A 144179-nucleotide genomic window follows, 5' to 3' on the forward strand; every position below is an offset into this window, starting at 1 on the left:
CCCTTGTTTGTAATTTGATCTCCAATTCATTAGATGGCCCAGGTTATTTTTATAACAAATTATGAAAGATAGAAAATTTAGTATTACTTAAAGAGGGTAAGTCAAACGACATTTCTTGTCTCAGTTATCTGTAATAAAAGAGAAATGTATCCCCCCCAAAATTCTGGAGACTTCCAGTAAGATGTTGGACTAGAAAGAGAGGGGACTCTCTTTTCTCCCAGAAAAATAGCTAGAGGACAGGCAGGAATGGCCTGGGAAAAAATCTTCTAGGGTTTATGATATCAGGGGAAGACTGGACACTGCCCAGAAGAGAGAGGAACAAAGGAAAAGAATCAGAACTGCAAAGCTGTGAGTTAAAAGAAGCAGCTGCTACTGCCAGCACCCTCCTCCACACTAAAGACACTTGAATACTCAAGCCTCTGGGCCAGCAGCTGTAGGCAAAGGGGTTCCCAGGGGTCCACCTCCCCAGGAAAGGGAAGAAAGAGGGACACAGATTAAGGCTGACTCAACTTTACCCAAAAATGTGGTCAGCTGTGTCCCACCAGTTCTTCCAGGATGCATGGGGTCATGACATTGTTTGTCCTGGAAGTCAGTTTGAGACTAAACGATCAACCCTCTCAATCTTCCTCTATACTAACTGGGGCTGATTGTTGAGAGTGCACTTCCCCAGGAAAGGGGAGACAGAGGGACACAGCTTAAGGCTAACTCAGCTTTTGATTCACACATTTGTTCTGCTGTGTCCCTTGAGCCCAGCCATTCCAGGCTGCATGCAGCTGGGCCACTGTTTGCCTTGGGAACCAGCTCAAGGACTGAAGAGATCTGCTACTAAAGATTTTTCCTTCTCAGTATCTGTCTCTTCAAACTGGACTGATTGTAGAGGACACCATGGGTATTACTTCCTACCCAGGGAAAGGGAGGAGTCTGCCAGTAAAGTTCAGGAAACTGTCTCTGAGAAAGTTTGAATGACAAAGCTCTTAGCCTCCTGGCAGGAACCTCTATCAATTGACCCAGTCTGTTACAGCAAACACACTCAGAAGAGGCATTGAACTGAGAGGGTGCCAAAGAGCACCATCTTCTGGCAGACCAAAAAAGTGCAAGTGAAAAAATCAAAGGTAAATAAGTGAAAGGCTTTCTCCAACCTTTATAGCTTCCCTCCCTAGGCCCCAAGAAGTGAGTGTGCAACCCATCCCTGGGTCCAGAGCTCAGTTTTGACCAACTAACTGGGAAAATTCTAAAGACCAATGTTGAACCAAGAATCAAAGAACAGCAGTAACACACAGCCTCCCACCACTAAATCCCTATGAAAGAAAGTAAAATTAAGCATCTGAGTAAACTCACCATCCTAAGCAGATGTTTAGACATCAGCAAAAAGTTACAAGTCATATTAAGAAAATGGAAGACATGGCCCAAGCAAAGTAATATATCAAATCCCCAGAAGAGACACAGGATTTGAGACACCTGATTTACAAGATGTACACAAATTTCTAAAATCAAATTAGTGAGTTGAAAGAAAATATTGCTAAAGAGATAAACAACATCACAATGACATTGAGTGAGCACAAAGAAGAATTTGAAATCTTGAATAGAAAAGTAATAGAGCTCATGGGGATGAAAGACGTGATAATTGAGGTCAAAACACATTAGAGGAATACAACAGCAGAGTCAAAATGATAGAAGAAAGAATAAGTGATAACAAAAAGAGAACAGCTGAAACTGAAGAAAGAAAAGAATGGGAACAAAATTGAGCAAGGGCTCAGGGAGTTAAATGACAATGTGAAATGCAATAACATATATGTCATTGGCATTCAAGAAGCAGACGAGAAAAGAAAAGTGGCAGAAAGAGTATTTGAGGAAATAATAGCTGAAATTTTCCCAACTCACATGAAAGATATGATTTTACATGTCCAAGAAGCTCAGCATATTCCAATCAGAATAAATCCAAATTGACTTACTCCAAGAAACACACTACTCAGTATGTCAAATGTCAAAGATAAAGAGAAAATTATGAAAGCAGCAAAGGAGAAGCAAACCATCACATACAAGGGATGCCCTGTAAGATTTAGCACAGATTTCTCATCAAAAACCATCGACCAAAGAAGACAGTGGTGTGATACAATTAAGATACTGAAGGAGAAAAACTGCCAGCTGAGATTTTTTTATCTAACAAAATTGTCCTTCAAATATGAAGGTGAGTACAAAATATTCACACACACACACAAAAAAAACAGAAACTGAAAGTTCATAAAAAAGAATCAAACTTTGAAGGAAATATTAAAGGAAGTCTTAGAACCTTAAAGGAAAAGAGAGAGATGCTTGGAGGTGAATGTAGAAGAAACAATAGGAGAAACAATAAACAAAAGAGTAAAAAGACAAATACAAATAAGATATGACATATGAAAACCAAAGATAAAATGGTGGAAGTAAAGAATGCATTTACAGTAATATCATTGAATGTAAATGGATTAAACTCCCCAATAAAAAGATATAGGCTAACAAAATTGATTAAAATAAAACACATGAGTCATCCATATGCTGCTTACAAGAGCTTCACCTTAGACCCAGGTATACAAACTCGCTGAAAGTAAAAGGTTGGAAAAAGATAATCTACATAAATAGTTACTAAAAAGAGGAGGGGTAGCTCTACTAATATCAGACAAAATAGTTCATAAATCCAAAAAAAGTTATGCACAAGGCCATTTTATATTAATAAAAGTGACATCCACCAGGGAAAAAAAGCAGTCTTAAATATCAATGCACCTTACCAGGGTGCCCCAAAATACATGAGGGCAAACTCTGGTAAGAGTTTCTGAAAAGAGAAATAGACATTTCTACAAAAATTGTTGGAGACTTCAGCATGATACTCATTAGATAGAACAACTAGGCAGAAGATCAACAGGGAAACAGAAATCGAACAATATGATAAACAAGTTAGACCTAATAGACATATACAGATGTTGCACACAACCTGAGTGGGTTATACATTTTTCTCAAGTGCCCAATGATTTTTCTCTAAGACAGAACATATGATAGGGCACAATGAAGCTCTCGATAAATATAAAAAGATTGAAATTATATAAAGCACCTTCTCAGATAATAATGGAATGAAACTGGAAATAAATAATAAAAAGGAAAGTAGAAAATTCACCAAGGTATGGAGGCTAAACAGCTCACTCCTAAATAATCAGTGGGTCAAAAGAAATTGCAAGTGTAATCAGTAAATATATTGAGACAATTGAATAGGCAAATTATCAAAACTCATGGGATACAATGAAGCCAGTCCTGAAAGGGAAATTTATAACCTTAAATGTCTATATTAAAAAAAGAAGGAAGAGCTAAAATCAAAGATCTAACTTAACAATTGGAGAACCTGGAAAAAGAATAGTAAGCAATCCCAAAGCAAGCAGAAAGAAAGAAATAATAAAGTTTAGAGCAAAAATAAATTAAATTGAGGGCAAATATATATATATATAAAAACACAAAACAAAATCTGGTTCTTTGAGAAGATTGATAAAATTGATAAGCATCTAACTAGACTAACAAATAAAAAGAGAGAAGATGAAAATAAATATAATTCAAAATGAATAGGGGGAAGTTATGACTGATCACAGAGAAATAAAAAAGAATCACAAACGGTTATTATGAGTATTTGTTTGCCAACAAACTAGCCAACCTAGATGAAATGGACAAATTCCTAGAAATGCCTAAACAACCTACAGTGATGTACAAGAATTACAAGAACTTGACAAACCAAACACATTTAATGAGATTGACTCTATCATCAAAAATCTCCCAGCAAAGAAAATTCCAAGACTGGATTTTTTCACTGGTGAATTCTATCAAGCATTTCATAAAGAATTGACACCAATACTGTTTAAACTCTTCCATAAAATCGAAGTGGAGGGAAAATTACCTAACACATATTGTGAAGCCAACATTGCTTTAACAGCAAAGCCAGATAAAGACACCATGATGGACAGTTGCAGGATGGTATCAGTTTAGAAGGACAGGCAGCAAGATGGCATCAGTTTAAGTGGGCACTTACCATACCTATTGCAAAAAAAGCAGCTGAATGGGGACAAGATCCTGCCCAAGAGAGCTGTTTTGCCTCCCACAGAAAGGAGGCTTCAGGGCATCGATCTGGAGGGAGCTGGAGAAAGAGGTAAATTGCTCAAGGTAAAAAAAGTGTGTTTCTTTCCCCTGTGGCTGGAAACTGCAGAAAGCTAAACCCTACCCTGAAGAGAGTCCAAACTCCTGTCTGCCATCCAGCAGGAGGGGGCATCCACTCCAAGAGCAGGAGTATTCTGGTGAAAGGAGGAAAGAGATTTCCTTTTTGTGGGTTTGGTTGCCTGGACCCCCTCTGAGCTTGGGGGAGTATACAAGCTGGCTTGATGTAGCACCAAGAAGAGGGGAGAGACTAATCTGCTGAGGCAGCTTGATTTACCTAACTGCCTTGAGGTAGAGAAACTTGGTCTGGGAGAGGGAAGAAACAGGAAATTGACTAGTTCTGTGTTGAAAACTATCAAAATTTCAACTCCCCTAAAGGAGGCAGGCTGTAGAAAGTGCTTAATAAACTTCCAAGAAGCCATTTAGTGTCCCCTGGGAAGATGGGGTGGTCTGGAAGAAGGTTAAGAGTCATTTTCCTGCAGTGAGTTCCGACACCAGGGTCCCATTTGAATTTCAAAGGAGAAATCAAATTGACCAGAAGAGGTGACAGGTGAACCATTCACACAGGCATTTGCATCCATCTGCTGTCCTGCAGTCCTGGGAGAGAAAGAAATAAGAATAGAAAGGGGGCAAGGACAAGACTCATAATCAGCAGGAACAAAGAGTCAAACCTGCCTGAGAGAAAGAGACTGGATAGCTTTCTGAAGAGCTAACTGACCCAATAAGAAAGTTTAGTTCAGTGGAGGAGTTTCCACCTTGAATAAGTGAGGTCCCTAGTTTGATTTCTGCCTTCTCTTAGAGTAGTGCTCCACTGGGATAACAAACATCCCAACTGAAACTTTAAGCAGGGAAAACATAGACATTATTTTTATATTAGCTTCTCTTGGGTCTCTTATTTTTCCTAAAACCAAGTTCTTTTTAAAAAAGTTAACTTAGATTACTCACTAAAACCCACTTCAAAACCTGCAGAAGGCAGGCTGCAGGGTAATTGATTGTTGAACACCAGCAGCCTGAAAAGTTCCTCAGGGGCCTAAAAGAGAAGGCTATTTTTCCTTAGTTTTTGTTAGATTACTCGCTTGTATGTTTCTTTGTTTTTCTGTTATATTGTTTTTCTTTCCTCTTTATTCCTCCCCACCCATTTTTTTTTAAATTATGTGCTGTTGGCTTATTTCCTATTTGCTGTGTTTCTGCTTCCTTGATTTCCCCTTTTCTTTGTATACTGATTTTGTCTATTGACACTATCTCTTTTCCTTCCCTCATCTTTATATCTTGTACTTTAGGTTGTTGTTCTTACATTTCACCTCTCTTTGTTTACTCCTCAATTCTCATTTATTATGTTTTCTTTCTTTTATTAACTTTTTTTCCTTTTTGTCATTTCATTCCTCTTTCCCTCCCTCTTCATCATTCTGGTCTTTTAATTCATGCTATAAATTTTTCTCTACTCAGCTTCCCATTTTATTGTAGGCACTCCACATTTTATTCCTGTACTCTACACTATTTACATGAGTTAAATATCCATTTTCCTAGGTTCTATATGATTTTTCTTCTAGCTTTTACTATTATTATTGCTATTACCCTTTTACTTTTCTTACTGCGGTGGCTTGCTCGGTCGGTAGAGGTGGGGTCTGGCTGCGGATGAGGGGTCGGTCCAGCTCTGGACGAGGGGTCGGTCCCGCTTGGGACGAGGGGTCGGTCCCACCTGGGATGAGGGGTCAGTCCGGCAGCAGACGAGGGATCAGTCTCACAAGGGGTTGCGCGGTTCGGCTGACGGGGTCGCCCGGCGAAGCCGGCGATGAAGGGGTCACCCGGAGAAGCAGGCGACAAACTGGGGACAAGGGAGGCCAGGCCCTTGTCGGGGGCTCTCAGGACTGGAGGGCGCATGGCAGAAGAACTACTGCAGAGACAAGGTAAACACGCAAGTCCACTTTATTGAGGGAGAGGCAACAGTTTTATAGGGGCTGGGGAAGGCTGATTGGTTGAAGCCATGCCCTGTTCTGATTGGTTGCCGGCGAAAGGTCAGTGGGCAGTACCGGACAGGGGAGGGGTGGTGGTTAGGGATTGGCTGTCGCTGTTGCTGGGGGAAGGGGCAGGGTTTAGGGATTGGTGGCTGCTGTTGCTGGGGTGGAGGGCAGACTGGAGTTTCCTGCCCACACCTGGCTGTTGCTGCTGTCGGGGGAGGGGAAAAGGGTAGACTGGATTTCTCTGCCCACGCCTGGCTGTTGCTGCTGTCGGGGGTGGGGAAAAGGGCAGACTGGAATTTTCTGCCCTGCGCCTGTGCAGGGAGAAGGAAGAAGAAGGGTGCCACCCCACAAGGCATCAGGTGGCGCCATCTGGGAGGAGGGGCAGCTATGGAAGCATGGCTGCCGAGAAGGGGAGATCCGAGGGCACTCTGCGCTCATGCCAAGCTCCCTTCAGGGGTGGCGGTGGGCCCGACCAACCACCCTATTATGGGGGCAGCGGAATTAGGCTTACCGCGGCCACTCCCCTGCCAGGCCAGCAAACCACACTTCAGCCCGAGGGGTGACCGCATTTCCCCCTTCTTTTCAAATAAGAGCCAGGATGGCAGCAGCAACAAGTAGCCGAGGCCCAAGAGGCAGTAAGCACTGAGGGAAGCGGGGCTGAAGAGGGAGGTGAGTATGACGGGGATATAAATGTACAATTTGGGGGGCGGTATCTTGCCGTTGCAAGTAAGGGTGGCCAATGTCCAATTCTCATTGATCTCGGTGGCTATAAGGTCCATCTGCTTGTTAAAAGACCAGGATGACAGCGCGTTACAGGTAGTTGATCTGTTCTTGGCGGTGAAGAGCGGTAGAGGCAGACGGTGTGATGGTCTGGAGGATCGCAGCGGTGAGGACAAGTCGCGTCAGGGCACCAGCGACGGTGGTGGCGGCAGCGTCGGGAGTGGTGGAGACGTAGGCGAGGACAATAAGAAGGCCAAAGTCTTCACGGGCGCGAGAGAGGCCGATGTTAAAGGGGCGGGCCGACATGGGGCGGCCCAATCTGCAACGCAGTAGGGGTTCAAGCAAAAAAAGGAGGGGGGCGGGGGACGAGAAAGGACGCTTTGGATGGCTGAGAAGAGGAGTGAGGTCGAGACAGGAGGAAGCTCCGCAAGCCGCGGGCCGGGGAAAGCGGGTTGCGGGCCATTTAGCGGGGCTGGTGAGAGGGGTTAGCTTGGCCAGAGGTGGCGAGGGAGAGCATAAGGAGAAGGAGAGAGACTATGTAAATTGGCTCGGCAGCATGGTGAGGGTTGAGGCGTCTGCACTGACGGTAGAGTGCGAGCAGTGAACGGACTTCAGGGTTGGATGGTTGTCTCTCGGGGTGGAGGGTGAGCTGGCTCATTGGTGCTGGATCACTCGCATCTGGCGCTGTGCCCTGCGGGACATCCACCGCTGAGGTGGCGGGTTTGACGTATCTCCCGGGGACCCAGATTGGCTGAGCGGCATCCTGCGGGAAGACACAAGCGAAACCTCGGCCCTGGGTAAGAAGGGGGCACGGGCCACACCACTGACCTGTTTGAGGGTCCTTCCAAAGGACCAGGGGGGCCTGTGTGGGGCGATACGAGGGGCCCCAATGCCTATGGACTGCCGAGAGACCATCCTTATCAAAGGTCAAGAGATTTAGATGGATTAGGACAGCGGTGATGATGTCTCCGGGAGGAGCGTGAGGGAGGATTTCCCTCCGTTTTTCAATTTGTTGTTTCAGACGGTGATGGGAGCTCTCCACAATGGCCTGTCCTTGTGGGTTATATGGGATAGCAAAATGGTGGGCGATTTGGTAGAGCTGAAGGAACCTCGCAAAGGATTCACTGCGATAAGCAGGGCCGTTATCCGTCTTTAGGTCCCAGGGGACCCCCATGAAGAGAATCCCTTGCCGAAGGGCCTTAATGCAGTGCTTAGCAGTCTCCCCAGGCAAGGGGACTGCATAGCACATGTGGGAGAGGGTATCAATTATAACATGCAAGAACTTAAGGCGTCCAAAGGACGGGACATGCGTGACATCCATCTGCCACCTGGAATTAGGCCTAAGGCTGCGGGGATTCACCCCCTGCGGTTGCAGAGGCCCCAGAGGCAGGAAGGGGGCACAGGTTTTGCATGTCCACACTAGGTGCTTACAAGTCTCAATTGGCAACTCAGGCAAAAGGTGGTGGAGTGAGGCGGCAGAAAAGTGAAACCTCGAATGTAAGGACTTAGCCTGATTGATAGCATCTCTGACCATATCAAGGGCAAGGGCAGAGACCATCTGATCTGCGGTGTCGTTGCCTGCCGCTAGGGGGCCAGGCAACCCGGAGTGGCTCCAGATATGAGCAATATACCAGGGTGCCATGCATTTTTCAAGAAGGGTCTTAAGGGCATCCAGTGCCTCATCAATAGGAGAGGAGGTCGGGAAGAATGTAGCTAATGCCAAGACCCTGCAGACTTGCAGAGAATAGAGGCTATCTGTAAAGATGTTAACAGGTTCACAGGGGAAGGCGCGAAGCACTTCTACAATAGCCAAAAGCTCTCCCGTCTGGAAAGAGTGTAGGTTAAGATGTGTAAAGACTTTCGGCTCTGCGACTCCGTCCAGGTACACAACCATGGAGTACTTAGTTCTAGACGCATCCGTGAAAATAGTGACGGACCTCGGAAAGGGGGAGGAAGACGGGAAGGGGAAAAAAGGACTTCAGAAGGGAAATTTGGACACGCCTTAGAGTAGGTGGTGACTAGGGAAATGGCAATTGAAATCGCCTGCAAATCCCTCACACAGCACCTGCATTTGCTCATTATCCCTAATGAGGGAGGTGGTTTCCTTCGCATTAAGCGGCCAAACAATTACAGCAGGCTGAGTTTCAAACGTATGGACGGACAGCTGCACTAAATTGGCTGCGAGAGCGATCCATAGTCTTACTGCGGGGCAGATCTTTTGCATCTTGCTTTTAGAAGGATGGAGCCAGAGGAGGGGCCCGTCCTGCCAAAGAACTCCGGTGGGCGTTCCCTTGGTGGGGAGGACCAACGCCTGGAAAGGCCGCTGGGGATCGAACCGCTGGAGGCAGCAATTATTAAGGGCCTTATCTACAGCAGCAATGGCGGCTCGAGCCTCTGGTGTAATGGTTATCTTTGCGGACACGGCAGAGGGGGGTTTATGGCTGGTTTGTAAGAGAGCAAATCATGGCTGGAGCTGTGCCATGGTAACAGACAGAGCGGGACGGAACCAATTGATATTCCCACTGAGCTGCTGGAGCTCTGTGAGGGTGACTCGGTCTGGCACATTTAGTCGCACAGCCATTGGGGTTACATGCTGGGAGATATGGAACCCCAGGAAGGTTAAGGGGGGTTCAAATTTGACCTTGTCATTCTGGATTGTTAAGCCAATGGCAGACAGATTATGCCGAAGTTGAGAGAGGACATACTGCAGCTTCTCATGGGTCTCACATGTGACCAGGACATCATCCATATAGTGAATGAGGTAGCCCAGATCTCGCAAGGGGGCGACTGCCGCGTTCACATACAGCTGGCAGATGGCCGGGCTATTGCGCATGCCTTGTGGAAGGACTTTCCACTGATACCTATCGGCTGCCCCTCGGTGGTTGGGGACAGGAACAGTAAAGGCAAAGCGCGGGCGGTCCTTTTGGTGAAGCGGAATGGAAAAAAAGCAGTCCTTAATATCTAGAGTAGCCACAAAAAAGTGTTTAGGAATGGCCACTGGGTGAGGGAGTCCCGGTTGGGGAGTTCCCATGGGGAGGATATGCTTATTAATCTCCCTCAAATCATGTAGGAGGCGATATTTGCCAGTGGCCTTCTTTTTAATGATAAAAACGGGCGAATTGTAGGGACTTGTGGACGGTTCTATATGTCCAGCTTCAAGCTGCTCTCAAACCAACTCACGAAGAGCTTGGCGTTTGTGGGATGGCAAGGGCCACTGCTCCACCCAAATAGGCTCCTCTGTATCCCACCACAGAGGAGTGGGTGTGGGAGGTGTTAATTGAGCAGTGGCGCAAACTATTGGGGGGGCTGAGTGGTTAACTGAACACCGCACTCCTCCAGGACATCTCGCCCCCAAAGTATAGTATCAAGGGTGCTAAGGAAGAGGGGCCGGAATGTGCCCACACATCCCTCACCATCCTCCCAGGCAATAGGGTGACTGGCGCGAAGGGAGGTAGAGGAGCCAGTGGCCCCTTGGACGGAAGGGCCTTCTTGAACAGACCACTGGGCGGCAAAATGAGCAGGGAAACAAGAGACCTCTGCACCCGAGTCGAGGGTCCCAGAGTACCAGCGGTGGTGAATCTTAAACCTCATGGTAGGCCTGGTGGACGTGATGGGGACTGTCCTCATCAGGGCTTTGGAAGGTTGGGACGGGGAGCCTCTTTGGGGTGGGGCTGAGGCCTGCCCCTCCTGGAGTTTAAAGATGGCTGTTGCCGCTGCAGGGGAGGCTGCATACGGCAGTCACGAGCCCACTGGTACCCCCGGCCGCAGCGGGGTCAGGGGGTAGAAGGGCCCCGTCGGGGCGGTGGGGGGGGAGGAACAGGAGGGCCTGGCGGTGCAGAGACTGCCGGGCATTCACGGGCGAAATGTCCTGGTTCGCCACATCTAAAACAAGAGGAGTTAAGTGCCATGGCTGTCGTGACAGCCTTAGCAAAAGAAGCAGCCTGTTGGTCAAGGCCGTTACAGGCAATTACCCAATCGTCTATCGACTTTTCTCTCACGGGAGTGATCGCCTGTCGACAAATGGGGCTGGCCCCTTCAAGGATAATTTCACGGGCGAGGGCGCACTGAACCTGTTCATCGTGGACCCTGCGCTCACATGCCCGGAGGACTCTGGAAACATAGGTAGAAAAGTCCTCATCCTTGGTCTGTGTGAGCTTAGTGAACTTGTCAGCACTACTGGCAGTGCAGGCGTGAAAGGCCCGTAGGGCGACCTCGCGAATCTGAAGTCAGAAGCCAGCTGGAGCACGGTAGTAGGCCGAAGCCTGGCTAAACTGACCGGTGCCGGTGAAGGCTTCTGGTGGGTGATTAACACCCCTTGCGACGTTGGCCGCAACCTGCTTTTCAGCCTCGGCATGAAAATGGGCACGCCAATTTATAAACTGGCCAGGCGTGAGGATGGCACGGGCCAGTTGGAGCTAATCGAGGGGGATGCACAGAAGGGTGGACATCTCCTCTAACAAATGCTGAGCATAAGGGCTGCCTAACCCGTCCTCCTTAACGGCCTTGCGGAGCTGTTTAACACTTTCCGCATCATGTGGGTACCATGGAAAGGGGCGCTGAGGGGTGGGAGTTACGTTAAGGGGAAAGCAGGTGGTAGGAGGCGGCAGGGAGGTAGGCGGAGGTGCCCCGACGGGGGAGGAATATGGGTCCAAAAATAGGCTAGAGGGGGCCGCGCATGCGGCAGCTTGCCACGGATCGGATGGAGGGGGCTGCCAGGGGGAGGCGGAGCCGGGGGGGGCCGCTGGCGCGGAGGGCGCGAGAGGAGCTGTTGCCCATGCGGTGTTACAAAATGGCTGCGGGCCGTCCCCAGTGGTGCTACAAAATGGCGGGGAGGGAGCTTCCGGCCCACCCAGGCAGGAAGTCGTCGGGGGGAGGGAGGCGCAAAGGGACCTCCCCTTTACGAGCGAGGAAGAAGGCAGAAGTTCGCCATCTTCACCGGCGCTCGGCACTGCTAGATTACATTGTTTAGGGGGACAATTTTCGAGCGCGTTATTAAGGCGCTCAACAAGCCACTCAGAGTCGGAATCGGAGTCGGTATCAGAATTCCAATCAGGGTCCCTGTTAAAGTCGCCGTCCTGACAATCACGGCGGCGGCGGTGGCTCGGCCGGGGGGAGTCGATGGTAGGGGCGCCTTGAAGGCAGGAGCGGATGGTAAAAAGTGCCGGTAATAAGCCAGGAGGGAATCTTTTACCTTCCTGCTCCACAGCAGAAGTGACCCTATCTATAAGGCGAGTATAGGTGTCCGGGTCCCAAAGCTGACACGTGGTAAGCCACGGATTAAAGGGGAGAAGAAGGTCCCAATACACTTGAAGCTGTTTCAAAGAGATCTTACACCGGTGAGTGTCTAGGAGACCTGCGAGGGCCCGAACTTGTGGGGCTTGCTTAGCAGATAGGATGTTACCCATTGCTAATGGCCTTTTGGAGCCGATAAGAAAAGGGGCCCTTACCTTGAGAGCGCGGCGATGGGAACCGAGGTGCGCGGTGAGACGAGGGGTCGGAGCCGATGGGACTCCGACGGTGGTCGCGGGCTAAGAGAAGGCCCCGACGAGGGGAGGGCGGGATGACGAGCAGTGGAGCAAGGCAAAGGGGAGCAAGCACGGAGGGGAGGAGGCAGAGGTGAAGGCAGGGGTGGAGGTGCTCAGGCACGCGCTCCTGAGAGTTTTATTGGCGCCTCTTAATCATAGCGGGTCTGTATAAGCCCCCGACATGGAAGGAGAAAGCCATCCAGCGATTCTCCCAGACCGCCGTGGATCATATGAGGTCACCAAGGTTCAGGAGCAGCAATGCCGAGCGAAAAGATAGGGGTGAGAAGAGAGGAGGGCGTAGGGCTGTGGTAGGGTTACTTCAGACGTGCAAGCGCGTGCTCCCGAGAAATCCAAGGCTCCTCTTAATCATAGCGGGTCGGTATAAGCCCCCGACATGGAAGGAGAAAGCCATCCAGCGATTCTCCCAGACCGCCGTGGATCGTATGAGGTAGCCAAGGCTCAGGTAGCAGCAATGTTGCACGAGAGAAGTCCCAAGGTGAGAAGGGGGGGTGGCGCCAGGTTATGGAGTGAGGCTGTGGTGGAGTTGCCTTGCCCCACGTTGGGTGCCAACTGCGGTGGCTTGCTCGGTCGGTAGAGGTGGGGTCTGGCTGCAGACGAGGGGCCGGTCCAGCTCTGGACGAGGGGTCAGTCCCACCTGGGACGAGGGGTCGGTCCGGCAGCAGACGAGGGATCGGTCTCACAAGGGGTTGCGCGGTTCGGCTGACGGGGTTGCCCAGCGAAGCCGGCGACGAAGGGGTCGCCCGGAGAAGCAGGCGATGAACTGGGGACAAGGGAGGCCAGGCCCTTGTCGGGGGCTCTCAGGACTGGAGGGCGCACGGCAGAAGAACTACTGCAGAGACAAGGTAAACACGCAAGTCCACTTTATTGAGGGAGAGGCAACAGTTTTATAGGGGCTGGGGAAGGCTGATTGGTTGAAGCCATGCCCTATTCTGATTGGTTGCCGGGGAAAGGTCAGTGGGCGGTACCGGACGGGGGAGGGGTGGTGGTTAGGGATTGGCTGTCGCTGTTGCTGGGGGAAGGGGCAGGGTTTAGGGATTGGTGGCTGCTGTTGCTGGGGTGGAGGGCAGACTGGAGTTTCCCGCCCACGCCTGGCTGTTGCTGCTGTCGGGGGGAGGGAAAAGGGCAGACTGGATTTTTCCGCCCACACCTGGCTGTTGCTGCTGTCGGGGGAGGGGAAAAGGGTAGACTGGATTTCTCCGCCCACGCCTGGCTGTTGCTGCTGTCGGGGGAGGGGAAAGGGGCAGACTGGAATTTTCTGCCCTGCGCCTGCGCAGGGAGAAGGAAGAAGAAGGGTGCCGCCCCACAAGGCATCGGGTGGCACCATCTGGGAGGAGGGGCGGCCGTGGAAGCATGGCTGCCGAGAAGGGGAGACCCGAGGGCACTCTGCGCCCATGCCGAGCTTCCTTCAGGGGTGGCGGTGGGCCCGACCAACCACCCTATTATGGGGGCAGCGGAATTAGGCCTACCGTGGCCACTCCCCTGCCAGGCCAGCAAACCACACTTCAGCTCGAGGGGTGACCGCACCTTTTTGCTTTCTTTGACCCTAATCTTTTACCTTCAAGGGAATATAGACAAGAGCAAGGAAATAGAATAATAGGAACAAAGTGTCAAAGAGAATACCTAAACCACACAAAAAACAGCCACTAAAAAAAATCCTAGAGTAGAGAGAGAAATTAATCCACTGAATAAACATATCAAGATAAAAAGATGATCAGACAGCAACAAAAAATTACAAACCATACCAAGAAACAGAAAGAGGCACAGTCCAATAAACAAACTAAAAACCTGGAACAGAAGCACAACACTGAACAACTAATTAAACCCATCCAAACAGATATCATAGACAAACTTAGTGAAATGAAGGAAGAGAATAAGGATATTAAGAAGACACTGGGAGAACATAAAGAAGAATTGTAAACATATGTAAAAAGATAACAGATGTAATGGTGATGAATGGCACAATCCAAGAAATCAAAAATACATTGGAAGCACATAACAATGAATAAAAGCAGATTTGAACAGGCAGAGGAAAGAATTAGTGATATGGAAGACAGTACATCTGGAATCAAACAGATAATAGAACAAATAGATAAAAGGATATAAAAAAAAACATCCATCAGGAACTTAGGGGTTTGAACAACACTCCAGGAGGAGTGTTGGGAAAATAATGGCTGAAAACTTCCCAACTCTTTTGAGTGAGATGAATGTACATGTCCAGGAAGTGCAGTGTTTGAATAGTATAAATACCAGCAGGCCTACTACAAGACAGATACTTGCCAAACTGTCCAATGCTCAAGACAAAGAGAAAATACTGAAGGCAGGAAGATAAAAGAGAACCATCACATACAAGGGAAGCTTCATAAGATTAAATGCTGATATCTCATCTGAAGCAATGGAAGCAAGAAGGCAGTGATATGACATAGTTAAGGTACTAAAAGAAAAAAGCTTCCAGCCAAGAATTCTCTATCCAGGAATGCTGACATCCAAAACTGACGAGTTCAAAATATTCACAGATAAACAGAAATTAAGAGAGTATGCCAATAAGAGACCTGCCCTTCAAGAAATACTAAAAGGAGATCTTCAGGTTGAAAGAAAAAAAACAAACAAACAAAAAACAGGAGAGAAAGAGTTGGATGGGAGTGTAAGAAAAACTAAGAAGACAAAAAGAGAAATAAAAACAACATATGGCATACATAAACCCACAGAAAATATGGCTAAGGTAAGTAATTCCTTGAAAGTAATAACACTGAATATTAATGGATTAAACTCACCAGCAAAGAGACACAGATTAACAGGAGGAAGGAAATATGACCTATCTATATGCTGTCTATAAAAAAAACCACCTTAGATCCAGGAATTCAGGGAGACTGAAAATGAATGGGTGGAAAACAATCTTATAAGCAAACAATTATCAAAACAAAAAAAGGTGGGAATAGCTATACTAATATCAGACAAAATAGATTTTAATGCAAAATTACTGTAAGAAACAAAGACAGACACTATATATTAGTAAAGAGGGAAATCTTTCAAAAAAGAACATCCATAAACATTTATGCACACTACCAAGGTGACTCAAATTACAGGAAGCAATTCCTGGAGAAACTAAGTGGAGAAATAGGTGCCTCTACAATTATAATGAGGTCTTTAATACACCATTATCACCATTAGACAGAACATCTCCACAGACAATCAATAAAGAAACAAAATCTTTGAATAATATATTAGAGGATCTAGACCTAATATACATATGTAGAACACTACATTTAATGTAATCCCAATAAAAATCAACAAAGTATTTTTTACTGAATAGGAAAAACTAACTATGAAATTTATTTGGAAGGCAAAGGGCCCTGAATAGCCAAAGACATATTGAAAAAGAAAAATGACATTGGAGGAATCATGCTACCTAACTTTAAAGCATACTACAAAGCTAGTGTTCAAAACAGCATAGTATTGGCACAAGGATAGACATACCGACAAATGGAAATTAATTAAGAGTTCTGATATAGATCCTCACATATACAATCATCTGATATTTGACAAGGTAGCCCAGCCCACTCAACTGGGTGAGAATGGTCTCTTCAACAAATGGTGGTCGAAGAATTGTTTATCCACATCCAAAAGAATGAGAGAAGAACACCATCTTAAACCTTATATAAAAACCAACTCAAGATGGATCAATGATCTAAATATAAGAATAAAGAACTTAAAGACCTTGGGAGATAATCTAGGGAAGCATCTGCAAGACCTTGTAATAGGAAATATCTTCATGAACTTCATACCCAAAGCAGGAGCAGTGAAAGAAAAAATAGATAAGGGGGACCTCCTCAAAATTAAACCTTTTGCAACTCAAAGGAGTTTGTCAAGAAAGAGAAAAACAGCCTACCCAATGGGAGAAAATATTTGGTGGCCATATATCTGATATGAGCCTAATATCCACCAAATATATAGAGAAATCCTATATCTCTAAAATAAAATGACAAACAACCCACTTAAAAAATGGGCAAGCGATTTGAGCAATACTTCTCCAAAAAGAAACACAAATGGCTATAAAGCATATGAAAAGATGCTCATCATCACCAGCTATTAGGGAAATGCAAATCAACACTACAATAAGATACTATCTTTCACCCATTACACTGGTGGTCATTAAAAAAGGAATGGAGGAGAGTATGGGCCATGATGTGGACCATTGTCTATGAGGTGCAGAGGTGCCCAAAGATGTACTTACCAAATCCAATGGATGTGTCATGATGATGGGAACGAGTGTTGTTGGGGGGGAAGAGGGGGGGTGGGAGGGTGGGGTTGAATGGAACCTCACATATATATATATTTTTTTAATGTAATATTATTACAAAGTCAATAAAAAAAAGCAGAAGACTATAAGTGTTGGAGAGCAGGTAACATGGGGAATTTGTAAGTATGTGAAACTACAATGTGGAGAAAGCTCTTTTGGCAGCATGACAAGGAAGGATTATTGGTTTAGGGTGTTGGAGGGGGACATTTGGGACAGGGTACACCTGGGACTATCTTCTAGAAAATATACAAGTGATCATTTTGTCATAGAGTTTGTATCAGTAGGTGGAGACCCACACAATGAGTGGCAAGGTGTTGCACTCTTCTTCTGGGGAGGCACAATATGGTCTCAAACAGAGGTGAGGGTGTCTCTCAAGAGCATGGGCAGTTCCTAATAGGGGAGGGCAGACTACTGTGTCAAGCCCTCAGCATTGTTGCAAGTATCTATGAATCTTTTCCTTCAATGAGTGAAGCCAGGTGGTCACCATGGGCCCCAAGGAGAAGAGGGAAGGAATAGAATAGATGCAAGATGGGGTATTTAGGGGACAATGGAAGTATTCTGCATCATCTTGCAATGATGGATATAGACCTTGTTAAATTTCATTACAAGTTTATAAAAGTGTATGGTCTAAAATATAAACTATAATGTAAACCATTGACCATGGTTAGTAGCTATGTTTCAACATTTGTACTTCAGTTGTAACAAATGTACCATCCACATGTAAAAAGGTTATTAATACAGGAAAGGGGGAAAGGAGGAGAATGTTGTTTATATAGGATTCCCCTATATTCTGTACATGACTTTACTGTGACCTAAAACTTCTTTGAAGACAAAATGAGAAAAAATAAGACCCTGGGGATAAAATGGAAGAAAATGCCACTGTACATATAGGACAACAGATATTACAGTGAAGAAAGGCAAAACATCAAAAAAAGTTTTAAAAATATTTTAAAATTATTTTTCATATCCCAAAATTTTTACTTTATTTTAGTTTTAATTTTTCTAAATATCATGTGTTATATCTTATGTTTAAACCTATCATTATTATTTCATTTTCCTATTAATTGTGTTTGGTGATACTCTTGACTTCATTTTTGAAGAAGTTTTGGATCACAGAAGGGTTACAACTATGTCAGGACATGATCATTAGTGTGGGGTGTCAGTGATGGAGGATACATGGCAGGAAGTTCACCTGGGCAAAAATTAAGGTATATAAATGTGTTCAAATGTCCATGTGGCATTCCCACAGTGGGTAGAAATTCACACAACAACAGAAAGAATATTGCATTCCCATTCTGGGGATTTCTGCCACATTTTCTAATGGGACAGCAACAATCCCCCAACTACAGGGGCAATGACTAGTAAGGAAGGATTGTCCATTGACGGGCCATTGATATTGATGACTATACTTATGAGCCTTTGCCCTTGAAATTGCAACTTAGCCTGGTGCTGTAGGGTGACTAAGAGTTACCTCTTGAAAGCCTCCATGTTGTTTAAATGTGGTCTCTCTGTAAGCCAAACTCAACATTTAATTCATTACATTCCCCCAAGCATAGGACATGACTCCCAGTGAATCCTCCCTGGCACTGAGAGATTACTACCAAGCACCAGCAACTGGTAAAAGACCTTGAATAAAAGGGTGAAAAGGCAAAGACAAATGAGTTTATATGGCTAAGAGACTTCAAAGTGAGTCAGGAAGTCATCCAAAAGGTAACGCTTATGCACATCTCAGCAGGATCTCAAAGACAACCAAAGTAGATATTACCCCAAATAGTGGGGATCCTGAGGGTCTGGAGTCGCCCAGGCCCTACAGTCATGGACGATAGCTCCAGAGTTTGATGCCTTGCCACTGGGCCCTATTTTGGAGTTTGTGCTCCTGAGTGTGACAGAGTTGGGCTCAGATGTGATTTCTCTACACATGCTTCCTCTGTCCCTTTTATTTGAATCTATAGTTGGTGCTGGAGTTGGTAGGTGTATGTCCAAGACACTTAAATCTCTGGGCTGCCCATGTGCCAGCTGGGCCCTGAGCCTCAGCAGATTTGTGATACCTACTCTCCAGTTCATTGTACTCCCCCAGAACAACTAACCAGGAGCTAAGGATGGACAACCAACACAACAAAGAACCAAGAGAGTCTACAACTGCAAGCAAGAGAGTCCCATTCATCATCCATATGGGATCAAAGCCCCCTCTCAATTAGAAGTGGAGTGGGCATCACCATCCCAGAATCCTTAGGACTGGGGAATAAAATATGGACTAGAGTGGACTTACTGGTTTTCTTCTATAGGCTTATTGTGATTCTAGCAATAAAATAAATTATATCATTGATGTGGATACAGTGACAGCTGGAGGTGCTGAAGTCAGGGAGAGGGAAAAAGAGATGTAATATGAGGGCATTTTCAGGATTTGAAATTGTCCTAAACAACATTGCAATGACAGATACAAGCCATTATATATCATGCCATAACCTACAGAATTGAGTGGGAGAGCATGCAAACTACAATGTACACAATAGTCCATGCTTAATGGCAATACTTCAAAATATGTTCATCAATTTCCATGAATGTATCACACTAATGAAAGAAGTTGTTAATGTGGGGAAAGGTCAGAGGTGTGGGGAGTGGGGAATAAGTGAAACCCTTATATTTTTTATGTGACATTTTATGTAATCTAAGTACCTTTTTAAAATTAAAACAATATATTAAAATAAAGATAATACAATAAAAGAAAATTACAGACCTCTCTCTTTAATGAACATAGACACAAACATTCTCAAAAAGATACTTGCAAATCAAATCCAACAGCAGATCAAAGGACTTATTCATTATAAACAAGAAGGATTTATTCCTGGTATGCAAGGCTGGTTCAGCATAAGAAAATCAATTAGCTTAATATACCACATTAAGAAACTGAAGGAAGATAATGAATTATCATCTCAATCAACACAGAAAAGGCATTCAACAAAATCCAGAATTGTTGCTTGATAGAAACATTTCAAAAGATAGGACTAGAAGGAAAATTTCTCAATATGATATTAATAAAAGGCATATATGAAAAACCCACTGTCACTGTTGTTATTCAACAGTGTACCAGACATTTTACTAGAGCAATTAGACAAGAAAAAAATTAAAGGCATCAATTAGGAAAAGAGGAATAAAAACTCTATTTGTGGATGACATGGTTCTCCTATATTTAGAAAATTCTGAAATGTCTACAACAAAGCTACTTGTACTAATAAATGAGTTCAGTAAAGTGGTAGGATACAAGATCAAGACTCAAAATTCATTAATGTTTTTGTACAATAATATTGAACACTATGTGGAGGAAATCAGGGAGAAAATTCCATTTACAACAGCAACAAAAAGCCTCAACCACCTAGGAATCAATATAACCAAATGAGTATGGGACCTATATTCAGAAAACTGTGAGGCAATGCTAAAATAAATTGGTGAAGACCTAAACAAATGGAAAGATATTCCATATTCTTAGATTAGAAGACTACATATCATGAAGATGCCAGTCCTACCCAAACTGATTTATAGAATCAATGCAATACCAATCAAACTTCCAGCAGCCTACTTTACAGAAATAGAAAAGGCAATTACCAAATTCATTTGGAAGGGAAAGTACACCTGAATAGCAAAAAGCATTCTAAAAAAGCAGAGCAACATGGGAGATATTTCACTGCCCAACCTTGAAACATATTATAAAGCTACAGTGGTCAAAATAACATTGTGCTGACCTAAAGATAGACACATCAATCAGTGGAATAGAATTGAGAGTCCAGAAATAAACCTCATGTTTACAACCAAATAGTTTTTAACAAACTTACTAAGTCCATGCTATCAGGACATAACAGTCTCTTCAACAAATGGTGCTGGGAGAACTAGATATCTATAACCAAAAAAAGGAAAGAGGAATTTTATCTCATTCCCTATACAAGAATCAACTCAAAATGTATCAAAGCCCTAAATATAAAAGTCAGGACCATAAAACTGCTAGACGTAAATGTAGAGAAACTTCTAATGAAATTGTGGTAGGTGGTGGTTTCTTGGACCTTATTCCCAAAGCAGATATAACAAAAGAAAAATTTAGATATATGGGACCTCCTCAAAGTTAAACACTTTTGTACCTCACAAGACTTTGCCAAAAGGGTGAAAAGGCAGCTGACTCAATGGGAGAAAATATTTGGAAATCACAAGGGTTTAATACCGATGATATATAAAGAGATGTTACAACTCAACAATAAAATGGGAAATGACCCAATTTAAAAATGGTCAAAAGACTTGAGCAGACATTTGACCAAAGAAAAAAATACAAATGGCAAAGAAACACATGAAAATGTGTTCAACATCATTAATGATTAGGGAAATGCAAACCAAAACTACAATGAGATATCATTTCACACATATCAGATTGGCCAATATTAAAAAGACAGTGTTGGAGAGCATGAAGAGAGATAGGAACACTTATTCAGTGTTCATGGGAATATAGAATAGTATAACCATTGTGGAGGACTCCTTGGTAGTTCCTAAAGAAGGTAACAATAGATTTGCCACGTGATCCTGAAATACCAATACTGGTTATATATCCAGAAGAACAGAGAGCAGTGACACGAACAGACCTCTGCACATTGATGTTCATAGCAGCATTATTCATGATTACCAAAAGTACAACTCAGATGTCTATCAAATGATGAATGGATAAACAAACTGTGGTGTGTTCACACGATGGAATATTATGCTGCTGTAAGAAGAAATGAATTTGTAATGCCTATAACAACATAGATGAATGTGGAGGACATGATGTTGAGTGAAGCAAGCCAGACACGAAAGGACAAATACTGTATGATCACACTACTATAAACTAAATATATTGTGTAACGTATTATATTGTCCCATTCATATAAAATGTAAATATAATTTGTAAAAATGAAATTAGATTAGTAGTTAGGTAGGGCTTGAGAAGGCATGCCAAGGGGTGTGGCAATTTTCTTTTTGGAGTAATGAAATGGTTCTAAAATTTTTGTGGTTATGAATGCACAGCACTGTGATTATACTAAAAGCCAGTGATGATACACTTTGGGATAGATCATATGGTATGTGAATATATTTCAATAAAACTTCTTAATAGTTAAATAAATAATTGTCCAAGAATAGCCAGAAATAACAGCTATGTACAGCAGGGGAAACAGAGATTGAGAAGCAGTCTTCTTGTTTATTTGTCTGTTTTTTTGTTTATTATTATTATTACTGAAATAATGAAAACACTCTAATAATGATTGAAGGGATGAATGCACAACTATGTGATTATACAAAATACCATTGATTGTACACTTTGTATGTCTTGTGTGCTTTATTAATAAGTACCAATAAAATTGATTTGTTAAAAAAATTTTTTGCTTCAGAACAATCACAGTTAACCATTGAAGGAATCAATGAGTTTATCATTATTAGAGGTTTTTTTTAAATTTTAAGTTATATATCAATTTCCAAATATGATTAATTTGCTTTGATGGTGAAATAAAACCAGAATTTGTTGAAAATATAATTTAACAAGAACCTCATTAAGCTAAACAAATTTTGCCCAATTTCAGCTCATAGTAAAAAGAACAAGAGATTATTCTCTAAATAAGCATATACTGCATAATTTTTATGAAATAATATGTAATAAGTCCATCTCCTCCACTATACAGAGAGGTACTTTTTCAGTTTCGATATATTTACTTTACATGAATATTGTAAAAACAAAGGACATGTTAGTGTCTTCATACAGAAGTCAGTAATTTAGAGAGCTTTTTGTTTCTTGGTTAATAAAGTTTTGTCTACTCTAAACTGGTGGCTTCTTGATCATGGCTATCTCTTGCCTGGGGCAGTGGCAACGTGAGGATACACCTGCTAATCTTACACATGATAATAGTTCCTCTGAAATTTTGTAATGCAGCATAGCTGTGTAAAATGTTCCCTTAAATCTCAATAGAAAGTCTCCCTTTCTTTAATCCTCCCCATGATTGTGTGGGCCATTAATAATCTGGAATAAATTCATTACTGCCTAAAATAGCAAGGGGATTTATTCTTTGTGATTCGACCTTGAACTATAGAGTTTGTTGTAAGAATTAGATATAATTTAAAGTATTTAACAGTGACTGGGATATAGTTAGCATTCAAAAAACATTATCCTGTGTATCCTGATTATTGAGTTTACAAATACGTATGAGATATTATTGAGTTACAGCTAAGCAATTGTGGATGAAATATAATGTTAGAGAATGGTTAAAAGTAAAGTAAACACCTTGGAATTTTGGGACACATCTAGCTAACTTTTACAATTTCCCCATTTTGCTAATTGTAATTTACTTTAATCTGGGTGTGTTGACCTTATCCTTATTTCCTATCTGAAGACCGTGTTAATATTCCTCCTTGTATTTCAGGGACTATACAAAACTCATTTATGATCTGCCAACTTTTGAATAGAGCCTGGGATATAAAAGGCACTTGGTGCTTGAATGAAAGAATAAAATTAAATTTATGATATATCCTAAGCCTAATTCTCTAAATTTTTACTTAAGACAGAACAGATGTTATTCTGCATCTTCTGATATAAAGAGAAAGTGAAACTTTCAGACCAGATGAAGAAAATCCAGTCTACTTAGTTCACATTAGAGCATATTTCACAATTAAGGAAACTTTTGCTTAATAGGAGCGTTAGAATTTGAGATTCTGTGATGAACCAGAATTATTTTACTCATTATTGTATCTCAGGATGTTAGCTTAGAATCTGATGTCATGATTTACTTAAAAATTACCATTTTCATTGTCATCATCAAAGAAACAGCAACGATTCCACTAAATCTTGTCAATTTATTATTCATCACTATATCAATGCTTGGGAAAAATTATTATAAATACGTATTTACCCAAAGTTCTAAGGCTTGGAGAAATTCCACCATTACAAAGCAAAGAAGTGGCAAAGACAAGAATTAAGCCTAAGTTTTCCAAAACTAATATTAGTGAGTGAATAAAGAAAGCATCTTTAGAGTGGAATATTGCATTTACCATGGCATTCCAGCAATAGTACCACAATTCTCCTTCCACAACTATCATTCTTTTTAGCGGAACACAATGAGGATTTACTAATTCTTTTGTTCCTACTACTAAAGCTATTTTGTGTGTTCAAGATTTTCCTCTGTCTTAACAACAAGAAAAGTCCTGCTGGAAATTGTTTCTTGAAGCCAATTTCCTGTCTCTGAATAAGTTAAACAAAATTGTATTTAGAAAAAATGTTATTGGTTAGGAAATGGAGAAATGCCAAAGAAAGATATATCTAAATTGATAATGCAGAGTCCATAAGAAAAAAAGAAGAGATTTAATATTTTGTTTCTTCTAAACATAAAAATATAACATAAAATAAAAAAAATTCATGACCTTTCTTTCCATATAACAGTAGAAAGAAGAGGTCACAATTTTCCTTGACAGAATATATATACAATTTCCTTGAGAGAATATATCAGTTATTCAAAGAATCATATCTTTTCATTAGAGACAATTAAGTCACACTACAAAGACACAACTGAAGATTTGGAAAGCTATCTAGATATCCCTTCTGCTCCCAAGTCAATTTGTTTCTGCTTTTACAGCATGCCAAGAAAAATTATAATATTTCTCAGATTAATGCAGAGCTTCAATCTAAATTGAGCAGCTTCATTCATACATAAGTCATTTCAACTTACATTTTTTGCAAAAAAAAAAAAACATTTTTAGGCAAAATAAAAAAACTTAGATTTTTTAAAAGAATAATAAGTTCAAGGAAGCAGATGTGCCTCAACTGATAGGGCTCCCCTCTACCATATAGGAGGCCCTAGATCCCTTGTGAAGGAAAGCTGGCCTTCCTCCCATGGAGAGCTGATGGCCCATGCCTGTGGAGAGGTGATGGCCCACGCCTGCAAAGAGCTGGTGCAGCAAGATGACACAACAAAGGGAGATGAGCAAACACAGAAGAAAACACAGTGAATGGACACAGAGAGCAGACAGCAAGCAAGCAGCAAAAGGGGAGGGGGAGCTAAATAAATTTTTAAAATCTTAAAAAAAGCAATACTAAGTTCAGGGCCTATTGATAAGCTCCTTGAATAAAAAAAATTATGAATTACTTAAAGTTTCTGATACTGAGAACACAGTTGCCAACCTAAAGCCTGGGAATAGAAAATAATTCTTAGCAATTGTGGTGAACATTGGAGAAACACCTAAAAAATGCCTTCTCTTTCAATGTTCTAAAAAATCCAGGATTCATATTGATCAAAATAGTCAGATAAGATGATAACTAATCTCTTCAGTAAAAATAGCTATTCTTAGGGAAATTTTAGATTAATCTGTTTGTTATACAAAATTTCTCATTTTGTCAAAATGTTGCTTTATTGTGTAATTATTATCACATCAACAGATAAAATGAAGTGGTCTCCACCAGAACATTTTGAGTAAGAGCAAACAAATTTATTACTAATAAATTATATTAGAGATAATCTAGTAATACATAATTCAGTTTCATTTTTTCTTCACTTGTAATTTCTAGTTAACTCTAAACTCCTTAAATAAGTCCTACCCAATAAGGTTTCTAGACTTTACCTCCTAACAACACCTCAGGTAATGTTTTCATACTGTCTTCCTCATTCTCAAGTATTTGTGGTTCTCATACATCTCCTGAATACTAATAACCTGGAGGCAAAAGTCATTCCTTGTTTCTTTTTCAAGTCATTAGAGTGTTCTATATGAAGTGGAGGAAGATCAATAAAAGAAGTTTAGATATATCTAGGAAAACTCAAAAATATCATAGAAAAATTAACAGCTGAGCAATTTAAGAGTGATAAATGAGGGCAAATGAGTTTTTTTTGTTTTTTTGTTTTTTAGGTACCAGGGGCTAGGCATTGAATCTGGGACCTTGTATATAGGAAGTCATTGCTCAACCACTTAGCCACATAGGCTTCCTTGAGTTGGTTTTACATTTGTTTTGCTTGTTGTTTATTTTTTGTTTTTTCAGGAGACATGGGGAACCAAACCAAGTTGTCCCAGGTGGGAAGCAGGCAGTCAACTGCTTGAGCCACATCCACTCCCATGAATGAGGTTTTAGGCAAAAAAAAAAAAAAATGTGATAAAGGATTTACCAAAAAATGTAAAGTGAATAACATGTGCAAGGGTCAAGGGAGCTAAGAGAAAGTAGCTCAGTTGGGGATGATACAATTCAGGGTTCCTAGAGTGAACAATGTGGGACAATCTTAGAGTAATAAAGATGGTTGAATTCATTGGTCAGAATATGAAGTGCCTTGTACGTCATTTGAAGTCATTTGTATTTTATCCAGTAGGGTAATTTTTTAGCAGCAAATATTTTTTTAACAGGATAATTGTTAAAAGTATTATCTGATATCCCAGCATATAAAACAGATAAAAATGGAATGACAATGGTTGTAACAATCTAAATACATTGTTGTTTATACTTCTACTATAATTCCATCCCCTCAAACACACATAAACTCCCATGAATGAGACAGGTGACCTGTCTCCTAAATTTGATATTATACTATATTCAGATATTGGCATCATAATTATGCAAAAAAATGGATTGTTGCTTACACTTCTACTACAACTCCCTCCCCTCTGACACAGTTGGGCTGTCTTCTAAGGTTGATTATTTTAAGTTCAGATAGTGGCATTATGTTCATGCAAATAATGCCTTCCAATAAGAGGAGATTTGCCTCATTTGAGGGGGAAGTAACTCTTGAATAAGTCTTAAAAAGTAGGCAAAAGATCCAGAAGCCTAGGATACTCAGAGATTGAATGATGAAAGGTGTTAGCTTCAGATGGTACCTGGGATCGCTACTGTGGGAAACAAAGGCATGTTGTTTCTATAATAGCAAGTTACCTCCTTAACCACTGAGTTATGCTATCCTTGGAGATATAGGTGCAGGTCATAAATCTATCAGGGAAATGTAACATTCTGGTGGAACAAGGACTTGCTAGAATGGAACGACGTGAGCAACAAGATTAATGAGTATATTTGTTTCAATAATGTAATAGAACATTATGAGCTTTGGTAACTATCTAATTCACTGTGTTAGTAAGAGTGAGGTAATGGTAATAATTATCTAGAATAGTTCCTGCTTCTCATGGCCTGTTGGGGTATATAAGCAGGCCCCTGAGACTAATAAATTTGTCTCATGAGCTTGAGGCTTCAATGCTCACAGATCCCCTGATCCCAATCTCTCTTTGTCTTTCATTCCCGATACCCTTCGGGTCTGTGACTCCAACAACTACTACAGCAGAGGTAAGTTGGCATCAGTGAGCACAAATTCTATAGAAACCCAGGGATGAGGCTTCGATTTTCAGATTTATTGTATTTGAGGGGTTCAGAGCATGACAATGAGGACTAGAGTTGAAGGAACATTTGAGAGCTTAGGTTATGGTATATTAAGACAGAGTGGGAGATTACCCACAAAAAGTAATTTTGATATTGTAGAATAATACATTTTAAAAGTTAGGACAGATCGACTATGTTTATATACCGAAAAAAAATCAATGAGATGGGCAAAGAAAATGGAGAGATACTTGAGGTAGCAAGGTGTCCAAGGAGAAAAGAATGAAGAAACAATTAAAAGCACTGCTATGAGTAGATATGTCTTGGGTGAGTAATACTGGTCTTCTCATTTGGACCCTTGAATATAGACATAAATGGAACTCTCAGTTCCCTAGACCAATGTAGTTTTTTGTTTGTTTTTTTGGTTTTTGGTGTGTGTTGTTTATGTTTTTTGTTTTTTTGGTGTTTTTTTTTTTTGGTAATTACTATGGATACTCCCTCATACATGGGAAGCAGACACTCAACCATTGAGCTATATCTGCTCCCAATGTTGTCCTTTTCCTTAAGCTAGTTTGGGCTGACCTTCTGTTGCTTGAAACATAGAGTCCTGACTGAAAAAGTGACAGAAATTTTTCATTTTAAGATAAGAAAGTAAGGAGGGGTACAAATTATGGGGAGTCCACAAGACTCAGAGGAAGTTTTAGGATCCTTTATGAGGCCTAGGTTTATTTTTTCAGAGCTAAGGAACAAGATCATCCACTGAGAGAAATGTATAAGGCAGGCCCGGATTTCAGTCTTAAGGAAAGTACTAATGATTTGACATTCTAAAGGAAGTAAATGGAAATTAAAGTGATGTGAAATTGCAAAGGAGTATTTAGTCTATGTGGTAATAAATTTAATAAAATTTAACTAATTATAGAAGGCATTATCAGCCAGTTTACCAAATTTACTGGTAGTCATTTCTCCCCAAACAAACTTTTATTAAAAAAACAATAAAAGATCTACTTTTTGGTTGGTTATCATATCCTTTTCTCCTGAACTGGAAATATGCATAACAGTTTAATTTGAATATGAACTATTCAAAGACTTGAGAAAAAGTTGCATGACCTGCTAATACTGATAATTGGTTATATAAAATATTAATGAAATAAATCATCATAGAAAAGGTTCCTGCAAGAAAGGAAAAAATCATTACTTCCCCTATGCTTGCAGTAGTTCCTCTCTCTTCACAATGTGTGCTTTCAGTCATCTTTTTAATTAAGAATGAGTAATGAAAACATTTTATCAGTGTCTTAAAGAGTTCCTTATTGGCCTTGATTACATTCAAATCAGTTACTAATAACCTGTTTTTAAACAAAGCACATTGTTTTTTACATTTCTGGAATATAATAGACACACTTTTAGAACTTTAGATAAAATATCTATTAATTAAAATGTTTATAGTATATGTACATTATGTACGTATATACATATATCCATATCTGTATACACACAATCTGTTTATGCCTGATCCTGTAAAACAGGAGAGTTAAAGGCATATGGAAGTGCAAAATAAAAATATATCTTATGCTTGTATAAAATGTACTTTTATATAAATTAATTAATTCAGAAAACAGTTTTCAGAAATATTAAATTCAATAAAAACTATTTTATCCATATAAGGAGAAATAGAAATAGAAATAAAAACCTATTTTTCATATGCACTACTGAAGACATATGGTTGAAGAATGTTATTGTTTGACAATCCTCAACTTAAAAATAATTCCTTTACTGAAAGTTATTTCATAAGATGATATTTTAGAATAGGGAAATTATTCTTCTAAGAGCATAATGTTATGAGTGAGTTTCAAGGTTCCCAGGCTACCACATAAAGCCTATTTATCCTGGAAGATGCTGAAATCATACATGTTTATAATAAAAATATTTTTTTCTAAAAATCAGTACTGTACAAATATTTGGAAAATTCAGCCAATGCTATTCCGATTTGGGTGTCTAAGTCATAGTTGAATAAACTTCTGATATGGAACTTATTCATAGTAAAGAATACATAATTGTTATAAAATCTGCCCTGTCTTTCATCTTATGTGTGTGGAAAAATGGAGCACTATTTTCCTGGGATGGGGGAAAGTCTTGTTCAAAACCATTTTTAAAGGTGCATTAACTTTCTCATAATTATGGTCATTTGCAATTCTCTTCTACTGTCAAATATTCTTAAACTGACAAACTATTTGTATTACTATCTTTATGTAGCTCAACAATCCATCTTTTTCTCAATGTTCTTTTCTAAGTAAATCTTCAAATGGGTAACATAAAAATTACTGACACCAAATCCATGATAAATGAGTCTGATTAATTTTGCCTTATAGAAAATAAATCAGTGATCTGAGTTGGATAAGGACAAAGAAATAAAGTGTTTTGCAACTTTTAGAAGTTACAATTTACAAAGGAAATTAGTTAGTAAAAATTACTTGCTCCCACCATTAAAGTAGGTGATTTACCCAGGTTTGAACCTACATTCTTGGATTCCAAAGCCCATGTTTATTCCACACTTTTGTCATTTTAGTTATTTTTCATGTGTCAGACATGCAATTCTTTTTGCAATATTACAAAAAGTTTTGTTTTTCTTAAGGTGGAATCTCAACAGAATTATTTCTTACTACCTCATGATTTACAGCTGAGACTTTAAACCTCTGTTCACAAAATTTGGGAAGAGGTTATTAGAAACCTATAGCACAAAATGTCTTACAATGATTCTTCTCACTTCTTATCACCAAGAGTACATTCCCTGAACAGAAGGAAGCAAAATGTATCCTTTTGTCTTAGGACAGAACTTTAGGGCATGTCCCCATCACACTGGCTCCCTACCCAAAATAGTTTCTGATGTTGTAAGGTTGTTTATTATCTGTCAATTGCTTATTCCAGTCAAAATGAGAAACCAAGGAATTTCTCTTATGATGACTTCTATTTTCTCGGTGAAGTGTAATGCTAGTTTGTATGCTAAGAATAATAAAGGAACAGGCATATTTCAAAGTTCAAGCAAAGTAAGAAAGACCTTAGAAGGGTCACTGAAGATTCTCTTTTATCACGTTATTGCCATATTCTTCTTGAATGTAAGAAATCTATTTTGGATTTTTCTAATGAGGCATTATTTACTATTTACTTTTTTTTATTTTATCTTTTCCACATACAATTATGGTGGATAAAGTCAGGGTTCATAAATCAGAATTCACTTCTCAGATGCAATGCTTATTAGGTTTAATAAGTGGAAGCAAGAAAGTTTCCATATTTCTTGAAGTTGCCTCAATTGGAAATAGGTTAATATACCTGGACTTCCAGGAAAATGGAGGACTAGAAGGACATGGGACTCTCTTTTGCATAAAAATAGCTAGACAACAGGCTGAAACAGCCTGGAAAAAGATCTTTTAGGGTTTAGGACACCAGGCAAAGTCTGGACACCACCCAGAAGAGAGAGGGACAAAGGAGGGGAATCACGATAGCAAAACTGTGAGTTGAAACCAGCAGCCGCTACTGCCAGTACCCTCCTCCACATTAAAGTCATTTTAGAATTCTCAGACCTCTGAGCAAACAACAAAGGGGGCTCCAGGGATCCACTACCTCAGGAAAGGAGAGAGAGAAGGATACAACCTAAGGTTGACTCAGCTTCTGACCCAAAAATTTGGTCTGCTGTGTTTTAACAGCCTTTTAAGACTGAGAGGGGTTGTACCATTGTTTGCTTTGGGAACTGGCAATGACTAAAGAGATCTGGGACTAAAGGCATCCAAATTTCCTAATCTTGTTCTCTACTAATTGGGATTATTATTGAGGACACAGAGTGGAATTATTTCCAACCCAGGAAAAGGGAAGAGCTGGCAGAGAAGGTTGGAGAACTGTCTGAGAAAGTTTGAATACAAGGCTTTTAACTTCTAGGCAGGAGCCTCTATCATGTTAATCTGGGCTGTGTTGCAGCAAAATCTCTCTGACCAGACATTGAACTAAGAACACTGTCAAAGTTTGCCATCTGCTGGCAAGTCAAGGAAGTGAACATGAGAAAATTAAAAACCAATAAGTAAAATAATCTTTTTCCTTCCTCATATCCTCTCTCCCCAGAGCTCTAGGAAGTGGTTTTGCAACCCATTACAGGACCCATAGTCAGTATTGAGCACCTAAAAAGGATAATCCTAATGACCATGGTCAAATCAAGAATAAAGACCCACATGAACAAACACCATCCTGTCACTAAATACCTGGGAAAGAGAAAGAAATTGAACATAAGCATATACTACAATCCTAATCAAATGACTAAAAATAATGAGCCATACAAAGAAAATGGAAGTCACAGCCCAGGAAAAAATGGAAGCCATGGCCCAGGGAAAGGAATACACAAAAGCCCCAGAAGAGATGCAGGAATTGAGAGAACTAATTATGAGATACACACAAATTTCCAAAATCAAATTAATGAGTTGAAAAACAATACTGCTAAGGAGATAAAGGACACTGGGAAGGCATTGGGTGAGCACAAAGAAGAATTTGAAATTATGAATAGAAAGGTAACATCTCATGGGAATGAAAGACACAATAGGTGAGATCAAAAGCACATTAGAGGGAGCTGATGTGGCTCAGTGGTTGAGTGCCAGATTCCCACATACAAGGTCCCAGTTACAATCCCCAGCACCAGTATCTCAACTCACACACACACATTAGAAGCATACAACAGCAGACTCAAAATCACAGAAGAATTAGTGATACTGAAATCCAGACAGCTGAAATTGAAGAGACATAAGAATGGAAAAAAATTGAACATGAACTCTGAGAGTTGTATCACAACAAAAAACACAACAACATAGGTGTTATGGGAGTGCCAAAAGAATCTTCTTTAAGAGAAAAGGAGCAGAAAGAGTATTTGAGGAAATAATGGCTGAAAATTTCCCAACTTACATGAAAGAAATTAACTTACATATCGAAAAAGCACATGGTACCCCAATCAGAATATATCTGAATAGACCTACTCCAAGACACATACTACTCAGATTATCAAATGTCAAAGATAAAGAGAAAATTCTAAGAACAGCAAGGGAGAAATATATACAAAGGATGCCCAGTATGACTTACCATGATGTTCTCATCAGAAACCATGGAGGTGAGAAGACAGTGATATGATACAATTAGGACGCTGAAAGAGAAAAACTGCAAGCCAAGAATTCTTTTTTTTTTTTCTTTTTTTTTTAGATTTATTTATTTATTTAATTTCCCCCCTTCCCCTGGTTGTCTGTTCTTGGTGTCTATTTGCTGAGTCTTGTTTCTTTGTCCGCTTCTGTTGTCGTCAGCGGCACGGGAAGTGTGGGCGGCGCCATTCCTGGGCAGGCTGCTCTTTCTTTTCACGCTGGGCGGCTTTTCCTCACGGGCGCACTCCTTGCGCATGGGGCTCCCCACGCGGGGGACACCCTTGCGTGGCACGGCACTCCTTGCGCGCATCAACACTGCGCATGGCCAGCTCCACATGAGTCAAGGAGGCCCGGGGTTTGAACCGCGGACCTCCCATATGGTAGACGGACGCCCTAACCACTGGGCCAAAGTCCGTTTCCCAAGCCAAGAATTCTTTATCCAGCAAAATTTCCCTTCAAATATGAAGGTGAATATAAAATACTCATACTAAGAGAACTAAAAGAATTCATAAAAAGAACAACCTTTGCAGGAAATATTAAAGAAAGATTCAGAGACTGAAAGAAAAAGACAAGAAAGAAAGGCTTGGAGGAGAGTACATAAGAAAGAATATCAGAAAGAATAGCCAAAAGAGTAAAAAGACATGAAAATATATGACATATGAAAACCAAAGAATAAAATGGTGGAAGGAAATAAAGCATTTGCAATAATATAATTTAATAGGAATGGATTAAACTCCCCAATTAAAATATATAGGCTGACAAAATGAATAATAATAATAAATTTAAAAACCATGCATATGGTGCTTACAAGAGATTCACCTTAGACCCAGGGATACAAACTGACTAAAAGTGAAAGGTTGGAAAAAATGCTCAGCATAAATAGTAACCAAAAAAAGAAAGGGTAACTCTACTAACATTGTACAAAGCAGATTTTAAATGCAAAAAAGTTATATGAGATACAGAAGGCCATTATATGGTTATAAAAAGGACACTCCACTTGGAAGACATAACGGTCATAAATATCTATGTACCTAACCTGGGTGTTCCAAAATGCATGGAACAAACTAGCAAAAGAGGAGGGGAAAATTAGACATCTCACAATAATAGTTTGGAGACAGCACAGCACTCACTTTATTCAAAAGAAAAACTAGACAGAGAATCAACAAGGAAACAGAGAACTTGAACAATATGATAAATGAGTTAAACCTAACAGTCATACACAGAATGGTGACCAAATTCAGTGAGTTATACATTCTTCTCAAGTGCCTATAAATCTTCTCCAAGGTAGAACACATATTAGGGCACAATGATGCTCTCAATAAATATAAAAAGATAGAAGTTACACAAAGCACCTTCTCAGATCATAATGTAATGAAACTAAAAATCAATAACAGGCAGAAAAGAGGTAAATTCACAAATGTCTGAGGCTAAACAACATACTCCCAAATAATCAGTGAGTCAAAGAAATTGTGAGTGAAATCAGTAAATATTTTGAGATAAATGAAAAGGGGGATACAACTTATCAAAACTTATGGGCTACAGCAAAGGCAGTCTTGAGAGGGAAATTTATAGCCCAAAACATGTATATTAAAGAAGAATAAAGTGGTAAACACAAAGATTTAACCAAACAACTAGATAAATGAGAAAAAGAACAGCAAACAAACCCCAAAGCAAGCAGGAGGAAAAAAATAATATAGATTAGAGCAGAAAGAAATGAAACTGAGAGCAAAATAGAGAAAAACCACAAAACCAAGCTGGTCCTTTGAGAATATCATAAAAATGACAAACCCTTAACTAGATTGACAAAGAAGAAAAGAGAGAAGGAGCAAATAAATACAATCAGAAATGAAAAGGGGCAAGTTACAACTGACCCCAGAGAAATAAAAAAGGATCACAGAGGGTTACTTTGAGAAACTATATGCTAACAAACTAGACAACTTAGATGAAAGGGACAAAATTCTAGAAATGGATAAACAATGTACATTGATGCTACAAGAAATACAAGAACTTAACAAACCAAACATGTTTAATGAGATAGACTCTATCATCAAAAATCTCCCAGCAAATAAAAGTCTAGGACCAGATGACTTCACAGGTGAATTCTACTAAGCATCTCATAAAAAATTAACACCAATCCTGTTTAAAATCTTCTTTAAAATTGACGAGGAGGAAAAGTTACCCAACACATTTTATGAAACCAACCTTGCTCTAATACCAAAGCCAGATAAAGAAAATTGCAGACCAATGAACATAGATGCAAAAATTCTCAAAAAAAAACAAACAAAAACAAACAAACAAACAAAAAAACCCTGCAAATCAAATCCAACAACATATCAAAAGACTTATTTATCCTGAACAAGAGGGATTTATTCCTGGTATGCAAGGCTGTTTCAGCATAAGAAAATCAATCAGCATAACATATCACATTAACAAATAGAAGGAAAAAAGAATGATCATCTCAATTTATGCAGAAAAGGCACTTGACAAAATCCAGCATTCTTTCTTAATAAAAACAATTCAAAATATAGAAATAGAAGGAAAATTCCTCAGTATGATAAAATATATATATATATGAAAAGACTCACAGCCACCATTGTACTCAAAGGAGAAAGGTGGAAAAGTTTCCCTCTAAGATCGGGAACAAGACAAGGATGCCGACTGTCACCATTGTTATTCCACATAGTACTAGTAGTTATAGCTAGAAGAATTAGACAAGAAAAAAAATTAAACACATCCAAATAGGAAAAAAGGAAGAAACACTTTCACTGATTGTGGATGACAAGATCCTATATTTAGAAAATTCTTATGTCTACAATATCCAATATCGTAAAGATGCCAATCCTTTCCAAACTGATTTATAGATTCAATGCAATACCAAGCAAAATCCCAACAGCCTACCTTACAGAAATAGACAAAGCAATTAGAAAATACATTTGGCAGGGAAAATGCACTTGAAAGAGCTAAAAGCATTCTTAAAAAGTAGAGCAACATGGGCAAAATTTCACTGCCTGACCTTGAAACATGTCAGAGCTAGTCAAAACAGCAGGATACTTGAATAAATGGAGACACATCAATCAGTGGAATAGAACTGAGTGTCTAAAAATAAACCCTCAGCTCTGTGGCCAGCTGGTTTTTGACAAATCTACCATGTTGACTTTAATGGGACAAAATAGTCTCTTCAGCAAATAGTGCTGAGAGAACTGGGTATCTGTAACCAAAAGGATGAGAGAGGGAGAGCAGATGTGGCTCAAGCAATTAGGCACATGCCTACCACATGGGAGGTCCCAGGTTCTGTTCCACATACCATTGATTGTACACTTGGATGAATTTTATGCTTTATTAATATTATCAATAAATTCGATTTGCTAAAAAAAATTAGCTTAAGTAAAATATGATTGCGCTGGGAAAAAATCTTCTATTTCATATAAGTATTACAATAACTAACACAGTTTTTGTCATAGATTGAGTTCTCAGTAAGCAGTAGATTTCAGTATGGTAACTTCAAAGTGCTCAGTTTTGATTTTAAGTAGAATCTTATATGTGTAGCTTGGTTTGTGCCTCATTTGCAGTTGTATAAAAACTCATGTTAGAGCTACATTTTATTACCTTTATTAAGAACAGAGGGAGTTCTTGGAAATGGCATCAAAGTAGGTGGGCAAAGCCCAGCTATCTCACAGAAAAGAAGGGAAAACAGGCAAAACCTACCCAAGGGAGTTATTTTAGACATATATAGAAAGGAAAAGTGCTATGCATCATCCAGGACAGAACTAGCCAGATAAAGAAGCAAAAGAAATCCATGAGTTACTCATCCATGTGGATGGAAATGGCACATATACCACACCCTTAAGGAAAATAATCTTGGTAAAGCCCCTGATTCACTGAAACCAAGTGAGACTTCCTGGGAGGGAGAGGGGCAGAATAGAGGGTGGAGAGTGGTTTCTTTTCAGTGAGTTTGGCAAGCTGAGACCTCTTCTAATCTTAGAGGGGACCCTGACCACCATTGAGGCAGTTGTGGGGAGAAGAGAGGGGGGATTGGATCAGGAAGACTATCATACCCAGTGGACCTTCGAGAGAGGAACTACAGCAGAGAGGGGGCAGAGACATGCACATAAGCAACCCAGCTTGGAAACTTTCAGAAGCCTAACTTGTCTGAGAGAATGGAAGCAGGAACTTCAGATAAGCTTTCAGGAGTCTACTTAAGCTGTGGAGCTGGTGTAGCTCAGTGGAGGAGGTCTCCTTAGAACACTGATCCAGAAATTGACCCACCAGGTTTTTAGGCACCCAGCTAGTACCTTATGACAAGGAACATATAGACAGATTTTTTTTTATTGTTTTAGGTTTACTTGAATCTGTTATCTTTTTTAATTTTTTATTGGTTCCTTTTTTTTCTTTTTTCCATTTTCCCTTATTTTTTATTGCTAAAACTTGGTACATCACCTGTGGAGGGCAGGCTAAAATGTGATTGATGAATACCAGCAGCCTTAGTAGCTCCTCAGGGGCTTACGAGGGAAGTCTGTTTTTCCTTAGTTGTTTTGTTGTGTTATTTTTCTTGTTCATTGTGTTTCCCCTTTCTTTTTCCCCTTTCTTTTTCTTTTACTTACTTTTTCTAATTACTTTCTTTCTTTCTTTCTTTCATTTTTTTTTTTCTCTTTTCCTCTCTTCTCATCATTCTGGTCCTTTAATACATTCTATTTTTTTCTCCATTTTGTTCCTTGTTTAATTTTTCTTCTTCCATTGTTTTTATTCTTATTCCTTTGTAAAATTTTTGGTTTTTACTCATATTACTTATTTATTTTCCTAGATCTTGTATGGTTCTTCTTCTAATTTTAAAAAATTATTATTACTATTTTACTTTTTCTCTTATCTCTTTTTCTTTTCTCCAGTCTTAATTTTTTTTCAAGGAAACACAGACAACTGCAAGGATATAGAATAAGAGGAACCAAGTGTCAAAAAGGAACCTTCCCACACACATAAAGAGCAACAAAATTAAACCCTACCAGTAGAAGGAGAAGCTAAACAACCAAATAAGCTCATCAACATTAACAAATGCCTAGACACCAAAAAAAAATTACAAGCCAAACTAAGAAATAGGAAGACATGGCCCAGTCTAATGAACAAACTAAAAAATAGGTGGATATTCAGAAATCAAAGTACTAATCAAAGATGCCAAAAAAAAATCATGAATCATTTAAGGAAGTAAAGGAAGAGATAAAGGATTTTAAGAAGACACTGGAGGAAAATAGTGAAGAAATTGTAAACATACACAAAAATATAACAGATATGATAATAATGGATGGCACAATGAAAGAAATAAAAAATATGCTGGAAGGACATAACAACAGATTTGAACAGGCAGAGGAAAGAATTAGTGATTATAAAGACAGTACATCTGAAATCAAACAGATAGTAGAACAGATGGATAAAAGGATATAAAAAATCCAAAGGGAATTTAAGGATTTGAATGACAGCAAGAAATGCACAGATATACACATTATTGACATTCCAGAAGAAGAGAAGGGAAAGGATGCAGAAAGAGTTTTGAAGGAAGTAATGGCTGAAAATTTCCCAGTCTTTTGAGGAACATAGACATACATATCTGGGAATTATTGTGCACTCTAATCATTATAAATCCTAACAGACCTACCCCAAGACACATACTTGTCAAATTGACCAATGTTCAAGACAAAGAGAGAATACTAAAAGTAACAAGAGAAAAAGAGTCCCATCACATACAAGGAAAGTGTGATATGATTAAGCACTGATTTCTCATCTGAAACCATGGAGGCAAGAAGGCAGTGCTATGACATAGTTAAGGTGATTAAAAAACAAACAAACAAACATCTTCCAGCCAAGAATTCTCTATCCAGCAAAGTTGGCATTCAAAAATGAGGTAGAGTTCAAAATATTTGCAGATAATTAGAAAATAGGAGTTTGTCAACAAAAAAATGAGCCCTTCAAGAAATACTAAAGGGATTTCTGCAGTTTGAAAGAGGAAAAAAAAGAGGACAGAGAGGGTTGAAGGAGAGTGGAGGAAAGAAGAATATTTGTAATAAATAAAAAGATAAAAAAGAAGTAAAAACAATATATGGCATACATAAATCTAAAGAAAATAGGGCTAATGTAAGTAATTCCTTGACAGTAATAACAGTGAGTGTTAATGGATTAAACTCTCCAATCTATAGAAATAGAAACAGATTGGCAGAATGGATAAGGAAATATGACCGAACTATATGTTGTCTACAAGAGACTCACCTTAGAATTAGGAGGAAGAAAGTGAAGGGTTGGAATACAATTTTACACACAAGCAATAACCAAAAAAGGGTGGGAGTAGCTATACTAATATTGGACAAAATAGTATTTAAATTCACAACTTTTATAAGAAACACAGAAGAATACTATATATTAATAAAAGGGGTAATCTATCAAGAAGAAAGAACAATAATAAATATTTATGTATCTAACCAGGGTGCCTCAAAATACCTGAGGCAAACACTAGAAAAACTAAGTGGAGAAATAGGTGCCTCTATAGGTATACATAAGAGATTCCTGACCTAACATATATAGGCAGAACATTAAACTAAAATACAGTGGGATATACATTCTTCTAGACCACACATGGAGCATTCTTCAGGATAAACTGCGTGCTAGGCCACAGAACAACTCTCAATGTATTCAGAAAGACTGAAATTTTACAAAGTAATTTCTCTGACCATAATGGAAAGAAGTAGAAAATCAGTAAGGGGCAAAGAACCAAATTAGGTGCAAAGATATGGAAGTTAAACACATTTTTAGACAATCAGTGAGTCAAGGAGGAAATTGCAAAAGAAATCAGTACCTTGAAACAAATGAAAATTTCAACACAGTATATCAAAGTCTATGGGATGCAGCAAAAGGATTGCTGAGAGGAAAATTTATAGCCATAAATGCCTACATTAAAAAGGAAAAATAGCAACAACAACAACAAAAAAATCAAAGACCCTAGCTGCACTCCTGGAGGAAATAGAAAAACAACAACAAACTAATCCCAAAGCAAGTAGAAAGAAGGAAATAGCAAAAATTAGAGAACTAAATGAAATTAAAAAATAAGAAAGCACTAGAAAAAATTAACAAAAACTGGTTCTTTGAGAAGATTCATAAAATTGACAAACCCTTGACTAGACTAACAAAGAAAAAAAGAGAGAAGATGCAAACACATAAAATAAGACATGAAGAAGGGGATGTCACCACTGACCTCACAGAAATAAAGAGTATCATAAGAGGATACTTTGAAAAATTCTATGTCAACAAGATAGATAACTTAGAGGAAATGGGCAATATCTTAGAAATACACAAGCAGCCTACATTGATGAAAGAAAAAAATTGATGCACTCAGCAGACCAATAAGAAGTAAGAAGTAATGAAACTGAATTATTCATCAAAAACCTCCCAACTAATACAGGTCCAGGACCACATGGCTTCACAGGTGAATTCTATCCAATATGTCAGAAGGAACTAATACCTATCATGCTTAAACTCTTCCAAAAATTTGAAGTGGAGGGAGCATTGCCTAATATATTCATGATGCCAACATCCCCCTAATACCAAAGATAAACAAAGATGGCATAAGAGAGGAAAACTATAGATCAATTCATAATAAACCTAGATGTTAACATACTCAACAAAATACTTGCTAATTGTATTCAAAAACACATTAAAAGAATTATGAACCGTGACCAAGTGGGTTTATCCGTCATCTGCAGGATGGTTCTACATAAGAAAATCAATCAATTTAATACATTATATTAACTGATCAAAAGAAAAAGTCACATCATCATCTGTGTTGATGTAGAAAAAGCATTTAACAAAATACAGCACAATTTCCTGATAAAACAATTCAAAAGATAGGAATAGAAGAAAACTTCCTCAATACGATTAAGGGTATATATGATAAAACCCACAGCTAGCATCATATTCAATGGCAAAAACTTTCCCTCTAAGATCTGGAACAAGATAAGTATGACCACTATCGACACTCTTATTTAACATTGTGTTAGAAGTACTTGCTTGAGCACTTAAGCAAGAAAAATATATAAAAGGCATCCAAATTTGAAAGAAAGAAGTAAAAATTTCACTTGCAGATGGCATGATCCTATACATAGAAAGCCCTGAGAAATCTATAACAAATCTTCTAGAGTTTATAAGTGAGTTCAGTAATGCAGCAGGTTTAAGATTAATGTGAAAAAATTAGTAGCATTTCTGTACATCAATAATTTGAGCAATCTGAGGAAGAAATTTAAAAAATCCTATTTACAACAGCAACTAAAAGAATCAAATATCTAGGAATAAAGTTAACTAAAAATATAAATGATTTGTATGCAGAAAACTATACAACACTCATAAAGGACATTAAAGTAAACCTAAATAAATGGAAGAATACACCCTGTTTGTGCATACATAGACTAAACATCATTAAAATATCTATCCTGCTCAAACTGATTTACAGATTTTAACACAATCCCAATAAAAATTACCACAACACTTTTTACTGAATTGGAAAAGCTAAATATGAAATTTATTTGTTAGGACAAGGGACCCTGAATAGCCAAAGACATATTGAAATAGAAAAATGAAATCAGAGGAATCACACTACCTGACTTTAAAACATTCTACAAATCAAAGTGGTCAAAACTGCATGGTATTCATACAAGGATAGGCATACTGATCAATGGAACTGACCTGAGAGTTTTTATATAGATCCTTATATATACAGTCAACTGATATTGGACAAGGCCACCAAGCCCACTCACCTGGGAGAAATATGTTCTTCAACAAATAGTGCTTGGAAAACTAGATATCTATATCCAAAAGATGGGGGGAGGAACACGATCTCACACTTCACACCAAAATTAACTCATGATGGATAAAATATCTAAATGTAAGTACCAAGACCATAAAGATCTTGAATGATAATGTAGGGAATCATCTACAAGATCTTGTATTAGGAAATGGTTTCATGAACTTTACCCACAAAGCATACACAATGAAAGATAAATGGGACCTCCTCTAAACTGAAAAATTTGCACCTTAAAGGAATTTGTCAAAAAAATGTAAAGGAGGCCTACTAAATGGAATAAAATATTTGATAACCATATATCTGATAAGGGCTTAATATCCAGCATATATAAAAAACTCCTACCCTTCAAAAATAAAAAGACAACAAATCATTTAAAAAATGGGTAAGTGATTTGTATAGACACTTCTCCAAAGAAGGAATACATAAGGCTAAAAAACACATGAAAATACTCTCAACATTACTAACTTTTAGGGAAATACAAATCAAAATTACAATAAGATATCAAATTACACCCATTAAACTGGTGACTATTTAAAAAAAAACAGAAGATTACAAGTGTTGTAGAGGATGTAGAGGAATGGGAACCCTTATCCACTGTTGGTGGAAATGCAGAATTGTATAACCATTGTGGAGGACATTCTTGCAGTTCCTCAGGAAGCTAACTATAGAACTGCCATATGATGCAACAATCCCACCACTGGATATATACCCAGAAGAATTGAAAGCAGGAATTTTAACAGCTATATGCACACCAGTATTCATAGCAGCATTATTCACTATTGCCAAAATTTGGAAAGAACCAAAATGTCCATCAAAAGATGAATGGATAAGCAAACTCTGGTATATGCATACAATGGAATATTACTCAGCTGTAAAAAGGAATGCAGTATTAACACATGGGATAATATGGATGAACCTTGAAGACCTTATGTTGAGTGAAGCAAGCCAGGCACTGAAGGTCAAATATTACATGACCTCACTGATATGAATTAAGCAAATTGAGCAGATCACAGAGTTAAAGTCTGGAAGATAGGTTTACAGGAAATAGCAAGGGAGTAGAAGGTAGTGAGCCAATGCCCATATGGGCAAAATCTATGATGAGTGGAAAGATGTAATTGTGCAGTGGATGGGCATGACAGTGGTGCAGTGATGCTCTTGTGTTGTGTGCTGCATTCCTGTGAGGGAATTAGGGTGGGGGTATTGAACTGTCCACAGAACTGGTTAGAGGGTAGGGGTAGGGAGTGGATAAAATATGGGGATTTGCAGGTATGTGGTTGAAAGTGCAACATTAAGAATGTTTGTGGTTTTTTTCTTGCTAATTCGGCAGGGAGGTTTACTGGTTTAGGGTTTTGGGTGTGGGGGCATGTGGATAGAGTGTACCTGGAGCAGGCTTCTAGGGAATATGTGACTGTTCATCCGGTCATAGTGCATTGTATCAGTGGGTGGAGATCCACACAATTAATGAGGTGTTACACTTCCATCCTGGGGAGTCCTGCAATGTTTTTAAATAGAGGGGTAGGAGTCTCTCAAGAGCATAGGAGGTGACTAATAGGGGAGGACAGGCCAGTATGCCAGGCCTTCAATGTCATCACATGTAACAATGAATCTTGTTCTTCAAAGAGTGAAGCTTAGCGGTTACCATGGGTCACTAGGGGGAATAGAATAAATGGAACAAAGGGCATTGGAATTGTTCTACATGATCTTGCAATGATGGATACAGGCCATGAAAAGTTGCATCAAAATTTATTAAAATGTATGTATCAAAATGTAGACCACAATGTAAATCATTGACCATGGTTAGTAGCAATGTTTCAACATTTGTACATTGATGGTAACAAATTTACCATCCACATGTAAAATGTTATTAATAGGCGAAAGGGAATAAGGAGGAGGATGCTGGGTATATGGTGATCTGCAATATTCTGTACATGAATTTTCCATAACCTAAAGCTTCTTTGAAGATGAAATGAAAACAAAAATAAGACACTGGGGAATAAATGGAAGAAAATGTCACTGTACATACAAGGCAACAGATCTTACAGTGATGAAAAACATAATGCCAAAGGTTTTTACATTTTATTTTAATTATTTTTTTATTATTTTGTATTCTTTTTAATTTTTTTGTATTTTATTTGTAATTTTTAAAACTATCATTATTTCATTTTCTTATTAATTTTATTTGGTAATTTTGTCAACTTCATTTTTGAAGTAGTTTTGTATCACAAAAGAGTTGCAGCTGTGTCAGGGAGGATCATTGTATGGCATGTCTATGATGGGGGATACATTGGAGGAATTTCACCTGGGGTATAACTATAAGGCATATGAATGTGTTCAAGTGTTTATGGGATATTGTCACAGTAGGTGGAGATCCACACAATAACTTAAAGAATATTGAATTCCCATCCTGGGGAATTCTGCTACATTCTCTAATTGGACAACATGTATCCCTTGAGTACAGGGGCAGTGACTAATGAAGGAGGATGGACAATTGATGGGCGCTTGATATTGATGACTGTACTTATGAACTTTTTTGAAATTGAAACTTAGTCTAGTATTACAGGTTGCCTAAGAGCTACCTCCTTAGAACCTCCTTGTTGCTCAAATGTGGCCTGTCTCTAAAACAAACTCAGCATACAAATGCATTACCTTCCCCCCAGTACAAGACATTACTCCCAGGCACGAGCCCCTTGGCATTGAGGGATTACTACGAAGCACCAACTCACAATGCAATTGATAAAAGGCCCTGACCAAAAGGGGAAAAGGGTAAAGACAAATGAGTTTGCATGGCTAAGAGACTTCAAAGTTAGTTAGGAGTTCATCTAAGAGCTTACACTTTGCATGTCTCTGCAAGATACCATTGACTGCCACAGTAAATATTGCTTCAAATAGTAGAACTACTGAGGGCTCCAGAGACATCCGGACATTATAGACAGGGTGGACAGTTCAGGAATTAGGTGATCTGCCAGTGGACTCTACTTTGGATTTTATGCTCCCTAGTGTGACAGATTTGGACTTGTTTGTTGTTTCCCTACACATTGCTTTTCTGCCACTTCTATTTGAACCTATAGTTTGTACTAGAGTTGATAGGTTTTTGTCCAAAGACTTAAATCTTTGGAGTTTCCATGTGCCAGTCAGGCACTGAGTCTCAAAAGAATTCTAACACCTACTCTCTAGTTCATTAAACTCACCCAGGACAGCTAACAAGATGATGATGATGGGCAACACCCATCCCAAGGAAGAGATTGTCTACAACTGCAAGCAAGATAGTCCCATCAATCTGCCCTATGGGATCAAAGCCCCTCTCAATTAGAGGCAGAGTGGGCACCACCATCCCAGACTCCTCAGGACTGGAAAATGAACAATGGACTAGAGTGGACTTACTGTAATTCTACTGTACACTTGTTGTTACTCTAGCAATGGAAGAATTTTTATCATTGATGTTGAGGCAGTGGACACTGGAGGTTCTGTGGGGGGGGCGAGGGGAAAATAGGGGGCATTTGAGGACACTGAAATTGTCTTGAATACATTGCAATGACAGATAAATGTCATTATATATCTTGTCATAACTTAAAAAATTTTGTGGGAGAAAGTTTAAACTACAATGTAAACTATAATACACACTTAGTGGCAATGCTTCAATATATGTTCATCAATTGTAACATATGTACTACACTAAGGTAGGATGTTGTTAATATGGGAAAGTATGAAAGGGATAAGGAGTAGGCATAAGGGAACACTTATATTTTTATGTAACATTTATATAATCTAAGTATCTTTTTAAAAAATTTAAAAATACATTTTGCTAATTCTGAGTTACACATTTGTATGTTTATTAACATATACTTGGAAGAACACCACTTTGATAGGTTGATAAACAAATAGTTATATGAAGTGTGAATATAAATAAATATTTAGAGATTCACAACCTACTTTCATAAGATATTCCTAACAGACCCATGAAGCCATATAATTGAAGCGTAGAGGTTGCTTAAGAACAAAGTTATTCTCTTTTACATCTTGAATACTTAGAATATGTGATTTGAGATCTGTAAATAAAAAAGAAATAATTTTAATAGTTACTTAGCCAGAACAATTAATTTTGTTTGTAGTTTTAGAAAATTTTATTTTCCCTGTTTTATATATTACTAGCTTAAACAGTAGCAGAAAATTAGAAGCACATTTAAATTTAAATTATCTCATTTTTCTAAAATAAATAGGGTAAGAAGTCTTCACACATTTTTAAAAATTTACTATTTTTAATTGTAGTAAAATATTCATAATATAAAAATCATTTTAGCCACTTTAAGTTGACAATTCTTTGACAATACTTGTAACTTTAACCACTATTTCCAAACTATTTTCATCTTCCTCAACTAAGCCTCATACTCAGCAATAATTCCTCATTTCCCACTCCCACCTCCCTAGTAACCACTATTCTGTTTAATTTGATTATTCAAAGTATTTTGTATAAAAGAAATCATACAATATTAGTTAAATTAGGTATTTAGAATATAAGTGGAAACTAGTAGCTGAGTAGAGAAGTTAAAACATTGATTCATTTTACTTTCCCCCATTTAAATCTCATTTTCAGTTGGTACATATTCACCTATATTCATGATATACTGTCAAAGACTATGATGTATTGAGTAAAGCCTCTTAAATGGGCTACAAGATAGATCGGCCTTTTCATTAGAAATTATTCTTAGGGTTAAAAATGTTTAATAAAAATTTCCCAAATTGTGTTCTCAAGGACACAGCATTCCTTAAAAAACAGGGGGTGCCTTAGGTAAGGGATCCATAGATTAAAAGCTCACATAATTTTGATTTAAACAAGTTAAGCTAGTTCATTTATGCTAATTTTCTCTAAAGTCTATAATTATTCTGATGTACATTTGGTAAGGTCCAACAGGAGGCATAGAGTGCAACCTTTCCCAACCTGATTTTTTCTAAGATTCCTTTTTGTCTAACATCTCTCAAGATGTGTTCTACAGAGCACATTTTGGATAATAAATAGTTTGATTATTTGCTATAGAAACCATCCACAAAGTTCATAGTTTCATCATTTGGAAGTCAGAAATCCTTATAGGTTGAAGAATCTTGAGGGTGGGAAGTGTAAAATGTGTATTTCTTTAAGCATAGCTGCTTTATTTTACTGCTCAAACTAACCATTTTTACTTTACCCACACCCCAGTGTGATTTACCTCCAGTACTTTGCTTTCTAGTGTCATTTCTTTCCTTTTAAATTAAAACCCATCTTATTTACACCCAAAACACAGATTAGTTCTCTCATGAATGGATAAAGCAAGAGGTTACTCCTTGAGTCTAATTATTAGTGCTAACTAAAAACATTTATAATACAGTTGTGAAAATTTTTTAAAATGAGAATGATGCAATATACAATGTAAATGTACTGTACTTACTCACTTTCTGGCATTTGGAATGAACTTCATCTTGTGTTACTGCCATATGTCTATTCTTTGCTATCATGAGATTATAGCAACAGTTCTGAAATGGTATCCATGTAGTATTTAAAACAGGAGAAGGATATTTAACCCTGACATCCGCTTTGACCTCTTTGGCCTCATTTAGAAAAAGGAGTTAATGGAAAGAATTTTCATTTCAGATATAAATGTTAAATCTTGTTCATAGTCAAAATAAATAAATAAAAAAGCATACTACAAAATTACAGTGGTCAAAACTGCATGGTATTGGCACAAGGACAGATATACTGACAATGAAACATTACTGAGAATTCTGATATAGATCACCACTTATGCATTCAACTGATATTCAACAAGACCACCAAGCCCATTAATTGGAAGAGAATGGCCTCTTCAACAAATGGTGCTTGAAGAACTGGATATCCATATCCAAAAGAATGGGAAAGTATCATCATCTCATCCCCTATACAAAAATTAACTCAAGATGGATCAAAGATCTAAATATAAGAGCCAAGACCATAAACCTTCTGGATAATAATGTAGGGAATATACAAGATCTTGTAGTAGAAAACTTTTTTAATGAACTTTACACCCAAAGCACAAGCAACAAAGGAAAATATAGATAATGGGACCTCCTGAAAATTAAAAATGTTTGCACTTCAAAGGAGTCTGTCAAGAAAGTGAAAACTCAGCCTACCCAAAGGCAGAAATTATTTGGTAACCATCTATCATATAGGGGCCTAAAATCCAGCATATATAAAGAATTCTGACACCTTGAAAATAAAAAGTCAAACAACCCATATTAAAAATGGGCAAGTGATTTGAATAGATACTTCTCCAAAGAAGAAATGCAAATGGCTAAAAATCACATGAAAAGATGCTCAAAATCACTAATTATTAGGGAAATGAAAATCAAAATTACAATGAGATATCATCGTATACCCATTAGTCTGGAGGCTATTAAAAAAAAAAAGAGAGACTGCAATGTTGGGAGGATATGGAGGAAAGGGAACACTTATCCATTGCAGGTGGGAGTGTAGAATGGTGTGTCCATTGAAGAGGACAATTTAGTGGTTCCTCAGGGAGAACTGCCATTTGATTCTGCAATCCCACTGATGGGTATATATCCACAAGGATTGAACTCAGGGACACGAACAGATATACATATATCAATTTTCATAACGGCATTATTCACTATCACCAAAAGTTGGAAGCAACACAAATACTCTTCAACAGATAAATGGATAAGCAAATTGTGGTATATATATACAATGAAATATTACTCAGTATAATAATTAATGCATTATTAACACATGGGATAACATGGATGAATCTGGAAGACCTTATGTTGAGTAAAGTAAGCCTGGCACTGAAGGACAAATATTATATGAATTCACTGATATGATTTAAGCAAATTGAGCAGACTCACAGAGCTAGACAGGTTCACAGGGGATAGAAAGGGAGTAGAGGGTAGTGAACCAATGCCCATATGGGCAAAATCTATGATAATGTGGAGGGGTGCATTTGTGCAGAGGATGTGCATGACAGTGGTATACTGATGGTATTGGGTTCCTCAGTGCTGGCTTTGAGCAGGGTAGGTTGGAGGGATTGGGTTAGATTTTCCATTGAAGTGGAAGGAGGGTCAGGACAAGGAACAGATGAACCCTGGGGATTTGTTTTAACTCTGTGGTTAAAACTACAATGTTGGGAATGTTCTTTTGGCAAATATAGAAGGGGAGGATTACTGGTTAGGATTTGGAAGTGTGGGGGAACACTTGGGGCAGGCTTCTATGGAATACGTAAGTGTTCTTGTCAAAGTATTATACCTCAGTGGGTAAAAACCCACAGATAAACAGGAAAATATTGAACTCCCATCCTGGGGAGTTGGACTGTGTTCTCCAATAGAGGGGACAAGTGTCTCTTGAGAACATAGGCAGTGCCAAATAAAAGAAAACAGACCAATATGTCAAGCCCTCAATATTATTGTAAGTAACTATGAAATCTTATTCTTCAAAAAGTGGAACTTAGTGGTCCCAAGGGGAGGAGGAGGAAAGAATAGAATAGATGGAACATAGGGCATTTTGGGGGCATTGGAATTGCTCTATATAATCTTGCAATGATAGATACAGGCCTCTTAAATTTCATGAAAATGTATAAAAGTGTATGATCCAAAATGTAAGTCATAATGAAAACAATTGACCATGGTTGCTAGCAATGCTAGCAATGCTTCAACATTTGTAGATCAATTGTAACAAATGTACCATCTGCATGTAAAATGTTAAAAGGGGAGAGGAGGAAAGGGATACATTGGGTATTTGGGAATCCCCTATATTCTGTATGTGACTTTTTTTGTAACATAAAGCTTCTTTGAAGATAAGATGAAAAAAATAAGACACTGGGGAAATATGTGGAAAATGTCACTGTACATACAAGACAACAAATCTTACAGTGATGAAAGACATAATGTCTAAGACATTTTTTATTATTAAAAAAATAATTTTTCTGTTTGATATATTATTTTAAAATTATTTTATTGTTTCATTTTCCTGTTATTTTATTTGGTTATTTTCTTAGCTTCATCTTTGGAGAGGTTTTGGATCACAGAACAGTCACACCTGTGACAGGGGAGGATCATGTGTGTGGTGTTGGTGATGGGAGGATGCATGGGAGGCATTCATTTGAGGCATTCCTCTAAAGCATATAAATGTGTTCAAGTGTTCACGGGGCATTGTCACACTGGGTGGCGATCCACACAATAACTGAAAGAATATTTAATTCCCATCCTAGGGAATTCTGCTACATTCTCTAAAGGGACAGCAAGAATCCCGAGAACAGGGGCAGTGCCTAGTGAAGGAAAATAGACTATTTTGCGTGTCCCTTGATATTGATTATTGTATGTATGACCTTTTTCTTTTGAAAGTGAAACTTAGAATAGAATTATATGTTGTCTAAGAGTTACCTCCTGAGGGCCTCCTTGTTGCTCAAATGTGGCCTCTCCCTAAACCAAACTCAGCATATAAATGCATTATCTTCCCCCAGCATAGGACATGGCTCCCAAGGATGAGCCTCCTTAGCATGAGGGATTATTACCAAGCACCAACAAGCAATGCATCTGGGAAAGACCTTGACCATAAATGGGAAATGGGAAATACAAATGAGTTTTTATGACTAAGATTTCAAAGTGAGTCAGGAGGTCATTCCAGAAGTTATACTAATGCACATTTCAGCAGGATCCTATTGACTGCCACAGTAAATTGTGCCTTAAATAGTGGGGCTCCAGAGTGCTCTAGAGACATCCAGACACTTTATGCAGGACAGACAGCTCTGGAGTTTGGCACCCGGCCAGTGGGGCCTTACCTTGTGACAGACTTAGACTCACTTGTTTCCCTATGCATGGCTTTTCTGTCCATTCTATATGAATCTATAGTTAGGACTATACTTGATAGATTTATGTCCAAGAGACTTAAATCTTTGTCTATCCATTTGCCAGTTGGGCCCTGAGTCTCAAATGAGTTGCAACACATATTTTCCAGTTCATTGGACTCACCCAGGACAACTAACAAGGTGATGATGATGTACAACGCCCATCCCAAGGAACAGAGAAAGTCTACAACTGCAAGCAAGATAGTTCCATCCATCTGCCCCATGGGATCTAAACTGTCTCTCAATCCAAGTCAGAGTGGGCATCACCATCCCATAATCCTCAGAATTGGGGAATGAACAATCTACTAAAGTAGACACACTATTTTTCTACTATAGACATTGTTATTCTTGCAATGGAATAAATTTTATCCTTGATGTGGAGGCAAGAGCCAGCTGAGTTTCTGAGGGTAAGGAGAGGGAAAAATAGATATAATATGGGGACAATTTTGGGACATCAAAGTTGTCCTATATGATGTTGCAGTGATGGATACTGGCCATTATATATTTTGTCATAACTTACAAAATTGCATGGGACAGTGTAAAAACTATAATGTAAACTATAATCTGAAGTTAGTGGCATTGAACCAGTATGTATTCATCAATTGTAACAAATGTACCAGGCTAAAGAAGGATGCTGTTAATGTGGGAAAATGTGGGGTGGGGGAGGTGTGGGACATATGGGAATCTCTTATATTTTTATGTAACATTTATGTAATCTTAAGTTTCTTTTAAAAAATTAACTAAAAAGAAAAGAAAAAATTGCTTGTGACACCCATCAGTATAACTTTAAAGCTACTATTTCCCACCACTAATAACTGGAATCATTATAGTAGATCTTTAAGAGCCTTAAAAAAAAAGAATATACTTATTTTTATCCTACCCAGAACTGCCACTGAACATGGAATGCCACATGAATTTACGGAATGAGTGTGCTTACAAGATTATAAAAGATTCTCCCTATATAATGAAGATTGATTTATCTTACATCTTCCCAACTAAATTTCAAACAATGACACTGATTTAGCTATGAGAACTGATTTGAATTTCTGAATAAACTATATAGAACTACTAAAGTGGCATGACTAAGCAGCAGAGATTGAAGAGAACCCAGTTTAGAATAATTTCAGAGTTCTCATTCTATTACCCACTGTCTATATATTTGCTATAATTTCAAAGTTAATGGATAATTGTACTAATATAATGTACACATTAAATTATATCTTAAAACTTTAAAATTTTAGGAGTAGATTGAACTTATGCCAATTATTTTAGAAAAGAGGCATTTCAGTAAATTGGTGTATTTATTTTAATTGTAGCCTCAGTGCTAATTAACACTTATGCTTTTCTCAATTACTACTTGACTGTCATAATTTCCTTCCATATACCCTTTGCAGATTAATAATTGCTAAGCTTTGCAAAATGCTAAACATGGGAGAATTTCCTATCTAAGATTTCATACATAATTATTTTATTCATGAACTATCCAATTCTTCTTGAATCAGCATTAATTTCAAAGTTTATATATTTTGTTCAGAAAAATGTATGTCCTTATTTGCTCATTCTAGAAACACAGAATTTGGTGATTTTTGTCTCAAATTTTAAGATTTATTTCTCTTACTAATTCCCATTGTTAAAGCCAACATATTTCATGGTGTTTGCTTTCAGCAGTCTGACAAACTAAAACAGACTTTGGTATCAGAAGTGTAAGATGGTATTGTAAATACTAAAAATTTTAAAAACCCTTTATAATTGGGTAATGGGTACAACCTGGAAGACAAGTGAGGGGTTTGATAGAAAATGTCTAGATTGTTTTGAAGAGACTGTTGGCAGAAATATAGATGCTAAAGGTACCTTAAATGAGGCCTTAGACAAATGTGAGGAATATGACATTGCAAACTGAAAGAAAGGCAATCTTTATTTTAAAATGGCAGAGAACTTGGCAAAATTGAGTCCTGATGTTGGATATAAGACAGAACTTGAAAGTGACAAACTTGGATATTAAACTGAGATTTCCAAACTAAATGTGGAATGTGCTGCCAAGATCCTCTTTGCAGTAAAATGTGAGACAAAAGGGGTAAGCTGAAAATTGAATTCCTGGTATAAAGAAACCAGAAATTGGTGATTTGGAAAATTCTGAGCATTCAGAAGGCAAGTCTCTAGAGAATAATATTCCTTGTGAAGATTTATGAAAAGAACCACTGCCAGCCTTGACTGAAAAGGGCAGAAATGGGCAAACTGAAGGAAAAAATAACTTCAAGGACAGGGCCCTGGAAGCTGAGGTTTAGACCAAAGACTTCTTCTTGGGCCAAGAAAGCATAACAACCCATGTATATGGACAAGATGAATATACCCTGAAATGAAATGGTGGACCTTCTGCCTCATTTTTCATGAAAAACATTACCACTTCCATTCTTTCAGATGCTTGAGGGATTACAGAGATTCAGCCACCATTGCCTGATGAGGTTAGAGCCTAGAATCTGGCCATCAACCCAATGCTTGAAGATGTTGGCACCTTCATCCCAGTGTTTGGGGAGAAATGACCTCTGCATAAGCACTTGGAAAGGGTGAGGTTGCTGCTCCATTTGTCCCTGAAAACAAACCATCCTTCAGTAGAAGACACTCAGACTTTGAAACCTAATGTAGGATGCCCTGCAGGGTTTCAGAATTGTTTGGGACCCATGACCCCTGTTTTCCTTCCAATTTCTCCCATTGGGAAAGGGAATATTTATCCTCTGACTGCCCCTTATGGGAATGTTTATCTTATGATTACTCCTTTGTATATTGGTAGCAGATAACTTGTTCTCTAGATTTCACAGGTCCACAGCCTGAGGGCAATTGTGACCAGGACAGTCCACACCTATAAATGTATAAATGATTCTGACCAGGCTTTGTACTTAGCATTGTTACTGTAATGATATAAGGCTTGTGATTATCGTGATGGAATGGTGTATTTTGAATATGGAAAGAACAGGTCTTTTGGGGGCCCAGAGCATAGACTGTGGTGGTTTGGAACTGATGTACCCCCAGAAAATCGTGTTCTTAAAGTTAAACCATTGCTATGAGAGTAAACTTATTGTAAGTAGTTTTCATGAGATTGCTTCAGTTAAGACACGGCCAAGGGTGGGTCTTAATCTTATTGGAGTCCCCTATAAGTGAGATGAATACATAGAGAGTAGGTCATGGAGGCAAGAAGCTGAATGCAATGAAATCTGGAAGACAAGGGAGAGACCAGCTGATGCCAACATGTGCTTCCCCACATGGCAGAGGAGTCAGGGATCACCAGCAGCCAGTCTTTAGGAAGAAAGCATCACCTTGATGATGCCTTTATTTTAACACTTTTCTCAGCCTCAAAACTGTAAGCTTGTAAGGTAATATGCTGTCATTGTTAAAGCCAACACATTTCATGGTATCTGCTTATAGCAGCCTAGAAAACTGAAACGCAAATAAATGTAGGTGATGTGTATATTCCACTCTTTTATTTGGATTATATAATTCAGGAGAAGATATGCTGTTTAACTAGGGAAAAAAAAACATATTCTTTATTTGTCTTGATACAAAGGCAATGTTCAAAGAAATATTTTTACTAACTTTGGAATTATTGCATGGTATTAAAATTAATAGTGCATACCATATTCTTTATATATAATGGATATTTTAGAATCTGTTTTTATACAAGCATAATTTTGATTTTAAAGTTTTGAATGTACACTATCCACTGTGTTCCCTTTTTGATAAAGAATATGGATTCTTTAAATACTCTTCACATGTCTGCTGTACAATGAACTCTGCTTCAGTGTCAAAGAGGTCTTGTCTCCCACTGGGATTTCTATAGATGTGAAGATTGCCATGTGAGTTTTCTATCTACTTCTTAAAATGTAACCTCCTCATCTAAGCTGCCATCTCTTGCATGACAGATTGGGTAGACAAGTCCATCATCAGATTTCACTGTTTACTACTTGGGGCCAGGTGTCATCTTTGAGGGAAAGAGTTAAATCTTTTCTCAGAGATTATTTCTCTTGTTTCACTTAACATCTACTCACCTTTTGCTATTGAAAAGATAAAAAATACAAACCAATAAGGCTATCCTCAGGTAGAGTTTTCATGCTATCCAAGGCAGTTTCTGCAGTTATAAGGATCCTGCAATAATCTGTCAAAAATGACATCACTATGTAAAGAGCTGTTCATTTCTATATCTCATTTTGAATTGATGTACTGCTCTTTTATATCCTTCAGTTCAGTATAGTATTTGCCCTTTCATGTTCTCAGTTTAAGCTACTGGGAATTCAAAGCTATTTCAAAGCTTAATTACATCAATCTGCATATAAAAGGCTATATGTCCTACAGAGGGTTGGATGGAAAAAAGCAAACTCCTTCAAAGAAGAAAATTGGAAGTAATTCCCACAACTAAAATTCAGTAAAGTTAATACATTTTCTATTGATGAGAACAGTTTTAATTTTTTAAAAGCCAATAGCCAATAGGAGTTTAATCCAGAAATTGATGAGAATTTTTTTTGGTGTGGTAGAGAAGAGAGAAAGAGTAAAGGAAAAATTGGAAAGGAAAGCAAAGAAATGGTGTGTATGGACATTAAATACATTGTCTATGAAATGGCCACATACCACAGTAAAACCAATGATTGATGTTATGATAGCAGACAATACATGGTTCTTACTTAAATATTATATTTAATTAAATATTATAAATTAAATATATCTGTTGCTACATAACAGTTTGTGTCAAACATCACAACTTTTAACGGCATTTTTTTTTTTTATTTCACATTTTATGAGTAAGGAATCTTGGTGCAGTTAAGCAGGGTAACTCTGGCAAAGATCTCTCACGAAGTTGCAGTCAAGTTGTTGCCAAGGGATGTGGTCTCATCTGAAGGCTAGCCTTGGGGGAGGCAGTCTTCTTCCAAGCTCACTCATGTGGGTTTTGGCCTCAATTCCCCATCACATGGGCCTTTCCACAGCTACTTCTACAACATGGTTTCTGGCTCCCCCCAAGTCAAGTAATCCAAGAGAGGAGAGAACACACAACAGGGTCCCCAAGTTAGAAAGTATAACCTTTTTATAACTTAATCTTGGACATTCTAGCCCCCTCACTTCCACCACATTCTGTTTCTTGAGGTGATTTACTGTATCCAGCCTATAATCAAGGAAAGGGATTTTTCAAGAACATGAATACCAGGAGGTGAGGTTCACTGTAAGCCATTAAGAGATGCCTATAACATACATATAAATTCACATTAAGTTGCTTTTACTAATTTTTTTAAATTACAAAAGACTTTTCTAAATGTAAGTTCTACAAATGTTGTTTTAAACTGACAGTAATGATCCAATACACTTCTGCAGTTTATTTTTTCCAAATGCTTTCTCTCCAAATATAATTTTGCTTGCTAGAAAGTTTCATAACTCAAAAAGTGATGAGTACATTCACTTAACTTTTCAAAGTAAATGTTCCTTTTCTTATAAAAAAGATGAAAACATTGAAATTTCAAAAATAAATCTCACAAACATAATTGTGTAAATTCTGGAGCTAGCAAAGTACTTAGCACAGAAGTTATGTAGCATATGGTTGTCCTAGTCCCAAACAGTAAAATGTGTCTTTATGTGCCAGCTCTTAATTACCAGCTCATTAACACTCAGGTGTCAATTGCTGGTGGCAAAGGCAATACCCAAATGGCCTAGTTTCTGTCATGCACAGTGTAATTAAATTGACCTCAACTACTGAAGCCTGCTAGTTGCGTGATACTATTTGGACACTAATTTCAGGACCTATTCACAAAGTAGAGTAATATGATGAATAAATCAATGTAATGAGGGAAAAGCTCTATTGGTTTTTAAATTGTATTTTCATCTGTAATAACACCCTTAAAGAAAATTGAAGAAATAATCACTGTTCTAGTCTGTATCAAATATAACAATGAATATGACATATTTGACTTAGCATTATTGATCTAAAATTCCTTTAGATTTCAAGATAAGGATGAAGTTGTTATAAAGCAAAACTGAAAAATAAATTATTGTTAATAGTGGCATTTGGGGGAACTTGAATTACAAATCATGTTTTGTGAATTCATTTATTGCTATGTAATGAGAGAAATGAATTATTTACATTTTAATTATCAATTCTAAAATATGAATCAGTGCCAAATATATTAGTGCTTTCTATATAGCCCTAACAATAGCACCAAAATATAACAGTGAGGATCCCACATTCATACTCGCAATAATCTAAGAGCAGATTCCCTCATTACATTTTCTGTTATACTCATGAGCCTTTGCTAATTATGTCCAAAGTTCAAGTGTAAGCTTTCAATTAAAGAAGAGTGATGGGGGGTGAATTCCTGCATTAACCTCCACTTCCTGCTAAAGCTACTGTAAAATAAAAGGAAAGTATTTTTAAGGAAAAACTTACCAGGAAAGATACAAGTTAGGAAGCATAGTAAAAATATTTTGGAAGTTTGGAAGTTTGGAAGTAGAATGATAAGTTGTAATTGACTTACTAGTTTTTAAAATATTTAATTCTCAATTAGCAGTTAAGGATATGAAGAAGAGACCTGATTTATTCCACACAAATTTTTATGAATTCAGGAACAGATTTGACAAATTCCTGGGGAAAAGAATCAAAAACGTCATTTAGACACAGTTAGACCTCCAAGATCCCCTCATCCATTGTGCATATCTAGGTAAATACCTACCCCATCTAATTAGAAAACTGGAGATTTATTCTCTAAGTAAGTTTAAACAAGGAATACCTGATTGGAAAACAGTAAACACAGTTGAGTGTGGGATCATCTCCTTTAGAAGATTGTACATCTTGAGTCTCCAAATCTTCTGTCCCCAAATAACTTTCAGAATGCAAGTAACTAGGCTCCTACCCTATCTTCCCTTTTTTCTTTCAATATTTGGCAATATTAGTAGAAGTACTTTGAACTAATGTTGATGAGTGTTTAGGTAGGATGATGACGTTTTTGTAAAGTCAGGTTATTCAGACCTAATCTTGGTGAAGTGGAGTTTGATAAATGTGATTTTTATTAGTGATATACTCACTTTTATGAGACTATTTTTGCTTATCTGACAATATACTATAGGATGCGTTTTAAAATCAAAATGAATATATGACATATATATCATATATAAATATGCTAAATATACATATCATTCTAAAAATGATATTCTAAAAAAGATATTCAGGATTGTTTTTAGTTTCTTCGGTTAAATTTCAGAATTTCCTTACATGTACACATCTGACATAGAATATTGAATTTTTAAAATATAAAGTGAACTTCTAGATGTTTGAGTTAATTGGTATATTTTAAAATATATCTATTCCTGGGATGCCAAGTTAAAAAAAGAAAGAGCTTAGAGATGCAGCCTGGCACAGGTTGAGAATACAGAGTTAAGGGACAGGGTTAGAGTAACTTCTAGAGTTATCACTACATTTTTCTATGAGTTGTCCTATATTCGTCTCATTTTCCTTACAGGAGGAATTAGTGCCAGAAAAAAATTAAAGGTTCTATTCAGTTCTAATTTTTTTTTTTTATTCTGTGAGGCCCCTTTACAAAAATTACAAATTAAGGTTGGTTGCTAATGTTATGACTTTCCCAAAATTATATGTTAAAAATGTTACTAGAATTCACATGGAAAATAAAAATAAATAAGTTTTCTACAATCAGCGTGTCCTTTATTAACTTTTATTAACATTTCTTTCTCTTCATTACTTATTGTCACATATGAATCATAAGACAGGCCAAAGGGTTTGACTTAATCTGTGGCCTTTTTAAATTGGACAAGCACAATTTTTGCATATGCAATCATCAAAATGACACAGAAACATTTTAATATTTATACCTTACATATTATAAATTTATAGAATTATTGCCAAATAAACATAATGAGTGAAAAATTAGTTAACTTGAGATATCTTTTAAATGGTAAAAGTAATCATTAGCTATTCCACAGAAACTAAAGCAGAATGCAGCAAAGATTACCATTTAATATAAGGATAAAAATTTAAATTTCTTTGGAAATGTTTAAATATAATGTCTTTCTCTTGGGAAGAAGCATGGTGAAACTGGAATGATAAAGAGAAAATTAGCAAGCCCTTCTACAAATATGATTATCTTCCTGCACAATCTTTTCCTTTTGTTTATATTTTGTCTAGTTTAAAGGCAGCTCTATCCACTTAGCCAAACAAATAACTTCAGTCATCTGTAATTTCTCACCCTCATTACCCACCTAATCAGCTGAGTCAGTGAGGAAGTACATTCTATTTGCCCTCTGAAATGCCGCTCAATTCTGTCCACCTCCCCAACCCCATTTTGACTAGTCCAGTATTTGTAGTAATAGATTTAATTTATTGTTCAGCTAGAAATTTACAGTAACTTTTGATCTCTCCCTGATGTACTTTCTTCATTTCCCCCCTAATGCAGTTTGATATTGTTTATGAATTCCAAAATTAGATATTTTATTATATTTGTAAACTGGTTTGTTCCTCTGGGCATATTAGCTTATATTGGTTTCAGATGTTTCACTTTTACCTGGATAAATAATGATTGAGGCTTTGATTGGGCCACATCAGTAGGATGTTGAGTCACCACCCCCTTCATGTATGCTGACTCACAGAGAAACTGCACTGCAGAGAAGGGAGTGTGGAGTTTTGATCCTGGAGCCTGGGAAGTAAACACATAAAGAAGCAGATATGTGAGGAAGGAGATAAGGCTCAATTGGGCACAGCAGAAACCCCAGGAAGAGAAAGGAGCTGTTTGCCTGATTGTCTACAGTTGGCCTTGTTGAGAGAGCAGAGGAGCTGAGTCTGGAGAGAAACACACCCCAGATGACAGGAACCCAGGAAGCATGAACCTTTGCAGATATCAGCAGTCATCTTGCTCCAACACATAGCAACAGACTTTCGTGAAGGAAGTAACTTATGCTTTATGGCCTGGTAACTGCGGGCTTCTACCCCAAATAAATACCCTTTATAAAAGCCAACAGATTTCTGGTATTTTGCATTAGCACCACTTTGGCTGATTAATACACCCCTCAATATAATGATGTATCTTACAAAAATCCAAATTAGGTTATGTTTAGTATTTACAGCATTTGTTTATATCTTTTATTATTACTCTATCAAATTTTCAGATAGACAATTATAAAAAGTTTTAAAATGTGTTTCTCATATGAAATAATACATGTTAAACTAAAACTCAATGCTAATATCTAAATTTTAAAAATACACCTTATCATTCCACATAATGATTTGCGGTTCAAAACTCTCTTCTCATCTTAACGGCAATAGCCTTAATCAATAATCACAGTGTATGCAAATTTTTCATATAGCTTTATGAAAAATTACACAAATGACACATTTTCTGCCTGATCATTTATAATTTTGGCAACTTTTTCCCCTGTTCTAGTCAGGATAATTGCAAATACATTATCTTATGATCTTTGGAAAACTTTTGAAATAAGATTTATACCACTCTCGAGTGAGCCCATACACCTTTCTCAACGAAAACAATGGCGAGAAAATAAGTATCTATGGAGGCATCCCAATGATATAGTTTGATATTAATATATTTTAAAATAATTATATATAATCTATCTCTCCTCTTTTTACTCTATTTTACTCTTTCATAGGAGTGCAGTTTATTACTTTATTTTCTCATCAGGTTTCAACTAGAATTTCCCTAATATCATTTCTTGTCATTATTTTTCTCCTTATTTTAACTTTTGTAGAGAAATAAAAGAAATTTAAAAACCATAATTGCTTCTCAGTCTGTTAAAACTTATTGGAAGGTGAAAGAAAATGATGGTATTCTCTTTTTCTCTCTTTCTCTCATTGTCTCTCTTTCAGTTCTCTCTCACTCTCTCCAATTCAACTTTGCTTCACAAGTTTTATTATAACTATTGTGTTCTCTCTGTGATGTGTATAGACACTCATTTATTCTAGAGACAAAATAATGGAGGCACACAGAATGTTGTTTACAGAGACCAAATGATTCTTCCTCTTTATGCATTCCTGTGTCTTCCTAGTGCTCGTTAATATCTTTGCCCATCAAACACACAAACACACATACCACACACATGTGTGCATGTGCATCCTGATTTTGAGACACTTTGTCAGCAAACTTTGAAATTGGTCATTCCATTATTAAGCAGGAAAAACAACTAACTCACTCCCACACTTTTGGAATAAAATTCAGTGTTTCAGACAATGCAATTCACCATGCCACTGCTTATTTTCTTCCTTTTGTCATGATCAAGAGAAGAACCATTCACAATATTAAGGTGCAAGGAGGGATGGAGATTGTATTCCAGATTAGGCAATTGCAGTGTAACTAGATGTTCCTTACTTTGAGACAGGTTGAGTAAGGAAATGCCCAGTGAATATCAACTGTTCTCAGACATAAATAAACAAAATAATTTGAAACAAAAAAAATATTTATCCATGATACTCTCATTATAACTTTCAAAATGGATTAATAAATTTTCTTTTAAACCATAAATGCTTCCTTTGTAACATTATAATCCAGTAGTTCAAATTAATATGAACTACTTTAACCAGACAATTTAAATCCTAGTTTTCATGACAGTAGAATAGAACTTTTGATTGATTAAAGAGAAAAAAAGAAATTTTAGAAGATATTTGAATAGTCAAAGCACAGCTCTGGGGACTAGGTTTTCCTAAGCTAATGAATGACAACCTCAAGAAGATTAGAAGTAGGACCATTAAATAATTCCAGTTCAGTCAAGCAGATACTATTTTCTGCCCAAATTCTTTTTCATTATATAATAATCATATGCAAATTATATGATCCTGACATTATACAGAAAATCCAGCTAACATTTACATGTATGGAAATAGAAAGATATTCAAAATACACATTGCAGTCAAGGGAAAGAAGCAGGTAAATATTTCCTGATGCAATCATATATATATATTTTTCAGCAGCAGGGAAAAAGGAGAAATTGTAAATTGTAAAAGAGAGTTGAGGGATATGACTGGAACTCAGCCAGTGGTGAGTTTTATGTATTGGCCTCCATAACGCTAGGAAGTGTAAAGCCATCTGTGGGCAGAGCTGATGAGTGGATATCAATGCAAGTTTGTCCATCTTTAGGTTTTGAAATTAGCACCTGTTAGATACAACTCCACAGCAGTCTGGAATTTTGAGAAAGGAATTATTTCAATTTATATTCTGTATTCTATACTTTCAGTAACCAAGAATGGTGGTGAAGTAATAAAAAATAATGTTAATAATAAAATCTACCACTTACTGTGTACTAGTATTGTGCAATGCATTACTAATACAACAATTTTCTTAATTTTCACAGAAAGTCTACACTTAGGTGTACTTATCCATATTTAATAAAAGGTAAAGATTAAAATTTAGATGTGTATAACTTTTTAAAAACCTTTTCCCTGACTTATTAAATAAGTTTAAATATTTTTTCTTTATTTTTTTTAATGTTACGTTAAATTTGAAGTAGAGCTCTTATCACGTAGTGTTTCTCAAACACTTGGAGCAATGATTCACAATAAGAAATATATTTCACATTGTAATTGGTTTCACACGTATATCTGAAAAAAATGTTTCACAAAGTACAATTTACTTTGCCATGGACAATGTGCTTTGATATCTTTCTATTCTAATTTTTTCTGTTCTATTAATTTATTTTTATTTTTATATTAATCACTTGTTTGATCACTTTATTATTTAATATTTCCCTATAATTTATTTGTCTTCCTATGCAGATTAGAATTCTTTGAAAGCAGATGCTACCATGCATTCTTGCATCTCCTTATTGTCAGAATCTCAACAACAGATTTGAACTTATTAAAATTTAATTTTATCCAGAAATCACTAAATGGAAGAGTCAATAATATGATTACCAGAAAAGTCTGATGGTAAAGGGGTAGGAGGTGGGGTTCTACAAGGAACCATGGCCACTTGTAATTACAGTTTATAATATTTCACTGAGAACTATAGTTCTTGTATATTTTGTTTAGTTCTTTTCCACCATAGAGTTGGCTTTATAGGTGTTCATAGCAAAAGGTCTATCTAGTCCTCCTCCTTGCCTCATAAAGTGAGCCTCTATACATTTCTAGTGTGCACTCAAGAAAAAGTTACACAAACCATATATGAGTTTAAGAAGCACGACATTTCTTCTGCTACATTCTAACTATACCAGACCTAAATTTCTATAGGATTTATTCAGGTTATTTTTATATTATAAAACATATCCATATATTAATTCAAGAATTGGCTGAATTGAAGAACATCATTCTTCAATCAAGCACAAGTACTATAGTCTTTGTATATACTCCAAGGTTTTTTTTTCAATTTTGCATCATTAATGAATTCATCTGTTAGCTTTTTAACGTTTCTGAAAAGAGTGTTTCTGATTGAATTATATACTTATTGGAAGTGATATATATGCAATTCTTATTTTATCATTTGTTTCCAGGAATTTTTTCTTTTTTTAAGGAAGTCCTGGGGATTGAACTCAGAACCTCTTACATGGAAAGCAGGCATTCAGTCACTTGAACTGCATCTGCTTCCTTCATGAACTTTAAATATGGAATAATTTGTTTCTAAAATTTTATGTGAAATGTTTTTCTTTCATACTTGAAGGCATTCATATCTTGAATATAACCTCTGCATTAGTTATTGTGGACCTTTGATCTTACTACATATTAGAAAATTAAAAAGAATATATAACATCAGGTGGAAACATATATACACACAAATATTTAAAAGATTAATTGTGGGTAGCATAAGAATCATATGGAAAAAAATGCCTCCTTTCAAAACTATAAATATAAGAAATCCATTAAAACTAGACATATGTCGCTTCAAATGAGGCTCAATTTTGAACAGATGTCCCCTTAGACCCATTATATTAAGACTAAAATGACTAAATCAGCATTAGTTGTATTTAAACCTAGGGCCATATTTTGCTACTTAGATTTTTATTCAAAGCTCCCACAGGCGTCAGTGGAAGATCCATGCATGGAAAAATGGTATAATATGTATCCTAGTTTTATTTATTTCATATGTATACAGCAGTATAAAATAGTATATTACATTTACACTCATTGTACTTATGTATTATTATAGCATTCACAGTAACAAACACTATAGTTAAGATTGAAACTCATCTTTTGTTATAATACCCTGTTTTCACTCACAGATAACTGTTTCAAAAATGAATTAGAGCTGAAATTCCCTGTTTACTTTCGGCTCAATATTGTATGGGTGAATTGAAGTCTGTGTTTTATCATTCAGAAATTTTTGAGTCTCATGAAAATTTAATATTTCGCATCATTAATGCAATATTTTCACACAATCCAAAAACATCTGGAATGTAAAACGTCAAACTAAGCATGTGACAAGTTTTTCAAGAAATGAAGGTCATTTTTCTAATTTTACAAATACTTAAAAAATAACAATGGTTAGAAATACATGCATGTACACTAAAAGAATTAGTCATATTATTGCCTGCAATACTCTGGCGGCACCCTTCTACTTGTATTTTAATAGAATACTGTAATCTAAAACCTATGCTAAGTTTTAGAAGAAAAAAATACTGAACAATTTCACAAATTACTGTGTACAGATTTGTTTGACTTAGCAGAGGGCTATTCCTTGAAGTATTAACAATATATAAAATAATTTTACTACTCCATGATGTAAAAAATATGGAATTTCATCATTTTCTGTTTTTCCTTGTTTAAAAGGAAAATAAAAAGGATGTTAAGTGCAAAGCCTTTACCACTACAAAATTAGAGTTGAAAAAGGTAACCCAAGAAGTAACAATATGAAAATATAGGATTTTTCAGAAAAATTATCAAGTACATCAGTGTTTTTAGTATTTTTGATTTCCTTGGGTATTAAAAACACACATAGAAAAGTGAGGGGGAAAAACATGCAATGATACATAACACTGCTATTATCAGTCAGTAACATTAATACTTTTCTTAATCCTGCTTAACATTTGCCACAGTTAATTGACTAATTATATTAAGTATTAATTTAACTCCAGTTATTATTTTTGGAAGGTAAAATGGTACAACTAATGTTCATTATTAAAGTTCATGTAGAGAACTGTGAGGATTTTTTCCTCCTTCTTTTTGGAGAGCAGGAAGGTTTCTACAATACAAAATATCTGACAGCAAATTGCAATATTATTAAAAAATGAAACAGAATAATGTGTAATTAGAATATTTAAATCTTCTACTTTAGGACTTACTTTGCAGTAGTTGATAAAGGCATTGCGTTTAATATTTTCATAAAATAAAAAATGCATTTCCCAAGAAATGTAATATATTTATATTATTGACATAATTATATCTGTAAAGTAATTATGATGTGATATTTAAATATGTGATTTTAAATGATTTTGCAAAATTATGCTCACAAGTTAAAAATTAGAATTTTACATGCCAATGATATTATTTCTAAAAATTGTCGTTTGACATACTTTCAAAACATTGAGACATTGTTTCCACAGGAAAATTTGTTGACTTCTTACTGTTCTAAAACTGACCATGTTAATAAGGAGTAGGTGCCATATCTATTCTTAAATGACTTATTAAAGAAGTACTGTCTAATGTGCTGGATATTACCTTTCTTTGTTGTGCACAGATTTATGGGAGAGTGGATATAAGGATAATGGAATAAATAGAAAACCTATTCTAAAATTCCTCAACATAAATCCAGTAAAATATTTATTTGGAAACGTTCAGTATTGGTTGGTTACATTTTCCTTCTTATAGTCCCCTTCATTGGTAGATAGCATTTTAGCCAATTTACTCAAATTATATCCTTACTGTGTTGTAACTTCTGACTTATTCTTGAGTCAACAGATGGTTAATAATAGCTTAATCATTTAGATTTTGTATTTAAATAATGTTATTTTTCTTACAAATTTGGTAAATAATGTTATTTTTCTTACAAATTTGGTAAAAGGACGTTTTGTAGATTGATGATATAATATAAAGTCTAAAATGAAATTTAGTATGACTAATTACTATGATACATTAAAAATAACGATTATGCAAATATATGATATAAGACAAGTTCAAGGGAGATTATATACAATAATATAAAGGGTTAAGTAATTAAAGACAATTTTTTCATCAAATCAATTAATATAGCTATTACACCTAAAATTAGTATAACCTTATTTTCAATGGCATGTAATAAATAGGATGGATGTTGTATAATCCCCCATGATTGTAAAAATGATGCATGAAAGGTCTTAATCAAAGCAGACTAATTCAACAACAAAAAAATCACATTCTTGTTTAAATAGCAGTTACAACAGACAAATTTTCCCAGTTAATTATATAGAAACATTTCCTTAATAAAAATTTCTACCATTCAAAATATTGATGTAGGAATGCCAAATGTTTGAAAAAATGTTACCACTGCACTTAGTGAATATGTGTGCTCTTTGTATCATCTACGATCACTTAATTTCATATGTTTTTCAAAAGTTCCCAAAAGACTGGAACATTTCACATTATTTCAAACTATAAGCTGATTGGGACCATGGCATATTCACATCTACCTTGATAATTGTCAAACGAATGATTTAATCCCTGCAATTTACATATCAAGAACCTAAGAACATATATATATATATATTCATTTTATTATTAAAACTAAGGGAACAGACCCATTTAAATCTCATAAAATTAAATGGAAAACATTTGTTAAGTGTTAGGTCTTAGTCTATTTTTAATAATATAGGTCAGTTCGAAATATCGTTGAACATAAGATCAGTCAAAAGTAAGGAAAATATTTCAAAAATGTTATGTAATTCAGCTCAGGCAAATATTTAGATGTAATATAGAAGACTTTTTAGAGGGCAGCTGTGATAATTGTGTCCGTTGCTTAGAAGATTACCTCACATTCTCTGATCTTTCTCCCTCCTAATTGTATTTCAACAAACATAGAACAATAGTTAAAAAAGAAAAATATATATGTGAAAATAAGGAAAGTACATCTCACTGAATTTAATAATTAACCTTGTTGGCATAAAAATAAAACACAAGCTTTAGTTTTCAAGGCTGATGCTCGTAAAAATTTTCTCATTAATAAAACTCTAACCACATTTAAACTCTAAAATGTTTACATATAAGATAATACTGAAATAATGTACCATGTTTCTACCTCCAAATTTATTTAATTTGTTTTAAATTTAGGAATCCTTTATATCTTATAGCTATTCCTTATCAGTTCAGATATTTATATCTCTCTCTATATGAATATATATGTATATATATATATTCTCTCATATATATTCATATAGAGAGAGATATAAATAGATTTTATATCATGTATAATTGTCACAAGACTGTAAAACCATGTAAAATAAAATTCTATATGAGTTACATGATTTGAGGACTTCTTAAAATAGTAACCTTCAATTACATACTTTACACCACAAAATGTACAGACACCTAGTGTTCTTTTTTTTTTTTCCTAACTACATATATAGGTGAATTGATAGATTCTTTATAAAAGTTTTAAGTGATTCTAAATTCAAAGCCATAGAAATAGAATCGAAATAATGTAGATTGTTAGATATTTTGATAGTACATGTTCAGTGCTCTGACTGATAACATCGACAGCTACATCTTTGGCATTGAAAATTCAGTACAAGTTCTTGACAAAATTTTGTAGCTTAGAGTTTCATTTTCTTTTACACAAGGAAAAACAGGGTAGACTAAGATGAAAGATGGGAGGAAAACTATTAATGATGATTTTTTCTTAGTACGTTTATCTTTGGGACCCTGGATTACCTTTTACTTTATTGTATGATGTGGACTATATGAATCCATTTAAAAACCAACTAAGTTGTACCACATTTTAGGAAAATTATATAATATAATATATATATATTTTATATTTATTCAGAAGCTTTGAAATAGTACAGTAAACACTTTGCAACACGGTGTATAAACTACAGAATGTCTTTGATATTTTGTGGGTTTTCAGAATACAACATTTTTTAGAACCCACAAGTGAAAAGAACAGAATCACAATCTCTCTTGTAAAGTTGGAATAGCTTGGGGACACTTGATCACACAAAAATAATATAAAACAGTCAAGTTTAAAACAGTGATATTGCATTTATAATGCACAAATTTCCTTTATCTTTATGACTGGCTTCTCGTGGTGAATATAAACATCTAAAGGGCTCAGTGACATTTGGAGAGAGAAAGATATATAGTGCTGTAAACAGGCACACACTGATCGGAGAGGCAACATAATTTGCCTCTAAAGTTCTACAGTTCCGCACATTTCAACTCATTTCTCAGGCCTGCTGAGAGCAATTAGGTCCTATAATTGGCCACGATGATTCCGCCGGCAATCTAACGCTCAGTTACACAGAACTAACTGGATGGCCAAGATAATGAAGTTGAAAAGTTGATGCTTTTGTTGGTCGACTTTTGTGCAAATCATGCTGCTTCAGGTAAGTCTGTAGAATTGACTAGCATATCCTTTTCCGTGCTGTGAAAAAGAAAGAAAAACACTCTAAGAAAAAAAGGCTGACTTTTTTAGTTTAAAATTGTACATTTCATAAATTGTAATAAATGCTCTACACCAATGCAATGTGCTGTTAATGGGTGGGTGTACGGGAATCCCGTATACCCATCATTGTTCTGTAAACCCACAACTTTTCTAAAAAAAAAAAAAAAAAAAAGAATGGAAAACCCACCCTCTGTCTGAATTCCATGTATTCTAAATTTGCATCTTCACAGGAAATCTTCCAGTAAAATATAATAAAGTAATATCACTTAAATTTCAAAGAACTGTCAAAAACACTACCTCATTACTCCTTATCTCTTGGTTCATATTGAATAAGCTGATAGGATCTAGCTGCATCAATGATCTAACTTTGGGTGGAAATTCTTATTGTAGTTTCAAGGTAATGATGTAGTAATATAAGTTATTGAAGTGAATCAAATTTAAATGTTAGGTATTTTGATTATTCATTTTAATTTTTGTTCTTACGAGTCTTATATGTAAGTTTTTCTATTTTCATAAAATAATAAATGCTGTTTTGGAGTCCAATATGGAACACTAATAGGAACTTAGTTTGTTAAAAACATATTTATTGAGGACCTATTATATAACAAACTTTGTGTTTGGCCATACAAGACAGTCAAAAGCTCTGCATTCACGAGAAACTGGAAATAAGTACATTTCTCTTCCCAAATATCAGATACAAATACCCCAAATAGCAGATGACCCAAATATTAATTTCCTAAATATTTTCTTTTCCCAAAATGATAGATTAATTCAGCTGCATTGTAAAAATAATTTTAATAATCAAAAGTTTTGAATTGGAAGCAATCTTGGAGATTATCTATTCTAACCAAAACCTTTATTTTATAGAGAATAATCTGAACCACAGAAAACTAAGGGATTTGCTTTCAGTCACATGGCTAATTGGTAGCAGAAAAAAATTTTTATTATTGTAAGGGAAGCAAATATGAATGGAAGCAAGTTGTACCCCCACGCCAGATCCATATTGTGCTAAAATACATCAGTACTACCTTGGTTTCTAATAAACACAGTTATTCTCTTGTTTGGTATTCTGAAAATGACAACTTTGACATTTTTATAAATCAACTTTATAAATTATGTGGTATTAGCTTTTAAAGTTATCTACAAAACCATTCTTATTTCACTATTTACAATTGCAGGTATGTACTAGTGTTTTAGAGTTGATGCCAAAGAAATAGGTGGAACTTTTAAAACTATAAGTGGACTCACTTTATAGACCCTTTATCTTCCCTCAGTAACTTTTTTTTCTCATTAACAGTCAATTCTCTTTATTTTTAAAATTTTATGTACACATAAATGATCTATATAAAGTACATTCAATATAGAAAGCTTTATCTATTTGATAATGTATATAACATTTCACAATTACACTAATCCCTTACATTGATGTCCACTTCTAAATGTTTTTGCACAAGCTCCTTCTCATTCAATCTGGTAAAGTCAGTTATACATACCAATATGTAATGTGAACTCTCATTTTAACCTCAGTAACTTTTTGACTCAATTAGCAGCAAAATGCTTGCTGGTGCTTTTCAGAAAGTGTTGACAGTGATTCTACCATTCTTTCACAGGCAGGACATGGTGCGGTCAGGGACATAGTCACAATAGAACTCCCAGTACCTTTAAAAATAAACTTATTAGGACTCTCTCAAAATTACTCACATGAGAGATTCAAGACTGCACGTAGGAAAAAAAAAAGTTTAACCTTTACATTTCTAGAACAAGGCTTTAGAAAAATTATGAATATTTTGTTATATATTTAATTTAACAAAATCTATCTAGTGTTTATGTGTTAAATCAATATACAATAAAAAATATTGTACTAGGAGTAACAATTACAAAAGTTTTCTAGGCTTAATTTATCTCACTTTAACAAGCCCTTTTACTGCCTACAGAGATTTAAAAATGCACATTTATCCCCTAAAAAGAATCGGTTTTCTCATAAAGAGGGTAAAGGCAAAGTAGGGAAAGCTTATGAATTTTGTATTAGTCTTAAGAAACATATTGGATATTGAACCAGAATGTCCAGATTCAACTGTTGAAATTTTATGATTTTTAAGTAGTTTATTTGCAATGATAAAGATTATTTCTTCTCACATAGCCTTAGTATTTATAATATTTGACAATACACCCAAAGAAATCAGAAATTGTATCCCTTAGATTAATATCCAGGACATAATAGCTTTAAAGTAAAAGTGTCTAAGCTCCAGAAAATTCAACTGAGATAAATATCACATGAGATATGTATATCTCATTGAAAATTTGAAATTTTGTTAAATAGAATAACTGAATTATTTTAATTTAGTCACTAATAGCTTTTTAAAAAGAAGGTAAGATTGTGTTATTTCAAACCTTTTCTTAGAGTATTTCTACTCATATCAAGTAGATAATTCAGCTATAAGATTTTCCTAATTTATTTTCCTTGATTCTTTCATTTATCATTTTTCATAACAAATTCAGTTTCAGATCAGACGATCCAACATTTTTTCACTAGTTTATCTTTTAGCAGCGAGATATTCACTTTAAAGTATAAAATTAGGTAACATCATTGGCAGAAAGTAAAGTGAAAATGAATATATACATGTACTGTGTATTAATCAGTATTAAATAAAATAATCTGTTTTATAATATCATATATTATCATGAATTATAAGATAGGTCAGCAGTGTCATGGGACTACATTATAGCTATTATAAATTACCTTCTCATAATGGTAAAGAGAATAAATCTCCAATACGCAGTAAATAAATAAATAACCCTTTGCTTTGTAGTCATCTTAATAGAATAAAATTCTATTTTCCTATACCCTTGAAATAAAGTTACCTGTTTCAGAAAAAAAAAACCCTTGAATTTAAGTGATTTCAAATTAAGATGTTGTTGATGTGGGAGGGGTGGGGTGGGTGGGGTGGGTGTATATGGAGACCTCATATTTTTTTAATGTAACATTTAAAAGAAAATAAAGAATAAAAAAAATGATTCCAAATTTATTTGTTTATACCAATCAGAATTTAAAACACTTTAGTAAATTAGAATTGTTAGCCAGCAAAGAAATTCAACCTTATAAAATAAATTAGAACAAATAAGTAGGGTCACAAAATAACTCAAAAACAAACTGGAAAGTTTTATGAATAAAAGGAAAAAATATTAATAATTACATCAAACATAATCTTGGGCTGTCCTGGAAAACCCAGAAAATATGATCACCCTACAAATAATATTACATTATTTTCAAAATAAATTGGAATTATTATTTACAGGTTGAAGATTTTTCTTTTAATAATAAAAATGAGAAAATGCTGATTTTTAGAAAACATCACTGACGTAGTTCAAGGACAAAAGAAACTCAGGGGTAACCACCCAACCTAAAACTAATTCATTATGTGAAAAAAATGAATGTACTAAAAATCTACATCTTAGTATAAATGTAGAAATTAGTCAACCTAATATGAGCTTTAAATAAGTAAAATATTTCTAATTTGGTTAAAAGATTGCTATAGGCAAGGCTATTAGCACACATATTTTATGTTCATTTGATTTGATCAGGATACAAAAAGAAACTGTTTCATAATAATAACACTGAAGGTTAGCATAAGTAATATCAGATATCTCAGTTATAAATTAAATTTAAAAGGCATATTTTAATTGATGCTTAGAATTACAGGTGTTGCCTTTGCTTAAAGTCCACCTATTCTAGTACATCTCTGAGTAATATAATCACCTTTTATTAAATTTACTTCTTCCCACTGATCTCTTAATTCAGATATGCAGATCTGAATTGGACAAATATTAGAGCTGACGTTGAAGGTGAGACAAATTAGAAAGGGGAGGGAAGTAGTCCTATATTTCAAAAACTAATCCCACTTATCTGAAATGCTGCCAGGAAATGAAATATATTATTACCACCGTTATAGTCACATTTTCTTTGTTTCAATATTTTTAAGAGTTTAGTTACAATATTAAATAATCATTTACTCTTTTGGAACTCTATGGGTAAACATTGGATAAATAGCAAACTAATATTATCCAAAAAATAAGTGGATTACTATGATTATACTTTAGCGGCTTTCCCAAGGGTAAGTATTCCAAAATGTTTAGTAAAGTACCTATACATTACCTGATGTATTTCATGTGAGGGAGAAAGGTTTAGATACATTGAATCTCTATGCTTTCTGCTTAATTCTATACATGTTTTGGAATTAGCAAAGCACATTTGGAGAATTTTTGCTTCTTCTTTTCATTTTACAAATGCATTTATTTCCAGCTATGCATATGTCGGAATTGGGTCCTTCAAAATCAGTAAATGGTATTATCTTGAGTCAAATCTAAATATAAGAAAGAGGTTGTCTGTGTTCCATTTAAAATTTATTTATTCATGCACAGCATTTATTCCTCACTAGTGAGTCAAAGAAAGTTAAAATTTTAAGTTATTTACCTTAACATCTAAAGTATAGTATGAAAAAGAGTCAACTATCTATCTTATGATTTAGCTTATGTATATTTTTATGAAAATTCCATGATGTATATTTTTCTTTACACTGTTGTTGCCTTTGATAATCTACAAAATATGACATTAAACTGTGGACATTTAAATATTCTGATGAATCACTTCAGAAGAATGACTGGAATATGTATTTAACAAAAAATAATTGTAGAAGTATCAGTACCAGTATACTGTTTATCTACAGAATTACTCGATAAAAAATTTTTACACAATATATTAAAATGGTAATCTAATTAGTTGAATGTATTCATTACCATACTTTCATAGCTGGAAGTAATATACCCTTTAAATTTTATACAGTATAAACCATAAAATCTAAAGTGATACATTTTCCTTGTGAAGTAATTTAATCTGTTTCTGCAAATGAAAGAAAGAACAGCCGTCAAACATCTCAGATGACTGAGACTCTCCACTACTGTGACAAACTTACAGAGGCTGAGATCAATAACCTACTCCAGAGCTCTAACAAAAGTTTAATGATCTTCATGGTCAGGACACTTCTTTATATATGACTTGAATCTGTGTTATAAGAGTTTGAGCCCATTACCCCTGTGGAAGTCAGAAACATCTGCTTTCTGTTCTCTGTGTAAAAGCATATCACATACTGAAAGACAGTTTTAAAGTAAGAGATCTGTAAAGCTTAAATAATCATTTCTTTTGACTTTTCTCTTTTATTCTGAACCATTTTTGAGGATATCCTTTAAAATCTCTCTAAAGATTTTTTTCCCCCATTTCATCCTAGAATTCAGAAATGGTTATAGTGGCATTAACTATGAAAGTAGGGTAACTGCTTGATTTGTCTTTTATCTTCTTGTTTGAATAGCTTTATTCTAAAAATTAGTTGTTATTGTTCAGATAGTAAATGATGGTTTCTTCCTCACAAAAAAATACAAACCTACTTAAAATTTAAAAATCTATATTAAAAATAAAAACATTAATTGTATGTTGTAGTTTATTATGGATTATTAAAAAGCTGAAACCCATTTATTAGTATACCCATGGTCATCTTTCTGTCCAATGTCTTAATGTCTTAGTGCAACATAGATTTCTGAGTTCTTATGTGTATTTCATAATGTTCACATTATTTTCTTTTGATATTTGCATTTTTATTTCATCATTTTTATTTTAGTTTAACAGAGATAAGGGATTATAGAATAAATCTGGGAAATCAGAAATTATTTGTGGGTAGGGTCCTGATTGGTAAACTTGATTAGTCTTTTAGAAAGCAAACTTTGTGAGATAAATGATTCAAACAATCCTTTACACTATTATTTTAAGAGATATGCAGCAAAACCAAATGTTTACCTTTTGTTTAGTCCATCTGCATAGGCATTGCTTAGGACATTGCTTAAAATCAATAATTATTAGATTAAAATATAAATTCATCCACATTTTAAAAGATAAGAAAATTGACACATATAGATCTGTGGAATAGGAATGTATATCAATGAACAACTGAAATGGATCATTTTATATCAATGAATGATGGAAATGGATCATTTTTAAGACAGGAGACAAGCATGGTAAGCATAATATTCTCTTCAGACATAAATGCCTCTACCAACCTTGGCAAACTTAAATACTCAGTGATTCTTCCTAAAGACTTACCAAGATTGCTACATTGTATTTGTGATAGAAATTATATACCAATATGAAGCCTATGGATTAAAAATCAATTTTCTCAGTATGAATAGTGTATTCAAAGAAGAAATTTATTTTATAGACTTTAAGTTACCTTTGTGCTCAGCAGAGTAGATGAACTGTGAAAGGTCCTGAATTTAACACCAAGGAAAATTTTAGAATCTGAAGGTGCTGAGTGTTTATTTTTAAACCAAATTTTATTGCTATGGGAAAGGACTTAATTAACAGCTTTGAGGATAGGGGTTTCTATTTGTTCACAAGTACAGACTGCAAGACTATTATATTGTTTCCCTTGCATAGCTTTGTATCAGGAAGTGAGTACCCCTGGAATCCCTTCTGGAGAGAGGGCCCAATGGTATTTAGAAATTTATACATACATGTGTGTGTGTGAATGTGCATGTGAATATGTGCCTGTGTACATGTTTTTTTAATTCAAAAGTACCTTCTCACAAAGTTGGTAGTACATTTAAAACTGGTTCACTAGGAAATATCTACTCTATGAGTGATTGCAACCATGTCAGCTACCTCTAATTTCTTAACAGGATAAATATAATGATAGTATCTCAATTTTATTTTCTGTTTAAAATATTTACCTCTAATTAATTATCCTAAAGAAGAGTGCATTGAACTCTAACACAAAAGAGTGATCATATATTAACTCCTTTAATTAAGACGATACAGTTTGAAAATATTAACATTATATGAATTGAATTTAGCAAGATATTTAAAAAACACAATAATCATTTATAACATTTCCATCTAGACACATGAATTGTCAATATTCAGAAAATCTATTTTAAATGCACTAAACCGTTACATTTTTAAAATTGAAACACTTGTAATATATTAAAAAAATATGCTTTCTTATACTTTATAGACTGGAGGGAACAAGTCAAAACTTATCCAAAAGTGACAAAAATTGTTGCCTTGAAAAGGGAATACATTTTCCCTGAAGGGAAGAAAAAAGTAAGCCATCTCCCCCCTCACCCCCCTCCCCGCCACTACCTCTATGACAGTTTGGCCCCTATACCAGGCTTTCTTTGACAAACAAAATGTGCCTTATTAGTCTCTTAAAATCAAGATTATTTTAAAATGCACCAGCCCTACATTAGCATATGCTTAGGAAATTTTAGCATATATGTCTCTCAATGTTGATAATATCATTGAAGTTTTTCTGCAACCATCTATAATAATCCTTTAAAACATGGAAATTGGAATTTGTTCTAGAAATATTTGAAAATTACCTTCTTTACCTTGGCAATAAAGAAGTACTCTTGAAATTTTTGTTGAAGACAATTCATTTAATTATATCTTACTTTTATAATAATAAAGAATATGCTCTAATTAAGTTAGATGAATACCATTATTTTGTGTTTCTAGAATTCTAACATGATATCCATAAATTCCTTTAAAGAATAAATGGTGCCTAATATTTTGAGAATTACAGAGCTGACAATATTTACTGACATTTAGACACTTGTATTTCGAGTAGTTTCCTTCAAAACATCATTATAAGGAGATGTAATTAGTTACTTTCCTGAAATATTGAAATTAGCATTAATTTGCAAAGTAGAAGGCATGCAAAATGCCTAACTAGGTTGGTCATTCCTTAAATATAGAAATGTGTCTGTAAAGACCCATTTATAGTAAACAAAAATATTGTATCACAATATTCACCCAACTACTCCTGATGTGCACAGCATCATCTTTTATAGGAAAAACAAGCATAAATTCCTGCAATGTGAGTTGCAGAAAGAAGAATAAGTACATAAAACAATGTTTTAAAAGTAGATAGCCATGTATCTAATGGCATACTTAACTAAGGGTAAGATTTTGTATAGCCTTAAGGAATTAACTATGGAAATAAGTGATAAATCATCCAAATTCCACACCACAGGCCATGGGGTCCAGCGATGCCCAGAGATGTACTCACCAGATGCAATGGATGTGTCATGATGATGGGGGAGAGTGTTACTGTGGGGGGAGCGGTGGGGTGGGGGTGGTGGGGGTGAATGGGGACCTCATATTTTTTGAATGTAGTATTTTTTAAAAAATGAATAAATAAAATAAAATTTTAAAAAAAGAGACACACAAAACTGAAAGAATTAGAAACTGTATAAAAAGATGGTGATTTATTTAATATACCAATGACCTGATTTCCCCTAACATTATTCAGTTACTTCTATGTCAAAGTATATAGCTGATTCAAAGCAGGATGTGCAGACTAGAGGGGAGTTGAAAATCTGACAAGGGAAAAATGATAATTGACCATGGAGATGGACACAGAAAACAATCCCATCCACATACACTCACATATACACTAATTCGGGCTAAGAATTCCAAGGCTATAGGCTTCAGTAGGGTTGCCTGATAAAATACAGGATGCTCAATTACACTTGAAATTTAGTTTAGAAATGAACAACATTTTGGTATAAGTGTGTCCCATGGAATATATGGGTATTCTGTATTTTTATTTGCTAAATCTGGCAATCATATCCTCAAGGAATCTGTTCCACAATCACACAGATAATGCTAGTTATCGCTGAGGCAAGAAAAACTTTGCACTGTATTTTCTAATTATTTTGTATGATTGTAGTTCGTGTAATAATTTAATACATATTTCCATCAATATAATTTAAAATGAATGTTCAGCACCCAAAAGGAAGTAGAGAAATCAAATTCAATTAGCCAAAATATAAATTTATACTTAATGCACGATTGTCAAGCATGAATATAATCTTGTCTTTTAAATTATTTCTTTGTATTATGATGAAATTTTAATCCTGGTTTATGATTGAAATCTTTTTGTTTTCATGGAACAGATATAAAATGCCCTTTCTCCTTTTCACAATAAATACAATTTTAAATTATTTATTCTAAAATCTAAACCTAGATAGACATTTTAGTTTTAGTTATACCCAGAAACACATTAAAAGCAACTTCTCCCTCCTTTGCATTTAACCTAGTGTTAGCTGATCAGAAATTTTAAAAATGATGGATAGTCATCAAACTCAGCCTTAAAAAAATCACAAAATTGCTAAAATATTCAAAAAATATTATATCTATATCATGCTGGTCAAAGGTTAAAATTAAATGTCAAGATTTAAATCCTTAGTTATATTACTCCATTACTTTAAATTTTACATTCAATTATAGTCCATTTTAAGTATTGCAAATATTTAAACAACTAATAAGTTAAACATGTCATTTTATACTTATACTGTCTATGAAAGATATCACATTAATTAGAGAGAAAAGATCAAATTTTAAATAATTGACTCTTTGGGGAGCCAATAATGAAGTTAGATTAAAAAGTAGTGATAAGGTATATGTATAGATAAAGTAGCTGTATTATTTTAAAATAGGACAAATGTGCAAGTCTCCCTACATATGTCATAATAAAGTTCTTGCTAAAATCAGAATTCTGTTATGTTACTAAAATTTAAAAAATATATCAATAGCAGCAGCTGAGGTACCCTTTCCATTTTTGCTGCGACAAAACACAAAAACACAGATAACTAAGAAAAAATCTGAATATTGCTTATGCAATAATTATGATGAATAAGAATACCAAAGAATTAAGATCTGTTAAATGGAAACCCCAGAAACTAAGGAAATTCGGATAAATTGTCTCCATGTATAGTTCATATGGTATTTTGGTCAAAATCAACAGCCTGCTTCCCATAATCATGTATCCACTGTGGTTCTCCTTTTATGTTCATATTTAAGATCACCTTTAATTTAATTAATATTTACATATATGTTTGTTAATGACATGTGGCAGAAAATTGAAAAGAAATAGATTAGTAAAATTAACAGTTGATGATGGTGAAAATGGAAGTTTAAAGAGTTGTGTAACAGAAAGTGATGGATCAGAAAAAAAGCATATTAAAGCTCATATAATTAAGGCAGAATAAAAAGAGTACAAAAATCATGTAAAGCAGAAAAGAGATGAAATCCAGGGAGTATTTTAGGGTGGGAAATGGGTTGTTTTGGGCAATCTGAGACTACAAGAATTACAGAATATTAATTTATCTTAGCCAGATATCTAAAGAGAAAAATATGACATTTGCTTCTTTGATTTTAAGATGTTTTATTTATTATTGATTGATTGATTATATGTTGATTCATTGATGCATCGATGATTCATTGGGAGTCTGCTTAGCTCTGGACACAGTTCTGAGACATTGGAATTTGATGAGATATTGGATAGGGTAAATTTTTCTCCAAAAGAATTCACAGTCGATGAGCAAACAGAGAAGTATAAAAATTGTCTTACAAAATATTTTTAAAACAGTAGTCATGTATAAGAATCTGTAAGAAATTACACAAAGATGTGAATATATCTCTTCGTTGGGGAAGGCTTCTCATTTTAGAGAACTTGAATTGAATCTTCATTGACGTAGGTAGTAGATGGCCACACAGATGGGGCCGAGGGGTATTTCTGTACAAAAGAGAGCATTCCAGAGAGAGAAGAAAATGTGAAAAGGTAAGAAGGTCTGAGAAAACCTAGCGAATCAAGAAACTGACAGTTTTGAATGGCATGAAGCAGAATATGTTGGCAAAGATTAATTATAAAGAACTTTTAACTAGTAAAAATGTGAATGTTATTGTGGTGCCACAGAAAGCCACTGTACATTTCTTAGAGAAATGCATTAATCAGTGAGCAGTAAAAGCCAGCTGGTAAAGTTGAAGAGACCCCGTTATTTGGGTGAGCTAGTCAGAAAGGAACACAAAAGAAAATGTGCGTGTGTCTTCTCAAAGAGGCCAATAGAGGACTCAGGGCTTATATTTTACATATCTGGAAATAGCTAGCATTATGCCACTCTGAATTGTCAAAATGTAGCAGGCCGTTTTTCAGTGGAAAAGACTGCCTGGTTATTTTGTGACTGAAAACTCAATTCTAAGGTTAACGCCAAAAGGAAAAAAGTGGTAAAATGAGCTGCTTAAAGAAGTAATTCTATGCCACTCACTCAAGTCTCAGGCAGTGTCAGTGGCAATAAAAGCTAGGAACCTATAGAAGTAGACTGGGCATTTTTTCCTACAAATTTTAATGAAGAATAAATAAGGTAGATAATGATCAGAGGCAGATAATAAATTCACTTTACAGCTATGAAGCTAAATCTTTTTTTTTAAATGTAAGTTTGCTGCTAGGCTGAGATTTTTCTTTCATGGAGAGACATTCACTAGTAAATCTTACCCTAGGAAGATCTGTTTTTACAACTCACAGAATTAGTGCAGATACAGATAAATTTTTAGTTACAGAATTTAAAATAATATATTTAAGTAATTAATGTTCCCACACAGTTAATTGATCAAGTCTCTTCTATACAAATACAACACCAACCATATTTCAATGTAGCTAATATTGTTAGCCTCTTTCTTTATGTCTACTTTTCACTTTCAAAAATCTTAAAAGTTAAAATAAATGGAACTATATTTGCTTTTTTCACTGCTTTACCATACAATAGAAAACTTATATAGTATTTGGTACCTTACCTTTGTCATTCTACTGAAATTCACTTTCTTGGCTGTTCCTAATTGATCATTAGTCTCCAATCAAAATTGACTCCTTCCATGATCATGAAATTTTTATTATTACCAGGAAGGCAAACTTCTCACATTCATCCAGTCTTGAAGATTGAGAATCATCCTTAATAACTATGTTTTCTATGTTTTATTGCTACATTTAGCCCTCTAATTCTAAAAAATATCTCGTTGCTTTCATATGAAATGTCTTTTCTCCAAAAGCAATTCCTTCATGTTCATTCTCCATCATGAATATTCTTGTTCAGTCTCTATTGCCACAAAGTTTAACAACCACTTTAATACTCCACCAATACAACCCCATATCACAAATCCTTACTGACTTTCTCCTAAATAATGTCTGGAATCAGCTGGTCTCAAATAAAAAGCAGGGTTCTTCCTCACTAGCTATTAAACCACTGGGCATGTCTTTTCCTCAGTTCATCATCTGTAAAATGAGGACAGCAAGAATATCCACTTCATTTGGTTATTGCGAAGATTAAATTGATTAGTTTCTGGAAAGTGATGAGAATAGTGCCTGGCTTAGAATGAGCTGTCAGTAATTGTTAGCTACTATTACTACCGGTATTACTATTTTTACTGAAAACATACTAATCTGTCCAACACTTAACTTTCAAACCTTAACTTCCACTATCCCCCTGGATTTATCTTAACAGATTTGGCAACCTAGAGTATTTACTTTTCCATATTAATTATTTGCTCTCTATTTGTACACCTTTATTCATGCTATCCCATATTCCTAGAATGCTCTTTGTCTCTGTCAGTTAAAATCATAAAGAAAATACTTGAGTATTGTCCCCGAAGTACAACATTATGAATCCTTCCTTGATTACACTGCAAGATATTCTTTCCAAAAAATATTTTCGTTCTAATAAACCAAATATCTTATTTATCTGCTAATGTAATGAGAAACTTGATGCTACACAGAATTGCTAAAAATCATTGCATCTTGAGACTGAAAATGCTTAATTGCAGTTGACTATAAGAGTTCCATTCACAAACATAATATTAAAAGATAAACAAATATTTTTAAAATTCCATAGCCGGGAAACATTATTTAATGCAGGAAGATTCAAAATTTTAAGAAAAAATGAGAAATTTTTGTTTTCATATGAGTCATGAATGTAAAATGAAGTAAGACTATATACATTCTTAAATGCTATTGAGTATTAGAATTTAGTTGTTAGGTCTCTTATTATTCAGATAAAACAGTACTATACATGTGAAATTGATGTAAAAGACAGAAGATGGAAAATATATAGAATTATAAAAACATGAGAATTGTACAGAATCCAATGAATTAACCATAAGAAGAAAGTAAATTTGGGTGACTTCTTAGGCTTTTATCCAGTGGGCTCCTGACATCATCAGCTAATCCTGTCTGACTTTGAAACAGAGAGGTAAAACTGAAAATGACAATCTGAGAAAATCAGGTTTATCTCATATTGAATTTTAGTGAAAGAAAAAACAGGCAAGGAAATTTTTGGGTTTCGATACATTCAAATATTGATGTAGAGCAGATATAGATATCTTCAGAATATATTACAGAAGACCTAGCTTTCCACACTAACAAACTGTTTTCAGTCACTTTATGGGATGATTTTAGGACATCTGTGTCCCACACAGGGATATCAGGACTCTTATGAGTCTATAACATTCCGTGTAAGCCCAGAATTTATACTAATGGGATAGTACAATTATCAATATTCAGGTAAGTCAAATTGTATGTAGTATCAAGTTTTATTACTTTAACATTTTATTTGGCCTGAGGAAATATAGCCTATTTCTTTTTCTACAATCTTAAAATATAATATGATGGTTCCTATATTAAAAGATAAAAATCTGTTGTTTCAAAAAAGTGTATTCTTCATCAGCTTAATTTTACTGCTTGTACATCATCAACTTTCTTCACTCACTGTAAATATACAAATTAACTAAAATAATGAGAATATGAAAATTTAAAAGTCATAGTCATGCTTTTGTAACTAACATCACTATAAAATGAATAAAGATTAATCTTTGTTAGGTATAATCCTTTTGGTTCTATACTCTTTGTCCCACTGGTTTCACTGATTAAAAAATAAAACTGGGGCTATGTACTTTTAAAGCATATGTTTTACATGAAAAAAAATATGCACCGAAGATATAACTTAGTGATATATAGTGAAAAGCACATTTGAGATTGATTTTTCTCTGGAAATAGAAGAGAGCATAATTAGTTCAGTTTAAGCCCAGAATTTTAATTTGTCCATACTCAGGCTGATGTCATTGTTCCAATTTTAACTGAATATATGGTTGTCTTGAACACTTAATGAGTGCTTCCTTTGGGTCAGGCACTAACTGCTTAAAATATTAAGTCATTTACTCTCCACAATGAGCTTTTGAAGATCTGTGTCACAGAGAAGGAAAATGAGTTATAGGAAGGTTAATGATATTACTAAGGTCTCACAACTAGTAACTGGTTGGGTTAGTACTTAAACCACTGCAGACTGGCCCCATAACTAGAGCTCATAACTGTACCACATCACTTCTCTGGGATGGGAATGTATATAAACACCATAGTTCTAAAAATCCATAGGTGTCTATGAGTCCAAAAAAGTCAAAGCAAATTTTGAAAACAAAATCAGAAAATTTCTAAGTTATAATAAAGTCAAAATGCATAAAATGAGTAATGCTTTGGAAAACCCATCCTAATAATTATAAGATTAGATTATTTTTCAATGTTTACTGAAGAGACCACAATCCAACCAGTGAGCAGGTACATCTCATTTACATTGTAAAGGGAGTTGAAAACTTATCACTAGTTCTCTATATAATATGACCAAAGTTGATTAATTCGTTTAAAAAAACCCGAATGCAAGTCTGGTGGGACAAAGGGGTTTAGAAGAATAAATGTCAATCATTAAAATATTTTCTGCCTGTTTCTAAGCTGCTGTAGAACATATGATGATGAGATGACCTTACCTGAGTATTTTGGTCTGTGTAGTAGGTACAGTTCTTTATGTCAAATGATACATTAGGCTATGCATGGTCACTAGTAATTAAGTTGGTCTAATTCCACTTACAGTCCCAACCAGAGTCCTGATATGATTTTAATATTCCTTTGGACAGCTCTAACAGGAGAATTTCAACTTATTCAATTATTATATTTATATTTTGAATTAAGATATTGTCTAATTTATACATCAGTTTGTGATGAGTTTCATGAGCCTTTATCATTTTCCAATATAGCATGCCTTGAGAAGGTATATATAATTTAGATCTTTGACAAACAAAACAGACTGGAATGTAATAGCTGCTCAAATAATGAATTCTCCTGAATGTGGGTCACACTTGTCAACAGCTTGGAAGGACTTGCCTAAATCAGCTGGTTAAAAAACTTTTTTATAGTTTAAAACTATCATGCTGTTTCTTCATATTAAGTAATAGTTCTAAGAAAAATAGGACCAATTTCTATCAATTTGAAATTAGAGAAGAAAGTAAGTTGAATATGAAGAACTTTAAAAGATTTTTAAAAAGAATATAAACAAAAAAATTAACTTCAAAGCAATATAATTATGTGCTTTGTAAAAAATGTTAAATCTTTTAATTTAAAGGGAAAGTAATCTCCCATATTAGATATATAAAAACTTTACCTAAGCATTATGAAAACATAATTTCTACAAAGAATTACTACAAAGCAGGGAATCTAATTCTTAAGTAGTACATTCCTAGATCTCAAGTTCAATTTTAGGTGGGAGAAATAAAAATTAAATTATTCAATGTGATGTATTCCCTAAACATAATTCTAATATAAACCTACATTTAAAAGTAATAGTAATTTCAATATTAGTTAATATTTTGGTGTTATAAAGAAAAATTATCTTCATGCCATTGTAAAATATCATTTTAAAGTATGGATTTCCTCAATACCTAATGTAATTTAAATTTAAATGTTTTGAATATGCTTCCATGTAACAACAAAATTCTTCGCTACATTTTCTATTACCAAACAATCCATTTGCCTACATAAAATTTAATATATTTGTATACTTATAAAATATCCATGCATCTGATATAATAAAAAAATTAAAAATAAAAATAATTTAAAAATTATTCAATATAGCCTGAAATACAGAAGATTTAGTCCATGATCCTTGGCTAATAACTGTCATTTTGTATACTTATGAAATCGGTATCTTTACCATGTCTTATTTCATTTATTCATGTCTATAAAATAGGTGCTCAGTAGGAAGTTAATTCCATTTTTATTAAATTTAGGTTTAGTTAACACAGTTCCCCATCTGATTATTTCTTTCATTTTATTTTTCTTAGGTGTACAGTACCAAAAAATACTGCAGTGTTGTCTATTCTTCAAAATGTTAACCCAAAATATAATGGTCATATATGGCTATTTGCTATAGCTTTTGAAATATTTATGGAAGCCTCTATTACTAGTAAGTTTAAGACAGCAGGTCACTTAACCTTGAATCATTAATGACAACTGCTTCATTTGTATTTAATTGCAAATCATTTCATAGCAATTGTTACCAAGGATTTTTCTTTAAATCCAGCAGAGAATAATATGATGCCAAAAGTGGAATATTCTCACTGTAAAAGAAATAAGCCAGCTCAGTAAAGTGAATAGTCAATATCTGACAAAAAAACTGTTATTTGAAATCTGTAGTAATCTTTTATAAATTATTATTATATAATGTAAAGTCTTAAAAATTCAAGCTTAGTTAATATGCTTATTAATATAGTATTATGTGCATTAAGATGCATATTCTTATATGCAATCTATGTTATTATTACATTTAAAAATATACTGGACATTTTCATATGCAGCTTTTACAGTCTATTTTTCTCCCCAAGTTTCCTTCTAAAACTACGATCCCTTAATTTTTGTGCATGGACATTTCATCCTCCACAGCAATTCAATGTGTGAAGAAACAAAAACATTTTAACTAAACATTTTTTTTTTTTACTTTTCTAAAGTTAAAAAGATAAAACTCATCAACACACAAACAAGAATAGAGGGAAATAGACAAAAACCAAGGTTTTCCTCAGTTGCCTCTCCTTTTTATTTGAGTAAAATTAAGCTGCATTCCCTTCAGTCTTTTGCTAGTCCCTGTGTTTGGAAAACATTCTGCAGGAAATAAAACATGATAGGGCTAGGAACTATTATTCCACCAAATCACAAATGGCTTATGCTTATGTCTATAGTTTATAATGCTTTCTCAATAAAATTTTTCTCTATCCCCCAGAGCAAATGCAAGTGCTAGGGTCAAGATATTTCCTATAATGTGTAATTTAAATCTCTCTGGATGCAACATAGATCCATTTCTTCTTTACCCCTCTCAAAGAGAAAGATTAACTGATTAAAATCTTATCTGTGTAGCATTTGTTTAAATACTTAACATTTATAATGTCATTTCACCCCTTTTCTTCTCAATTCATAATCTCTCAAAACTTTTAAACTCTCTTCAGATATCCTATTTTCCAAAATGTTACTCTCTTTGTTCAGAGTCTCCTTTAGGCTTCAAATTCTGCAATTTGCCACAATCCACTAACCTGGGTTTAAAGAAATGCAAAATACAGACATGTTGATTTTTCTACTCTTGTTATAATCTGGTATTCCAATTAACATATTTAAATGTTCTTTTCTATTTTAAAAAAATCTCTAAATGAATGGAATATTATGTTTCTATCAATAAGACAATATTAGGTCAAGTATCAAGCATTTCTGAAAGATTAGATATGAAGAGAACTCCAAGGATAGTAAAAAGAATGAAAGCCAAGGAGAACACATACAACAAAGCAGGGGTTCTTAACAAGTGATCCGCAAGCTTGAATTGAAATTCAAAACAGCATTATTCTTCTGGGGAAGTGTTGGTGTGGGTGTGATTTATTTTTTAAATAATACACAGTATATTGTGGACTTAGTAAGGCATCCGTGGTTTTCACCTGACTGGCAAAGGGGTCCGTGGAACAAAAAAGGTTAAGAACCCCTGAACTAAAGTATCTTTTCAGTTTATGCACTGATCAATAACGGGCTTTGCTGATGGCTTACCTTATGTGATAATAGAAAATAATTGGCTCTAAAGTTTTAGTCAACCTCCAACATACTGCATTATTTCAGTTACTCCAATTATACAAAGTTTTAAACTGGGAAAACTCATCTTTGTTTAGAGGTCAGGACTGTGGTAACTATTGTGATAGTGACTGGAAGGTGGCAGAGCATTGATGTTTTGGGAGAGTAGTAATGCTTTGGTACCTATAATGTTTGGCTACTGATTACACTGGCATGCTCACTGTGAAATTGCTTGATTATGCATTTATGATATTTGTACTTTTTCTCTATGCATACTATACTAAAATCTTAAAAACAAAAGTACCTGAAAGACAGCAATGAATTACTATCTAGGAGACTTATTTCAATCACAAATCAAACAAAAGAATTGTACATTTGATCATGAGAAAATAGTGGAAATTTGAATAACTAGTCAATGATAGCAAGAAATTCATTTTTAAGGATTATTGTTCTTCTGTTTATGTGAAAAATAAACTTTAATAAACACATGCTGAAATGTTAAAGGCTGAAACATTACGATCTCTAGATTTACCTTTGAAAATCTGGGTGAAGGGGCAGATGTGTTAGAGTGTGGAAGGAACCATTTTTGCCAAGACTTGATAATTGTTTAAGTCAGGTGATAGAAAATATGAGGAGTTTAGTACACTATTTCTCTAATTTCATATATGCTTGAAAATTTTCATCATAAAAATGTTTTAAAATATCATTTGATAGAACTCAGTTTAGTATATTATATTTTTCTTATAAAAAAGATTTAAGTAAGTCAATTATTGAAATATATCTATCAGTACATACCTAGATATTTTTTGTATGGCTTCCAATGTAATCATTGGAAGTGTAATTCTCTAGAAATTAATTCTAATAAAAAATAAAATAATAGTCCAAAAGTCATTTTATCACTTAATTTGGTTTTCAACAAGCACCATACTGTCATGTTAATAGCTTCTAATAAAGAAAAAAGTAGCCATTAGTTAAATAAATTTATTCTTGTGGTTAAACATAATCACAGTCTGTTCTTTCTCTGGTAATTGATGGATACAAGTTGATTTAAAATATAGTGCCTTGATATGATGTATATATCTGCAAGTGTATCCACACAAATGAATCATGAAACATAGAAAATATATTCATAATCACTTGTTTAACTCAATGACTTAAAAGCTTTCATTGATAATTTAGATCAACACTGTAGAGAACATATACAGAAATTTTTCAAAAGTGTTTCAACTATCACCTCTTTAATCCTTACAGATAAAGGAAATGTATCTCTGGGAAAAAGAATGACAAGAGTTGCCTTGTCATTTAACATATATAATGTATGGATATGTTGTCATGTAATGCATCATTGTAGAATAAGAAATAAAACCCAAACCAATAAATTGTAACTTATACTTGGCTGCAAACGTTCCAACTTCCAATTTGTTTCCATTGAAGTACATTTCCATGTAATTACTTCTTGGGTTTGACTGTTTTTCAAATATCCTCTATCACTCTAATTGAAGTAGGTCAAATTTTGCTGTGATTAGATAGTCTTATCGGACCTCAATATAAAACTTCAAGGATTTTGTTATACTTTGGGAAATATTAAATTCACTCACATTATGCTCAATTTAGTCTTCATTCAATACTTAATTTTGGAAAGCAGCTATGCTCACCACTATACCACCAATGTGGCTCTATTACTTAATTTTGAACAATGAACTTCACATTCTGAAACTGTTCCCAAGATATATTATCTAAATGAGATTAATTTCTATAAAAGGAATTTCAGAAGACGCAGACTGACCCAATAAAAGTCTGGCACAGAGTATTGAACAATGTTTAATGATATTTATAAGCGATTGAGTTTGTAAATTCCAGACTTATATACAATATCTTTATAAATTAATGCATTTAAATATGAACCCATAAATCTTCGGTATGATAAGGCAGGAAAAAATTACCAAGCAGATATTCCTTTCCATTGAACAATTCTAATTTAATTTTTAATTGCTAATCTTCTTTTGTTAGACTCATATCATGGACAAAATGCTTATATAAGTTACTCCAATGTACAAAATAAAAAAGATGATGGAAATGATCTGTAATATAAAATGAGTTTTGTGAATAAGATTAATATGCCAAATGCTAACTCAATAAATGCAAAGAATGCATGAAACAATCTGCTTTAAAAATAAATGAAGGCTCACATACTAAAAGATTGTTAAATATCAAATAAACAAAACCATAACTTTTATCAATTGTCTCACTATGTAATTACAATATTGTATTTAACCAGGTATCTGTAAATTCACTTATGTACTAAGAACATTCTACATGGAAATCAAATAAGAAGAAAACAAGTGACTAAATTATAGGAAAATATATGTGTATCAGTGTTATGAAAAACATGAAGATGAGAGGTAAAGAATGAAAGCTGAGAGTAAATAAACTATGTAGGAGCAGGTAAGAAAGGGGAGTAGGCAAAATTTTTATATAAGAGTTAAGTAAAAGGAAATAAATTTAATTCCTCCTTAACATATGAACTTAGAACAAATCAAAAGAAGTTTAAAATCCAAAAGCTGAAAATATCAGTTATATTTTACAAAACACCCTGTTAGAATATGTTTCAATATTCTCAAAGAGTTCGAATTCTACTTCCCCTCTTAAAACTGTAGATACTAGCTAGAGGGAAATAAAGGCAATATAAAAGATTTTAGTAAATGGAAGAAAGAGAAAAACTTTGCCTGGAAATATCATCAAAAACTTTCTGAGTGCAGATGTGTACATAATAAACTTAAAATGACAACATTAGAGGAAATCTGAGTACTCTAAAAACAGCAATTCATCCATTCATTCCTTTTCATCACATAATTATTTAGTATTTACAAAATGTCATAGTTGGACAGCAAGTCTATCTATGCAAAGATAGTAATTGTATCAGGAATAAAACAGTAGAGGAGAAGCAGATTTTAGTAAAGCTAATAAATGATGAAAAAGTACTTGAAAATCACAGTAGTTAATAATCCACGTAAATATTGTGTTTAGAATATGAAGGCTGCATAAACCACAGGTTTAATAATCAAAATAAAATCTATTAGATTTGATGTCACATTAAAATGACACTTTAAACATTGCAGAATGGTATAAGGTATAAGGATATGCTCATAAAAGAAATTAAGGAAGCAGTTCTTCAACAAAGAGAATAAAAATTTCTTAGATATTAACTTCACCCAAAGGCACACATTTTAAATGACATGAGCTAAGTCACAGAGAAGCACCCATGTTTGAATAAATAAAAAATAAATTCTGTGTAGAGAAATTGCTAGTTGTGTGGATATAAAGTGAACTGTTCTGTTTCATATCTGCAACTCAATGATTGTTATTGCTTTCACTATAATTCATCTTAGTTGAGGTAGATCATTACTCAACAACTAAAGAAGAAACAAGATATTATAATATCTATTTAAGTAGAGTTCTAGGTAGGTGCCAGTCAACTGCTACATCAGTTAACTGCAGTAATAATATGACTTGTGGTTAGATTAACATTTTACAAAGACATAGAATAGAAGAAATCTCAGTGAACACAAAATTCTAACAATATATATATATAGAGAGAATATGAACTGAGGTTTATTTTTTTTTTCCTGATTCTATGTTGACATTTGTTTTCTGTTCAGTGAGTGGAGGTCAGTAAACTATTTTGATAATGAGAGATGTATGCTCAATTCCTCAAGAAAGAAATTCAATGGAAAAATAGAAATGTTAGGTGATTTTAAGGCCAGAGATTTGTCACAAAGAGATAAACCAATAGAGTGAAAAAATTGGGTTCACAAATCTAGATGTATACTTATAAAGAGTGAGAGAACAAAATATTCAGAAAAAGCAACTTAAAACACAGCACATCTCAGAAGAAATGAGAACAGAAATAAACATATCTACTAGAAGAGAAAGAAAAATTACTAAAAAAAATGTTCACTCAGAGAAGTATGAAACTATAAAGAGAAATGTTAAAAGGCCTTATAAAAAGTACTTATTTGTGGACTCTTTAACAGTTGCTAAGTTGATACTATATTTATTATATCATCCGAATATACAATAGCAAAGCAAACACTGCACAATGGTATGTGAACATGAAGGTAATGTGTACAAATAAGAAAAGTCCTTTTATTTTGAGTTGCATATATCCTTTTCCCATTCTATTGAATTCTACAACCTACGAAAACCCTCAGTGGGGAGACTGAGATGATGAACGATGGGAAGAGATGTTACTAAACAAAACATGTTCTACCATTCCTAGAAGAAACGCAAAACTAGAAGATGTAAAGAGCTCCACAGAAATAATATAGATGTCTAATAGAATTTTCAAAAGATGTAGTTAATGTATCATCAACATTTAAAAATAAATACAATGTTTCAAAGTTCTGACATCATTTCTTTTGTTATGATATGGATGAGGTAAATTGAAATTTCAAAAAAAGCTTACCAGTTGGCAAAAATAAAGTGAGATCAGGAGATAGAGTGGATTTTTGGCACACACAGACATTTATTCTAAATGAAGGCAGGTATGAACCACAACACTTTTCCATAGTCAGACCATTCTAGTTGCATGATTCTAGGAAAATTCCAGACTTAGAAATGTAAGTATCATTATGCCAATGCTTTTCTATCACTTTATTCCATATAATTTACTATTGCATGATTCTCTAAACAAAAAAGGATGTTCACAATTATATTTCAGATTAAATTTTATTGGTTAATTACCTTACTATTGTCTTCAATTCTTAGGGAATGATCATGTTAATTCACAAGACATCTATGCATATCCAAATAGTAATTGCTGTATCTTTAGTACTATATTGTTTATGTTATTTTGAAATGAACAGGACTCTAGTATGCTGGCAAATGAAACGTTCTGCTTTAGATGAAAAAATGTGGAGTTAAAATCATATGCAAGAATGATTTCAAAAATAATATTAAAGTATATTGTTTTAACACTGGGTTTTTTTCTAAATTATAGCTTTTCTCAATAACATCCTAAATTTAAATTAATTTTATGTTCTTTATTTACAGACTATCCAGATTTTTTTACAAGGAAATTAAAAGATGAAAATATTTTAAATAAGATGTCTATAATTCTAAAACAATTCTTGCATTTTTCATGATAAAAAATAAAATATTATTTCAAAACTCAAAAGAATAGTTTTTCTTATTTCATCTTAACATTATTGTTTAGTGTTAGAAAAAATTATCAATTTTAATTAAAAGTTAAAGTGATATTTTAGCATTTTCTTTATAACTCTAATAAAAACTAAAGCTGAAGCAAAGATAACATTCATTAACATTTTAAGGTAAATCTAAATACTGTAAATCTAAATCTAAACAGCCAGTCTATGTGTTTAAATTTCTTTCCTCAGTCTTTCAGTGTATTCCTTTGCTCCATATCAGAGAATTAAAAAACTACAACATTAAAACATGATATCATTTTCTATCATGTTATAAAAATGATAGAAATCATGTTCATAAAATTCTCATCACTAATTAGGGGAATATTTGAGATGTGTTCAATATTACTTATGATGAAAAAAGTTTTATTTCATTAAATGCAACATATATACATTTCAAGGGTCTTTTCCTACATATTAAAAAAAGGACATGTAATTATATTCAGGCATTAAAAAAAACTAAAGTACATGTTTTAATGATTGCATACACCTAGCATTGGTGTTGTTTGTTTACTTGTAGTTTTTAATTTTAACATTAGTAATAAAAGGTACAAAAATAAAAGTTCTTAGGTACAGAGAACGATCTCATTCATGTCATAAGTATATCACCAATTCCTTGTCATCATTTTATAAATGACAGTGGCAGCTGATTAGGCTATTGTAGAGCTTTACAAAAACAACAAAATATATAGCTACTTTTCTGAACATCAAAATGGACAATCTGTTTGGTATAAAACTAAATGAATGTTTAGCAAAAGAAAAACTGCTACCTCAATAATTATTTAAACATTCTGATTAAAAGCAAGTAATTAGCATCAATTTTTAGCTTCTTTAATTACATAAGGGACATGATTTTTAATTCTGAAGATGAGAATATTTCCATTCCTGATGTTAAATGATACGAATATTAACGAGTGTCACTATATGAATTTGGGGAGCAAGGTGGTCAGGAATGGTTTTGGTTTATAGTTTGCACTATTAAATTAACCATAAAATTGACTCTGCCCAATTTTAAAAAATGCCACAATGTCCTTTTAAAGATAATTATGGGAATCTAAGATGGCATTAAGCACTAGATGTTGAAAAAAATTAATTCAGGAATGATTAGAATTATAGAAAAACTAAGGACAATATATGCAAAAACAATGTAACAGTTTTTTCCTGCTAATTTTCCAGGTCACACTTCAACCCAAACCCTAAATTTTGAGTGCTGTGAGCTAGCTAAAACACACAAAGAAAAAGAAATTATTATCAAAAACTAATTTATTCTAGCACATATACCTGGACAAATTTGCAAATTAGATTTGCAAACAAATCCAATTGTTCTTGGTAAAGTAACAGCAGCAATCATCGACTTCTAGCAACATACATTACTGGTAGCAACTTCCATTAATTCTTGAAATCAGATTTCTAATTGGAATACTAGATTTTTAAAGATTAAAAACCTTTGCATTAAAATATATGCAGCATTAATATTTTAATCTTAAAATTATATTGACATTATTAAAATCAAAACAAAAAACTTAGTCAGTAGGGAGGAGACATTTGCAGACATTTACAATTTCAGTTCTTTATGTAATTTCCCCAAGAGCTGTACTAAGATCCAAAGAGGATGAACTGAAAACCTGTATTAGAAATAGGTTTTCCTGCTAATACATATTAAATAATATTTATATTTATTTAGAAGTTCAAATTTGAGTAACTTTAAATCATATGCCCTTTGAATTTATTGCCTAGAAATTATTGATAATGTATATCTATAATGTTATATTCTTTGTTTATGTGAAACAATAGTGAGAATATATTGAAAATTTTTGGAAAAGTTTGATTTTTGATTAATAAAATTTCAAATACAGAACTCATTTTGAGAGCAAAGCCTGCATTATAGTCCTCTTTATTAAGGAAATTAGATTTTAGGTTACTTTAAATAACGGTTGTTTGTCTATGTTAAACTTTGGGACTTTAACATCCAAATCACAACCTAGGTATTATGCTAAACATTGCTGTACTTTTCCTTAAGCATTTGTGCTCTCTTTGTATTTTATGACTTCAAAAAATAAAGCAAAACAAATATCGGTGATTTATAGGAAGACACGAGTATTTGGTTTTAAAATGCTGAAGTACTACATCATGTTAGGGTAATGGCATTTCTAAATAATTTGGAAAGTTGCACACAATCCTTCATGAAAAACAAAAGCCCAACCAAAAACACAAATTTTTCATCATCATTGGTATAACAATGTATGCATCTGATGAAAGACCAACTCCTATAATCATACACAAACTTGTCTATTATTATCTAGCAATCATGGTCTGAGTGCACTCAACCCATGCCTTTGACCTTAACCATTCATAAGACCTGAAATATATGTTTTTTTAGTTTTTTTTTTTTAATTTTAAGTGTTTTCTTGTTTTTAACTCCCATGTCAACAATTAAAAAAAAAAAAGCTACAGCTAAAATCTACCTCATCTTTTGTTTTAGGATTTTGTTCCCATGCCATTTTTTCACACTGGAAGATGAAAGTGAAAGAAAAAAACATACCATGTACCATGAATTTGCTATACAAATAGAAGTAATCTTTTGATTGAGATGTTATATTTCATCTTTATCAAATATTATTTTATGTGGCCTGACCTTGAATTTTCAGTAGTATTTTATCCATCACCTTAAAGGAAAGACTTCCTCTGTAGCAAAGAATAAATGGTATAATTTAAAATCCTCAAATTAAATATACTACCAAATCTCAGATAATATTTATTGTTCCCAGTAGTTGTAGGAAATAATTCGTCTAAAGAATATGATCCCAGTATTGAAAGAGCTGCGTACCATCACGAATGACTTAATGTTAGTTAATTTTTTAATGTATGTTAATATTTTATTACTTAAATGAAAAACATTCCTTTTGACATATTTATATCACACAGTTCCTTTAATTCTGAGCAGAGATCTGAATCCATATCAACATATTACTAAATTATGTTGAATGACCAAAATGACACCTGTCCTGCTTTCTAGATTGTGCCTAAGGTGTTTAATGTCACTATGGTAAAAGGATGATTAGATGATAATGTTGGGCTCCATAAGAAAGTGAGATCTCTAATGAGATTCAAATGTCAAGAGAAAAGTTCTTCTGCCATAATTCAGATGAAATGCAAGCAAGAGAGCAATATTCAAAGGAAATTTGAGGAGCATTTGAAAATGTTTTCTTCAACAAAAGCAAAAGTCATGTTTTCATTTTTGTTAACAGTAATGTCCTAACACCACAAATCTGTCTCCTGCTAAGTATGTTTTAAGTGCTGTCTGAATTCAAGAGTCAGTATATCCATTGTTTCTGAAAACACCCTGAACTAGGGTTTTGCTAAGAATTGAGCGCTGAATGTCATTTCCTCAAAGAGAATACTTTTATACAGCCTTTTGTGTAATACTTACTCAAATATGGTGGTTTGTAAGGCGCTCGTGTATTAGACAGCAGTCCATCCAGCTCCTTCCTCTCCAGGGTACTATGAAGGGCCTTCTCTTTGCCAAAGGTGGAGAAGGACCGCTCTGCCCCAGGCTGGGCTTCTGGAGTTTCAAACACTTCAGTGTCTGGAACAGAGTCCATGCCGGGAACATGCAGATTGCTGCGGTAATCAGCAGCCTGACGTCCATCAGAAGGGACAAAAGAAGGCATCCAGCACCGATCTGAGTGGCCCAATGCTTTACATTCCTCAGTACAGTTGGAGAAGAGATCCATACCTATAGGCAGAAGAAAGAAACTACTGATGTAGGCTTCAGCCATATGACCAACTACGTTAGGGATGAAAGATTATGAATAACTTAAAGAGGGATGGTTGAAGGTGTCTTAACAAATCTTTCTTGCCTTAACCTGACAGAAACCAACAGTCTCTTTATATCATTTCATGCGTCACTTTAAAAAGAGAAAACGACCTGCAAATGTAAAGAGTAAGATTCTTCGGGCAAACTGACCTCTCAAATAGGTATTTCTAAACTACTCAAGGTTTTGAAAAGAAATGTTAGAAGTAAATCATTCAAATAGCTAAGACGGGGTGAGTAGAAGAAGAATGAATATTTTCACAGTCTCTTCTGAAGTTTGTAACAGAGAAATGACCGAGTGTAAGACCTTCCATAATCCATAACAATAAGTCTACTGACATTTTCTTTCACAGAGACAAAAATAAAAGAAATATGCCAAGCACTAGAAATGATATTTAGATTATGAAATCTGAACATGAAACAGAAAGTAAAACAGCAGAAATATGACATACATATAGATAAACAGGTAAATAGCAAGAATGAAACAAGATCCCATGCATAGAGAAGAGCAGGCTTTCACATGTACCTAGGAAATGACTTCCTAAAAGGAATTTCTCAATGATACTCTGGTAGTTCACATTACTACAAACCACTTATCATTTACCATCTTAGACAAACTCAGAACAAATGACTGTGATTAGTGAAACCAAGGTAGCCAAGCACAGCATGAGTCAGCTGCAGATACTATTGACAAATACCTTATTACTTGTTCTATATTGGAAAACACTTGTCCTGGTCAACACAGAACTGTTAGCTTAACACATCCTCTAATACCAAGAATTGAAATGACAACCTCAAATTCCATTGTCTTCCTTAGATTGACAAGAATACTAAATATTATCTGGTTATGACTCAAGCAAACTCATTCAATGTCTTAAAGAAAGCTTAATTTTTAGCATTATAAAATACAGATATTGGTTTTTATATTTAGTACTATAAACAAAACACAAAAGCAGAAATAGCATTTTATTATTTTTCAAAACATAGTAACACATTTATTGAATACGTTTTAGAACAAGTCATTTGAAATAACCAAAGTATGATTTGTCTACACAGAAGAAACTTTCAAATGCATGGCTAGTCTGGTAAACCTAGGGAATTTTTTTAACAGAGTAAAATTTATTTAATGAGCATATTTGATTGTTTATTCTATAAATATCATGAATGAGTTAAGCTCTTGAGAATTTTTTAAAAATTCCTAAGTATTCTATTATACACAGATTTATGTGCATGTGTTTATCTCTATCATCTATTTATCTATCTACCTACCTATCTATTTATCAATCTCTGCATATATAAAATGAAGAAAGTACTATTTCATAATTATGAACACTCGATATTATTCACAATATTTTGGAGTTAAGAACAGTTAATTAGGTAAATTATTTTTAAAGAAAATAATAAGTTTCTTATCATATATTAATCTCTCTTTATAATGACATTTTACCTTAAATTAAACTATGTGTAATCCAAGTCTGACTTTGATTATAGCATTCCACTGATAATTGTCATGAACAAACCTGGAAATAAATTACTGATCAGTGAACTGTTGAGGAATGTAAACCGCGATCTAAAGCTGAATTAAGTAAACCTGATAGATACTTACTTACTAGATAGGAAGATGTTATAGAAACAGAGAGAGATTTGCATTTTGACATAATGTTATATAAAAGTTATTTCGAGTGATGGGGGATGGCTCTTTTAATAGATGAAAATACCTTTACTGTTAAAATCATGAAAAATAATTTATTTTTAAAACTAAATTTAAGTTACCTTAAATTTGAAGAGTTGATAGAATTGCATCCAAGTATTAAGATAGAATTGTTTTATTAATTCTTCCTAAAGATGGACATGGATGCAAAATTTGGAACTAACAAAATTTATCTTTACCTGAACGACTGATATAACTTTTAATATATCACATAAAACCATACCCAATCTTTCACATCATTTTCAGCACCTATGCCCAAGTATCCTTCTAATTTTGAATATAGTAATTTCATAAAAAAGTTTAATAAACTTGTAGTTCAACATTAATATTGAGATTTTTTTAAATTTTGTTAGAGGGTAATTTTAGGAGAATTTATTTTTATGGATAGTTTGTACGCAATTATGCCCATTTTCTTTTCTTGTAAGTGTATGATTTTCTGCCACTCAATTATTAGAAGGTAGTTAAAAATCCCCTTAAATAATATAACAAAGCTCATGTGAGCTGAGAATCTGTATTGGAAAAATATATCATTTGTATACCAAGAAAAGGGAGAAATATAAAGATTCTTTACTGGGAGAATAGTGTCACTTGACAGAAATTTTTAAAAACTTGTAAAAAATGTTCTTAAATTTACTTAAAGTGTAAATCCTATAGTAATAATATATATTTTTATATAAATAGAATGAAAAGGTGGCTGAAATTGTGTTTGAATATGTTTCACCAGTTTTCTCAATAAAAAGTATGTCTATTTTTCATGAGGAAAATATCAGATATATCAAAGAATATAAAAAAGCAAATAGTATAAATAGGAAACCAATAGATGTCTAATAAGCAACAGAAAAATTATTAAAAACGGATTTTAAAAAATTTTGCCTGTCTTTTACATACATATTTTGAAAATAAAATAAATTTATCCCATTACCTGTCCTTGGTTCTGGGAGCCATTATATGATAACAATGTTTTATCTTTTGTAATTTATCACTAACTTAACTAAATATATTATTTTACCTACCAAATAAGTGGAAATATATTCACATAAGTGGAAATATATATTTTGTGGTGATACATGATTACATGATAACCAGAAATGCCAGGTATTTCAGTATATGAGACATAAAAAAATGTACATTTTCATGTTGCTACTAGAATTTTTAATGGCTCAAATTGAAGGCTCAAGAAAAATTAAGTTTAAGTTGAAATTTTTTTCATTCATTCAAATATTCATACTTTAGAATCTATGAGATTTATATAGCAGAAAAACAAAGGCTAGACATCATTTCTGAAATTTTGGTAATTTCTAGGATATGTTTCAGCATATATATTTTTCTAGTAATCTCTTTTCCTAGTTATTTATTTTTCCACTTCTCAGAAATAATCTTTCCTGTAAGACATGACAGCTGATGTGATAGACTGACTACGCAAAGAAATATTTAGACAAATTTTAAAATACATATTTTCAACCAGCAAGTAACTTGTCCTTTATAAGCAGAGAAAATTGATATTATGACTGATAAATTGTTGTTTCCAAAAAATTAGAATTTTATTTGATTTGTGCCATTTTTGAAGAATATAGTATGAAATTATGTGTCCATTTTTCCTTATGCAGCACAACCTTATAAAAATGCTTCTTTCTTCCCAAAGATGATAAATAAACTTAAAAAGAAACCATCACTTACCATTTTCAAAGGAAATTTCCAGTGTTTATTTTAATTACTTAACACTGGACCACTATGAGATAATAATTATAAGTCAAAAAGGAAAATAGAATTTGAGGGCCAGAAAACTAGCATCATTCACTCTGAAAAGACTGAAACATACACATCAAAATTTTTGTCCTGTCATCTTTCAAAATACTTGTATTTTTCTCTATTTTCTCTAAGTATTTTGTTTTATATTTTTTTCTAATTATATATCTCCTCACATTATAAAACTGTATTTCAGAAATTCACCAGAAATCTGAAGTTTTTCAAGCACTCCTGTTACTCTATTCATAAACCTAGAAGCTAATTTGCCAACATCTAAATTCTTATAGAAGTTAGGAGACTTGCATTTTATAATGAACCAGGAATTTTCTTATATGTATTGTAATAGTTCAATCCCTGAATACATTCCATGATATATTTTATTTACTAGTTTGATAATATAGGCAATTCATTTCAGTTTATTACTTAATTTATAGCCAAATTTTAACCATGTATGATGTATAAATATCATAATACCCAAAAATAATACCATGCTTAAGAATATACAGCTAGCAATGCCTTATCAGTATTCTAAGTTAAAAAAAAAATAACCTGTTACTACAGTAGAATGGTTTTCAAATTTTGAACAACAGCAAAATAAACAAAATTGGAATTATTTTTCTTTAAAGTCTACTTTGATTTTCTTGGTCTTTTAAGCAGTTTTTCATCTTGTAATGACTTATGCATATATTTACCAATCTCATTGGACTTCTGCCATATCTAACCAGTATATCATTAATAGTATGCTGATAGAAACGGAAACACCTTGACAGTGTTATAGAAAGAAAGTGCCACAGAGGAGTGCTCAAGCTGAAGAATTTCACACATGGAGCCAGGTGCAGTGGAAAGCTAGAAAAGCTTATGTGACTCTCTCTGCAGCTGCCTCAGTGTTTAAAGCTCTTCTATGAACAAGATTGTTAACTGCAAATGGTTTAGGAAAAAAGAAAACAAGAAGGGGGAAAAAAGGAAAGAAAGAAAAGAGAAAACTATTCATAGAATAAAGAGATGGCATATCTAATAAACAAATACAAGTAATCTTGACCAAGAAAATACAAGTGGGAACAAAAAAAAAAAAATTAAGCTTAAATAGACAAAGCACTAAACTGAATAGCATATATTATGTAATATGGAAGGAGGTATAAACTGAAAGAGAACATTCAAAATCTGTATCTATATCTTTCCAGTATTTTTCCTTTGAAAATATTTTTCCCTAAAACCTAACTGAAAGAAACCTCATAATTATCATGAAATTTGTTTTTCTATCCTAAAAGAGAATAAGATGTGCTAAGAACAATATTTCGTTAATTTTGTAGATTTGGAAGATAATTACTACCTGACCTTATAAAGAAATAAAACAGAAGTTGTACATATTTATATGAAATGGACTTGACTTTTTGGAAATATTCTAACTACTTAGTGTGAGGTTTAGAATATATAACATCAGTATGGACTGAAGAAGTCATTAAATACATTTTAATTCTCTGCATTTAAGGTTTTTGTACTTAAAAAGAAAGCACTTTAAAATAATTTTATGATAAAATTAGACATATTAAATCTGATTGCAGTTCAACACACAAAGGTGCAATTACTCCTTAATATAAGTGTGTTATTCATTCTTAAAAGAACTCTTATTGTGCCCAGTATGTTGTGGCTGCTCTGTAACTGCTAATGAAATACATAAAGGATTGGTAATTCTGTAATACTTTGATATTTTAAGAATTTAAAGATAAGAAAGATTTGCCATTTTGATATATAAAAATAAAATGTGCCTTGCTTTAAGAAAAGGTTTTCTAGAAGAACACCTCTTATGCATTTTAATATTCTTCTAAATGCTCTGACTTCTCAAATAATTTGAAAGAAATATTACTAGGATGGTAACTCTGCCTGCTTGTAAAAGAAAACAGCTACTAGGAAGTTGCACTGATAAGAATATATTCCCATCTATCTTTCAAATTTAGCCCCTTTTGCAGATGTTTATTCATTTCTTTCTTTGGTTAGGTTACTATGGCTCGTTATAACTGAGGGACTAAACTAAGTGAAATGTTCATTGAGATTGGAATGCTACAGAAAAACAAAGGGGACCGTGGCAAGGAATAAAATGCATCTAAGGAAATATGCAACAGATACATTATTTTTTATATTAAACTTTTTTTTTTAATCCCAAGGCCGACTGCTAAATTCAAAACTCTGAGAAAAAGAATAGGAATGAGGAATTCTAAATGTATAGCTTTTTAAAGATAACAATAAATCATATGCCATATATAGGCCATAAATGAAAGAGACTTTGTACTCAAATATAAACTTCTGGCAAGATCTGGTTTGTTGTCAGGTTCCCATACACTAAATAGATGCTCTGTTCACTTAGCGTGAAGGCCCGCAAGGGGCAGGGACCTCCGGGGATTCTTGGCAGTTCTCAAGTCTCATCAGGTCTGCATATTAATGACTTGCAGCAATATAAAGAGACCCTTGAGCAGCCCTTTCCCCCTTCCTCCTGCCTGGATTTCCCAAGGCTGAGGGCAGACATAGACCCAGTACACATTAGCCAAGTGAGAAGCTTGAAGCAAAAACTGCTGCCAGGCGACCAAGGGGTGTACACTGCCCTTTGACACTCTGTCTTAGCACCGATCAGTGGTCCACCAATTATGTTAAGGAATGGGTACTCCTGAGCAGCAACCGTACCTTGAAAGTGAGGGCCCTGGCAATCTATGATTATGTCACTAACCAAAATAAAGGTTGAATCTCAAGCAAGGAAATTAAAGTCAGATACAATCTAATGATGGATACTTTTAGAAGTTAAAATAGCTGACTTGTCATTCCATTTCCTTCACAGAACACAAACTAATTTGAAAATGAAAAAGAAAAAAAAAAACAAAAAAAGAACCCACGTTTTACTCCTTTTATGTGATTTTTTTTAGTACTAGTTACAAGGAACCTATAAAACTTAAAGGTCAAAGTTAAGTAAAATAAAATAAGTTTAAAAGATGAATAAAATAAGAAAATACATGTCATATTGCATCTACTATCTGTAAATATCATTAAGCACACATACAAATACAGAATTCAACTTTTGGCAGGTCATGGACCCTGTTGAAAACATGAGGAAACTGAGGACCTTTCAGAAAATACACATTATCACATATTTCCTTCTGCAATGAAGCCCAAGGACCCAACATTAGAAGCACTGTTTTCAACCTATTCATGACTTTTAATCAACACCCCTTCTCTCATTCTGTGCAATACTTGATGGAATGCAAAATGCATTGCTCTGGAAAGCAAGTGATTTGAATCCTAGTCCCCAATCATCCATTTATTCTCTTGTGACCTTGTACAGGTCAATCAGTTCCATTCATCTCAGTTACCTCATCTACAAACCAGGATAATAGTACCTGAATTGATTAGTGACTATGAAAAAACCACATGAAAGCTTTATGGCTCTTTGTATGCAATATACGTACATTAAATAATAATATTACAGAAGGAAGAAATATTTCATATTCTACCATATTCCACAATGAATTTCTAACTTTAATTCTCCAAAGAAGGACAATTAAAATTTTAATCCCCTTTTAGCACACAATTATCAACATTGGATACTGCCATCCTTCCAAGAGCTACTTTACAGAAACTTTACAGAAAATTACCTGGACATCATCGTCATCATATATATATATTATATATATATAATATATATATATATTTAACTACAAAAGTCAGCATTTCATTGCCCTGTCAATACACTTACCAGCTGACTGGCCGCGATTGGTGGCATCATGATCACTATCTCCCTGTTCACTGTCTCCATGACCACTGTCCTTAGAACTTACTATGTCAGCTTCCTGGAATGCAGAACTAGAAGTACAAAATGTGAATATTAGAATTTTAAAAGGTGAAAAGAAAAACATTCTTCTGCCACCACATGGTCACAGATGGTTCTGCAGTCTTATAGATCTCTCAGCTTTGTTAGTGCATTGAGCTAGTTTTAATAACCAAAGCATGACTTTTAAAATGGGGAGCATTAGCAGTCTGTTTGAGCCCTTAAGGCACATTATTCTGTGATTGGAGGTAATAATTGGTTTATATGATTTTCATTAAACATAGATGTAAATATACATCCAGAACAGTAACACTATTGGAAGCAGTGTAAGAACAAAATATTCAAATATATTTACTAATTTGTATATGAGTGAACCCATTTTTTTAATGTATTGTCTAGGAAATATAACCAGTATTATGTCTTGTAGTCAGAACTACTTTATGAATTTTATATTTTAATATCTAAAAATATACCTACTTCCTACTTTACAAGGTAGTTAAATATCCATATGTCACCTAGGGAGAAATAAAAGAGTCCATACCTGTTAACTCGACGAGGTCTGTCAACTAGATAGCTGAGCTCTGCTCGCTGGTGTTTAGTCTAGGGAAAAAAAATAGATAAATCAAGAGTATTTGAATGCTAAGAGTTTGAATAATAGTCTGCTTTTGAGAATAAGTACTATTTCTAGTTTAAGCAGTTGTGTATGTTTTTATGAATTTCTAAGCTCTCCTAAGTAACTTAATGGTTGCTGGCTAAGGGCGGTGAAAATGCAGACATCAATAAAGAAACTAGAATCTGTATTTCAGTTAGTTGTAAAGGGAAAAAAAACCAAACTTTAAATTACACAAATAAAAGTCCAACTTTAAGTGTGTGTGTGTGTTTTTAAGGGGGAATGTAAATGACCTCATAGCTAGTGCTCATAAATTATTGACTCTAACACAGTCTACCTAGTTATACTCTGCAGTCTCTTTCAGTGGCCTAAAAACGTGTTTAAGTGCATACTGGTTGACACAAGAAAAAACAGCACGCTCAATAAGCAAAAAGTTTGGATAGTTCATGGAATTATTTTGTTGTTTATTTTCAAAATGTGCTTAAGATACAAGTGAGCTGTACAATTATTCATGAAAAGCAATCAATAATGTCTAAGACTTCAATAAATAAAATAACCTGTCAAGAAAAGAGTTCATAACTCTCCCCCAACTCTTTTTCCCCTACAAAAGCCTTGTGCAGTCTCCTCCCCACCTCCACCACCACCCACACACCTTTCCAGGTTCAACCTTTCTTTTACATAAATCGACTCTGTTCTTTCTCCCCACCCCTCCTCCAATGTTGCACTTCTCCATCTTTTAAAAAATAAATAGAAATTTACAAGCCAAATTCTTTGATGAAGAAAGCCAACAGCAGTGATTTAGAAAAAATAAAACAGTGTCAAGAAGGTGATCGTTAGCTAAAAGATATATTTAAGACAATAACTGTTTAAGCCTTTAGTTGGTTTACTCTTACAGGGATTTGTGCCAAAACAACTTCATTCAAATTCACACTGTGTGGGCGTTCGGCTTCAAGAGTGTCTGTAAATGCTGTCCGGAGAAGAATTGAAGGCTTTTTCTGCAACCCGAGTTCAAAGGACAAGGATCTGATAACTTATTCACTAAAACATGCAGGAGAGTTTAGACAACTGCGCAAAGTTAAATAATCTATAGCTTACTTTTACACGCGACTGAAAGCATCGATAAACAAAGTAAAATAGAATGAACTTTATTAACTCCTGGGACAGAAAATGACCTTTGCCAGCGCTAGAAAGTCCCTCCTCCGCACTCTCCCTCCCTCCGCGCACTCCCCACTTTATCCCAAGGTTTCTGAGAAGGGAAAGGACAGAGAGAGGGTGAGGATTTTCAAGTAAGGAGGAGAGAGGGAAGGAAGGAGCTCCGAGGTGGCAAAGCGCCAAGTGGAAGGAATGAAAATATAAGTGGAGGGGTGGAGCGCAGAGGAGCAGGGACGACACGAAGGTTAGGTTACACACGAAGTGCAAGAGGGTACCCACCCCCCCCCCCCCCCCCCCTCGCCAGCCCAGCCAACGAAACGATACAAATAAACTAGTCTCCTAAAAATAAATACACAGTGCACCAGTGATACAAGGGCCGGGCTAGAGAAGGCTTTCGGATGGAGGAGATGAGAGATGGTGGTCCTTTCGCTTCAGCCTTACCTCGTTGGACAAAATGCTTCCGTTGGAGATGATGTCGGGTTGCTGGTCGGTGTAGCCAGTGACGATGGCCCCGCAGGGGTTGTGCTCAGTGTCCGTACTCCGCGAAGGGCTGCAGGGCTTAAGAAACATCAGGTCGGTCTTGGCGGACTCTGGGGTCAGGCAGACCTGGTAGCAGTAATTCTGGTTGTGGTGGTGGGACCCAAAGCCCCCAGACTCTTCCACGGGCACCTGGGCAGGGTTACTGGGAACGTTTGAGCTCTGCACCAGCATGATGTCTGACTTGCTGAGTTTCTTCTTGCGCCCCCGGGCTTGGCGGCCGCAGCAGGTCGAGGCCCCACTGCCGCAGCAGCAGCAGCAGAGGCAGCAATCGCTGGCCAGGCAAGTGTAAATGTTGAGCTTCTTCTCCTTTTGGCAGCGCACGGCCAGCACAATCATGGCCAGCAGGAAGATGAAGGACACGGAGCCTAGCGCGATGATGAGGATGAGGGTGAGATCCAGCGAAGTTTCCCCGCCGCCTGAGCGGCCGGGGCGCTGATGTTCCCCTGATCCCCCACCTCCGCCCCCGCTCCCACCCTGAGGTTCCACGGCTCCATCCACCAGCTGCACCACCAGGGTGGCGGTGGAGGAGAGGGGCGGCTGCCCGTGGTCGCGCACCTCAATCACCAGCTCGTAAGGCCGCTGGGGGTCGCGCTTGGCCGGCACCCGGCGCGCTGTGCGGAGCTCCCCGGTACGCCAGTCCATGCGGAAGAGGTTCATTTCATTGCCCCGCACGATGCTATAGGTGAGCCGGGCGTTCTCACCGTCGTCAGCGTCCACCGCGGCCACGCGGGTGAGCAAGTAACCGGGCTCCGCCGAGCGGGGCAGCACCTCGCGCGCTGGAGTCCCGTTGCGCCCCGGAAGCGGTGCCACGATGGCAGGGGCGTTGTCGTTCTGATCCACGATAAGGATGTTGACTGTGGCATTGCCCGCCAGCGCCTGGGGGCTGCCGGCGTCCCGGGCTTCCACCTGAAAGCTGAAGTCCTTGAGTTGCTCGTAGTCAAAGGAGCGTAGAGCGTACAAGTAACCGTTCTCAGAGTTGATGGACACATAGGTGAAGACGCTCATGCCCTGGATCTGGCACTCGAGGATGGAGTAGGCTAGCTGGGCGTTGGCGCCCTCATCGCGGTCGGTGGCGCTCACAGCGTAAATGTAGGCGCCCGGCACGTTGTTCTCGGTCACATACACATCGTAGACCGGCTGGCTGAAGCGCGGCGCATTGTCATTCACATCAGACACTTGCACCTGGATCGACTTACTGGTGGAGAGTGCCGGCTCGCCTTGGTCCCGGGCCACCACTGTCAGAGTGTAGGAGTCCCCTGCCTCTCGGTCTAGGGGGGCCTCGGTCACGATGGTGTAATAGTTCTTGAAGGAAGACTTGAGGCGGAATGGCACGTCCCCCAGGAGCTCGCATTGCACCTGCCCATTCTCCTCTGAGTCACGGTCGGTGACGCTGAAAAGGGCTACCACTGTGCCTGGCGCCGCGCCCTCGCTCACCGCCTCCTTCACTGTACTGAAGCTGATCTCCGGTGCGTTGTCGTTAGCATCCAGGACTCGCACCAGCACCTTACAGTGCGCCGGCACCGCGTTGGGACCCAGATCCTTGGCTTGCACGTACACCTGGTACACTGGGCTCTCTTCATAGTCCAGCTCGCCGCTCACCTCCAGCCGGCCAGTGCGTGGGGACAATCCGAAGAGTTCGCGCGCCCGGGGCGAGATGTGGCTGCTGAAGGAGTACACGACCTCGCCGTTTTGGCCCTCGTCAGGGTCCGTGGCGTTGAGCTGGATCACGAGCGTGCCTGGGGGCGAGTTCTCTGGTAGGGACACAGTGTAGACGGGTTGGTCGAAGGCAGGCACGTTGTCGTTGGAGTCCAGCACTCGGATGGTGAGTAGGGCCGTGCCGGTGCGCTGCTGCTGGGGGGGTAGGCCCCCTCCCACGCCGCCTCCCCCTCCATCTCCTCCTCCTCCCCCTCCTCCCCCGTCCACCGCGGTCAGCACGTAGCGGTGCACCGCTTGCTGTTCTCGGTCCAGCGGTTTCTCCAGCACCAGCTCTGCAAATCGGTTGCCATCCCCCTGGGTCTGCACGTCCAGGGAGAAGTAGCTGTTGGGGGTGATCTCGTAGTCACGCAAGGAGTTGGTGCCCACGTCTGGGTCGAATGCGCTCTCCAAGGGGAAGCGGGTACCCGGCGTGGCGCTCTCTGAGATCTCCACAGTCAGATCAGGCTCCGGGAAGGAGGGAGGGTTGTCATTGATGTCCAGGACTTCGATCTCCACCCGGAACAGCTCCAGGGGGTTCTCCAGGAAGACCTCCAGGTGCAGGACGCAGGAGGGGCTCTGTTTGCAGATTTGCTCCCGGTCTATCTTCTCGTTCACATACAGCACCCCGGTCTCCAGGTTGAGGTCCAAATAAGGGGTCCGCGAGTTGGGCACTGTCTGAAACCTGCGAGCCGAAAGTTTTGTAATGTCCAAGCCCAGATCTTCAGCAATATTCCCCACGAAAGTGCCATGTTCCTGCTCCTCCTGTACCGTGTAGTGAAGCTGGGAAAAGACTCCCTCCACCATCCAGAGCAAGGCAAAGAATAATAGCACAATCATCTCCAAAGGGAAAGGAAGCAGCTTCCCGCAGCCAGTCAGCCACCCAGTCACCTCCCCCACCACCACGGAAAACAAATGTAAAAAATACAAATTAAAGTACTCTACAAGGGAGCTCCTGTGGCCTTATGTCATTAAATTTTTTTTTCCTTTTGCTTCATTTTAGGGCTTCCCCAGTCCAGCCTCATTTTTCAGTCTTAGTGCAGGAAGGGTGACAGACGTCCCTTTTCCTCATCTGTAATCTTCCCACTGACCATTAATAAAATAATGATAATACAATAGTCAGCGTCCTTTATTCCGACAATCTTGGCGCAACGCGGCGCTGGCAAATCCCAAGGAGGAAATTTCGATATTTCAAGACTGTCCTCGGTTTGTCTTCTTGCTGACGGGAGGAAAGGGAGGAGAAGGAACAGGAGGAGGAGGAAGATGAAGAGGAGAAGGAAGAGGAGATGCTGCTGGCAGCGCTGAACATGCCTCTTAATGTCAACGGCAAATGAAAAGGGGCTTAAAAAGAGCGAGAGAATTTTGTGCCGGAAAAGCATAGAACGGCTCTGCAGCATAAAACTTTCATTCTCTTCATATCTCCGGATGGATGTTCTTCTTCTTGGTATGCTCTCCTCTTTCTTTCTATTTGTAATTTTTGGCTTTCATAGTCTTGTCTCCCTGCGTCCTCATCTCCTCCGTCATTTGCCTCCCTTTGAGTGTGATGAGCAGTTTCTTTTCTGCTGTTTCCTTCCCAAGCCTCCTTCCCTCTAACCTGTCTCTCTCTCTCTTACAGTTCTTCCCTCCTCCTGCCTCAGCCTCAGAGCCAAGGATTCTCGGCTGGCAGTTCTGAGCTCCTAGCGCTCGGCTTCTCTGTTTTTGCGCAGCGCCCTCATTCTGCCAACCAATCGCCGATGAGCACCTCCTACCGGTCCGCCGCTGATTGGCCGCTCTGGCCGTCAAGCAGATGCGTCACCAGGCAGCCGGGCGGGGCGGGGCCTAGCCGGCGCCGGGCGGCGAAGGTGAGTGTGAGTGTGAGAGCGAGAACATCCCCGCAGGTCCCGAGGCGCTGGCTGGGGACTCTGCTGCGGAAAGTTCCCAGTCCCCAGGCTCAGGTAATGGGGAGGGAATAGAGAGGTTCCCCTGTTTGCATCAGCAAATGCGAAAACATAATAGCAACAACAGCGGTATCCTCTCCTAGGAGCGGGGTTTCCAATGATGCTAACGTTCTTTTTCCTTGAAGGTATTTTCCCTGCTCCGGACGGTGGAAATAAATAGCCGCGAGGGGAGGAAAGTTGCGGAGGGGCTACTAATTGCCCGGGCTTACATAATAAAGGGTACCTGGCTGAAATTGCAGATCATTGTTTAAAGGGTGTAATATGGCTTGTGTCAAACTCAGCGTGAGGGTCGAAAGGGCTGTGCTGGAAAGGAGAGCGCAGTTGGAGCGGGGGGAGGCGGAGGCGGAGGAGGGTTCTGAAAAGCCCAGGGATTCACGCCAAGCGGTGTGTACTGGCAGCTCTTCCGGACTTAATGCGTTAGACGTGTCTCTTCCCTCTCTAAATGTATATCCACGAAATTTTTACCAAATAGATTAACTCCCTTGGGGACCTGGCTTCGAGCTGTGAGCGTTTTATAAATGAGGAGTTTCCTTCCAGCTTCTGCTTCGAGCCCGCCAACCTAGGACTTGGCTCGTGAGCACCGGGCACCCTGCAACGCCAGGAGCTGTAAATTGCCTCTGATATCCGGTATCCCTGAAACTTGCGCGCCAAATGCTCCTAGGCAACTGTGCGGCCAAGCTAATTTTTGCTTTTTCCGACAATCGGAGATGCGCCCCCTCCCAACCTAAACGGGGGCACCGATTCCTGCCAGTCTAGGGTCAGACTCCCTGGACCAGGGTATCAGGGCAGCAGCGGCCACGGGCAGGGACGCTGGGCCGGAGTGTGCGCGGCTGCGGGTTTCTGTGAACGCGCTGGCACTTCCACGCTGCTCGCATCCATCCTTCCTGGCCCCGAACACAGTTCTATGTAAATGCCAACAGAGCTCCTTTGGGTCCCGAACGTTGCATTTGGAGAGCCTTAAGTGTCTGCTTTCGAGGTCTGGAGACACAGGGGCAACGCAGCGCAAGTACGCACCCAATTCTTGTGAAGTTAAAGCACCCAACTCTTCAGTGCTAAAGAGTGGATTGAATTTAGTTCTCCAAGAAAAGATACTATGTTTTTATATTAATTAGTAGGCTGTCCTCAAGGAGTAAGTTTATTTATTAAAGCAGCACCTGTTCAGTGTTCTTGTTACTACACAGTATAGGAAGGTCCCTTGAGGCTTCCTGGTTACGAAGGACCTAAGAGTAACACCGGCGCAATGTGCAAGAAAAGGAGTGTACTTCATTCATCCCAGAGGTACATTACCATTCCCACCTAGCAGGAAATTAAGGAAGACAAGGGTCCATGGGCGTGATTGTAGACTGAGGCATGTCACCGTGAGTTCCGCTACGGCGTTATGTTCTGCCCTGGTACCCCTTTTGACTCTTTCATGAGATCGGTCCTCCCTTTGAGTGGTTAGAAGGAAAGGATGCCAGCAAAAATGGCTAATCCATTTCCAGCTGCAGTAAATTGACGGCTTGCCAAAGCCAAGCGAAAACCACTGCAGTTTAAATGATTTCAGTTTCACGTCTGCGGCTGAGAATGGAAAGGCAGTTTATAAAAGGACCTGTGGATCAATGAAAAGCAGATTATAGTGTATCTGAATATTAATACAGCATTGCATCTGTACTTCCCGCCCCTCCCCCTTTCTTTTTCTTAGATATGCAGGATTGAAATGAAATGTTTTGAGCTCTTCAAGCTGATTCATCAGAATCCTGGAGCATTTGTTTAAATGGCGGTAATTTTCCAATATGTTCATTTGTACGCATGGAAACACTTGTGTGCGTGTGTGAGCGCGTGTGCGCGCCTGTTTGCCTGTGAGAGACACATGCGGCTGAATGACAATGCAGATACAGAAATTGTTTGGGTAGGAGGATGTAATATAGATGAAGTTTGAGCGTTCTCTGAAAGCGGAGAGAGCTTCTGGAGGTGGAGATGAGAACGTGGAGCTATGGCCAAATATGCCTGTAAATAATCACCGTATCCACTGTAACACTTGAGGTGCGTTTTTTTTTTTTCCTTCTTTCCTTTTTCAGTAGACATGGTTCAATGGAGACTCTCTCCACAAACGTGGGTTACAGGCGTCTCCTAGCGGCTAAAGCAGCACAGCGCAAGCTTAGCGATTTTGCTTTGGAGTCCTCGCACGGCAGTGCTCGCCTGTTGGGGGCTCTGCGGAATTTTTTGGGTCACAGAGACCGGTATCTGCGCCAGTGACGCCGGACCGAGCCCTCTAGAGGTCTCTCCTCTCTGACTTCAAGTCTCCGCGGCGCCAGCCTGGGACTAGCAGACTGAGAACTGGACTTCGGGGGAGAATAGACCCGAGCCCTGTCCGCCCGCCTGCGGCTAGGCTGTTTAGCCAAGGCATTTGCAAGCTCATTTTGTTTGGAGCCAGTGTTTAGGTATTGGCATTAACAGCCTTTTCTGCCTCCATACCGTGGAGCCATTCAAACAGCCCCACCCGGTGTCTTACAAAACAAAACAGCACTTTAAATTTGCCTTTTAAATACGTTTCTTAAGCGTCACCAGTTTACTTTCTCACTGCGGTGGCGTTCAGACTTTGCCTCTTTTTCTTTTTACCCTCCCTCCCGTGGCCCCCAGAATGTAGTGAGGTCCTGATTATATAAATGACAGCCTTCACCAAGGAATTGACGACCTCTAAAATGCGGAAGATCGAGGAATACTGTGCCATTCCACTTTCCATTACCGGAGGCTGAAGGGAAAAGCAAACCCAAACGCCCATTAGGAGCCTCCGCCATCGCCAGGAACACCTCCTTCCTTAACTAAGAGCACCTACCACCTAGACCAAAACAAGCCGTTTCCTAAAACAGCCAAGAAACATTTTTTATCATTTGGAGAGGCTTATAAAAATCAATATTCATAAAAGCCCTGGTTGGTATCTGAGGGTGAAGATGCACTTTCGACTATGTGATTGGACTTTGTAAGTGCGGCGGGAACTGGGGAGGGACCGCTATGAAACCCACAATTGCCTGCTTTCTATACATAGTTATGCACTTTGAGATTAGGTCTTGAGGTTGCTTTCTTTCATACCTTTTGCTACAGAGCAAAAGTTTGTTAACCGGCGTTTGAATAAATGAGTGTTTGCAGTTATTTAAAATGACTTATTGCAGTGTGCGTAGAGCTTTGAAAAATGTATTATGTTTGTTTTGTTTTAAGAAATGGAAAAAGAAAAATTGTCAGTAAAAGCTTTTGAAATGCCAGGTTTCCCCAGCATTGAGTTAGATGGTTCCTGGTGCTCGAGATGAGATTTGCTAATCCCAGGAAGCACAGCACTGAGAGCAAAGGACCTGGAGTGCATTGCACCTCTTATGGTTAAAAATGAAATAGGTTTATTTGTAGTGGTGTAAACCTAAATTAGAGATGGGAAGGCATCGTTTTTGGAGCCAGTGCCACAGGTTCTGTATTAATTTTTGTTCATTTATCTAGTAAAGGAAAATATTTTTATCATTACAAGCCTTCAGATAACATTTTAGATATTGTTTTCTAATGCTTAGAATCTAACAGAAAGAACCAATTCCTGTTTTTGGAATTGAGAATACTAGCTATTCCATCAAGCACCATTATCTTGGTATTCAAAGGAGAAAAGTATTCTCATTTTGTTTAAACTGGCAAATATTGGTGGAGATTTGCATTGCAGTTATCAAACAGGGCCAACATTTTGTTAAACTCTGAACAGTGAATTAAAAGCACTGGTGAGCTGAAGCCGCCCTCTAATGCAAAGTGACATATTGCACTTAAGCAATACATGAACTAGAAAATGATTTATGGATTTTTATGATGGTCCAAGCAAATGAAGGCCACATGAATTATACATCCTAATGCTCACAATATCATTTTCTAATAATACTCTTTCAATATTGTCCTTTCCATAAGAAATATCAATCAAGAAGTAGTCCAGGAATATTTTCAAATTAGGCAACAGGTTTTTATACCTGTTTTATTTTTAAAGAAGCATTAGATTACCTAAATGTTTCATAAAAAATATAGATAAGGGTTTTGATACTGGTTGCCCCCCAGGGGTGTTCGTGGTTGATGAACACTGATCACACTAACATACTTGTAAGCTCCTTCCCATGTTGTCTCTTTCAATAGTAGAGAAGTAGTTCTTCTGAAAATTTATGTTTTGTTCCACACCACCTTTCAGAATGCAAGTAAAGAGATATGGTTTAAAGCGACAATCTTTATTACATCATGACCTCTTTTTAATCCTACAATCAAGATGCATGACTTCATTTTACCCTCTTGTTCCATGGATTTGGATGTTGAAAAGTCTGACTTCTCCAAACTGTCTTTTAACATCTTCATATTGTTTTACCCTACTTTTTCAGAATGTTAGTTTTTTATTCCTTAATATATTAAAGACTCAGATTTGATAGTAAAACTTTTTTTTCCCTTAATAGACAAAACAGATCCTATCAGCTTTCCTAAATTACGGAATAAGAAATCAATCAGATAAAATTTTGTCTGGTGCTTGTGTTTTGAGTCTTAAAAACACAAAATTCTAGTTATCTCTGTGCGAAGAAGAGTGACTACTACCATTTTATTTAAGCACTTGTGGCTGAAAAAGTTTTTTGGAGAGGGGTATAGAAATTTTGGCGGAGGTAGTGTCCTTGCTGTGTTTCATTCTCAGCCACAGGAAACTTCCAATCACCAAGAGGCCTCTAGAGTTACATTATTATGATTAATCTTAATTATCCAGGTTTATGAAAAATAAAAATAAAAACACGTTGAATCCCAGCTCTTCCTTTTGATAGCATTAATAACCACTCTTACTGAAAGATTACTGAAATCAATGATGTGATTAGGATTGTAAATAAGAACTACAAGACATCACATTTAAAAAGCCAGATGCTTTGCTAACATGGAGATGTGTGGGTTTTACTGATGGGGCCCAGAGACAGAAAGTGAAGCTTTAAACACTGAGGTCAATATAGAACAATTTCAAAAATTAATTGCAAATCCTGATTAAGTTTAGATGAGTAAGAGAGAAGGTACCTAGAAAGTCTCTTGTTCTTCCTCAGTGGGGTTACTTCTTGTTCCACAATGTTAGAAAGTCAGCACAGTATTCTTGTTTGTCTGGCAAGTATAAATTGTTTTTTTTAAAGGGGAAGTCCTTTGCTTTCATAAAAACGCAATAATTAAAGTTTCACTTCATAGAGCTTAATCTGAAGAGTTTCAAAATATTATTGGAGATCTATCAGACACAGCAAGAGAATAACATTAAATAATTAGAATTACAATAGTAATTCAGAATAAGAAGTAAAACCAATAGTTCAAAAACAAACGTAAGTAGCTCTCTCAGTTTTACTGCTTTGTTAGTATAACTCTTTATATAGGAACCTTGGTTTCCATGATGTCTTGTTGAAATGTGCTTAGCAATGTTTAACTGTAAAATGCTTTATCACCGTTTCATTTTTTAATGTAGAAGGAATAAAGTAATAGTAAATAGCTATGTGTGCTAAGCATTTTTATTTAAGTTATAATATTTGGTCCTCCCTTGTTGTTCTAGGTATTGCTATTGCAACATTTTAGATGAAGACACTAAGGCTGTTTAAAATTTAACTCATCCAAAGTAAAATGAAATTCAAATCCAGGTACTCTGATGCTCATATTAGTACACCATGATGTTCTTCTAGTCTAGCTGAGTGAGATTTACAAAGGAAGTTAAACAAACAAACAAAATATTAATTCAGAGATGGGGTTCACCAGATTGTGGGATGACACGAGTGCTGCTTTTACCCTAGCCAAATCTGGCTAACACACACTGAGTGGAGGCACAGAGAAATTCATAAATATGCTTGAGGTTTCTTTGAAGTTTTTTCAGAAAACAAAAGCCTGAATATGTCATCTTACAACAGAGTGAAATTAAAAGCAGACATTTCTTTATCGTATAGAAGTGACTGACAGAGAATCATAGATTTTAATAGCTGAAAATGTAAACTGATAAAGAGAGCATGTCCAAAGGGAAAGCACCTCTGCTCCATTGATTCTTGGATAACTTTTCGTTGATCCATGGGCCCAGCGGTATTGGTTTGTAAACTAATTCATCAGAAGTAAAAAACAAGGCAAAGAGAATAACTGTACCCATTTTATACAATACAACTATTGGAAATTTTGTATATATTTCTTAACTGAACTTTAATTTAAAAGGGAAACTGCATTCTTGTTTCTTTAAGCAAAATGTAAACTGTTGCTTTATAATAATTACTTCAGTATTGTTCAGAAAATATTGTTTTTAATTTGATTTTTTTGAAAATTAAGCATTTAAATGTGACAATCATGTACCAGCAGAAAAAATGTAAGGTATCAGCTTCAAAATAATTTCAATTTGGAAAGAAATAATTAAGGGAAGATAACTGTGACACCATATATACTTTCTGGAAGTAATTTTTTTCTTAATATTTGGCAATATTGAAAAATTCATATTTCTTTTAGAAATGCATACAATAATTCAGATCATTTGCAGTATGAGTTCTCTAGAACAGGTTCTACACCCTCCTCTTTTCTGAAGGCATATGCTCTTGCAGGGAATAGTATGGTATATTGTGAACACCAGAACCTTGAGTCAAATTGGGCTCAAATCCATACTTCTTCAATATTTGACTTGACCAAGATATTTAATCCTTTTGTAATGATAATACTGACCTTGTTGAATCATGTGAAGCATAAACTGAAGTGATATAAATTTTGGCACATGATATTATAAAAGATTGGACACAAATAATAAATGAGTAAGACTAAACTAACTAAATTTTAGTTAAGCTTCAAAATCATAAAAAAAATCCACTGTGAGCTTTGCCCACAATCCTGGTATTTTTAAATATATATATAACACTGTCATTTGCTTTCTTCTAGATAAATTTAAAATGTCTGTATGGCAAAACTGTTATGTAAATTATCTTCTAGATAAATTTAAAATGTTTGTATGGCAAAACTGTTATGTAAATTGACTGTTTTAAAAATTAGTGAGAGCATGGCTCTTACATTTTAATATATTGTTTGCCAAAGTTTTTGGAATTTAGGTTAAAGGACTCTTTTATTTGATACAGTTGATAATTTTTTCTCCCAATCCCTCAGTGTAAAATGTTAATATCAGGTACTCTATTAATACCAATGTATACTGAAATTCTAAAAATTAAAAATAATTGACAAAAATTAGTCAATTAAAAATCAATGAAATTTTAGAATATTTACTTCCGAGCCTCAAATCTCAATTTGATTTCTTTTCAGCATTCTGACCCTTGCTCTTTTCTACTAAGTATTGCTCTTATTAGCATTCTTTTCAGTAATTTCTTATAAGAGAAGCGATGATGTTCAAAAACATATATTGATGCACGTATGACAAGGAATACTGAGAAAATAGAAAAGAAATATAATCAAATTGTTAAAGAATATACATAGAAAGTTCACATAATTTCATTAAACAGTATAAAACATATTAAAATCATACAATATGAATGGTGAATGCATGGGGAGTAAAGATAAGATTAGAAAAGAAATGATTTGTAGGGAAGTAATGTTTTTGTCTTGATTTTAAAGGAAAAGTGATAGAGATTAGTAGAAAGATATCTAAATCAGACTAGAGCTACTTGCACAGTAAAGAAGTAAAGAAACAGTTAGAAAAATGTTTTTCTATAGAATCATAAAAAGAGCAAAACAGATCTTTTCAATTATGGGCCAATAACATAACTTTGGACCCAGTTCCTTAAGTCCATGATGCAAGCCTCTCTCATTTTGTTTCATTTGATTTATTCCTTCCTATCACCACCTCTAAGTACTTGCCCAGATTTCAAGTCAGCAGACATATGTAAGGTTCTCATTCAGCATTCCGACCTGAGTAATGCTTTTGGTATGGCTTGGACTAAGAGCCAATGTTCAGTCTTAAATTTATGATAAAATCTAATATTATTGATTTTCATTGACATATATAAGAACTTTGCTGATTGCTGATTTTCCCCAAACTTTTTTGTTTAACTTTAACTCATCAGAAAAAGTATCTAATTTAGCAAGAACATTTTTCCCTTTTGCTGGCTAGGACTAGAGATAGAAGTGTTGGTTAGAAAATCATATTTAAGCTTGTTAAGGAACCTAACAAGCATTCAATTGGAAGGTTCTTTTTTTTTTTATCAGAGAAGTTGTATGTAGGAAAAGTCTTGAAGAAAATACAGAGTTCCTGTATTATCTCTTCACCCTGTATTATTAACACCTTGTGTAAGTACAGTATGTTTTTGTAATTGTTGAAAAAATATTATTAAAATTGTAATATTAACTATTGTCCATGGTTTTCATTAGGGTACACTGCTTGTGTTGTGCAGTCCTATTGCTTTTTAAAAACTTTATTTTAGTAACACATATACAGCCTAAAAATTTATATTTTAACCCACTCAACTGTGTAATTAAGTGCTGTTAAAGTTTGCTGGCTGCATAAATTGTCTTAATAAATGTGTGCTGCCTGAATGAATGAATATTTGACTTTTTAACTTTCTAACATTTGTAATCTTGTAAGATATATTTAAGATACTATACTCAAGTCCACTAGCTATGTTTTTGCTAATCTGTATTTGGGAAAGCATTTTTAAGTTGGTTATTTCAAATAATTGTTACCTAAACTAAAAAATTTACTGTGCACTATTACAATTGTATTAAAACACTTTCTCTATTTCTTATAAGTAATAAAATCCCTTTTCTCTCTCCCAATTACTATCCCTTAAGAGTGATATAGCTTCTTATGATTTCCCTTTATTTTCTAACTTTCTTCTCATTTCATATATTCTATACTGAACGTATAAATATGAATAGGTACTTTGGCTGGTTTTCCTAATATTTTATTCCTTTTATAGGACCCAGATGCTAATTTAAAGAGTTCCCCTGTGATTAAAATGTTATATGTTAAGAATATATTTGACCAAGATGGTGGGGCATTTGCTATCTTGGATAATATCAGGAAATATAATTTTTGAAGCATGTTGCAGGGGCTGAGTAAGAAGAAAGGCTGGTTTATTTAGAAGATTCAAAGCAATGTCCTGAATGTCAGCTTTTGCTCTGGCTTTTATGCTTTCGAATGTCCTGAAATGAAGGAATGTTAGTTTACAAAGTGACCTTTGGCCACTGCCCAGAGTTAGCCAAACTGGAAAGTTTAGAGGAACCTATTAAGTTTAGAGGTTACATAGCCCTTGAGAAGACTGCCCCGACTTCTGGCATTAACTGTAAGTTCACTGGATCCCCAAACCACCCTCAGATTTGCTAATTCACAAGAACTCACAGAACTCACTGAGACCTATTATACACTAGGTGACTAGTCTAATACAAGGTAAGGATACAAATTAAAATCAGCTAAAGTAAAAGATTCATATGGCTATTATACACTAGGTTACATTCTAATACAGGGAAAAGATACAGATTAAAATCAGCTAAATTAAAAGATTCATATGGCACAGAGTCTGGGAAGGTTCCAAATATTAAACTTCCATTGTCCTTAGGATACTCTACCCTTCCAGCATCAATTTGTCACAGTACAAATGGATTGTGGCCAACCAGGGAAGCTCATCTGAACTTTACTATAGAGTTTTTATAGGGACTTCATTATATAGGCATGATTGATTGATCGGTTTTCCACATGGTTGAAGTCAATCAATAGGGCCAGTGTGACCCAATGGCCCCACCCTAAGCCACCCTAAGTCTGGAGGGGGTGGCCAGTCCCTCCCTCGGATACAGTATTGCCAGTCCCAGCCCTAAACACAGATATCAGGTATGACATAAATTACCTCCCAGAAGATGAGGGAAAAGGCCAGAGCTCTCTCTGTGGAAGACCAAATTCTTTACTACTCAGCCACCATAATATATATTTTTTTTCTTTGCATTGATGGATAACTTTATCTTTCTTTTTTGATAACTCCATTGTATGTATGTCAGATATTGTGAAGTTTGGAAATACTTAACTATGAAATTAGTCTAGTTACTATTTTAAGATGGAGGATTAAGAATACTCCTTGTGAGGCTTTTCACAGGCTATCAAAGCCTGGGTTAGTTGGCCAGAACAAAAGATTTCATCATAAATGTGAAGTGCACATACACGTGCAAAAGGAAAGGAAAAATCATGGTTATTGAAACTATATTGGGACAGTGATAAGTGGGCAATGTAGTCATATTAAAACATTTGAAGTAACAAACTGATGATGATGGTCCAGCCCTGTCCCAAAAGCAAGGAGTATCTTCAGTAGTAAGCAAAACAATTCCATTCCTCTGCTCCATAATTTCTACATCACTTCTCAACCTGAAACAGTCAGAGTAGACATCGTACCAAATCCTCCAAGAGTGAAGAATGAACAAAAACAAGGGGAGAGAGTAACCGCTGATTAAAGATTTGTTGTTGCAGTTATTATCTTGCTTTAACTGAGCAACTTGTAACATTGATATAAAAATAAATTTTAAAATAATAACAAAAACAGTTAGGAAAAAACTATATTTGGAGTGGATGTAGGTCAAGTTGTTGAGTTCCTGCTTCCCGTGTATGAGGTCCCGGGTTCATTCCTCAGTACCTTTTGAAAACACAAACAAACAAACAAAAAACAACTTGCATTGGGGAGTGGATATAGCTCAGCAGTTGAGCACCTGCTTTCCTTTTATGAGGTCCTGAGTTCAGTTCCTGGTAACTCTTAAAAAAAACAAACTCTTTTCTTAGTGTAAGAAAATGTACATAGCTGTGAAACAAAGTCAAATCATACTGTATATAAAAATTTGCTTAGGGGTACAGTGTAGCTCAGGGGTTTGAGCACCTGCTTCCCATGCACAAGGTCGGGGGTTCAATCCTCCAGTACCTTCTAAAAAAAAGTAATGAAAAATTGCTTGATTTCAATGAAGAATTACATAAATGTTATGAAAGGGAAGGTTTAGCTTTTCATCTCACAGTTTGCAAAGTGAATTCCAGGTGGATCCAAACATTAACTATAAATATAAAATCATAGAACAACTATATCTATAGTAGTATTGAATGTTTATTCATTTCACTCCAGATGTGTTTATTAAAACAGGGCTTAACATTGTTCCCTTTAAGTCTACTACCAGAAGCAGGAAAAACCAATGTAGAAATATCTGAAAAACAGCAGAAATGAGTAAACTCTTCCTGTCATGCAAGAAACTAAAATGAAGAGCAATCACTCTCTGATGGGAGCTACTCATAGGTAGCCCCTGTCAACTGAAATGCTGATGGTATCAAAACATGGGGATTCTGGATGGGGAAATCAGATTCGAAAGTTATGGATAGGCTTTTCTGTCATTGCAATGATATGAGTCATTTGGACATTGCTGGGGAAAGAGGGGATATTAAGATGGTCATTCTTTTAATATATTCCTCGTTAGAGAAAAAACATCCCATTATGCAATTGCTGGTGTTGAGGTCACAGAATGTCTACAAAGAGGCTCTTTCCACTGGGAAAGATACTGAATGATAAGTTGGTTTCAAACTGTAAGTAAACAATGGTTCTTCGGAATCTAGGAATCTGTTATTTCTAACATGCATATATAACTTTGATAAATTATTTTCTGAGTGGAAGACTAATTACTGATTGTTTTTGTGGTTATTTACTCCTATATGAAATTCACATTGGGCTTTTCTATAAGAGTTTTTTGTTTGCTTGTTTCTTTATGTTTTACTATAAACATGCTATGTTTGGTCCTTGTATAACAAATTTTTTCCAGGTTTAAAATATATAGAATTGTGGTTATCTCAGAAAATGGGTAGTCTATCTAGAACACATGATTCATTGATTGTAAAGATCCATTTTTCTTTGACATCATCAATTTTAAATGACATGTCAGAATTGATATGTTAAAGATGGGAAAATTCATTTACCATGTAAAAATGAATGTCCACTTGAAAAATATGGTTCCTTTCCCTTCCCCTTAAAATTAATAATTTGGGTTTAGCTGTTATTCTTATAACTTGAGTAATGTTTTTAAAATTAAAATAAGGGATTTCAAAGAGCATGAGATCTAATTCTTAGATTGGAAACTATTGTAGGAACTCTTTACTTTTTTGCTCTTAAATCAGATCCATATGTATGAAGAAGAGTTTTAGATGTAAAGGCAGAAATGTTATATGTTTTAGAGTTTATTTTAAACCTTAATAATTGTGACTATGTTAAATAAAAATAAAGGGAAAAATAAAGGTTGTGGCATTTAAGGACATCTATTTAGTATTGTGCTCTTGTCTTAAATTGCTGAAGTTTATGGTCCTTGCTGAATTTTTATTTTATTCAGCAACATTTGTGAATATCCTTTTCTAATCTGAAAAGAATGTGTTATATTTCAGTGAATTATAGGTGGCAGCATACACAGGTAAAATCCATGTGTCACTGCAGGTAGACAGAATATTTTTCCACTGGTAAAATTTTCATTTTTAAGTTTATTGTCTTTATCGGCTCTTTGGTAACGTCCTCTCACCATTTTGTTGTCGTTGTTGTTGTTAATGCATCACCAAATAAATTTCTGTGGGTAGATAGTACTCTCAAAATATATTTCATACTCATATTGGTTCTGAAATGTGGTTAAGAAGATTACAAAAATATTAAAGATACATTCAGTTAAGTATAATGTTCACTGACCAGTTGATATAATTTTGAAATCGTAATTTTAAAGCTAATAGGACTCTTAGAATTACTCATCAAGCCAGTGACAGAGAATTTTATATTCTGTCTCTTTTATCTTACATTTAACTATCACAGGCAAATATATGATGATAGCTAACTTGCAAAAGGGATATTTTCCTGATTTACTGTCCTAAGGTAGCCTCTTTCCCTCTGAAAAAGTTAAACACAGAATTCCTATTCTTTATTTCAAATATCAACCCTGAAAACATATTCAGGGTAATGAGAAAAAAAGTATTGCATATGATGAAAGAAAAAGGATAAATCTTAAATTGGTTTAATATAGCTATAATATTGTATTTCATGAAGAATAAGAATTTTAAGCATTAGAATGATCCTTTAACACCATCTTTTCAGAGATTTACACAAAGTATATTGAAAAGTTTCATAAAGGTTATTCAGACATAAAGGATGGGTGTGGGAGGGTGAGCAGGGGGAGGGGAAGTGAAATTAAAGATGAAAGTGGGACAAACTTTGAAGTCCTAAATAGTTTTGCTGTTGTTTCACTCATCCTGCTCCTCTTTTAAACTGAAATCCTTTTATCCAATCCAAGTTCCTCATGTGTGGAAGAAGAGGTTGAGAACTGCGTAGATTCAGAGACTGACACAGAATCAACTAAATAGTTATTGGTGTAGGTCCGACACTACAGAACACTTTCCCTGGTGAATAAGAATTAGTTAATTTGTGTTTTCTCGGATGGGAATTTTTTGTTTGTGTTTGTGACCCTTCTTTTAACATAATTTGCTTATTCATTTTCATGCATTTGATTACTTTGAAATTCTGGGCTCATATGTGTAGCTTATAATTTTCAAATAGATATTGCTTACTTGCAAATACTCATGTTAATGCTGGCTGATTTTAAGATTATTTGGTTATTCCACACTGATCTATAAACATTAATAATTATAAAAGGAAATAAACAATTAAAATTTCCAGATCAAAACTATTTCTTTAGATTTTTTTCCCTGCTCTTTGACAAGGTCATTAAAGATAAATTCTTAAAATGTAAATGTTTTTAAAGTACTTTTCAATGAATTTTGTTGTATTTTTGATGAGATAGTTCCCTAGCATTTGGAAGTCTGAATAATCTTCAGGATTTATAGTGTAAAAGAGGCATGGACATGTAGAAACCCAAGGAGCCACTGGCTAAATGTATTGAGATAAAATTCATTTTAAAAATAAAATAACATCCAGGAAATCTGTTAAAACTGGAGACAAACTCAAGATCTCTTATTTGGATTGGTACTATACAATGGATCACAGGTTTCATCCTCCTTATTTTCAAATATTATACTCTCTTGGATAGGTTATAAGTCTAATCGTGCTCTGAGAATGACATTTTTTTCCACCTAAACAAATCTTATGCTTAGAACTATCACATCCTCATTGAATATGTCTCTCTAAAAAAGTATTTCTAAATATAGTAGTTAATTGATTTGAATACTGATGCCTGTATCAAAAAATTGAGCATCTTTATAATGTGGCTATAACAATGTGAGTAGGGTTGACTTCTCTTATTTTGCATATTTGACTAGGGGCTAGGAAAAATATCACTACTTTAGATTGTGCCTCATGGACCAAATTAGATAATCTAGAAATCAAACCTCTCTTTGAGAACTCAGTTTTCTGCATACAGCACCCTTCAGAAATGAGTAATTGTTAATATTCAAGTAACTTATTTAAAATGGAAAAGGGTAAGAAATTTTGTTTGGTTATTAATTCATTATTCATTCAACAAATATAGGATGAACACCCACTGTCTGCCAATATGCTTGGGATATAGTAGTGAACAAAATAGAAAAGTGCTCTTGCCTTCATTTTAGTGGGAAGAGGGGAAGGCCGTAACAAATAAGCTTATGAAATAAATAGATCTTCTAGTATGTTAACCCATAATTAACACTATATTTGATAAATATATGTCCCAGAGACTTAAATATTTGGACCCCCCCCCCCCCCCCCCATTTTCCAGTTGAGCCCTGACTTTCAGCAGAGCTGCAACATCTACTTTCCAGTTCACTGGACTCATCCAGGACAAGTAACAAAGAGATGATGATGGACAATGTCCATCCCAGGGAGCAGAGAGTGTCTGCAACTGCAAGCAAGGTAGCTCCATCCATTTGCCCCCTGGGATCTAAGCCCTCTCTCAATTAAAAGCAGAGTAGGCATCACCATTCCCAAATCCTCAAGATTGGGGAATGAACAGTAGACTTATTATTATTGTACCAGACATTATTTTTCTAGAAGAACTCTAATCACTAATACCTAAAAAGGTTCTGAGGGATGGGAGAGGAAAGAAGAGGGGTAATATGGGGGGTTTCGGGGGTATTGGATTTATCCTGCATGACATTGCAGTGATGGATACAGATCATTGTGTATTTTGTCATAACTTACAAAATTGTGCAGGACAAAGTGTAAACTTTAATGTAAACTGTAGTCCATGGTTAGTAGCAGTGCTTCAATATGGGTTAACCAATTATAACAAATGTACCACACTAATGAAAGATATTGTTAATGTGGGACAGTGTGGGAGGGAGAGGGGCTGGGGCATATGGGAATCCCTTATATATTTTTTATAACATTTGTGTGACCTAAAGCTTCTTTAAAAATAAAATAAATTAAATTAAAAAACAGTGTTACGGAGAAGAGAAAAAGAGAACAGGTTTAAGGAGATCCCTTTACTTAAAAATTAAGTACTTTTTTCCCTCTGAAATTTGTGAAGATAGCAGAACACCAGGCACAAGGTAAAATGGAGTATGTTTTCTCTTCATGGGAAGAAAAAACAACACTTCAACTCTTTCTTTTAAAGGTTTCCTTCAGAAGATGCTTTAAAGTTGATTTCTCATTAGCCACTAAACTGAATGTATTCCCACTAGGCAATTTGCCACAAACACTAAATTAGTGGGAAAGCCACTAAAATAACTGTCATTCTAATGACCATGAAGACTTTTAAAGTAAAGGAACGATGTCTGGATGTACAGTACATTTATATTTTCTAAGTTACTTTTTTTTTCTGAAACTTAGTTCAGTTCAGATTTACGGATGTGTTGGTAGAGGCAAAACTAGTTTATGATTGTGAGTCCGGAGGAGACCTAGAGAAATTTCTTATTTACCTTAACAAAGCCCCTATTTTCCATAGAAAATAGCTAAACAATGAAATAAAAACAAATTGAAAGCAAAGAAAAATCTAGTTATTGTTACTCGAACAATGAAGTTGTTCCTGATAATAGTGAGTTTTGTTACCCTTGGTTGCTTTAAGAGCAAGCCCCCATTGACCTTTGCAAAAATCTGAACTCTAGTGAAATTTATAATGCAAATGCTTAAAGGGCTTCATGTCAATATAAGGGGACCCTATTGGAATGTTTTGTGGACCAATAATATAGGCTTGCTCTATAATCCACTACTATAAGGTTTCTCTCAATTTTTTGTTATATAAATAGACAAAAAGTGGTCTTAGAGCAAGGCATGTCCTCTGTAGGCAAAAAAACCCCACAAACCCTAATTTCAAAATGCTCACTTTTGCCTTAGTGTTTTGAGGCATTTTGACCTGCTGAAAACTCAATTTTATTCCGACCAGCATGATCCATCACCCAAACTCACTATTTGCTCTCAAACTTGACTCACTTATTCAGTCACTTAAACAAAATTATGTATTCAGTCACTTAAACAAAATTATGAAATGACTCCTTATATCATGAGGGCATTGTGCTAGCTGGTTGCACATACTTTGTCCTAATAAGTTTTCATAGGGAAGGTAATAAGGGAAGCTCACCAAGCCACTGTCATGGGTTCCTATCTCTATTGCGCTCCATTCGGGCTTTCATACCCACTACTCTACTACTTTTTTCCAAGTCAATCACAGCATCCATCTTGCACCTCAGCAGATTCATAGGAAGAACTTATTAGTTCTTTCAGCAGTATTTGTTGTGATTGCTTTCTCACATTTTAAATTTATCATCACCTGGATTTCAATACCCCTCACTGGTTGCCATCTTAGTCTCCTTTGCTCATTTCTTCTCTCCCTTGTTTCTAACTTTGGAGTATATCAGACTTCAAACTATAGATCCCTTCTTTTCTGATTCAATTCTCAGTCCCTCAACGATCCCATCTAATCCAATAATTTAAATATCAGCTCTATGATAAGGATTTCAACTTTATTTTACCAGTCATGATTCTTTCCTGAAATCCAAAGGTATATTATCCAACTGACTGCTCAGAATCTCCATTTAAATATATAATACATATATGTAATAAATACCTCACACAGTGTCTCCATGAACTCATCACTAATAAGCCCTTCTCTAATGCATAAATGGTACCACTATTCACAGCTTTTCAGGTCAAAAAACAAAGTAGTCTATTCTCAACTCCTTTTATAACCAGCATTATAACTTCTATCCATCAACTAGGTCTCTTTTTCATCCCTTAAATATATTCCCCACATCCAGCCATTGTTACTCATTCAATTGTGATTACTGTACTAACTCAGCTATTCTCCTTGTAATCAGGTCACTTTATGCCTCACTCAAAATTTCATTTTCATTTAATGATTTCATTAAAAGCTTTAGCATACCCCCAAAGGGCATGCTTCAGCACCTGCTTTCTTTTTAAACTCTTGTTCTAATACTGTCTCTGGACATTCCCTCTCTTCTAGCTACATAGAACTCAGCATTTGTTATTGGGAAATGATGTTATATCAGATATTGTTGGTTAGATTCATCTTTTGCTTACATTAGTGGATTGAAAAGGTAAAACTGAGAAGATACAGAAAAGTAAAAAAAAACAAAACAGATTTGGCTATAGAATTAATTTTTGAAGAAAGTGTGAAGATTAATCTATGATATCTTATTTTGGAAACCTGACTTTTTTTTTTTTCTGGGATGGAGAAGAATCATGTTTAGTTGATTATTAACTGCCTCTTCATTGTTTTGTATTTGTGTTGGAGATGAGCCTTCATCTTGTTTGAATATCTAGTTTGTTCACTATTTGTAGATCGGTCATGCTAAGGTTTATCATTTTTTACCACTGGAGAATTGGAATGGATTCAAAACCTGAGAGGATGCTTCGTGACTGAAATTTGATTATAATATTTGTTCTGGAGGGCTTATTTGAAAAAAATGGATGGAATGACAATTTTTTTTCAGAATTTTATTAAAAATAATTGGTAAATGTCTGAACTTTATAATTAGTAATGAGATTAATCTTTTAAATTGGTATTTTATATAAGTAAATTCTTCAAATTAGCACCGAATATAATGGAAGAGTGAAGACTAATTTTTTCCTATTAGTTTTTGGAAGAGGTTTTCTTTGGACTTTACTGCTTTTCTATCTATGAAATGTAATCTTTTATTAATTTACATTTGTTCACTCCACTGTGGCCTAGTTAAATCCTCATATTTATGTTTATTTTCATTAGCTGTTTATATTCTATACTGGATTATTATGTCACGCTAATAGTCCTTGAAGTTAGTACCAAAAATTAGAGCAAATATCAGCAATTGCCCAAGGGACAGTCTACTAATTTAATAGTAAATTCCATATAGTATTTTTGGTATTATTTAGCTTTAACACATATATATTTATTTTATAGGTGAAAAGTTGAAAGAAATAATTTGGATAGTGTGAAAATTATTAGGTGGTAGATTGAAGATTGCAAAAATAGGCAAAGGTTTCAGCAAACCAGACTAAGTAACACAAAAGTATTTCTCATTGTCACTTCTGTGTGTCTGCTAACATTTTCTGTTTATACCTAATACTCAAGAGAAGAATCTAATAGATAAATATTGAAACTGAACTGAGTATTGAAATATTGAACTGAAAATACAGATGGATGGACTGGTTTAAGTATAGATGTAAAAGAATGGAAATACTATATGCTCCATTGATATACACCATCTGATTACTCACATGTGAACCTATAGTTTTAAGGTTTTGAATGTGCAAAGCTTAGAATTAAAATTAGATTGTGATGATCCAATTAATGTATCTAAAAGCTCACCATCTCATACATCTTTAAAATCAATCCATGAAAATATCTAGGAGTTAGATTCTGAGAATTTTAGCCATTTGGAACAAAGTTGATATCTAGAAATTCAGAAGTAAGTCCTGACAATCAAGTAAGATATATATCACTTCTAAAAGAATCAAAGGTGCTAGGCCAAAGACAATTATATTTCAGATGCGATGAATAAAACTTATTTTTATTTTCCCATAAACTTGATAATCCATTCCCTTTTAGCAATCTTGAGTGGTTCTTAAACTTAGGGTACATTAGAATCACCTTGAGGGCTTGTTACAACTCAGAATGTATCTGATTCCACCCTCAGAGATTCTGATTCAGTAGATAGGTGGAGGAGTGCAAGAATATGCATTTCTAACAATATCCTTGTTCTGCTATCAATAGTTCAAGTACTCACTCTGAGAACCACTGTTTTAGTTCTTCCTAGGGTACAGCTTAATACAGATTAGAAGAGGAGAGAAAAATCAATGACAGTGATAATGTAAGCAGAAGTGTCACTGAGTTTCGTTGCAAAGAAAGAGAAAAATCTGAATGAATTCAGTTAAGTGCTACATATGTACTGTTCTTAATGATGATGATCAAAGAGAAAAGGTTAAATATCGTTGCCCATACTCCTTTTAATAAGGCAGAGAAATTTTTCATACATTTCAAAATGGTAGCAACACAGTGATATACATTTATATTGTCAATAACATTACATTAATGATAGTAATTTTTTACATTTATATATTTCAGTGGTTTGTAAATCCCTTGATTATGGTTTTTTTTTAAGTTCTCATTTCTAGAACATTATTTTGTGTAGATTATTTTATATCTTGAGTTTGATGAATAAATTAAAACATTATGGATTATAGCCAATCTATTAAAATTTATCTCTATATGTGTATTTAGTTATTGATTTGCCATGCTTGATTTGCTGCAGACCTCCTTTTTTTCCCAGTAAAGAATTTTCCATTCTTTATAGATTTACAATGCAGTTAGAAACTATATTTTTTAATCCTTCTAAACGTTTGAAGAATGTATTTAAATAATCCTTCCATCCATACAATGGACTTTACTTTGGTTCAACATATAAGATCATGTTATCCATACTTACCCATGGATGCTATGTTTTGAACTTAGTTTCATCATGTAAAGTTGGAATTTATGTGATTTTGTTTCTGTAGAAAGATTGTTAACTTTCATAAAATATGTTTCTGGGAGAAATGAGAGTAATTAAGAAATACAAAGTCACCTATTTAATTAGCCTATCTGTATCCTCAGGGGAATCCTTAGTTGTGAAATGTCTGCGGGAGATTGACCTTAGTTAATTGAATCAGAGGATTTGTCACCTTTTTTATACTCACTTTTTTTCTCCTGTACTCACTTGTATAGCTTTGTTCACTCTAACATGACCCTCCAAAACATTCCAAATTATATATTCCTGTCTAAGAATTATTTTGTAGAAGCCTGTAAATCCACAGTCAAGCCTAGTGTCAATATCAACTTTATTTTGTTATCAGCAAGAGACTATATATATTTTAGGATAAGGAAGTATTCAAATATGTAAATAGATCTCATTGATCTGTAAGCGAGAGTGATTTGATAAATTGATATTCATTTATCAGTTCAAAATGTAGTGTGAGATCTAAATCTTTATTTCCTGTGGCTACTGCTCAACCACATGTAGGAAGAGCTTGGTTTACATATGGATCCTTCCTTCCCCAGAAAATTGTAGTATTTACTAAGATGAACTTTTGTTTATTTCAGCTTAATATTTCTTTGAAAAGGCAACCCTAATTTAACAGCAAATGAATAAAAGGCAGCATGCTTTTAATTACTTTTAAAAAGGAACCGAATATTTTCCCCCTTTGAATATTTTAAATTAAACTTTATTTTTTTTAGATACAAAGCAGAGGGGGATGTCAGTGAAGTGATATAAGTTACCCAATCCTTTTATGGAATAAAGAAAACAAAGAAAAACGGTAATTAACATTTCAGCTCAATAATTCCAGTAACTTCTAGTGAAATCATTTTGAAACTCCGGAGTAGAAATAGTTTAAAGGTCTGTTGTAAAGGAAACAAGGATCTTATTCATTAATTAGATTCATCAGAGACTGCTTTGAATTTGAAAAAATGAATAACCTTTTTATTTTCCATGGTTGTAGTTAAAACCTTAAACTCATTTCATTTCCTGTTCCCCATTCTATTTCACTTTAAGTTTTCACCTTTGTAAATGCATTACACAGGCCAAATCCATTAATGTTCATTTCACTCTCACTTTATTTAAGAAACAGACAGTAACTTTTCTTAAAATTAAAATATCACAGTGCGATTATAAATTACAGAATTGAAGAGGGTGGAGACTTTTTTTTCTTTTCCTTTTCCTCTTAAATATGATTTTTTTCTTAATTAAAAATATTATTTGATTTTGTGGAAATTATTTTCAGTTCTGGTAGTTTCCAGGTGAGTTTGATTCAAAGACACAATTTATGTCAGTGTTTGGAACTTTGCTGTACAGCATCTACTATACCTTAATTCAGACTCCATTAATTTAGAATTTCTGATAATTTGAGTTGTGTATTGATTTTTTTTGTCACATTGGAAATGAGGGTATGCTAAATAAGTGAATAATGCAAAAAATGATAGATAGGAAAAGTATATCTATTCGGAGATCAAATAGTTTTCAAATTTTTGAAATCATAAATAATGCAAAAATATTTTGTAGTTACTTTGATTTGACAATTATAACATACATTGCAGAATTTATGCTAAAATATTTGTTTTATAGTTTAACATACTTCAAGCTATTATAATTTCTTAAGATAATTATTTAATTTTTTTTTTGTTTAAGAAATTAGCATACATTTTAATCAAATAGTACAACATATGCAGAAACAGAGATCTGTTTTCACCTTCCCACCCAAGATGCCCAGTTCCCACCGGCAAGCATTTTCAGCTATGTAAACTGTTTCTTCTGGTGTTTGAATCTGCATCAAAAAGCATATTTATATTTCTACTTATTGATTTTTAAATTTTAGATTGTATGTAGCTATTAGCATACCAGAGTGGAAGCTCTATTAACTCTCCCCTCATACAAAGAGAAACACACTTTCTCTACCTCCATTATCTCACTAGAATTTTATTATCCTTTTTGGTTTCACATTATTAAGTATTTACATTAGTATGAGTATGTAAATTGTTTATATCTGACCTAACTCCTACAGTATGGACATAATTTTTCTCTTGCACAACTCTTGTTTAATAACTTGTTTAATCATGAACTTAATATGTATATACCTATCATTCCAAACTCTCCAAAAAACACTAGATAATTCCTTCCAGTACAGTGAAACACATCAGATAATCTCGCAGGTTCATATTTTGTTTTAGATTATTTTTACTAGGAGCCTGCCAGCTTTTTATTCCGCTCTGTAACAGCTGGCTTCTAGGCCTGCTCCATAGCTATCAACCTGAGACTCCTTTTACCATCATCTTGGCAATTCCCTTTGCCTTTCTCCTGTGTTCAATCTTATGCTTATCCACTTTCTAGGTTATTCCTTAATTTTAAGAGAGACAGATTCCAGAAATTTATGAGAAAGTAATCATTAGAATGGCAATTTTTGAGATCCTGCATTTTCTGAAAAGCATTATTGAACATCATATTTGACTGAAGATAGAATTCTAGTTTCAGAATTGTCATTCTTCAACATGTTGAAGCCATTGTTTCATTTCTTCTAGCCTTCTGTGTCACTCTTGATAAATCATATGCTGACTTAATTTGCAAGGGCTACTATGACAAATACCACACACTGTTTGACTTAAACAACAGGGATTAACTGGCTCATGGTTTTAGAGGCTAAAAGTTAAAAATCAAAGTTTGGATAGGCTATGATTTCTTGTGCATTTGCAACTTCTGTTGCACACTTGCCACAATATTTGGGATTCCTTGCTTTGCCCCTCTGCCTCTATCACATGGGGATCTGTCTTCTTATCTTTTTCCGTGTCTTTCTGTGGCTTCTGACTCTACTGATTGCATCCACATTTCTTTTGCTTGTTATGACTCCAGTCCTATAGATTAAGGCCAACCCTGATTCAGTTTGGCCTCCCTCATCTAAATTGGATCTTGGAAGATCCTAGTCATGAATGAGTCCAACCTTAACTAATAATAGCATCTTCAAAGGTCCTGTTTACAAATGAGTTCTCCCCCAGAGGAAAGTAGAGTAAAGCTTGGATATATCTTTTGTAAGTTACAGGATTCAACTCCAATGCTTGCCATTCTGGTTCCAAATCTAGATCTGCATAACATATCTGCTATGTGTGTTTATCTTTCCAGAAAATTTTAGGACTTTCTCTTTATCCTTGGCATTCTGAAATTTCAAGATGATACAACCTCAAGTACCTCTCCCCTCAAAACCTAAACAGTACAAAACAGAACAGAATTCTTTGTGCTAGGTTCTCACTGGTCTTTTTGCTTTCTGAAAGAAAAATATCATTCAGTAATGGAATATTTTAATAACATTTCTTTGGATAATTTCCTTCTGTTCTTTTTATTTTACCCCTGAAATTTCTATTATTTCAATTGATGCCTTGTTTTTATTACCTTTTTAGCTTATTTTCTACTATTTTAAAAAGTTTTTCTCAACTTGATTTCCTAAATTTTCTATGAAATATTTTTTTGTCATTGTTTATTTTTTTAATGTTACATTAAAAAAATATGAGGTCCCCATATACCCTCCACCCCCATCACCCCACTCCTCCCCCCATAACAACAACCTCCTCCATCATCATGAGACATTCATTGCACTTGGTGAATACATCTCTGAGAACCGCTGCACCTCATGGTCAATGGTCCACATCATAGCCCACACTCTCCCACAGTCCACCCAGTGGGCCATGGGAAGACATACAATGTCCGGTAACTGTCCCTGCAGTACCACTCAGGACAACTCCAACCCCCAAAAATGCCCCCACATCACATCTCTTCCTCCCACTTCCTACCCCCAGCAGCCACCATGGCCACTTTCTCCACACCAAAGCCACATTTTCTTTGATTACTAATCACAATAGTTCATGAATAGAATATCAGTAAGTCCACTCTAATCCATACTCTGTTCCTCCATCCTGTGGACCTTAGAATGGTTGTGTCCACTCCACATCTATATCAAGAGGGGGCTTAGATTCCACACTGATGCTAAATGCAATTCTCCTGTTTTCAGTTGTAGGCACTCTTGGCTCCCTGGTTGGTAGTTGACTTTCTTCACCTCCATGTTAGCTGAGTGGGGTAAGACCAATAAACCAGAGTGTTATAGTTGCAAGTCTTTTGAGGCTCAGGGCCTGGCTATCACATGGTCAGTCCGGAGATTCAGGTCCCTTGGGTATACACTAAACCCCAGCACCAACTACAAATAAGGTAAAAGTAACAGGAGAGGCTTGTGGACAAAGATCACATCTGAGTTCAGTTCCATCACACAGAAACACAAACTCCAAAGTAGGGCCAAATGACATGGCACTGAACTCCATCTGCCATGACCATAGAACCTGTGGGTCTCTGTAGCCTTCAGAAGAACCAATATCTGGGGTTGTATCTACTTTATCTGTTTCTGGGACTCTACTGAGGTGTGCATAAGGGCAACCCCTCTGATAACCTCCTGGCTCTTTTTGGAGACTCATAGCCATATAAACTCATTTGCCCTTTCCATTTCCCCCTTTTATTCAGGTATAAAAGCATTTTTAACTCCTGGTATTATATGTAGACTGAGATATTCTGCTGGCCCGAGTTGACCCTTTATTCAAGGGTCTTTTCTAGTTACATCATTTTCTAGTTACATCATCAGCTGATACTACTTAGTAGTAATCCCTCAGCTCCAGGGAGACTCATCCCTGGGAGTCATGTCCCACGTTGGGGGGAAGGCAACACATTTACATGCTGAGTTTGGCTTCGAAAGTGGCCACATCTGAGCAACACGGAGGCGCTCAGGAGGTAACTCTTAGGCACCCTGCAGCTCTAGGCCTTGTTCTTATTTCAGGTGCACAGGCTTACAATCATAGTCATTAGTATCAAGGGCTCATTTTTGGACCTTGCTTCTTTTTTGGTCTTTGCCGTTGCACTTGGGGGATTGTTGCTGTTCCTTTAGGGATTGTGATAGAGGTCCCCTGACTAGGAACTCAGCACTCCCTCAGTTGTTTTTAATTGTAACCACTATGAAAATATCCAAACATTTTTATGTACCCTGGATATATGCCCTGGAGAACCCCCTGCCAACCATATGTCCCCTGTCAATAACATCCCACACCAGTATTCCTCCCCAGCCATTGTTGAACCTCTCTGTGATCCAAAACTTCTTCAGAAATGAAGCCCAATATATTGCCAGGTTCCATTAATAGTAAAATGGAATATGTGATGAGTTTAAAGGTTAGATATAGAATGTGTGCTAATTTAGAAAAATTAAGGAAAAATAAATTGGGGTATCAAAAAATTTAAAAATTCAAAAGCTTTGTTTTTGATGTTTTGCTTTACATCACTGCAATAAGTGTTGCCCTGTATGCAAATTGGCAAGGCAACTTCTTGTCTTTTCCTCAGTGTCTACGTCCTTTCTTTTTCTTTTTTTTCCCTAATTATTAAGCTTATCTTCACAAAAGTTTTAGAGCATAGTAATTCATATATACAATATACAGTACTCCCACATATCCAATATAAAACCCCTTTCCCTTCCACAGCAATAATCTTATTACATATTCATACTGTATTTACTGAAACTGATGTACAATTGAGACAATAGCTTTCAAATAAGGTAACATTTGAGTTTACATTTGGGTTTCTAATTTAGACTATACAATTTTCTGAATTTTTAGTTATCTTATGTTTTACATTATGATTTACATTTTAGCCTATCAGCCCCTATAAATTTTTGGTGTAATTTAACAAGTCTTATATCCATCCTTGCGTAATCTTGTGGAACACTTCTATTGCCCACACAGTTACATTGATTCCATCTATTCAATACCTCTTTCCCTCTCCGCTTAAGGCACATAGTGACAGTCAATCTTCATTGCTTGAAGGACCATGTTCCGAGATACTTGCAACAGTGTTGATGGCTTGATATGCTCAACTGCCCTAATGCACTGGGAGCCACCATTTCTCTCGAGAGATACAATTCCCTCTATTTGAGAACATCAGTCCTTCCCAGATGTGGGTATACCTTCACTCTCATTATATGAGTCTCTATCCAATGATATAACCCACTATGGCAAAATGTGCACTCACACACTCCCTAGGAGCCTGTCCTGTGTCAGATTATCCCCTTTAAGCATTTTAAACAGGTAACCTTCCTTATTATATTTTTTAAAAAGTTTTCTCAGCATTATACTCTCAATCAAATATTTGACAATCTCCTATGTTTGCATGTTTCCCCACCCTCCCTCCAATTTCTTGGGAAATATTACCCATCCTCCCATCCCTAGCCCCCCTCAAGCCCTCAAAGCCCCACCCAAAGGTAACCCTATGCCCCCATTTTATCTCTTCCTTGTACAAATACTTATCTCCAGCTTATCATAGATTTCACCCATGTTGGTGTCAGTTTACATCCTTCCTCTACCCTCCAATTTCTTTTAAGCCTATCATCCAGTCTCTAGCTCTCTGAGGCAGCTTGATTTACTTATTTCATATCATTGAGGTCATGTAGTATTTGTCCTTCAATGACTGGGTTGCTTCACTCAACATAAAGTTCTCAAGACTCATCCATGTTATCACATGTGTTTGTAGTATATTCGTTCTTAAAGCTGAGTATTATTGCATTGTATGTACATACAACATTTTATTTATCCATTCATCTGTTGATGGACATTTGGGTTGATTCCAACTTTTGGCAATAGTGAACAATGCTGCTATGAACATTGGTGTGCGTATATCAGTTTGTGTCCTTATTTTCAGTTCTACTGAGTATATACCCAGCAGTGGAATTGCTGGACCATATGGCAAATCTATAGCTAGTTTTTTGAGAAACCGCCAAACTGTCCTCCAGAATGGCTGGATCCTTCTGCATTTCCACCAGCAATGGATGTGTGTTCCCCTTCCTCCACATCCTCTCCAGTATTTGTAGTCTTTTGTTTTTTTCATAGCTGCCAATCTTATGGGAGTAAGATGGTATTTCATTGTAGTTTTGATTTGCATTTCCCTAATAGCTAGAAATTTGGAACATTTTTCATGTGCTTTTTAGCCATTTGTATTTCTTCTTTGGAGAAGTGTCTGTTTAAATCTTTTTCCCATTTTTTAATAGGTTGTTTGTCTTTTTATTTTTGAGATATAAGAGTTCTTTATATATGGTGTGAAGTTCATGAAACTATTTCCTATTACAAGGTCCTGTAGATGCTTCCCTACACTGCTTTCCAAAGTCTTTGTGGTCTTGGCTCTTATATTTAGGTCTTTGATCCATTTTGAGTTGATTTTTGTATAAGGTGTGAGTTGGTAATCTTTCATTCTTTTACATATGGATATCCAGTTCTCCAGGCACCATTTGTTGAATAGGCCATTCTCTTCCAGTTAAGAGGGTTTGGTGGCTTTATTGAATATTATATGACTATATATATGAGGATCTATATCAGAACTCTCAATTAGGTTCCATTGGTCTGTATATCTCTCCTGGTGCCAATACCATGGTGTTTTCACTACTGTAGCTTTGTAGTATGTTTTGAAGTCAGATAGTGTGATTCCTCCAATTTTGTTTTTCTTTTTCAATATGTCTTTGGCTATTCGGTTTTCTCTTTCCTTTCCAAATAAATTTCATAGCTAGTTTTTCTAGTTCCTTAAAGAATGCTGTGTTGATTTTTATTAGGATTGCATTGAATGTGTAGATCAGTTTTGGTAGGATAGACATCTTAATAATATTTAGTCTTCCTATCCATGAACAAGGAATATTCTTCCATTTATTTAGGTATTCTTTGATTTCTTGAACAGTGTTGTGTAGTACTCTGTGTATAAGTTGTTCACATCTTTAGTTAAATGTATTCCTAGGTATTTGATTTTTCATTCACTATTGTAATTGGTATTTGTTTCTTGATTTCCTCCTGAGCTTGCTCATTAGTGGTGTACAGAAATGCTACTGATTTTTGTGCATTGATCTTATAACCTGCGACTTTACTAAACTCATTGATGAGTTCTAGAAGCTTTGTTGTAGACCTCTCTGGGTTTTCTATGTATAGGATCATGTCATCTGCAAGTAATGAAATTTTGACTTCTTCCTTTCCAATTTGAATGCCTTTTATATCTGGTTCTTGCCTCAGTGCTCGAACAAGTACTTCTAAGACAATGTTAAATAGAAGAGGTGATAGTTGGCATCCTTGTCTTGTTCCTGATCTTAGAGGGGAAGATTTTAGGATTTCACCATTGTAAACGATGTTGGCTGTAGGTTTTTCATATATACTCTTTATCATGTTCAGAAAATTTCCTTGTATTCCATTCTTTTGCAGTGTTTTTATCAAGAAAGAGTGGTGTATTTCGTCAAATGCTTTTTCTGCATCTATAGATATAATCATGTGATTTTTTTCCCCTTCAATCTGTTTATATGGTGTATTACATTGATTTTGTTATGTTGAACCATCCTTGCATAGCTGGAATGAATCCCACTTGGTCATGGTGTATAATTCATTTAATGTGTTGTTGAATACGGTTAGCAAGTATTATGTTGAGGATTTTTGCATCTAGATTCATTAGAGAAATTGGTCTGTAATTTTCCTTTCTTTTGGTGTCTTTGTTTGGCTTTGGTATTAGGGTAATGTTGGAATCATAGAATGAGATAGGTAATGTTCCTTCTGTTTCGATTTTTTGGAAGAGTTTCAGCAAGATTGGCGTTAGTTCTTTCCAGAATGTTTTGTAGAATTCACCTGTGAAGGCGTCTGGCCCAGGGCTCTTCTTAGTTGGGAGGTTTTTAATGACTGATTCTATCTCTTTACTTGTGATTGGTTTGTTGAGATCATCAATTTCTTCTTTCGTCAATATAGGCTGCTTATGTGTTTCTAGGAATTTTTCATTTCCTCTGAATTGTCATTTTTGCTGGAATATAGTTTTTCAAAGTATCCTCTTATGATAGTCTTTATTTCTGTGGGGTCAGTGGTGATATCTCCTTTCTCATTTCTTATTTTGTGTATTTGCATCTTCTCTCTTTTTTTTCTTTGTTTGTCTAACTGAGGGCTTGTCAATTTTCTTGATCTTCTCAAAGAATCAGCTCTTGGTTTTGTTTATCTTTTCAAGTGCTTTCTTATTTTCTATTTCATTTATTTCTGCTCTTATCTTTGTTCTTTCTTTCCTTCTTCTTCCTGCGGGGTTACTTTGTTATTTTTTTTACTAGTTCCTCCAAATGTGCAGTTCTTCAATTTTTGCTCTTTCTTCTTTTTTAATGTATGAACTTATGGCTATAAATTTCCCTCTCATTACTGCTTTTGCTGCATTCCATCAGTTTTGGTATGTTTTGTTATCATTTTCATTATTTTTAAGGTAGTTATTAACTTCTTTTGAGATATCTTCTTTGACCCACTGCTTTTCTAAGAGTGTGCTGTTTAATTTCCATATCTTGGTGTGAAATCTGGGCCTCTGGCCCTTGCAGATTTCCAGCTTCACTCCACTGTGGTCAGTGATATTATTTAGTATGATTTTGGTATTTCTGAATTCATTGAGCCTTTCTTTGTGGTCTAGCATGTGGTCTATCTTGGAGAATGATCCATGTACACCTGAGAAAAATGTATATCCTGCTTTATTCGGGGTAATGATCTGTATATGTCTATTAGGTCCAGCTCCTCTAATACACTGTTCAAAGTTTTTGTTTCTTTATTGATTCTCTTTTGAGATGTTCTGTCCAAAATTGATAGTGGTGTATTAAAGTCGCCCACTATCATTGTAGAGGCATCTATTCTTTCACTTAGTTTTTCCTCATGTTTTGGAGGTGCCCTTGTTAGGAGCATAAATATTTATGATTGTTCATTCTTCTTGAAAGATTATCCCTTTCACTAATATGTAGTATCCATCTTTGTCTCTCACAATTGTTTCTCATTTAAAGTCTCTTTTGTTTGATATTAATATAGCTAGACCTGCCTTTTTTTTTGGTTATTGTTTCCTTGTAAGATTGTTTTCAAGCCATTCATTTTCAACCTCTTTGAATCCCTGGGTTTGAGATGTGTTTCTTGTAGATAGCATATAGATGGGTCATATTTCCTTACCCAATCTTCCAATCTGAATCTTTTGACCAGTGAGTTTAATCCATTGACATTCAGTGTTATTACTTTCAAGGAATTATTTATGTTAGCCATTTTTTCTTTGGACTTGTGTTTGTCATATTTTGTTTGTTTTTTTCCTTCTCTTTTTGTCTTTTTTGTTGCTCTTACACTCTCCTCCAACTCTGCCTCTCCTGTTTTTTCTTTCTTCCTGCAGAACTCCCTTTAGTATTTTCTTGAAGGGTAGGGTTCTTGTTGGCATACTCTTTCAATTTCTGTTTATCTGTGAATATTTTGAACACTCCATCATTTTTGAATGCTAGCTTAGCTGGGTAGAGTATTCTTGGTTGGAAATTTTTTTCTTCTAGTACCTTGACTATATCATACCACTGCCTTCTTGCTTCCATGGTTTCAGATGAGAAATCAGCACTTAATGTTATGGAGCCTCCCTTGTATGTGATGGTTCTCTTTTCTCTTGCTGCTTTTAGAATTTTCTCTTTGTCTTGAGCATTGGCTAATTTGACAAGTATATGTCTTGGGGTAGGTCTATTGGGATTTGTGGTGTTTGGGGTGCATTGTGTTTCCTGGACATGTACATCCATCTCCCTCAGTAGATTTGGGAAGTTTTCAACCATTATTTCCTCCAACACCCCTTCTGTCCCCTTTCCCTTCTCTTCTCTTTCTGGGATGCCTATAATACTTATGTTTGTGCGTTTTGCATTGTCATTCAGGTCCCTAAGTCCCAACTGGATTTTTTCTTTTTATCAACCAGTTCTACTATCTGTTTGATTTCAGATGTACTGTGTTTCATGTCACTAATTCTCTCTTCTCCCTCTTCTAATCTGCTGCTATTTGCTGAGAGTGTATTTTTGATTTCTTTAACTGTGGTGTTCATCATCATCATATCTGATATCTTTTTGTGTATGTCTGCTTCTGTATTCTCTCCAAGTGTTTTCTTCATATTGTTAATTTCTTCCTTTTCTTCATTAAGTTGGTCCCTAATATATGTTTTGAGATCTTTAATTACTTGCCCAATGTTCTGCTCCTCTTCCTGGTTTTTAGTTTGTTCATTGGATTCAGCCATGTTTTCCTGATTATTGGTTTGGTTTGTAGTTTTTTGTTGTTGTCTGGTCATCATTTTATCTTGATGGGTTTAATCAGTTCCTTAGCTTCTTTGTCTAGTCTTGGGGATTAATTAGCTGTTGTTCTTGTGTAAGTGTTATAGCTTTTCTTTGTCACTTTGTTCTTCTTATTCTAATTTCTTGTTGCTGGCTGAGTTCACTTTGAAGACTATGACTCTTTATTTCCAGTGTGAGAGCACCTTCACCTCATCAGAAACCCCATATACTATTGGAAGCTTGGATAGCACCTCTTACAGTCCCTCCCCCTTAGGTGTACTAGGGGAGGTCTAATTGATTTTCTGACTCCACCTTCCGCAGACCAAGTTTCCTATCCCAGGACATTTAGGCAAATTGGGCTTCCTCAGCAGTTTTGCCTTTCCTTTCCTCCCAGACTCTCCCCAAGTCAGCTGTACACTCCTCCACGCTCAAGGAGAAATAAAAAACAAAAAATGTGGAGAGCCAGGGTCATCAAGGACCTCAGACGAACTTCAAGGCATGGTGGATTCAGGAATGGGAAGTCTGCAATATTGCAGACTCAAGGTTTGTGAATCTCTTGAGCATGGGCCAACAGGGTTTAGGGGATAAAGACCTGGGAACCATGCATCTGGTTAACACGGGGTTTGGGAACACTGCAGCACAACAACGTTTTCAGGGATCTCCGGGGACAGGCCACCAGCTCTAGGGGGAGGGGTCCCACCCACAACTTCTGACCTCCGTGTCAGAAACCCAAAATTCCACCCCTCACAAGAATCTCTCTGTCACTGTCTCATCAAATCGACATCCAGACACATCCTGCCCTGCAAGACTCTGTAATAGCCTGCTCAGGGTTTGGAAACACCTCAGCACAATAAAGTTTTCAGGAATCACCGTGGCCAGGCCGCCAGCCCTAGAGGGAAGGGCCCTGCCCACAACTTCTGACCTCCGTGTAAGAGACCCAAAATTCTACTTCTTGCAGGAATCTCTTCTGTCACTGTCTCACCAAGTCAACATCCAGACACCTCCTGCCCTGCAAGCACCCGAAACAGTCTGGTCCAGCAGGTCTCCAACCCTACTCAGCTGCTTCTTTGCAGGAGAGATTATGAGGTGCACTCACTCAGATGCCATCTTGCTCTGCCTTCTCTATGAAATATTTTTATGTCTGTTATTACATATTTAATTTATATGAACTCTATTTTTATCTGGATTTACCTTTTAATAAACTCATTGTGTTTCCCTGGATGCATTTTCTTTAGTCTCTCTGAAAAATTAAAACTATTTTCTTCCTAATTATTATCCTTCTCTTATATTTCTTCTGTTTCCTACACAATCCTCTTTTTTTCTGTTTATTGATTTTGTTCATGATATTTCATTTAGAGGACTTCTTTTACATGTGTTGCTCATTGACCATCCATTCAATTTTCAAATCAGAACTAAAAAGTTCATTGAGTACTTAGAATAAAATATTTGATTGAATGGTCAGTGCATGGGTCAACTTGAGAATGTTTGCTATACCCCACCAAACATTAGATGTGGTGATTAGATAGAAATAATTGGTAGAAGACCTTGTCATTTGATTGTGAACTATTAGAAATCAATGTCTATAAATCATTTCTCCTTCTCCTGGACTCATTTTCATAGAGCAAAGTCTTCTAATCTCTTGTTGGTGAGAGTAGAAATTCAACTGGGTATTCTATTTTTTTTTTAAGATTTTAAAAAATTTTTATTTGTTTTTATTTGTTTCCCCCCACCCCCACACCTTGCGGCTTGCTTGCTGTCTGCTCTCTGTGTCCTATTCTCTGCATGCTCTTCTGTGTCTGCTTGTCTCCCTTTGTTACATCATCTTGCTGTACTAGCTCTCTGGGGATGCAGGCCTTCAGCTTTCCAGGGGTGTGGGTCATCAAATGTCTGTGGGCATGGGCCAGCTTACCTTCACAAGGAGGCCCTGGAATATGAACGCAGGGCCTCCTGTATGGCAGAAGGGAGCCCAATTGATTGAGCCACAGTTGCTTTCCTGGGTATTCCATTTTTGATAGTGTAGACTTTCATGTTAAACCGTCTCTTCTTATTTGGGCCCTACCTCTCCCCCTCAGCTGTGTCTGGTGACCAAAAAAAAAAAAAAAAATCCTCTTTTGCTTACTTTCTCAATAAAGTAAAGGTAGGGAGGGGGGGTGTGAGTAAGGAGAGGAGGTATGTTTAGGACTGTGTGGGAAAGGGAAAATGTTCTGAAAACTCATCGGTCCATCTTTCAACAAAGCCTTTTAATTTTCAGTCTTATCTCATATGCTTTAGTTCTTCAAAAGTAATTAATACTTCAAGTTCCTGAGTAATTCAGAGCAGAAAGACCTGGCTTGCTTCTTGTTGGCTTTATCCCTGAAGGCTCTTTGGTATTGGCATTTGCTCCTGTGCTATGCCAATTATCACATATCCATCTACTTTCCTTCTCCCCCACACATTCTTGGTATCTGTCTCTGCTTTCCTTCTTTATTATGTGTTTGTACTTTATTTTCTTCATTCACTTGTTATTTTGATTCAGTTTTAGGAGGCAGCAGAGGAAACACATGCTTGACCAGAAGTCAATTAATTTAATATCAGTTCTGTATTAAGTGTTTATTATTTTATTTTAGTGTTTACATTGATGACTTCTATTAGCAGTGAGGGGAAAATATTCTTGTGAGGAAATATTTACTTATGAATTCTCTATGGGATTCAAGTCTAATCTTCCTGCACTGGGATAAAGATGCTATAAAAATACATATATCTATATACTGATTGAATCTCTTAGTCAACAAAGCAATATCACTAAACACATCCTAATGCTTAATTGATTTTCTGTAGTAGTGTACAATTGCTAAATATTAAAACTTTTAATGGGCAAGATATACTATCAGTAGCACAGCAATCTATATTTAGCCTTTTGCTAGAATAATTGTCATTGTTATTGTCCATGAGTTTTAGACAGCAGAGTACCTATAAAAATATTGATATCATTGGCCCAAATCAGAAAAGGTCCTACTCACATGTAAAAAATTCAATAAGCATATTAATGTTCAACATTCAGTTGATGAAACTGAGGCAGAGATGACAAGAGCATCTTATTGAAATGGGGGTAAATTCAAGGAGGAGATAAATTCATGAGCTATATATTGGTAGTATTGATATTACTCGATGACTATTTTATATTATACTTGAGAGAAGACGTATCTAGGGTAACGTAGATTTTAGTAATTTTAAGTAAATAGCTATATTCTTAACTCAGATATGAAACAGAAGAGAGAGAAGTTTGAGGGATACCAATGTTGAATTTGGTTTTAAGCATGTTAAGTTGAAGGTACTTTTGAAATAGTAAAATAACAGCTTGAAATACAGTATGAGAACTCATCAGAGAGATCTGTGTCAAATATATAAAATTAATTACATTAACCCAATTACACAGAACAGAAATTCTTCCATATCATGGGTACTTAAATGAGATAGAAATTTGTTTCAGTGTTGCAGAAGAAGCCTAGTAGAAAGCAGTTTAGGCTTATGCGACCTCTACAGAATCATGCATGACTCATTCAAGCTCTCTGTTCTGCTACCCCTAAGTTTGACCCTCCTCTAGAAGGTCCAAGATTTCTCGTATAAACGTTCAATCACAGTGGCATTCCCACCAGCAAAATGTAGAAAAAGAGAGGATGAATGCATGTTTCCTTCCTTTTAAAGAGACTTCATTAACTTTCCACACAGTTGTGCTTTCATCTCTTTGGTCAGAATTTAATCATTTACTGCCAAGTTACAAGGAACACCTGGGAATGTCACCTCTGGGCTATGAAGTAACAAGATAGGCTAAAATCCAGGTTTCTGTATTTAAATAGAAAATAATAATAATAAAAGAACAGAAACAGAAAATAGAGTGTATAACTTACAATCTCTCAAAGAAGGTATTTGTCTATAAACTATATTTGGATATGTGGGTGTGTCTGAACCACACAATGTATATTAAAAACTTTGTTTTAGAAGCAGATTTTGGTGGGCTGGGGCATGAATCGCTGTTAAGGAACTAAAGAGACAAATCTTTCAAGAAGCCTGGGTGAAAAATGAGAAAGGACAGTAGCCCAAAGTTTTAGGGTTTGTGGGGAGGTAAAGTGATATTAGAAGGGATTTTATATGGTTACAGAGAAAAAGCAAAGAGTTGAAAATGAAGGACTTCATGAGGCAGAAAAACAATGAATATTTATTGAATGATATTGTGTGTTGATGCTGAGCTGAATTCCCTTTCTGTAGGTATTATCATCTCCAGTTTATGAGTGAATAAACATAGGTCTGATAGGTTTGATAAATTGAGTCACAGAGCTGGTAAGTATGAGAGCTGAGAATTTAACCTATGTCCCTATCTCTACTCATAACCATCATCTATCTTAATACTTTTATACTTAGTTAGGAAGCTAAGGAGCTTGTTGAAGGTAAATAGATGGTTTTAGTAGAATGAATGATAGTCTGAATGAGTAAGATTTTTATGGAGAAAAAAATTTTTTGGATGATGACAAGTTTCAAAAAATTTTTATTAGAAACTGTAACACTTTCTAATTATTGTTCCAAAGAAGAAGCTGATAATGAAATTTTAACAAAAATTAATACTACTAATGTTCATTGAGTTATGTAAGGTGCCAAAAAAGGCAGACAATTAGTGTTTAGGATTTTAATTTCATTCTTCTTAGTTTTGTTTGGTCTTTCAACCTTTAAAACATTAATTAGGTATGATTATAGTAACCATGATAATGTTTTAATTGGAATTAATTTTGTTCGTTTGAAAGTGTGCCATGGACCTTAATGTGTAGTTTGTGACTACATGTTTATTTTTGTGTGATTTCATTGTTCCAAGTCATGCTATTATGCTAGAGTCTCAAATAAGTGTACAGAATTGAGAAGGGCCGTGGTTTCTCCTGGGGAAGGACCAATGTGTGTTTCCTAAAAGATCTTCACTTAAGTTGAATTTTCAGGGTTGAGAGTTTGGCTTAAAAACCTGATTTTGTGAATATATTAAGATTATTTGTTTCTAAGATATCATTTTTTCATCGACCTACAATGCAAGACTGATAAATATTTGCAGAATATATTTATATACAGTGGTAGATATAACTAAAAGGAACCAGAATACTGTAGACCTGTGTGACTAGACAGCCTATGTGTTTCATGTAGTTAAATACCTGGAGAGACTAGTGCTTGGTCCACTTGAAATTAGCCTAAGTCAAGTTCAATCAATTCCTTGTTTCATAGTATCAGCAAAATTATCTATTCATTTACTTCCTAATACAGAGTTCTTGCTTGCATGATATTCCATTGTAGCTTGTTTTGGAGAGAAGTATAAATGTGTATCTAATTGTTTGGGCCCTTGATATGTACTAGTGTATTGAGATATTTTATTGCATTTATTTACTTTACTGTAACATTTTGAGATTGGTAACCATATTAATCTCATTTCACACTTGAGAAACCTGCAGTTAAAAGAAGGTATGACTTGTCCGGAGTAAATTGTTGAATCAGAATTTTAACTGAGACCTACTCCATGGCTTGAAACTTAAAGGACTTACTGTACTATCTTGTCTGCTTGAATGGGCATAGCCAATAATTTTATTTTTTAAATTGTGAAAAATAATATACCAAATGTATATTAAATAATATACAATATACTTAATAAATACAAAGTTATCACCTCTGTTGCACCATCCAGATCAAGACATAAAACACTTGCAACAATCTGGAA

At 35.7% G+C, this 144179-nt stretch overlaps 1 protein-coding gene and 1 long non-coding RNA gene across 5 annotated transcripts; one reads left to right on the forward strand and one right to left on the reverse strand.

Moving 5' to 3' along the window:
- Positions 1 to 6074: 6074 nt before the first annotated feature.
- On the reverse strand, positions 6075 to 107186 carry PCDH10 (protocadherin 10). Of its 4 annotated transcripts, XR_009184161.1 has the most exons (7): positions 103726 to 107186; positions 102064 to 102122; positions 101451 to 101557; positions 93871 to 94176; positions 58430 to 58561; positions 12293 to 13220; positions 6075 to 7608 (listed from the first exon to the last, which is right to left on the reverse strand). XR_009184161.1 is itself a non-coding variant. In XM_058290463.1 (5 exons), the coding sequence occupies exons 1-5, from the start codon at positions 106354 to 106356 to the stop codon at positions 58509 to 58511; spliced, it is 3156 nt and encodes a 1051-aa protein (XP_058146446.1). In that variant the 5' UTR covers positions 106357 to 107186; the 3' UTR covers positions 57568 to 58508. The 4 variants fall into 4 exon arrangements, 2 of the variants coding, with proteins under 2 accessions (XP_058146446.1, XP_058146514.1); XR_009184136.1 differs by lacking the exons at positions 6075 to 7608; positions 12293 to 13220 and adding an exon at positions 57568 to 57963; XM_058290463.1 differs by lacking the exons at positions 6075 to 7608; positions 12293 to 13220 and having other exon boundaries at positions 57568 to 58561.
- On the forward strand, positions 103396 to 112940 carry LOC131276973 (uncharacterized). Its single transcript, XR_011648625.1, has 5 exons — positions 103396 to 105646; positions 106520 to 106960; positions 107132 to 107357; positions 109135 to 109212; positions 109511 to 112940. It is a non-coding gene; the product is annotated as an uncharacterized lncRNA (long non-coding RNA).
- Positions 112941 to 144179: the final 31239 nt, after the last annotated feature.

Source organism: Dasypus novemcinctus, chromosome 1, assembly GCF_030445035.2.
Source record: "Dasypus novemcinctus isolate mDasNov1 chromosome 1, mDasNov1.1.hap2, whole genome shotgun sequence".
Classification (NCBI taxonomy): domain Eukaryota; kingdom Metazoa; phylum Chordata; class Mammalia; order Cingulata; family Dasypodidae; genus Dasypus; species Dasypus novemcinctus.

Excerpts from the sequence above, each read along its gene's own strand:
- PCDH10 (XM_058290463.1), bottom strand. The coding sequence starts at position 106,356 with ATGATTGTGCTATTATTCTTTGCCTTGCTCTGGATGGTGGAGGGAGTC. Across the intron at positions 102,123-103,725 it reads GAAGCATTTTGTCCAACGAG|ACTAAACACCAGCGAGCAGA; the intron begins GTAAGGCTGAAG and ends TTTTTTCCCTAG. Across the intron at positions 101,558-102,063 it reads AGACCTCGTCGAGTTAACAG|TTCTGCATTCCAGGAAGCTG; the intron begins GTATGGACTCTT and ends TTGTACTTCTAG.